Source organism: Chenopodium album, chromosome 2, assembly GCF_948465745.1.
Source record: "Chenopodium album chromosome 2, dcCheAlbu1.1, whole genome shotgun sequence".
Classification (NCBI taxonomy): Eukaryota; Viridiplantae; Streptophyta; class Magnoliopsida; order Caryophyllales; family Amaranthaceae; genus Chenopodium; species Chenopodium album.
This window is the reverse complement of record NC_137835.1, coordinates 81877702-82021880: the sequence shown is the minus strand read 5'-3', so window position 1 is coordinate 82021880 and position 144179 is coordinate 81877702. Positions and strand designations below refer to the sequence as shown.

At 34.2% G+C, this 144179-nt stretch overlaps 14 protein-coding genes, 1 long non-coding RNA gene, 2 other non-coding genes and 2 pseudogenes across 25 annotated transcripts in view; 7 read left to right on the top strand and 12 right to left on the bottom strand.

Annotated features, from left to right (window-relative positions):
* Positions 1–6170: 6170 nt before the first annotated feature.
* TRNAS-GCU (transfer RNA serine (anticodon GCU)) lies at positions 6171–6252 on the bottom strand. Its single transcript has one exon. It is a non-coding gene; the product is annotated as a tRNA-Ser (tRNA).
* Positions 6253–8895: 2643 nt separating this feature from the next.
* Positions 8896–8977, bottom strand: TRNAS-GCU (transfer RNA serine (anticodon GCU)). Its single transcript has one exon. It is a non-coding gene; the product is annotated as a tRNA-Ser (tRNA).
* Positions 8978–9496: 519 nt separating this feature from the next.
* On the bottom strand, positions 9497–12123 carry LOC145590006 (ylmG homolog protein 1-2, chloroplastic pseudogene; annotated as a pseudogene). The gene is made up of 2 exons (XR_014101855.1): positions 11308–12123; positions 9497–9852 (listed from the first exon to the last, which is right to left on the bottom strand). The product of XR_014101855.1 is annotated as a ylmG homolog protein 1-2, chloroplastic pseudogene (transcript).
* Positions 12124–22951: 10828 nt separating this feature from the next.
* On the bottom strand, positions 22952–24657 carry LOC145589989 (uncharacterized). 2 transcript variants are annotated; one of them, XM_081646727.1, is made up of 3 exons: positions 24467–24657; positions 23819–23953; positions 22952–23277 (listed from the first exon to the last, which is right to left on the bottom strand). In XM_081646727.1, the coding sequence occupies exons 2-3, from the start codon at positions 23939–23941 to the stop codon at positions 23056–23058; spliced, it is 345 nt and encodes a 114-aa protein (XP_081502853.1). In that variant the 5' UTR covers positions 23942–23953; positions 24467–24657; the 3' UTR covers positions 22952–23055. The 2 variants fall into 2 exon arrangements, with proteins under 2 accessions (XP_081502853.1, XP_081502846.1); XM_081646720.1 differs by lacking the exon at positions 24467–24657 and having other exon boundaries at positions 23819–24293.
* Positions 24658–24781: 124 nt separating this feature from the next.
* Positions 24782–27596, bottom strand: LOC145589983 (uncharacterized). Its single transcript, XM_081646709.1, has 2 exons — positions 27313–27596; positions 24782–25127 (listed from the first exon to the last, which is right to left on the bottom strand). The coding sequence occupies exons 1-2, from the start codon at positions 27433–27435 to the stop codon at positions 24906–24908; spliced, it is 345 nt and encodes a 114-aa protein (XP_081502835.1). The 5' UTR covers positions 27436–27596; the 3' UTR covers positions 24782–24905.
* Positions 27597–30470: 2874 nt separating this feature from the next.
* On the top strand, positions 30471–31499 carry LOC145577662 (uncharacterized). Its single transcript, XM_081635141.1, has one exon. It carries the CDS (start codon positions 30471–30473, stop codon positions 31497–31499), a length of 1029 nt encoding a protein of 342 aa, XP_081491267.1.
* Positions 31500–36430: 4931 nt separating this feature from the next.
* LOC145577659 (uncharacterized) lies at positions 36431–40643 on the top strand. Its single transcript, XM_081635137.1, has 4 exons — positions 36431–37645; positions 37832–37946; positions 38438–38490; positions 38601–40643. The coding sequence occupies exons 1-4, from the start codon at positions 36431–36433 to the stop codon at positions 40641–40643; spliced, it is 3426 nt and encodes a 1141-aa protein (XP_081491263.1).
* A 696-nt stretch (positions 40644–41339) lies between these two features.
* Positions 41340–45468, top strand: LOC145589974 (putative serine/threonine-protein kinase WNK3). The gene is made up of 8 exons (XM_081646698.1): positions 41340–41831; positions 42045–42082; positions 42200–42427; positions 42509–42732; positions 42841–42998; positions 43709–43901; positions 43984–44136; positions 44218–45468. The coding sequence occupies exons 1-8, from the start codon at positions 41745–41747 to the stop codon at positions 45288–45290; spliced, it is 2154 nt and encodes a 717-aa protein (XP_081502824.1). The 5' UTR covers positions 41340–41744; the 3' UTR covers positions 45291–45468.
* A 1857-nt stretch (positions 45469–47325) lies between these two features.
* LOC145603559 (elongation factor Tu, chloroplastic-like) lies at positions 47326–49138 on the top strand. Its single transcript, XM_081659487.1, has one exon. The coding sequence runs from the start codon at positions 47449–47451 to the stop codon at positions 48916–48918; it is 1470 nt and encodes a 489-aa protein (XP_081515613.1). The 5' UTR covers positions 47326–47448; the 3' UTR covers positions 48919–49138.
* Positions 49139–71561: 22423 nt separating this feature from the next.
* On the bottom strand, positions 71562–74969 carry LOC145589948 (protein DEHYDRATION-INDUCED 19 homolog 5-like). Of its 4 annotated transcripts, none has more exons than XM_081646688.1 (6): positions 74818–74969; positions 74597–74677; positions 73658–73800; positions 72962–73039; positions 72627–72847; positions 71562–71863 (listed from the first exon to the last, which is right to left on the bottom strand). In XM_081646688.1, the coding sequence occupies exons 1-6, from the start codon at positions 74858–74860 to the stop codon at positions 71758–71760; spliced, it is 672 nt and encodes a 223-aa protein (XP_081502814.1). In that variant the 5' UTR covers positions 74861–74969; the 3' UTR covers positions 71562–71757. The 4 variants fall into 4 exon arrangements, with proteins under 4 accessions (XP_081502814.1, XP_081502808.1, XP_081502800.1 ...); XM_081646682.1 differs by having other exon boundaries at positions 74597–74680; positions 74818–74962; XM_081646674.1 differs by having other exon boundaries at positions 74597–74683; positions 74818–74960.
* Positions 74970–86659: 11690 nt separating this feature from the next.
* On the bottom strand, positions 86660–88741 carry LOC145589940 (uncharacterized). The gene has a single exon (XM_081646657.1). The coding sequence runs from the start codon at positions 88487–88489 to the stop codon at positions 86891–86893; it is 1599 nt and encodes a 532-aa protein (XP_081502783.1). The 5' UTR covers positions 88490–88741; the 3' UTR covers positions 86660–86890.
* Positions 88742–91871: 3130 nt separating this feature from the next.
* Positions 91872–94656, bottom strand: LOC145589932 (uncharacterized). 2 transcript variants are annotated; one of them, XR_014101842.1, is made up of 2 exons: positions 94369–94656; positions 91872–92817 (listed from the first exon to the last, which is right to left on the bottom strand). It is a non-coding gene; the product is annotated as an uncharacterized LOC145589932 (long non-coding RNA). The 2 variants fall into 2 exon arrangements; XR_014101841.1 differs by having other exon boundaries at positions 91872–92788.
* A 6943-nt stretch (positions 94657–101599) lies between these two features.
* Positions 101600–103986, top strand: LOC145589923 (pentatricopeptide repeat-containing protein At3g48250, chloroplastic pseudogene; annotated as a pseudogene).
* A 217-nt stretch (positions 103987–104203) lies between these two features.
* On the bottom strand, positions 104204–112500 carry LOC145589908 (pachytene checkpoint protein 2 homolog). Of its 2 annotated transcripts, none has more exons than XM_081646614.1 (15): positions 111614–112500; positions 110416–110681; positions 110240–110303; positions 108984–109090; positions 108832–108899; positions 108600–108703; positions 108416–108520; positions 106814–106903; positions 106656–106731; positions 106317–106386; positions 106138–106208; positions 105917–106007; positions 104956–105083; positions 104729–104854; positions 104204–104642 (listed from the first exon to the last, which is right to left on the bottom strand). In XM_081646614.1, exons 2-15 carry the CDS (start codon positions 110615–110617, stop codon positions 104502–104504), a joined length of 1443 nt encoding a protein of 480 aa, XP_081502740.1. In that variant the 5' UTR covers positions 110618–110681; positions 111614–112500; the 3' UTR covers positions 104204–104501. The 2 variants fall into 2 exon arrangements, with proteins under 2 accessions (XP_081502740.1, XP_081502748.1); XM_081646622.1 differs by having other exon boundaries at positions 110416–110636.
* On the top strand, positions 112415–112819 carry LOC145577656 (uncharacterized). The gene has a single exon (XM_081635135.1). The coding sequence runs from the start codon at positions 112415–112417 to the stop codon at positions 112817–112819; it is 405 nt and encodes a 134-aa protein (XP_081491261.1).
* Positions 112820–118322: 5503 nt separating this feature from the next.
* Positions 118323–123136, bottom strand: LOC145603548 (serine/threonine-protein kinase STY13-like). The gene is made up of 6 exons (XM_081659476.1): positions 122376–123136; positions 121743–121875; positions 121436–121631; positions 120131–120255; positions 119572–119730; positions 118323–118800 (listed from the first exon to the last, which is right to left on the bottom strand). Exons 1-6 carry the CDS (start codon positions 122504–122506, stop codon positions 118483–118485), a joined length of 1062 nt encoding a protein of 353 aa, XP_081515602.1. The 5' UTR covers positions 122507–123136; the 3' UTR covers positions 118323–118482.
* Positions 123137–125633: 2497 nt separating this feature from the next.
* LOC145589895 (transcription factor-like protein DPB) lies at positions 125634–130417 on the top strand. Of its 2 annotated transcripts, none has more exons than XM_081646599.1 (10): positions 125634–125765; positions 126478–126705; positions 126945–127024; positions 127161–127204; positions 128165–128227; positions 128322–128468; positions 128580–128648; positions 128776–128874; positions 129407–129477; positions 129723–130417. In XM_081646599.1, exons 2-10 carry the CDS (start codon positions 126479–126481, stop codon positions 130084–130086), a joined length of 1164 nt encoding a protein of 387 aa, XP_081502725.1. In that variant the 5' UTR covers positions 125634–125765; position 126478; the 3' UTR covers positions 130087–130417. The 2 variants fall into 2 exon arrangements, with proteins under 2 accessions (XP_081502725.1, XP_081502732.1); XM_081646606.1 differs by having other exon boundaries at positions 125652–125765; positions 126475–126705.
* A 1448-nt stretch (positions 130418–131865) lies between these two features.
* Positions 131866–136229, bottom strand: LOC145603538 (protein NBR1 homolog). The gene is made up of 6 exons (XM_081659465.1): positions 135852–136229; positions 133682–134796; positions 133220–133604; positions 132986–133135; positions 132255–132881; positions 131866–132154 (listed from the first exon to the last, which is right to left on the bottom strand). The coding sequence occupies exons 1-6, from the start codon at positions 135906–135908 to the stop codon at positions 132059–132061; spliced, it is 2430 nt and encodes an 809-aa protein (XP_081515591.1). The 5' UTR covers positions 135909–136229; the 3' UTR covers positions 131866–132058.
* Positions 136230–142471: 6242 nt separating this feature from the next.
* LOC145603529 (plant intracellular Ras-group-related LRR protein 9-like) overlaps positions 142472–144179 on the bottom strand; it is a 4738-nt gene continuing 3030 nt past the window's right edge. The window contains exons 2-3 of the mRNA XM_081659453.1: positions 143575–143741; positions 142472–143501 (exon numbers count right to left, since the gene is read on the bottom strand). Coding sequence (XP_081515579.1) covers positions 142868–143501; positions 143575–143741 — 801 coding nt within the window. The 3' untranslated portion in view covers positions 142472–142867. The remainder of the gene's footprint in view (positions 143502–143574; positions 143742–144179) is intronic.

Here is a 144179-nt window from a genome sequence, read left to right as displayed (position 1 = left end):
GATTTTCTACCTAAGCTCTAATAGTTTTCCTTGCAATTTCATTTTCAGGTACCAGAACCAGTAGCTATCAGTAGAACCAGTAGCTATCAGTATATCCCTACATCAGCAAATGGCTTAGAAGAATTTCGTGATCATTTTCAATGTTTAATATGTCAACGGATTAGAAGTATATTGGAACTATCCTGCAGTATTCTATTTTCAATTGCAGGGTCGCGATAGATGATTCCTGTATGATGAGTACGACGACTTGTTAATGTCTGAAACTGTTTCAGATTATGTAATTATTAGTAATGTAACCCTGATGTAATTGCAAAAGTGTTCTACAATTGCTCTTATTTTGGCAGGATCATGAAATGCATGACTTATTTTGGGCAGTTATGCTACTATTTACTACGAAGTATATGAAAAACTAATTAGTTGTACCTCGTATAAGAAATTAAGAAGTATAGACTATAAGCATTCATTGTGATATTAGTAGACAAATTTATAAGATTTCCCTGCTAATTTAAGACATTTAGGCTTAATATGGCATGTGAATTACGTGGGCACTTTTTCCCTTAAAAGACCTTCTGTATGTGTAAGACTCTAAGGAGCCCATTATTATTGTACTACTTTTTAAAGTACTTAAGCCCGAATACATACTAATACTTGTATAAGATATAGTATATGGAAAACATATCACATTCAATGATATATTTTCGTATAAGATAGAATTTGATTTTGTATATACGGAGTGTTACACATTATACTTGAGATATTATACGAAGCAATGAAAACGCGACTTGCAATCTGCTGCTCAATGTCGATTTCAATGCGTTGATATATATTTTACTATGTCCTCTTGTGATACGCTTCTTGTTTATAAGTGTTGTTTGTTTGAGCAAGATTGCGAGAATAATCTGGACTTTTTTAGCAATTTTTTTTTCTTTGTTTTTCTTTTTGTTTTTTTTTAAGAAATCTAATGGAGTATTTTCAAGCACTGGTTTATCATTTAAGTTTAACTATGAATAAGCTTGTCATCCCACAATTTTTAAGTTTTTAACTATTCATGGAATATGCGAAATAATGCAACTTGATTATCAATGTGTATATCGATCATCAGGTCTACTATCGTCATTCATAAAATAAAGAGCAAAGAACTTCTATAACTATAATCTAAGAATCTTTGACATGATTAAGCACCTTCAATTTCTGGTGTAAGAGTAGATACAGTTTACTACTTTAACTAGTTAATGAAAAAGGATTACTTATTATTGAGAAAGATGCTCATAGTATTGATAATGCTTAAGCAAAAATCAGATGCTACAATCTCCTCGACCACACTTGGACAACGCCTACCCATAATCTAGTAGAGTCATTCGAGTTTAATAAAACTAGCAACCAACGATAATCAGGAGTCCCTCTAAATCAACAGACTCCCTCCCCTAGGCATTTGTCCAAATCAATTGCAGATATGCTCTCCACAGCAGCAAGATTTAATCTACTGTCCGGCTTCTCCGATTCAGCAAGGAGCTTCAGTTTCAATTCTTCGACATGAGCTTTGGCTTTCTCAAGCTCCATTAAGGCAACCGCCAACTGTCTGCTCTTGTTTAGTGCAACAGCCTTTTCAACAAAGGGGACTAACCAATCTACTTTCAATTGCATAAGTTGGAGGTCTGACAAGGTTGAAACCAGATAATTTACTTGATGATCAGTCAATTTATTTGCTGAGGCATTTTGGAGAATGTTTTATCACTTTTGCAACAGACTCCAAAGCCAAAGATTTATATTTTATATAAAACAAATTATGTCATAATTTAGATATAATTTTTTTTTCCTTAAGTAACAATAATTTTTTTAGAAGGTACTTTTGGCGGGAAATTTTTTAATAATACATTGACAAGTGCGTCTTAAGATTCGCTTTTAGTAGTATGTAATTGATTCTTGTTTCGTGTAGGCGGATGTACCATGCGCATGATACACTCGTTAAAAAAAATAGAGACATTTAATGAACATATATATAGTTAGAGTGAAAACAACGTACTATCATAATGTAAAGAATATATAGATCTCTCGATAAACTATTTTAAATGTCCATGTTTGTTCTTTGATTGTAAATGTATTGTACTTTTATCGTCACATAATGTTCATTGCTTACCGTGATATGCTCTTTGAATTTTTTCTTTATATCATGGTGGATAAATATAAATAATGTTTATTATACACTAATATAATTACTTTTTTTAAAATTAAAGTCACTCGTGTCTTTGAAATTTCACTCATTTCATGAAAAGCAATTTCATATGAGTTCGGATAATGGTTAAAAATTCAAATAAGTTTTTATTTAAGTTCAAATAAGTTTTTATAAGGGTGAAATTAATAGGAGCTAATCAAGTTCATTTTTTACTCTAATTAATTAGTACAAATGAAGTATGGAGTAAATAATACAAAGTAAGAATCATGCAAGAATGAGCTCAAACAAACAAAAATTAAGTGAATAGAGCTACACCCATTGTTGAAGAAAGCAATATCCTACTATATTGAAATTATATTGAAGCGGGGAAAAAGTGACCCAAGAAAACTTGAAAGAAGTCGAATAATCTGAAATATCATCATTACCACATATCAAATGACCAAATTTTTAAATTTAGGTTGGGTGCGCTCAAACTTTGGATAAGTCTTATTAAGTTGGGATCATCAAACATGTTACTATTAATTCGATTCAACTCATTTATGCACTCAACAAGGTGAAGAACAAAAAAATATTCATTGGTGCAAATTATAAGTTAAAGAAGATAAAAGCCAAACAATTTTGCATTTGAACACTTTTTATACAATTTAATCTAAAATAACACTACATATTACACAATTCTATTTATTTTAAGTCTTTGTAAATTAACATAGCTGAAAGAAGCATATACTGTACCTAAAGGAGTCTTAATCACAATGACCTCAATCTTGGCAAGCTAAGAAACCTCCAGGACTCGTGATCCTGCTGAAAACAACATCGAAACAAGCATATAAACCTCGAACAGACTCATGATCACTCATCATACATACCAGAAAGTAAGCATAAGACGAGCAAGCTAAGTGAAATAATAGAGCCTTGGCAAGAAACAGATCATCTGCATCTAGAGGCTCAGAAACAGCATAGAATCGATCATGCTTCAACAGCGCGTTTTGAGCCTCAGGATGCAGATTACCCATTTCTAACCAAACTATGAAATGGAACCTTGGTTGTGACATACATACATAATTAGTCATGAACCAAACAATTTATACTAGTAGTAGAATGGTGGGACATAAGGCATTGGGTTCTTTTAATCTTGAACAAATAGCATCAATCTTTTTTTCTTTTTTCAGCCAATCATACGTCAGCCTTCCTATTTTTTCAGTTGAAAAGGATGTTTGGACTGGACTGCTTTTTATCATCAATGTTACAAATATTCTTTGGCATACAAATGTGATACTCTCAATCATCAGGTTTATTTATAAGATATTCTCTTGGCATCGATTGTGATACCAACATCTGTAGGTAACTACTAAGTATGGATCGGAGTATATATTACACTAGGCGTGACCAAAAAGACTAGACATATATGAAGAATGATCCTACTGAGTCGGCACCTCTCACAGGTTTAGCCAGCCTAGCCTCGCAAGTCATAGCTTGAGGGTAGAGGGAGGAGGTAAGGGAATCTCCTACTCCCAAGCATTTTGTAGTTGGTGGGGCTCGAACTCGTGACCTCAAAGTCACAAGGTGAGTTTCCCCCCAACTAAAAAAACGCAGAGGATTCTAAGTTTGGATGCAATACGGAGCGAGTATGAATAAAAGTCCTTAAAAAACGGTTAAAAAAAACCTGGAATCAGTTCTATACCAATAGATATAAAGAGTTATGTATAATATACAATCTAACGTCTTAAATTAATTAATTTGTAGGGGTATGATTCTTGGCCTGGAATCACTAAAGAATGTTAAAGAACTCTAACCAACGTTAAGTTTACTTGATTTTATTAAAACTAAACAAAAATTAATTACAATAACTGACTATTACTTATGAAATATTTAATGTTAATTTTCACTAAATTAAAAATGATTCATTTTTTTACTTATTAAAGGTGATTTTTTCAATAATTACAATTGATTTTTACAAATTAAATTTAACTTTCATTGGTAGTCCATGTGTATTGATGATTTGAATGAATAAAATGTTAAATTATTATTAACATATACGTAAGAAATAAATAACATAATTTGGTCTTGTTTGTTTCATCTCATAATTAGTCTTCCTTTAAATTAATTAACTTATTAAAATTAATTCCTATTGATTCAACATTGTTTTATACAAGTATATATTAAGGATGTTAATAAATTTGGTCTTGTTTGTTTCATCTCATAGCTGTTCTTCCTTTAATTTAACTTATCAAAATTAATTCCTATTGATTCCTGTATGTGTTGATTTGACGGGGTCTTCACCTTTGACACAATCGGGGTTGTCTGACTTCGTTCCTGGTCGTGTTGTGTCGGCGGCGGCTCAGCGGAAGCGGGACAAGTATGGGGCGCATTGCAGGGCTATTGGCTATGGTTTTCTTCCTTTCTCCTTTTCTTCGTTGGGGGAATTAGAGAAGGATGCTATTGCGTTGCTGAAGCGGGTTCAGGCGTTCGCTAAGACTCAGGATATTGGTGCTCGTGCAGCTGCTCACATCTTCAGCAGGATCGGGTTCGCTATAGCTAGAGGGGTGGGGGCCCAGATTGTATCTCGGCTCCCTACCAATTTCTTGTAAATTGATTGACTCTGTACGTTTTGTTTTTTATAATAATAATAATAATAATAATAATAATAATAATAATAATAATAAATAAATTTAATTAAGTTCGTACATTATACAATCAATCAATCAAAGCCTTAATCCTATAAGTGTCGGTGCATTACACAAGTTCTGAACTAATTGGGTGGATCGCACAATACTTGTGTTGTTAAATGTCCTGATGAGGAAATCAAGTGCATGAAAGAATTATAAGGAGTAGCATAATAGGTTGTGGCCTGGTTATTAATGCATTAAACTGAATATTCCAATAGTAATCTTAGGTAGATTTAGTATTACAATATTTACAAACTCCACCTACCATCAGCCAATTAACTTCATTCACAAGCATGTTTACTTGCTCATCAAACCATAATCTTGACCAACCAACAAACTAAACCAAACATTTTGAAAATTATATCCAAATTAACTTGCAAATTTTCATATTTGAGGTATTCCATTAGAATTCAATCTGATCTTTTACTAAATTCGAGCTCTCGGTTCATTGTGGGGGATTGTTGCAATCACATGAGCTCACCAGGCCAGAAAACCTCGAGGACTCACGAGGATGCTTGCCTGCTTGGAACAATATAGCCGAAACAAGCCTACATGTAATTATGTATATGTATACCTCAAAGACTCATGAATTGAAGCTGGTGCCGTAGTGCACAAGTGAAATGGAGAGCGAGCCTTGGCAAGAAACAGATCATCTGCATCTAGAGGCTCAAAAATAATGGAAGAAGATCGATCATGCTTCCACCACGCGTGCATTTTGAGCCTCAGGATGCAGATTACCCATTTCTAACCAAACAAATTAAAGCCGCTTGAATTGCTTACAATATGAGTAATAACAAAAAAACATATTATGCAATGCAATTTATACTACTCGGAGTTACATGAGTTAAAATAATGGTGGGGTATAAATGATAAGGCATTGGGTTCTATTGATCTCCAACATCGAGTATCAATCTTTAAATTGAAAGGGATGTTTAGACTAGACCACTTTTTTCATCAAAATTACACATATTCTTTGGCATTTAATGTGATACTATAAATAAACAGAATTTTATGTAAGATATACTCTTGGTATCGATTTATGATACCAATATTTGTATCTATAAATATATTCCACGAATTAAACTAATCGCCGCAACGTATTACATCGGGTATGAATAAAAAAAAAAAAAAAAAAAAAAAACCGAACTTATAAGAAAAAATATTATGATGGAAAAAAAATATTTGCCGCAGCCAGGCGTTGAACCTGGAATCTCGAAATCCGAAATTTAACCAAAGTGCTACTGCAGCTTCTTCTGTTACAAAGTTGCGAAAAAATTTATATATTTTCTAACAAATAATCCTATTAAAAAATAAAATAGAAAAATAAAAAACGTCGCCTGAGAGATTCGAACTCTCGCGGGGAAACCCCATGTACTTAGCAGGCACACGCCTTAACCACTCGGCCAAAGCGACGTGATTGAACATTCTTGATTCCTTTTAAATATTAAATAATATTGTCTCATCATTCTTTTTCCTAAATATCTTGTGATTAAATTTCTTTTAAATGACTAAATTGAGCTTTGAATTAATTCCTCGAGAAAATTCGTTATTTTTTGCTTCTTAAATAATGAAATGTTTGAAGTGTCAAATTTGAAGGTAATTCTTTTCTTCTACTTCATCTATTTTAAATTGATGTGCTTATATCACTTTTTCATGGTTAAATTTTTATTACTTTGACCAAATATATATTCTCATTACCTTTATTTAATTTTTTTTAAAAAATGTCACCTGCGATATAGTTAAAATTGTCTCGATGTGTAGTTCTTTTTGTTTTTGTTTGTTTGTTTTTCGTTCAATAACATGTAGTTTAATGTAATAATATTATTGATTTTATTTATTTATTTATTTTTTATAATACATTATTGAAGCATCGATGGTCAAAAATACGTTTTAAAGGCCATGCAAAATAGAAATGAGCACATTATTTTGAATGGAGGAGTACATTTATTTATTGTTTACAAAAATTAATGGTCATTCTTGTAAGATGAAGTACAGTAAATTGTGTATTCATTATTGGTAATATCTTTTCATCGTGGAGTTACTTAGTCAATAGTTCTACTATAGATTGAGCTGATACACATACAATCATTGTATGTAGATGTTGTCCCTACATACAATATCAATAGAAATTTGACACATCAACTCAAATGGGAGAAAATTAGAAGTCAAATATAAATTGAATGTAATGGAACTTGTGCCTATTATTTTAACCAATAAAAACATGACAAATTAGAGTTGTATGTAGGGACCAAATACAACAATTGTATGTGTAGTTTATTGTTACGCGTAGTAATTATTGAAAATTTGTCTATTTGTAAAGCATGCTCATTAGGTTGATTAGCATGTTGTATATATATAGTGCACCTATTGATAAGTTCAATACCATTGTGACCTATTCTCCAATTAACTCACTTGCCGGACATACCGCATATTGATCAGCCAGCTAGGGCCATCGATGATGACGGCATGAACGACCAAGAGCATAGGGCCTGTTCTCTTCAGCTTAATTTCAGTTCAGTTCAGTTCAGTTCAACTCCAATCAGTTCAGTTCAGCTCAATTCAACTCCTAATTCCTTCTCTCATAATCAATTTATTTCAGCTCTATTCAGTTCAGCTTTAATCATTTCAGTTCAGCTCAGTTCAGTAAATCAGAACAGATCTTTAGGCCTCAAAATTCAATATGTATTGTGTGTTTTAATTACAACTTCCTTTTTCTCTATATTGTAGGTACTCTTAATTTTTTAAAAAAATTAATACCAAAATGAAATGATATACATATACAAGTAAAAACGAACTTAATTATGTATTGAGAAATTATGCATAATTTCTTTATGAGCTCACAATGACTCTAGTGAGTGTACTCAATCCACTAATTAAATGAAACAATTAGTCCACATTGAATTAGTTTGTCCACTAAGATAGATTAATCATCCATTTCAATGAAGCATGATTAACTTCAATTCAGATACATATTACTATATGAGGCAATAAATTAGATAACAATGGAGATCGAATTGTTAGGACAAGCTCAAATGTACATACGTAGTCTATGACTCTATGATAATATCTTGAGTATCCCTATGGAGGTGCTCGGGCTCATCAGCCTATTTGGATCGTTTACATTCATTCATACTCTGATACTCAACCATATGTTACAACATCTCATATATTATATGAAGCATAATATTAGATCGATGTTGCTCACAGTTTCAATCCTCAGCTCGTAACATAGTCTGGTGCAAGTCTTTGTTAATACCAAGTATTTTATGACATGTCACAAGCCTCTCGAGTCAAGCTTACATGACAATTTCGAGCATAAATTCAGTTGCTCACAAGTCCGAATAGGTTGACATGCCCTAGCTAACATGATCAAGCATATAAACTTTGGACATAGAGTGACACAAAAAAGTTACATATATGACAAATTAATAGAACATACCAGCTAGCCATTTCATGCAGTATATCATAACTGAAATAAAGGCAGATCGAAGAAGTAGCTTTGGCAAGAGACAGATCATCTGCATCTAGAGGCTCAAAAATGGTAGAAGATCATGCTTCAACGACACGCTACCCTTGAGCCTCAGGATGCAGATTACCAATTTCTAACCAAACTATGTATACATGAATATAACTTGTATAATAATATATGTTGTTCACATAATTATTAGTGACGATGAAAAGAAGCAATTTATACTAGCTACTGCCTACTGGTAGTATTCTAAGAGTTAAAGGGTGGGACATAAGGCATAAGTTCTTATACATCCAGAATCTATCTGCTTCTTAGACTACCAATCATATTATTCTAGGCTTCTTATATTTTTTTTTCACTTGAATTTGATGTTTAGACTAGACTGCTTTTTGTTCAAGATTATAATAAGATATTCGAATTCTTATGGCATATATTGTAATGCTATATATTAATAATAATAATCAATTTTGTATTTTACCCAAGTTCATTTACATACAACTATAAGATATTCTTTGGCATCCATTGTGATTCTAACACTAATAAAGACAAAACTTAAAAGAAAGTATTAAAAAAAAAAAAAAAGAAAACGTCGCCTGAGAGATTCGAACTCTCGCGGGGAAACCCCATGTACTTAGCAGGCACACGCCTTAACCACTCGGCCAAAGCGACTTTGTTGTCCAAGATTCCTGTTGTATTTATTTAACTGCAATTGATCACTCCTATCTTTAAATTATTCCACACATTTTAATTTGGTTCATTCGTTCATTTCATGGAAAATTCTAACTCAATAACTTACTGTGATTATTATCAGCTCATAAGATTTCTAAGAAAAATTCATGTAAATACAAATTCAATTGTAAAATTAGGGAGTTTTGTGATATCTTAGAATCATGTATGTACGGACTATGGAGAAGTAAACTACTTGTTCTAAGATTATGTAGTAGAACACCTAACAAGTGAACTTAATCAATTATCAACACTACCGCCATTTTCATTGTACATGATTATCCAAAATTAAATGATCACTCTGCAAGACTGCAAGATCAAGTTAGCACCCGAGCAATTCGAAGGACAGAGGATTCAAAGAACATTCAAGGTACAAAGCATTCAATATTGATTTTCCACCCTATACCAGCATATGTGTTCTTCGATGTAGGTAACAAAATCAATAGATGTCTCGAGAGTCAATACGTGAATATTGAATAATGTAAAGAAAAAAAAACCTGGATTCATATTAACACAAACTTGCTTCTTAAAATACCATCAAAAACACGATACAAAGTTCACCTACCATCCAAAAAAAAAATGATGTACTCCATACTAGAAAATATTGAAAATTTGTGTTTATCCTGTGCTAGCTGTTAACATTTCTATTTAAATTTTTGAGATTTAACCAAAGAGTAACAATCTATTCACATCAATCAGTTGTCGATGAAGTGGTTCATCATCATGATCGGCTTTGTTACTAGCCATAACTTCTCTCTGATCCTGGAGCAGAAAGAAACAACACTATTCATTCCTCCCATTTCCTTTAATTTCATTCCCTGAACAAATAACAAGCATTGCAGTGAGAACACTAGGGGGAGGGGAGGAAGACTAAATAGTATATAAAAGGCTTCAACAAATACCATCACAACGTATTCATGACCGAGGTTATTGATTGAAAATCAAACATAATTGATTTGTTAGACCTTAAATTTCTTTCTAAGGCAAAACGAATACACATAAACATTACAAAATTCTGTGCTCTGTTTTTTGGTAGAAGATAATGCACAAGGAGTTAAGAACCTCCTACTGCAATGAGCTCACAAACTATCAGAGTGTCAATAATAATCAACTCATAAACTATGTAGTTGGAGACGTCCATAAAGCAAGAAAATTGATATTCTAGATAACAATTATTTGCTAGATAATTCGATTCAAGATGATTATGCAAAAAGAAGGCTTGTTGGAACAAGTTCAAAATTTACAAATGAAGACAAACATTGATATGACTTGCTTCATGCTTGTTTCACTAATTGATTTCCATCATGGACAACAATAACTTAGATGGGAGAAAAGGGGGAAATCACTTCACACATATAAAAACTCATGAAACAGGTTACAAAGAGGTTACAATGACCAAAGGTACTCTACTAGCTCTTGCAAGGGAAAAACTCTAATGTAGAATTAGCTGAACATGTTAACAAAATTGACCCAAAAGAAGCAACAACACCAATGTAAGTACAAGGGAAAAATCCCTGACATATAATACTCAGAGAAAATTATAATGGAGTCTTGTTCAAAAGAGAAACACTAGCCCAGATTTCAGGTAAAGAAGCAAATAAATGATGCCAGCATTTCGAATAATATTAAATTACAACATGAACTTACAACAAGTACATCTAAGCAAAGACCGTTAGCTTCAAGAGCCTATGTTTCAAGACACTGTCCATAGTCGACATAGATACACACAAGGCATGAATTATAGCCCCAATAGATAAAGATGTGTTTATTTATCATTGTTGATAGAAGTAATTGATGTTGGCGAGTTATTCAGTATTTACTCTACATAGAGATAGAGTGACTTGGTACAATAGTATGTGTCAAGCAACTCTTTTTTAGTGTGTATAAAGTAGCACCATTTAACCTCAAAACCAAGAGATAAAGCTGCATTTGTTAATCATGGTTGAATATGACTTCAACTTCCTCATTCAGATAAGGTAAATCGACAAGTGAGATTTAACAATTCAATAAAGGAATATGTAGCATTTAAGCCTACTAAAACATACAAAAAGTAACAAATTATAATCCATTACATCATAATCAACTAGCTAACATGTATCACTTGATCAATCCATGATCTAAAACAGTGATCATTAAACAATACAATATAATAGACTATGACCAATGAACTCAAACACGAAATGCGAAACCAAATGAAAAAAGATAGGCAACAAAGTATACATATCATCAAGAATCAAACAAAACTTGACCAACATAGAAATAAGACCTTATACCTCAAACTGAAACACAATTCTTCAAGACATATCATCACCAATACTCCACCATTAAGCTTTAGCATTGCCAAGAATCGACCCGAGTGTACCGAGAACGGCGAAAGCCAAGAGAGGGCTAAGATCAATATTAGAAACAGGAGGAACAATCTTCCTACAAAGGCTCAAAAAAGGATCAGTAAGGTCCCTAATAGCAGAAAAAGGCTGTCTATCCCAAGGCATATTAGGAAACCAGCTAAGTAATATCCTAACCATTAAAACCCCACTATAAATATCAAGCCATTTAGCAATTCCAGCAGCAATGGCAGTCAATGGAGGCCCACTTCGAACACCCTGAACAGAGGTGAAGAACAGGGGACCCACTGCACAAACAACATTGTCATGGATAAATTGAAGGGTTTCGAGAAGTTTAGGAGATGGGGTTAGGAAAAGGGTTTTTAGATTGAGGAATAGAGTGTTGATGATTTGGGGGATTTTGGAGGGGAGAGAAAGTGAAAGCGAAAACAGGGTAGTTAGGGTTTTGGTTAAATTTGAGAGAAATTGGGGGTTTTGAGGTGGGATTTGAGGGATATTAGGGTTCAAAGAGGAGAAAGTGAGGAATTTGGAATTTTGGGGTTTAATAGAGTAGATTTTCAGGGGTTGTTTGAGAGAGATTTTGAGAGGAGGGATAGAAATTGCGGCGGAATTTGGAGGAGAGAGAAAGGCGATGGGTTGCCGGTGGTGGATGTTGCGGCGGTGGAGAGCGGCGGAATTGAGGTTGGCGTAGAGAAGAAGGGATCCGTTGCCGGTTATGATGGTCGCCATTTTTTGATCTCTGGTTTGCAGAGTTTGCTGGAAGATGAAAATGTTTCCTTTTGTTAAGAAAAAAAATTTTGGTTTTATTTGTGTACTAATCTGTGTTGTGTGCAACTAGCCACACCATCAAGTGATCTTTTTATCATTGACTAGATTACTCTTGTAACACTAACAAGTGCTCACTCCGTTTTTAAATACTTCCTCCATTTCTATTTTTTGCACTATTTATTTGTCCTACTTTGACTAATGTTTGTAATTTATACATAAGAAAAAAATATAATCTTGTGGGTACTTGTTGGAATCATTTCAGTGAATAGATTATTAATTTTCAATTGTTAGAATGTATACTTATTGATAATTAAAGATATTAGTGATCAAAGATTAACATCGGCATGCGTGTCCAAGAGAAATGGAGCAAGTATTTAAAAACGGAGGAAGTATGACATTGTGGCCAATTACGTATAAGAATTTGTGTTTAAGTAAATACTTATTTTGTAAATTTTACATAATGGAAATTACTTGTAATTTAATTTTTACATAATGAAAAATACTACACATGAAACTCCAAATCTTGCAATTAATCAAGGGTATAGAATTTTTTTAAATTATTATTTTTAGAGTTGAACGGGTTTGTCCCATAATTTGACAAGTAAAGGTGTAAATGTATCATGTAAAATCTCACATTGTCACAAGAAAGTTTAAAATTTCATTAGCGTGAAAATTTTATACAAAAAATGCAAACATAAACAAAAAGAGGAGGGAATAAACTTTAATGGACACTAAGACAAATCTTTTGCTTTTACTCAATGCTTTTGACTATGTATACTTCATACTAATAAATTATTTGTCAATTATTTCAAATTACACAATAAACATCTTAAATCCACACTTGGTATTAAATTTTCATTTTACATTAAGAAAGAAACAAAATTTAAAACAAAATACACAAAGAATACCGAAGTTCATAAATAAATTACTCTATCGAATCCTTTTTGTTACTCCGTATTTGTTTACTTTTTTTTTGGTATTCCAAATTTTGAAAATATTTCATATGAGAATAAAAATTATAGGTATTGAAGACTAGAAGTGAACATGCATCCTGCGATTGATAAATGCATGGATGCACCATGGCAAGAAAAATGTCGTTGTTTTTAGGCTATTTGGCCCATTTATTTTCTATGAATCTATGATGGATAAGATTCCACTGAAAATGTTGCGAGTTCAACATGGTTTTTAGTTGGGCCTATGCAACCTAATTTGCTTCAATATGCTTATTTTAGTGTTATTGGATTTACTTAGATATCATGCTTGAGGAGGCCCAAAAAGCAAATTATACAAAATATATATATGTATATACGAAGTATATCTTTTTTTCATGTCATCAATTTATGGATTAAAAACTATGAGTAGTGATATCATGTAATCAACAATAGTATGTCAATATACTAGTAGTTATATAACTTTGAACTCATTGTATTTATTACTCCCTAAAATTTGGTGTCACAAGTTATGTAAGGAACTAACTAAGCTAGTAAGGATTAATAGTATACAGTGGCAATTAAAATAAACAATTATAAAGGTAATACGAAGTATGCCTCAAAAAAATGTATGCTTAAAAAAAAGGTAATACGAAGTATAACAAACATTGTTTTGACTTCATTCTTAAATAAAACTACATATGTTTAAAGGGATCTTCATTGTTTTGACTTCGTCACTTTCAAATAATGCTATTACAAGGCAAATCAGGTGGTCGATTCCATGGCTAATCTTAGCCATTCTCATTCCAGTCTTTTCTCTATAGGCTCACGTACATTTTGTGATGATTCTTCTCTTTAATCACTCGAATGGATAAGATAGTTTGGTCTTATTGTAGAATTTAGAGATTAGCCTAATATCATTTCTTTATCACAAAAATTAAAATAAAATAAATCTATATTCTAATTGTAGATTAAAAAAAAAAAAAAAGGATTGTAGAAGCTCAAGGTTGACGTTGGCAGATCCCAGGAATTGTGGCATAGCTTTAATTTGGCTCCTCATACAAATACAAACTGGATTGATTTATACGGAGTAATTGGCTTAATTAATGTAAATGCTAGATTGAGCAAATCCATCATTATCATAAACTATACTAATGGATGCCGTTAACACATCCCGGAAATTTTGGTAAATTGGACGTTAGTGTTGATTCTCCTATTACATTAATACATACCTTATGGACTGACATGGTACGTACCTTAGCTTATTAGGTTAGTACAACTACCTTTTTACAATCCTAGGAGATGTTTGTCTAGATTAAGGTTTTGCTTATCATTGATTATTAGAAAGGATATATAACAAGTTGTCTAAGTATAAGTGATTAGAATAACACTACTTCAATTCATCCATTAATTTATAACTTAAAGAGAGTAGATATAAAATGATGCATTACATATACAAATTAAAGATGATAATTTTGGAGGAATTATGTTGAATTTTAAATTTGATATGTTCAAAATATAAAAATGTGACAACTATTTCCCAACTGTTTGAGTAATAACAATGAACATTAGTAAGGGGATCAGATGAGAGGTTATATTGTTGTATAGTTGATTGGTTGTATAATGTGTGATGTGGTAAAATTTTTATGATTCACTTCCTCACAAATACTCCCCACTGCGGCTTAATATTTGCCTTATAAGGCCATGTTTGATTCACCTTAATTTTGCTGAACTTAAATTATTTTTACTGAACTGAACTTATTTTTACTGAATTGAACTTAATTTTACTGAACTGAAATTATTTTTACTGAACTTAAATTATTTTTACTGATTTTCTATTATAATTCTTCTTTAAGAAAACTAAATTATACTGAACTGAACTTATTTTTACTGAACTGAAATTATTTTTACTGAACTGAAATTAATTTTACTGAACTGAACTTATTTTTACTGAATTGAAATTATTTTTACTTAATATTATTTTTTTAAGGTGAAGAGAACAGGGCCTAAGTGAAAAGTGGTAATTGATAAGGCCAAGTTGAGTAAAGTAGTGATCCCATATTCCCATATGACTAATAATAGTACAAGGCAAACTTAAAGGGACAAATAATAAAAAAGAAACCTAGACAAATATTTAGGAATAGAGGGAGTATTCCGTAATTTAAGTATCACAACCCAAAAAAAATAAAATTACAACGACAGTTGAATGCAATCCCTTAGGTGAATATTGATAAATGTTTTCCTAATTTGCACCTTTTTTTTTGTATACTTGGAAGTTAAGTCAGTCTATGCTGGTGCAAACACCGTGCAAATGTAACTTCTAAACACATCCATCTTTATATATGGAATATACTTTTTCTCATGAACTTCTACTCATGAATGTCTACTTAATTTGACTACTGACTACTCATTATCTTCATTTCCTACAATACCTAGTCATAAAATATGTAGTATTCTATCTTCTTCCCTTACAAAAAAAAGAAGCTCAAATGTCATAATGTACACATTCATTTGTTGTAAAATAGGAAAATGTTGCCCTCATGATCATAGTAATCTCATAACAACATAATACATCCTATTTTCACCATAACATAATTACTTAGCATTACATATATATAGTTAATTACATAACAAAATACTACTTTTAATTTATCCCCTTATTTTGGGTCATCAAAAAATGAAGGTAAGTTCAACACAAGATCAACAATAACTTGACCCAAAAATAAAATGAGAGGAAAAAAAAAAAATTAACACAAAGGAAATGCTTGTGGCCTTAAAAGAGTCAAAGACCTCAAATAAGCCTCTATCCACTTCCCATTAACCCCTATATCAACCATAAACTTCTTCAAAACCCGTAGCGGCCCGGCCATGCAACTCCAATGCACCACCGAGCGTGACCCAAGGCTAAACACCCGTCGTCGATTCCCCAACCTTATCGAGCTCATTCGTCGTCTTCTTAGCCTCCTCCGTGGGCGGCACCACCCCGCTAGAAGTGTTGAATTTGGAATGAAGGAACCTCTATTAGACTTTAACATTCTCACTAATAATACTTACTAATGATATCTTTTTCTAGGACTAATAATTATGGTCTAGTTAGTTTTGTTTGATAATGTTTAGTGAAGATCACATATTATATATAGTGGAATTAAGGAAGGATGTGCAATCATTATGGTCATTATGCCAATTATGTTTGCTTAAGTAATCATCTTATAATTAAAATTATATTAATTAAATTAGATAAGTAAAGAGGGAATATAATTTGCTTTAATGATCTTGTATTAATATTTTAAGGGCATGGATGGTTATCATGATGACAACTACTACAACAGACTCTTTTCAACTTTTGTGATCAAAATGAAGCTCATTTGAAGTCACTTCTCGCTAATTATACTTTAATTAAGGTAATTAACTATAAAGCTTGATCAAAGTACCAATTTGGAGCAGTGAAGGTCCTTTAGGAAATTGTACGAGCCGCGAAAAAGTTAAAGTTAATTAAATAATAATTAGTATAGGGTTAAATTACTATTGAAATTAAAAGCCAAGGTCAAGAAGTAGTTAGCATTATTTGGATCATGATGCATAGCTAATATGTTCTTTCTGCGGAAGGTCCCTCTTCATTGATAGATGTTAATATTCTTAGATAGAAGATAAGAAGATTGCCAAATTATTAGTCTTTTTTAGGGTTTTAATTAAATTGAACTTGGCTCAATAACTTCTTAATTGGACTCGACTCAATCAAAGCTTACTGAAGCAAATTTGGCTATAATTTAATATATTTAATCAATATATTAGTATAATTTTAGTAAGTTTAAAATTGTTTTTTTTAGGGTGTGTTCTGCACTACTGCAGTAGACTTTGGGTAGCTTTTAGTGGTTTGACTTGTTCCAACCACTACTTAATAAAGAATATTTATGAGTATTTGATAATGTAATAGTTGGAGTAATGTTAAATGGTGGATGTTACTTTTTATCAAAAGTTAAAAATATTAACATTTGAAGATTGGAAACAACGGTTGACAATTTAATCGATTTATAGTTTTATGGAAAAAAATGATTTTTATTTGTAACATCTAGTCAACTACTACTTTATCGCGCGAACATCCATACTTTAATTATCTATTTTCATAACTAACAGCTAATTAACAACTAACAGCTACTACTGCAACAAACAGCTACCTCCACAACGATATTTTGCCGAATACGCCAAGTTCAAGCCAAGATTTAGGTGACCAAAATCTAATTGCTAGAGAATATAGACTTTTGTCTCTTTATTAAATCACTTAAATTCTACCCAGGCCATACTATTTTTGGGAACCAATACTTGCATGTCATGGGGCAATCAAATTGAGTTAACTCACTTACACAATTTATATTACAGGTAAACATATATTACTTGTATCACTTTGTTATACTTCAAACTAAATTATAGATAGATTATACGAGTAATTGCTTTTCACAAAGTCTTATATGTGGCTGGCCACACCGTGTGGCCAGCCACTATAAGGGTTACTTCGCTAGTGTAATGGAGGTTACTTGGTCAGTGTTAAAGGGGTTACTTCATCATTGTTATAAAGTTACTCGATCTGTGTTATAGGGGTTACTTGATCGGTATTACAGAGGTTACTTAATCAATGTTATAGGGGTACTTTAAGTGGTCACACGGTGTGGCCGGTCGCACACAAGACGAGCTGCTTTCTTTTAGCCCATATCCCAACTTAGGGCCTGTTCTCATACGTTTATTTTCAGTTCAGTTAAACTCTTAATTTCCTTCTCTTATAAAATGTTCAATTCAGTTCAGTTCAGCTGAGTTCAGTCAATGAGAACAGGCCCTTACCAAGTTACCATGTTATATTAGTGCTAAGATTATCACTCAAACCTTGTTCAGTTGCCCCTTCCCTCTTCGAAAATACAAATACTAAGCTATATGTCATCATTCTCATGAAACACGAGATTGATTAATAAAACATTTCCTCTTAAGAAAATTCATAAAAATATGCAAATAATATTTAGAGCTAGATCAAAGACTAAAAGTCAAAAAAATTTGTTGAAGCATCTTCTCTTTGTTTTACGCTATAGTTTGGAGGTAAGTTCAAGATTTAGTTTGTATTTCAACAATTTTTCATTTTTAATTAACATAATAACTTAAGTTATTGTCTCGCTTTTATACATGTTCTTGAGAGATAGAGCCATAGAGGATTTTTAATTAAGTTGTTTTGTACCTTTTTTTTTTTTTTTTTTTTTTTGACAGGATGTTTTGTACAAAATTGATTATGTACAAAAAAATAAATTCTTTTTAAAAAAAACTTCGTTTTTTAGTTCTTCCGACTTCTTAGCTTGGTGTACTATCTTAATGGGCCTAATGGCTTAATTTGAAAGAGAACACATATTTGGCTTCTAAGCAAGGTCTTTGATGACAAGTATAAGTATTCAAGTAACCGAGTGAGCTGTAACTTATAAGTATTTTCAGGTATTTTGCCTTTAAATTATGAAGGAGTTGCAACTTATGAACTTTCATTTCTTTTTTTGAAAAATTCGTTAATCAAGTTACTTTTCATAGAAGGTAAATATAGCATGTAATTATTTATAATAACTAACAGGTTAGTGTTAGGGCATGTTGATATTTACTGAGCTGAGCTGAACTAAAATGAACTTAATGGAGCCAGTGGCGGACCTAGAAATTTGACAGTGGGGGAACACTTTCGATAATTCAACTAACATCAACCTATTTAAAAAAAAACGGGTACACAATACAAGTAATTTGGGTTTGGTTGGAAAATAGAAATAAGGGAGTAGTCGAGTGGTATGGTTGAAATAAAACACCCCCCCAAAAAAAAGGAGTGATGTTACAAAGGGGATTCGAATGCCATATTATCTTGTGATGTTAATTTCTTAACAAACATTTGCCGAAGATGCTCGCTGCAGTCCGTGACTCGTGGTTGCGTGGATGGTGGTTCGTGCCTCGTGGTTGGGAAATAGGAATAATGGAGTAGTCGAGTGGTTTGGTTAAAATAAAGGAATTTTTTATTTTTACCACCTCTAAAAAACAACTTAATTGTTTTTACCACCTCCATAAAAAAAGTTTTATTTTATCACCACATAAAAAAAAATAAAAATTGACTTTTACCACCAATCACCGCCAACTAACGGATTCTGTCCATAAATTCGTTAGTGGGGCCTATCATGTCCACGTGTCACCATATTATTGGGTAATAAAATAAATAAATTAATAAATAAAAGAAACAAAACCCAATAATATGGTGACACGTGGACATGGTACGCCCCTATCGGATTTATGGACGAAATCCGTTAGTTGGAGGTGATTGGTAGTAAAAGCCAAAATTTATTTATGTGGTCGTAAAATAAAACTTTGGGCCCCTTAACTATTTTTAGCCCACTACCAACTTAGCTAAGGCAAACAACTTGTTTATTCTTACACTCAATTTTATATAACTATTTTTCCAGTTTTTTTTTTTTTTTCTAAATTTTTTTTTCCCCTGTTTTTTTTTTTCCCGAAAGTGGGGGGACAATGGTCCCCCCTTGTTCCTTCATGGGTCCGCCCCTGAATGGAGCTGAATTGAACTGAATTAAATTGATTGAAGCTGATCTGAAGTAACTGAATAGAGTTGAAATTAATATTTTATAAGAGAAAGAAATTAGAAGCTGAGCTGAACTGATTGGAGCTGAAATAGACTGAAATTAAACTGAATTGAACAGGCTTTGAGACTGTTAGTACTTCCTTCAATCTTTTAAACTAAAAATTGATCTTTTGACACACATTTTCAACAAATGAAATATATAATGAACGGACAAATTAATTGTAAAAAATGATATATTGATAACCCAAGTCTTTCCTCCTACTGATGTTTAAGTTATTTTAATCGATTATTTATATGCTTTAATTAGTGTTTAATTTCGCTAAGTGTATTACTTCATACTAACTAAATTGGCATTGTACTTAAATATGAACAGGTTTGCAAATATTTCACTACCATTTCAGCAACCCTGGCATTAATACGTTGTACAAAACAAGCTGTCATTGTTGTTAAGCTCTGTATTTAAATTTAATTTGGAAGGAAAAAGGACATCTAACGCACCAACTACTTGAAAAAATATCGTCACTTCTTTGATAACGTTTTTTAATCGGAACCGCCAAGCCTCTTCGATTGAGGAGAATCATGAATGACGTACACTAGGCTACATCCAAGGGCAACAATCACCCGCAAATGTAACTTCAAACGAGAATCTAAGGAAGGATATACGTAGAGAAATACTTCCTCCGTTCTGTTAATATTGCAACAATGAACTTTTTGCACTATTTATCACTCTAGTTTGACTATATAATATGATTTATACGTTAAGCAAAATATAGTCATGTGGGCTCTTGTTGGATTCGTCTCATAAAATACTTTCACAATATCAACTTTTTATAATTTTTACTCTTACACAATTATAGATATTTAGCATATAAAATGTGCATAGGGATGCGTAATTTCCTCCTTGTTGCAATATTAATAGAACGGTATTAAAAATAAAATATTTATTGTATAATAAGCTATTATGATACTAAAAATCTAAGAGCATTACCAATGGTTCAATTATAAGGACTTGCTTGCAATTTAAATAAAGTTTCCAGCTACATGCTTACCATTGGAGAACAAAAAATTGAGCAACAGGCAAGCAACTGTAGCCCAACCAAGCTACATGCTTGATTGAAAAAAAAGACAAATAATCTCCACTCATATTGTTACATGTGTATAATTATCTATTATTTTTTAAAATTTTGTTTTTTTTGCAAACTACAATATGTTGTAGTTTACCATTGGAACAATTTGTATATTAAAAAGTGTTGTAGCTTAGAAATTGATGTGGAAAAGCAAGCTACAAAGCATTGTAGCTTGCCATTGGAGATGCTCTAAAATAGTGTGATGGTAAGCTATTAATTGAGAAATGAAGATAATAAAAATTTAGTTTTTTAATACAATTGCTTGTTCAGTTTATCTTATTTTCAGTTATTTTTTTAAAAAAATTAATAAGTTTATATAAGTTCAAATAATAAGAATTTATAAAGTCGAAATATCAAGGATTGATAAGCTTATGCATGTCTTCTATGATATAATTGAATAATGAATGGAATTTATTGATCTCATATAACTTTCACCTAAGCCTATACACAGTATACAGTAGTAAAAACTCCTTCCACCCCCCCTCCTCCCCTCTCTTTTAGAGTTTTCTAAATTTTTGGCCGTCGTTAAGCTAGAAATAGTTTAATTTCCGGCCTTCCCTTTTACTTTACCTTTTTTTTTTTTACAATTTAGATTTCGATAAATATACACAATGATGTGTATATTTGTCCTTATGACTAGTTGACTACGACAAAAATCGTTAGATCGACTCTCCGAAAAAGTTGTATATTCCAACGATGTGTGCGCGAAAGATGTACCACAATGCAAGATGTATTCAACAATTGTATGTAGCTTTGACAAAGGAAACCCCTCTTGGATTCAATAATATATATTTTAATTTAAATTTCATTTATAGATGATGTATGAATGTTTATTAATAATGAATCGATTTGTTTAAAATTTAATATAACTTTCACCTACAAAACTCGAAACGATACAATATCCAACATAGACATATCTGTATAAGTGCTAGAAATCTAGAATCTAAAAAGTTGGTCTATGCATGTCACTATGTGGATTGACAAACAAAAGACAAGCCAAAGAACAATTATTCCTCCTTGATATGGAGTTATGAATTTCAACAAGCACAAGACATGGCAGGCCAATTTTTAATTAAAATGTTGAAACTTAATACACAAAGCCAACATTGTTATCAAAGTCCAGCAAAATTCATGATACAATAATGTGAAAAGCTACTATAGAAAGCCAGCATTATTATTAAGGCTAGCCTAATTACCAATGCTAATGTCTCCATCCCCTTAACACGGCTATTAAATATATGCAATAATGAAGAAATTTGAGAGCTCAAAGTAAGACCTCTTACTTGGAATGTTCGGATAAGTTTAGATAAGGGATTATAAAGAATGAATCAGTATTCATTCCTATTTCAAAAGGATCTTGATCAGGGATTGTAAATTGTTATGTTTGATGAGCTAAAATTGATGCTGCTGCATTTAGTCTCGTAGTTGCATCAGCATCAAAAGTTTGAATGGTTTGCGTTCGAATTTGCTTATTCGAGTAAGAGGCTCATCTTTAATTGACTAGGGTAATTGGCATCCAGCGTTCAGCCTGCACCTACCTTGCACAGTTGCACACAACTCAGCTAGCAGGCAGTTGTATAACTTGTATTGCTCTTTTTATGTGTAATATACTTCTGTACACAATTGTTTCTGTACTCGGTTTAGTTTAAGTTTAAGAGGCTTTAGAAAGTGGGAACAATGTCATGTTTAATCTAATCTTAAGGCGGTATTTTATACTGAGCAAACATGCTAGAAATCCAGGAGCAAAATAACCTTGTTCTGCTTAGATAGTAATGTAATTGAGAAACTTCTCATTAGCAGATTAGCTTCACTAAGAAAAACTTGAAGTAACACTGATGTGCTGTTAAATTGTTTTGTAACAAAACTAACAATTCGATCTTAGCACGCATACATATCAATCTATGTCATATTTCTTTCGATCTTAGCTATGAATTATACCTTGTGTAGTAGAATGGTTTCACCTAGTCTTATGTAGATTTTATTTCATTTCTCAACTTATTAGCGACTAGGGTAACTGAGTATACATATGTAAGAATGTAATCGCATATCCTTGTGACCTTGTCATGTAACAAGAGCGTATTGTACACTGATGACAACATGTCAAGATAATAAGCTGTGCAAAAAATCATATCATATAGTTTAAACAAAAAATAGAACAGAATCAAAGTTTCCATCAATTATATAGCAATGGAAATTAAACAATGCAATAGTCATAATATAACTACATGTCTAATAGTTTTAGGGTTACATCAAGAAGTTATTTGCTAACAGGATACTTAACAGCATTAAGCTGAAGTTTGCGAAGAGCAACTTGGCCAAGATCAATGTTACAACTGTCAGAGAGTTGAATCAAATACAGAAGAACATCAGAGAGTTCTTCACCAAGATGAACTTTCTCTTCTTCTTTCCAGTTTGGCAGACCTCTTTCTACCTCTCCTTTCCATTGGAATATCTCCGATAGCTCTCCCATTTCTCCCACCTACATTTTTTCATATCGGTTATATGCGTGAAAGACAAGATATTGGTTGACCCTGTCTAAATTTAATTGTCACATATTCCAAACCATTCACCAATAATAGAATGGCATGATCATTTTTTTTTTTTTTTATCATCCTTCTGCTACGTAATTAAGGATTTATTAAGAAATCTAATCATAGAGCAATATTACCCTTATATTTATCAAGAAATCTGTTCATGAAAACAACTGTATAACCCATCATAAATTGTAGAACTAATACAAATTACTAAATGTCTAAACGCTTTCACTATTTCACATGATACCACTAAAAGGTCCAAATTTTATCTAAGGTAACATTCATAAAGTTATTTTGTACGAGTAGTAACCTTAAATATAGTACAATACTTACCACTTAGTCTATAACTACAAAACAACAAAGAAATTTTAGTATCGACTATAATTACATCACATAATCAAACCAAAACAAATCTAGAGGTAAACATAATAAATTAAAGGGAAGAAAAGAAAAAACAATAGAAAAAGATAGTTGATATAAAAATACCAGAGCCAAAAGAAGGTTCCTAGGAGTATGATAAGGTTCCCAGCCTCTTTCCTTGGCAAAATCTCTCATCTTTTGCCTCAAAAGGTCTAAACTTACGCTTTCTTCCCCTGAAACTCCTGTCATTATTCTCTCTCTCTCTAAAAAAACAGAGGAAAAAAACAGAGGAGGAAGAAATGAAAGAGAAAATTAACTCGAGAAATATCAATCTATCCTATACTTAAATAAAAATAAATAAATAAAATATAATAAATATGAGGGAGGTAAATCTTAAAAGAAGGAAAATTTTGGAAATTTGATGATATCAGTTGATATTGAAAGGTATCTGTTTGATTGTTTCCTTTCTATCTCTAATCTCTATGCTTATGTTCCTAAACTGGAGATTTGCTTTTATGATTATGTCCCTTTATTGTTGATAGCATAATCTTCATTTTAGGCTATAATATTGTTAATAATAATGATAATTATAAATTGATTGATATGATATGATATAATACTACATATAAAACTATATCTAATTCCACCTATGTACAACTGTACAAGGCTACCACTCATATCTAGCTGATCATGGGATTCATGGACCAACATATATGATATTTTATCAAGGTGTACCTACTACTTGATGTATGAGAGGGAATGAATGAATGATACCTCAAGGGTTAGAGCCTCCTTCCCAATTTTCAGGGAATTTTGAGATCGACTTTTATCATCTACCCTTATGGCTCACTAAACACCAAAAAAACTTAATATATAGGTTTATAACTTTAAGGTTTTACTTGTTCAACATATTCGGCATTACCTTGAGTCCTTGATAGTGCTCCCGAAACATATTTGGATTAGTGTAACCTTGTCGAAAATAATGATTTTACTTATCTTACTGATTTCACATCCCGACTTGGTGACTATGGTGTGTATACGTGGTCAAAATTAAAAGAAATCCGTAGAATTAAGTAAGATATCCCTAAGTAAACAAAAATAAAATAAATAATCGCCCTGTCATGCAACGGGAGTGTGTTAGCCACGGCTAGGCAAAGATACAACTATGTCTAAAAATAAGGTTACATGCATCAATTCAAGGTCATCAACTAAGTTATTTGTTAACAGGATACTTAACAGCATTAAGCTGAAGTTTGCGAAGAGCAACTTGACCAAGATCAATGCCACAACTATCAGATAGTTGAATCAAATAGAGAAGAACATCAGAGAGTTCTTCACCAAGATGAACTTTCTCTTCTTCTTTCCAATTTGGCAAACCTCTTTCCACCTCTCCTTTCCATTGGAATATCTCCGATAGCTCTCCCATTTCTCCCACCTGCATTTTTTTCGTCGTTATTTTTTTGAACTAATGTGTACATGAAAACACAATCTTGATTGACTTTAGTCAAGTTTAGTTATCACATACTACGTATTTCATAATCAATAAAAATACAACATGATTTTAGATAGTTGTGTTGTTTTATCATCCGTACGTTACTTAATTACGAATATATTAAGACATCTAATCATAGAATAAAATTGCTTCTATTACATAAATATAGAATCAATGACAAGTCTTTTTGAGCATGTAAAAATAGTATACATTGTTGATGGTATTATAAATTTATTACTCGCTTAAAGTAAAAATTATTAAAAAAAAAAAAAAAAAAATTGGTGAAATTGATGGTAGAAATTAGAATGTAGAAATTGATTTTAGGGATTAGAATGATTTTGGCTCCGTTACCATGTCAATTTAGAAAGAGTAGAGAGAATAGAGAGTTGTGTTTTGTATTAGCGTATACACAAGTATATATATACAACCTAAGAGATTAGGGCTCGGAACATCGGCCCATATGCTATACATATTATATGGCCTAAAATTACCTAAAAACAACCGTTGAATTAACCAAAAAAAAAAAAAGAAAGTGGCAGTCATGACACATAGCAATATAGCATCACGTTTTTACATTGGACAGTGAGGTTTGACTGGAACACATCATTTGATGCACTTAAGGAAAGTGGAATAGTGTCATAGTGCGATTAGTTAGCCTAATTGAATGAAACGCACTATAAACACATGACAAACCACTAGACAAAACACCTACAGATCTACTAGACTTTAATCAAGACCTATACTTTTTAAAAAGCTACTTGTATAAAGCAATGGATAAAACAATTTACATAAAATTGCCTTCATAAAATCTGAGAACGTTCTCTTCAATTACGTAATAGAAATCAGTTTGATCAATATAAATTTATCATGATAAATAATATGTAGATAATAGAGAAGTCTAGTTCTATTTACCTTATTTTCTTTTATTATATGAAAAATCAAACAAATTTTTATATGTGACTGACGATACCGTGTAGTCAGCTACCATGAAATTACTTCGTCAGTGTTACAGGTTTTACTTCGTTATCATTATATGGGTTACTTGGTCGAACAGTATAAGGTGTTGCTCGATTAGTATCATAGGGATTACTTCGTTTTTTTAATAAGCGGTCACATGGTATAGTCCATCGCACACAAAACTGTAAAATATGCTGGAGAAATAAATTTAAATAACATAAATTTAGAAAAATAAATTTTAATAAAGATTTCTCATGTTCAAATTACAAATTAAAAATGTTTTAATAAAGTACAACAAGTTCAAATAAATTCAAGTGAGGAAATCATGTGAATAAAACACGCCTTAAACATAACTTAATCAACAAAAGTGATACGTGAATTTCAATTTTAATTAGTACGGAGTAAAAAATAGCTTTAGAATCAATTTTGCTTTAATAATCCAATTAACAATAAATTTTAAATAACAAGACTTGATTAAGGAATGAGGATGATAGTACACTAGCATTCCAAATTTCCAACATTCATGGAAGCAACTATACAGCCCATCAAGAATTTCGGAACAATGCAAGCACAAACTATTACCAAGTTCAAACACTTTCACATCATTAAGTCTTGAGGTTCACACTTTTTAGTATTTAGAGAGTCACAGGGATAGGGTGATGAGAATCAATGTTAGGCCATATAATGTATATAGCTATTGGGCCGTTATGTATAAGCCCTAATCTCTATTCTTAGGTTGTATATATATACTGTTCATATCGTAATACAAGATACAGAAAAACTATTCACTCTAATTATCTTCTCTAATTTGACATGGTATCGGAGCCAAAATCACTCTAAATCCTAAATCTCTATAAAAAAATTTTCTATCCGATAATCTCCTGAAATTAAGAGGGAATCTCTACTCTCTCTTGAGATTCATAGTACAACATTACAACCAAGAAGTCTAAATTTATTACTTTATTTTTATATCGGGTAACCTATTTTAGACTTTATTATGTAGCAATTTGAATGTTGGTACTTAAATTATTTTACTACTACAACAACAAAATTTTAGTCTCGAGTTCTCGACCATGTTATTTGTAAACCAAACCAATCACATCACATAATTACAACAAATTAAGAAAAGAAAAGAAAAAATTAGAGAAAAAGATAGTTGATATAAAAATACCAGAGCCAAAAGCAGGTTCCTAGGAGTATGATAAGGCTCCCAGCCTCTTTCCTTGGCAAAATCTCTCATCTTTTGCCTCAAAAGGTCTAAACTTACGCTTTCTTCCTTTGAAACTCCTGTCATTTTTCTGTCTCTCTCAAATAAAACATAAAACAGAGGAAATAAATATGGAGAAGAATAACTCAAGAAATAACAAACAATCTATTTTATACTTGACATTGAAACCTAATTTGTTTCCTCTATTTCTCTAATCTCTATGCTTTTGTTCCTAAATATGGGGATTTCATTTTATGATTGTGTCACAATGTTATTGGCTGGTGGAAATAGACATGGTCATGTGGTGGGTCACGTGACCCACCGTTATTAAAAAAATTGGAAAAAATAGTTGAAACTTCATTTTCACAACAAGCTGGAGGGCCCTTCCCTTTCTCTCTATTCCCCATATTTTTTCTTTTTCACGTGTTATGTTTTTTTTATTTTTAAATCACTATTTATGGAGAGTTTTTTTAAATAAATACCAAAAAAATCTTAATAATTTTTCAAAAAAAAAAAAATCTTAATAATTACTCCCTTTTTTTTTAAGTAAAACATGTCTTTTGTTCACAAATATCGACGTAAAAATTTAAAAAGTAAAATTTTTAATTACCAATAAGTAAAAATTATAGTACAGTAATTGAATATTAACATACTAATAAAGATTTAAACAAAACCTATAAGAATATAATTTTTTTTTATTACTACTTACGTATAGATCACTTGTGTTTTGTCAAAGTAGGTTAGATAAATATTGCAAAAGATCCCATTAAAAAAGAAATTGCAAAAGATTGAAATTTTTCACTTTACATTTTTGTATGAATATTACATTTTTGTAATTCAACTAAATCAATAGCTGTCGAATCTGCATTTTATGAATATTTGTTTGCTCGTGTTTATTTACACAATTTTCACATTAAAAATATGAGATAGTCAATGTAGGAAAATGAATTGTCTCAAGGAAAAGTTTTCAATGAATATTTGTTTACTCGTATTTATCTACAAAATTGTCAGGTTTGAGATGAGTGAATAAAAAAAAATGAGATAAGTGAATATAGTAAAATGGATTGCCTCAATGTGTAGTTTTTTAATGTCAAATTTTTTGATTTATATTAGTGATAATTAAAAATATCATTGATCAATATTCTATACTAATATACGCGTCCAGTTAAAATAGGACAACCGTACAAAGTTACAAACATGTCCATGTTCAAAAACATGAAAAAGAATTTATAATATTCTCCTTTTTAGGTTAACAAAAATTGTCCATGTTCAAATGTTTCCCTTCAAAGACACAAGCATTTCTAGCAAGCAACCCATAAACTCCATACTCCTCCTTCCATAGACCATAGGGTAGCTACATTTTTAGGTTTAATGTGTAAAAGGCTTAGGGTCTGTTCTGATATACTAAACTAAAATGTAAAACTGAACTTATTGAAATTAAACTGAACTGAATATTGCATGAGAGAAGAAAATTAGAAATTGAACTGAACTAATTGGAGATGAACTGAATTGAAATGACCCTAATCTAACAAGCAACTTCCTTGGGCCAAACTTTCCAATACGCAAAAACTGTAGCCCAAACTAGGATAAACCCAATTCTTGAAATTGGCTTTTATTGGGTCCCATTTCTAAGAATGGGCCCTATCACTGAATGCCAGTTTGACTCATAAAAATTAAAGCCCAATAATTCTTGTAAAGTTTTTAAATAGCAAGCTTTCCAAAATTGTATGGGAATTAAAAAATTCCATACTTGTAAGTTGTAAGTTTGTAACCTGTAAGTAGAAAAAAGGTAGTTGAGTGTAGATTGTAGAATTTGTCAATTGAAATGTCTAATTTCGATTATTGACTGGTCATATAGCAAATTAGCAATCCCATATCGTATACTGTCATGTCCAGAAAACCATGCTATATAAATCATTTTATTATCAACTTGCATTCAATGCTCTGTTGAATTATCAATGTCGTCACTTATTTGTTTAACAATTATTGTCGAATTATCAAACAGAAATATTACAAGAGTTTTCTATATTCTTAGCATTATTAATTTATTATTGTGAATGTTATGATAATGGAAATTATTCATAGCAATTATTTGGATTTATAAAAAGGATATATAAAAACAGCTTTTTTCAAAGTAAAATAATGCATACTATGAAGAAAAAAAATATTCTTCTCACAAAAAATTTAAGTATCCTGGCTTATATTATTATCCACCATAGCAACTTAGCAATTTATAACAGTATGGATGTCCACCTACTTAGTTTAATTATGTCTTAAACTCATGGAAGATTACTCGTGTTATGGGATTTAATATATAAGTAAATTTTGTGGCATTCTTTACCACAACAAAAATAATATCACGGCAAAATATTCCCTTCATTTTCAAATTATATTCTTACTTGACTTTTTAGGTCAAGCTTACATTCTTGAACAAAGGAAGTAATCTTGTAATAAGGATTAAGGACCACAAGCAACATACAACTTAATCAAATTTTTAATACTACTATTTAAATTATATGAATCATATACATATATATAACTCTCTTTGATTCAAACAGAGCTACTTATTAGGACTTAGGTTAGTGTAATCATTGAAGCCTCAATTAATTAATTAACCCCAAAACTCTCCAAAAGAGGAAGGAAAAGCAAAAAGTCATACTTATATATATTAAGGTAGTTATGTTCTTGACCATATTATAAAGTAAATAGAATTATAAAAAAAATGATAAGTTGTCATTCAAACAACTCATAATTTGGCTTTTGCCATCTATTTGCCAGTTTGATACATAATAATTATAAATTTTATTTTATTCTAATCAATGCTGGCAGCATCTATCCATCTACTACTATCTATGACTCACATCACATTGCACATCTTATGAGCTGTGACTCTCCTTCTCCCTCACTTTATCCTTCTCCTCTTTACTCCTTTTATTTCTCTTATATTATTCACTCTTATACTTTCTATTCATAGTCAATCACATTCAACATTTATCATCATAAAAGTGTCCTAAACAATCTCAAGTAGTTGTATATCCTAATTAAGTCCAATCCAGTATACGGATACTGGACTGTATATATAGGAATAAGGTTGTGTATATCTGAACCTCTGATAGATAAATATGATAGCGGATCCAATTGGGATCCCGGCGTGTTTCTCATCCGGGGCACGGTCCACGGATGAGTTAGAAAATACGGCCGTGACACGGGCGGGTCAAAGTGTGATCATGTCAATGTATAGGACTAAGCTAGGGAACCATAGCCGTGTGATCACCGTTACATGGTGTAGGAATCTCCTCCTCCTCCACGGGTTATCGGTTACGATATCGTGCCCTTACGACGAAGGGAGATCATCGTCGTCGTCGTCGTTGTCGTCGGATGGTGACGGGCATTACACTTGTAAGGTGGAGCTGAAGCCATGGTACTTTTGGAGGAAACATGGGTCAAAGAGTTTTGCAATAGATGATGGTAAAAAAGTGGATGTTTTCTGGGATTTGAAATCCGCTAAGTTTAATAATGGTGAGACAGAGCCAAGTTCAGAGTATTTTGTTGCTATTGTTTATGAAAACGAAGTCGTTTTGTTAGTTGGTGATTTGAAAAATGAAGCATATAAGAAAACTGGGTGTAGGCCTTGTATTAGTGAGGCTATTTTAGTCACAAAAAAGGAACATATTTTTGGTAAAAAGAAATTTTTTACTAAGGCTAAGTTTCATGAAAAGGGTAGATTTCATGATATTGTTATAGAGTGTAAGAATAATAAAGTTGAAATGGATTTGGAAATGGAGGTAAAAGTTGATGGAAAAGTGGTAATTGAAGTCAAGCATTTGCAATGGAAGTTTAGAGGAAATGGGAGTATACATTTGAATAGGTTAAGGGTAGAAGTGTATTGGGATGTACATGATTGGTTATTTAGTCCTGGATTAAGGCATGCTTTGTTTATCTTTAAGCCTATTATTCCGTTATCGTCGTCAAAGAGTTTATCATCTACGTCTCCAATGTCGTTGTCATCGTCATTGTCATCGTCTCTATCTTTATCGTCCACCCCATTGTCATCCCTACTTTCCGAGAGCTCTGGATCGTTGGGTGATGGGTTAAATGGAAATGGGTCATCCGAGTTTTGTTTATTCCTATATGCTTGGAAGGTTGAATGATTGGAATCATATAGCCTTAATAAGTTAAGGCTTATTTCCAATGTATAACAAGAAATTGGAACGTGCGAGCCTCAAATATTATTTACACTCGAGCGAGCATGGGCTCCTAACTCTCAAGTGGTTAGGAGTCCATAAAACATCACAACACATGCTCTCGAGTGTACCTAATATTTGTTAATCTCAATGCGATTCAACGGGACGTATGATATTACTACTCCCTCCGTTTTAGATTAAATTGATGAATATTCAAGGGGTGGTGCAAGAAGTGGATGGGAAGCACATGGGAGGAGATTAAGGAGAGAGGAGTTCAAATTTCAAGACAGAGAAAGAGGAGCTGGAAAATGGGATCTCACAGCTGGGTGTGTAATCTTCAAGTGGGCTAAATCAGACAGGACAGATTGGATTTGATTACAACATGGGTCAATTATTCTTCTTCCTATCTAAAAGGCATCTAATCACCTTGTATTATTTGTCTGTTTTTTCTCATTTAGTCTGCCCTTAATTGGGAATATTTCAGCTCTATATACAATACAATAATATATACTCCGTACACATTATCAATATTTATATTTTTTTAATAGAGTTTTAAAGATATTGGTCGTAATTTATTTCATGTTATATGTTTATGGTGAACTCTAATACTCATTCGATCATTCAGGAATTAGGATACTTTATACTCCGTATGTGTATATCAGTATATATGTGTGTGTTTGACTGTTTGTATATATGAATATATGATATTGTTTTTAATAATATCATACGTAGTACTTCGATAAACTATGGTCATATTAGGTAATTGAATTCCGGTTGGTTTTTAATTGATTGTTGCCTTATTGTTTATTAACGTTGGCAAACAAATATGGCAATATAGAGATCAAACGGTTTGATCTCGCTACCACGGTAAACTATAACTTAACGGTCTTTTAATATTGTAAAGCTGCAACTAAGCGAAAATTTGATTGTTGAACAAGGTTTGAGGCCCTGTACTAATTAATTAATTATTGACTCTTCAATTCAAGTCCAAACCAAGAAAAAAAAAAAAAAATCATCATAATTTAATGTGTTAAGTAGTCATATATAGTCCCATCTAACGATAAGAGAAGGAATAATGGACCTGAACTTAGATGGATTCGGCCCAAAATTGAATATACTCGAATTGATCTGTTCATTTCTAATTCAAACAATGCGTTTTTAGATGTATTATTAAGCTATGTTTCTAAATGTTCATACGATTTACATCTACCTTTTCAATTAATTAGAACATTTATATCGCTCTAGTCTCCTAGATCATTATGTGTTAACTTTCAAATTCACGGCGTTGTTGGTAACCTAAATCAACTCTCAAGGAGTTGGTATACACTTAAAATATCTACAGTAATACTTTATGAAATACAATGTACTCCTTTATATATAACTAGCTTTCCGGCCCGTGCAATGCACGGCTTGTTCATAGAAAATTGCATTGAGAGATGAGTGAGGAAATACCAATAATTATGAGTGTAATATGTAACTGAAAACATAATTAATGAAATAAAATTTTGGGACTTTAATTTAAAATAAGACTTTTTTTTTTTTTTTTTTCAAAAAAATAATAAGACTTAATAGAAAGAAGATGGAGGAACTAAAATCAAAGAGAGAAAATAAAAAGGTTGAATTAAAGAGGGGAGATGAAGATAAAGTGTTTAATGAAAGAGTTAAGAAGAATTGTATAATTAAAAATATAAAATACAAAATGACATGTGGCACATTGAGTTGAAGAAGATGATAGTGAAGTGTAATAGAATGATGACATATGTTTTTTTTGGTTTGGTTTTTTAAATACTAAGTATAGATATTTTTAATGTAAAAAGTTTATGAGTTTTATATATACTTTAAATTGTAAAGCACTTGTCAACAAAAAAAAAAAAAAAAAAAAAAAAAAAAAAATTGTAAAGCATCCTTCGCGTGTATTTAACCTTAAATATTATTTTGCCTCTAAATATCGAGAAGATTACATCAAATCACTATATGTCTATAATTCTATATCAATATTCAATACTAAAGTTTTAAATTTTGGTTAGCTTTGAACCTTGTCTTGGACTCGTAGAGCAGTAGAGCTAATGGGTCTCTGAGACGCGGCAAATAGCTTAAGGGCCTGTTTACTTCAACTTAATTTCAGTTCAATTCATTTAAGCTCCAATCAGTCTAAATTTCTTCTCTCATAAAATATTCGTTTCAACTCTATTCAATCTGTTCAGTTCATTTCAACCCAAATAAAAAAAAAAAAGATTAATTGGGTCATTTGGGATCAGATAACATATCTTGGAAACTTTTCAAACTAAGAGTAATGGTACTATAGTCATTGGAAAATTGTTATCTTCAGTCTTCTTAAGTCGCTTTGTTACTTCTTTTGATCCTAAATTGTTTCAAACATACATAAAACATTATTAAGTAAGATTTTATTTGATTTTTCCCAATAGGTACTTTAAAAATTATTAATCCTTAACGAGTGATTTTCTATCAATAACACGTAATTAGAGTTATTTGTGATTTAAAATTTGCATTTACAAACATGTATGTCAAAGGAAAATAAGAAGAATTTAAAGGATTGGAGGGAATATGACTAGTGTGATCACTGTGATGGAATACTTTTGACAAGGTGTCGCATTCAGTTTGTTCTAATAGTATATTTCCTCATCACTTCAAAACATTACTTCTAATTATCAATGTTTACAGGTAACCGAAGAATAATGGAGTAATGGATAATTTAATTAAATGAGTTGTTGGAAACTTGGAATGCTATCTAACGCTTCGAGCGATTCATTATAGATGTAGCTAACATACAATTAGTGAACTACGTCAAATTCGCTTATCCTTTTTTTTTTTTCTTTCGTTGCATTCATATTTCATTATACATCTTATACATAAGTGATTAAATAAACTTTTTAATTTATGTTTTGTGACGCTTGAATTCTAGCTGCCTCTAATTGAGAAACATACATACCAAAATCGATTTGAAGTTAGGAAAAATATTAATACTCCGTATTAAACTAGCTCTATGGCCCGTACACTGTACAACCCACATGCTATTTATAGAAAAAAAATGTGTTTTCTATTTTTCATATGCGTGCTCTAACAATAGAGAGATAATGTGCTTTATTTATCATATGCTATTCTTGTTCAACAAATAAAAATCAAGTTTTGTTGTTTTGTTTTTCTTGTTTTGGTCTTGCACCTCATTTAATTGAATTAAAAAAAAAAAAATCAAGCTTTGTTGTTCAGAAGTGGGAGGAAGGACGCATTGATTGTTTGCGTAAAATAAATTAAGTTAGAAGAAATATGAAAGACTTAATATTGAACAAATTACACATATAATGAATTATTAGTTTTAAGATTTGTGTTTTTAATACGAAGTATAAGGGTCTATTCTCATTGATTGAACTGAGCTGAGCTGAACTGAACTGAACTGAACTTAATATTTTATAAGAGAAGAAAATTAGGAGCTGAACTGAACTGAAAATAAACGTATGAGAATAGACCCTAAATGTTTGGAAATTGATAAACCTATCTAATGTTTTATGGAGGAATATGCAAAAGGCTAATCCTTAGCTTTAATTTTATGCCTTTATCACTCCATACTTGCCTTAACCTCGAATTATTTTTTGATGACCGATTGTTAACAATTAACATACTACCTCCGTTCATATTTTTTGTAACTTTGAAATATTTTATTTCTCACAAATAATGCCCAAAGTTGCAAAAAACATGAAACGGAGGTAGTAATACTTACGAGTAGTAGATTATTATTTAAGTTAACTGTCGGAGTTCCCAGATTCATGCTAATAATAACATCTAAATTTCCCAACATATAGCAATGTAGAGTTTTATAATCTGTCTCACCAACAACCAGCACTATCATTCAAATGACATAGCACATGAAAAGATTGAAATTAATAATTCATATTAAGCTTCAATCTCAGCTGATTTTTTTTAATCAAATGGCATATTTTACGGCAAAAGTCATGCCTTTTCAGGTCAGAACACAGAGCTTTGAGAATGATACTTCGTGTATACTCTAATACTCATTATTTCATTAATATATAAAGGATTCAAGAATAAGGAAACACCTACTAGCTTAATGGTTAAAGAGTGCCGTTAAAGTTCGGATCTTAAGCTTTACACTTGTGGTTTACTACTTGGCGATAGTTAACTTAAACGGATCTTAAGTACACTTTAACGTGAATGATCCGACCCGTTGCCATCCCTACTTAAGATCCCAACAAAGTACTTGTAGTATATATAGAACAAATCAATTGAATCATTCACGTTACAGTGTTACATACATTATAACAGATTATAGACTTGTTGGAATCTAATTATAATTTTCAACGTGTTCAGACTTGTGCGTGCATGACAACAATGAAATTAAATCGTAAAACACATTAGCATAACCATATAGTATATAAAATTATTTTCTAGAAAGAGTACGTAACAACTTAGCACATGTTCTCTTCAGCTTACTTTCAGTTCATTTCATTTCAATTCCTACTTTCCTTCTCTCATAAACAATTCAGTTCAGCTTGGTTCAGTTCAGTTCACTTAAGTTCAACTTTGTTAGGATATAATTAAGTTAAGTTAAGATATATTTTGTGAATATCTTTGTATATATCTTGTTAGGAGTTTTGGCAAGTTAGGTTAATGTTGTAAGCCTATATATATGTGTTTAATGGTAAAGGCTCATTAAGCCGGTTTCTCCTATTTTTCATGTGAACTTAACATGGTATCAAGAGCCCTCTCAATTTGAGAATTCTTTTTACGTTTTTTTTTTCTTTTCCCAGTTCTTCCCAAACACAAACCCTATTTTCTGTTCTTAATTCGTTTTCCTAGTTCGCGTTCTTGATTTTTGGTTCGTGCTTCCGCTAAATTAGTTTCTGTTTGTTCTTTGTGGTGTGATGACCGGTGGTGAAGTTCCGCCCCCTAAGGGTCCTCGTTATGAACCTTTTTCTGCATATTATTTGCATCCTAGTGAAGGCACCGGTGCGGTTATTAGCCCAATACTGTTGAAAGGAGATAATTATGAGGAGTGGTCACGATCCTTGCGCAATAATCTTCGTGCAAAGAACAAGCTCGGCTTCATTGATGGGACTATAGAGGTGTCGGATGCTAAGTCTCCCGATTATGATCAATGGGGAATTGTTAATTCTATGCTTGTTGCTTGGATTGTTAATACCTTGGATGTATCTGTGCGTTCTACTGTTCGTTTCCCGGACCATGTCAAATCGTTGTGGGATGATCTACGTGATAGATACTCTCTTGGCAATGGCCCTCGTATTCTTGAGTTAAAGGCTCAAATTGTTGATTGCAAGCAACGTGGTAGGTCGGTGGCCGTGTATTTTGGTGAATTGAGAAAGCTGCAAGATGAATTGGCTAGCTATTGTAAGTTACCCAAGTGTACCTGTACTGCGGCTAAAGAGTATGCTAAGATTGCTGAAAGTGAATTGCTTCATCAATTTTGTATCGGTTTGGACCTCAAAAAATTTGGTAGTGTGGTGTCTACCCTTCTTATGATGGATCCTGTGCCTTCCCTTAATGTGGCATATGCAAAAGTCGTATCGGATGAACGCAAGCAAACTGTCTCGGACTCTCATGATAATAATCGAACGGATAATGCTGTTGGGTTTGCTGCGTCGGGTTCGGCTCAAGGTCGGACTACTTGGTCAAGTAATGGTGAGTCACGTGTATGTGATCATTGTGGAAAAAAGGGTCATGTGAAGGAGAAGTGTTTTGATTTAAATGGTTGGCCCGAATCCTTTAACTCTGGAGGGCGTGGTGGTCAGCGTGGTGGTCGTGGGTCAAGTAAAGGTGGTCGTGGTGGTCGTTCGCAAGGTTCTAGTGGTCGTGGCTTTGCTGGGAATGTTAATGGCTCTCGACATTCAAATACTCAAGAAGTGAATGAGGAAGATCGTGGGTCTGCTCTTACACTCACTGATGCACAGTGGGCTCAATTCCTAAATGCAATTAAGAGTGGACAATCCACTTCCACTTCAACTGACCAAAAGTCTCATGGTATGTATAATTCTAATGAGTGGATAATTGATACCGGAGCGTCAAATCATATGTCGGGTGATTTAAAATTGTTTTATGATTTGTGTGATATTTCATCTCCGGTTGGTTTGACTAATGGAAAGAGTACTACGGCCACTAAAGAAGGAAAAATTAAATTAAGTGACGGTTTAATATTAGAAGATGTTTTATTTGTTCCCGAATTACATTGTAACTTATTGTCTGTGTCTCAATTATTAGAAAAGCAAAAATATATTGTTCTTTTCACTAACAAGCTATGTACTATTCAGGACCTCACTTTGAAGAACCTGATTGGAGCGGGGGTGCAGTATAATGGGGTCTACCTCTTCCGACCGGTTCGTGCTCGTAGTTTTCAAGCAAACTATGTGGGAGTTCCAGATGCAAGTATGTTATGGCATAGGCGTTTAGGTCATCCCTCAATAAAAGTAGTATCATCTTTACCATCAGGAGTAGTGGTCAATAGTAGTAGTACGAATAAAAAATGTGATATGCTAGATTGTCCTATTTGTTTTATGGGTAAACAACCCCGAAACTCTTTTCTTTTAAGTATGAATAAAGCATCTGGTTTGTTTGATTTGATACATTGTGATATTTGGGGTCCGAATAGAATTTCTTCTAGTTGCAATGCTAGATATTTTCTCACTATTGTTGATGACTACTCCCGTGCTACTTGGATTTATTTGATGGTTGGTAAACATGAAGTAGGGAAATTAATTCGTGATTTTTATGCTTTAATCAAAACCCAATTTAATAAAAAGATTAAAGTATTACGAAGTGACAATGGGCAAGAGTTTTTGTGTTTAAGACCATTTTTTGGGGAGAATGTGTTTTGGCTGCCGTTCATCTTATTAATTTGACTCCGACTCCTATTTTAGGTGGAAAAACTCCTCATGAATGTTTGTTTGGGAAACCCCCCTCTTATGATGAAGTACGTGTTTTTGGGTGTTTGAGTTATGTTGTGAATAATTCTCGTGGTAAAGACAAATTTGACTCGAAATCTAGGAGATGTATTTTTGTTGGTTATCCTTTCGGAAAAAGGGTTGGCGTTTTTATGATTTGGAAACTAATGAGTTTATAATTAGTCGTGATGTGAAATTTGTTGAGGATACATTTCCATTTATTGAGTCTATTGATGAGTCAGAGAGAGTTCAATGGAATAATTACTTTAATCATCAAGTTACTGTGTGGGATGATGAAGAGTTGGATAATGATTTGATTATGCATGATACTATTGTGCGTGATAATGGTGTAGATGATTTGCATGTGCATGCCTCGTCATCAACTAATGCTACTAGTGAAGGTGTTGCTTCTGATCATAATGTAATTAGTGGTAATATTGCCTCTGATCCTCTTGAATTAAGGGGGAGTACGAGTAGTGATGTGGCAGATGGTGGACCTAAAGTTAATGGTGAAGTATTGGGTCGTGGTCATCGTACAAAAATACCCTCAACAAAGCTCCGTGGTTATGTAACTAATACGGTTGTTCTCCAAGCAATAGACCCCACTCCATCAACAAAAACTGCTCCCGCTTCTCAATCACGTTCTTCAGGTAAAAAATTTGATATAGCTTGTTATGTTGATTATAACAATTTTTCTATGAGACATAAGTGTTTTCTGACAGCAGTTACAAAGGGTAAAGAACCTTCCTCGTTTAAGGAAGCTGTGAAACATGAAGGGTGGCGTAAGGCGATGAAAGAAGAAATTGATGCTCTTGAACGAAATGGCACGTGGACATTGGAGGACTTACCTCCAGGTAAGAAGGCTATTGGTAGTGGTTGGGTGTATAAAATTAAATATACTTCTACAGGTGAAGTAGAGCGACTTAAAGGTCGTCTTGTTGTGTATGGCAATCGACAGGTTGCAGGTGTTGATTATAATGAGACTTTTGCCCCTGTGGCAAAAATGGGGACTGTTAGACTTTTTCTCTCTGTTGCTTCTTCTTTGAATTGGGAGTTACATCAAATGGATGTTCATAATGCCTTTCTTCATGGAGATTTGGAGGAGGAAGTATATATGCAGTTACCTCCGGGTTATACTTGTCCTACTCCAGGGAAAGTTTGTAGGCTGCGTAAGTCTCTATATGGTTTAAAACAAGCTCCTCGACAGTGGTTTTCTAAATTGTCTAATGTTTTGAAATCCTATGGTTTCAAGCAATCATATGCAGATTATTCTTTGTTCAGTTATATTCAGGGTACGGTCTCCCTTCATATTCTTGTGTATGTTGATGATTTAATTATTGCTGGTTCGTCTCATGATGCAATAATTCGTTTTAAAAAATATTTGAGTACTTACTTTCATATGAAAGACCTTGGTGTGTTGAAGTATTTTTTGGGTATTGAAGTTGCCCGTGGTCCGGAAGGTATATTCTTGTCTCAGCGTAAATATGCTTTAGATGTGTTATCTGAAGCAGGAATGTTAGGTTGTAAGCCTATTGATACTCCTATGGAGAAGAACCATCGTCTGGCATATGCTGAGGGGGAGCCATTCTCTCAACCTGATCAGTATCGTCGCTTAGTTGGACGACTTGTTTATTTATCGGTAACTCGTCCGGAGTTGAGTTACTCTGTTCATACTCTTGCACAGTTTTTGAGTAACCCACAGGTGCAACATTGGGATGCTGCAATCAGAGTACTACGCTATATTAAAGGTAGTCTTGGTCAAGGTATCTTGTTACGTCCTATGAAGGACATGTGTTTGACAGCTTTCTGTGATAGTGATTGGGCAGCATGTCCTATGACTCGTCGTTCTTTGTCTGGTTATATGGTTTTTCTTGGTCGTTCTCCTGTCTCATGGAAGACTAAAAAACAACCGACAGTATCTCGTTCTTCTACAGAAGCTGAGTATCGTGCCATGGCAGTTACAACTTGTGAATTAAAGTGGTTGAAATCTTTGTTGTCTTCTCTTGGTATTTTGCATTCCAAGCCTATGAAGTTGTATTGTGATAGTCAATCTGCTCTTCATATTGCTAAAAATCCTGTTTTTCATGATCGAACTAAGCATATAGAGGTAGATTGTCACTTTGTTCGTGATGAGTTGGTGAATGGTAATCTAGCTACTGCATATGTTCCTACAGGTCACTAGTTAGCAGATATTTTGACAAAGGCACTCGGGAAGCGACAATTTAGTTTTCTTCTTAACAAGTTGGGCGTTCGTGATTTACATGCTCCAACTTGAGGGGGAGTGTTAGGATATAATTAAGTTAAGTTAAGATATATTTTGTGAATATCTTTGTATATATCTTGTTAGGAGTTTTGGCAAGTTAGGTTAATGTTGTAAGCCTATATATATGCGTTTAATGGTAAAGGCTCATTAAGTCGGTTTCTCCTATTTTTCATGTGAACTTAACAAACTTAGCTCAATTAAGTCAATCGGATCAGACCCTTTACCATGAATAAATTAACCTAAAACGAATAAAAAATAATATAAAAGAAGCTAACAAACATAAACTAAAATCAAACGTTTATCACACGATTAGATGCACACTTTTGCCATTAAAAGATTTTTTTTTTTTTTTTTTTTTTTTTTTTTTTTTTTAGGGTCCAAGGTCAATAAACATGCTTCCTATCTCGATAATAATAAAGATTATCTGCACAAGATTAATCCTTGAGCTCTTGTTATATTTCAAGTTGCATTTGTCATTAACCAAATTTGAACTATTAAAGTACAAGTATTAACTTTTTAAGTCTTTAATCAAGTAAAACAAAAGTTGACTTTTTTTCATTACACTAGTGCCACCTAAGCCTAAGTAGACTTTCTATGTTATAGAATGATCTTCAAATGTTGAATGAGCCCAGTGCCAAACGACAAACTCCAAATGTCAAATATTTAACCCGCCATATATAATCTCCATTTATGTCATCATAATTAGGCATTTCAAGGTTTAATTATTTGACTCGTTACCCAAATTCAAACATCTATTTTTGCTTTTTTTTTTTCTCCCGTTTTCCCGACTCTTCGTTACAATTCTTACCAATTTACACCATATCTAAATCATCAAAATCACATAATTTTTTTCATAATAATCTTTGATCTTCAATTGGGTTTGTTTCGATGTTCGATCCAGATTTTTTAATGCAACGATCAGATTTAAAGATCCAAAATTTTCCATTTTGATTGATTAAATTGATAAATTGGGTTTATTTCTTAATACAATTCTTCTGGATTTTCTGGGTTAATTGAATTATGCGCGGGGAGGCATCCTCGGAGCAAGAACAGGACGACTCCGACAGTGATTTTGTTGAGAAAGATCCAACTAAACGTTACGGTAGGGTAAGTATACATTTCTTAAATCGAATTTCATAAATTTTGCTATTTTGATTAATTATATGCCTATTTTATAACTTTTGAAAATTAATCATAATTTTGATCATTTTTGTTTGAATTTAGTGTAAATGTAATACCTTTGTTTGTTAAATAATTTGATTTTGGATGTTTGTTGTAATGGGGTTTTGCCAATTTTGTTTATTCACCTGTATTTTGCAGTATAAGGAAATTCTTGGAAGAGGGGCTTCTAAGAAAGTGTATCCTTTTTAGTTATCAATTCTAATTTACACTGTTTTCATTTTGTTATTATGCTAATTAGTTTATAATTGATGATATAAAAGTATGCTAATCCTTAATTTAAGAAAAAAAAATAGATATAGAGGATTTGATGAAATAGAAGGTTTAGAAGTAGCTTGGAATCAAGTTAAGATTTCGGAACTATTGCGAAATTCTGAGGATTTGGAACGGCTTTATTCCGAGGTTCATCTCCTTAAGACCTTGAAGCATAAGAACATTATAAAGTTCTATAATTCTTGGGTTGACACAAAGAATGAGCATATCAACTTCATTACTGAGATTTTCACATCAGGCACCCTTCGCCAGTATGTTTCTAATCGCGTCTCTATTTGTTATTTGGATATTTTGTTCGCCTTATTGAGACAGTTGATTCAATTCCATGGTAGATATCGACAGAAGCATAGGCATGTTGACTTGAGGGCATTGAAGAAATGGTCTAGACAAATTTTGGAAGGGCTTCAGTACCTCCATAGTCATGATCCTCCTATTATACATAGGGATCTTAAGTGTGATAACATATTTGTGAATGGCAATAGCGGAGAACTAAAGATTGGTGATCTTGGATTGGCCGCAATTCTTCACCATGCCAATGGAGCACATAGTGTCATAGGTGAGGATAAATTTTCTTTATTGGAATTTTAAATTTAAGTCCTCCCCTTTTTTTATCATTACTTGAATGTTGGTTGAGCTCTTGTGGTAATTGTTGTTCTTACCTCAGGTACTCCGGAATTTATGGCACCAGAGCTTTATGAAGAAAATTACAACGAGCTTGTTGATATCTATGCCTTTGGCATGTGTTTGCTAGAATTAGTGACTTTTGAGTACCCTTATACTGAATGTGCCAATGCTGCTCAAATATACAAGAAAGTGTCATCGGTAAGGCATTGAAAAGCTTCCTTAAACGCCCAATTTTTTGGTTGTTTGTCTTGTTTATGCACCTCTTCTGTTTCAGTCCTTGCATTATCCTTATCTTAGTATGGTTTAGAAATTACCTGTGATCATCGGTGAATGTTGATATTGTCCCTAGTTTTACTTGTGAGAGTTGATGATGACACTTTATGGGACATGAACCTTTCTCTTAAGTGTAAAATGCTTATTGTATCATCTGCTGTATGATGGCATTCATATCCCTGTTTTGTTTAATTCACTTGATCAACTTCCAATATAATGTAATGTCCTTAAGTGTTTTCACTATGATACTCCGTAACTTATTTCTATGTTTATATTTGGACAAAAAAAATTATTTTGGCTACTTCCTCTACAATCATCAGATTCAAAGTAGGCTAGTGCGTTGATTTCAATCTATCTAAATTATAGTTATTACAGTATTTGTACAGCTGCATCATTGAAATTACTATATTCAACGTACTTTCATTGGCAAATATTAGTACGTTTTGTCACACAATGCTCTTCATTTGCATTCTTTAATTGAAGTAAATTGTGAATGAAGTTAAATTTGGACCTTTTAGTGGGTTTTATGCCTTGAAAATAATACAGAGTAAATTTGGACCTCATCATGCACTATGCATTTTTGTGGATACATATAGATAGTCTTCATGGTATATTTTTTTTCTTACATTTGCTAGGGAATTAAGCCTGCGTCTTTGGCAAAAGTGACAGATCCTGATGTCAAAGAATTTATTGAGAGATGTATAGCTGAAGTGAGCAAGAGAGTATCCGCCAAAGACCTCCTAAATGACCCTTTTTTGTCAGACGTGAGTCCTGAGACCACTGCACATTCATCACATGTTAATATTCCGCATTTAGATTCAGGTTCAGGTATGTTATTTGATAAGTAAGAACATTATAAAACTTTTACTTGCTTTTCATTTATTCAAATTACATTTTGAAATTATTACAGAATCTACTCAGATTATTCACAGCAAGTCTGATATTGATAAAGGAATTTTGTTGGACAATCCTAATCCCGGGCTAAGTAGAGACCTTACACTAGAAGGAGAAAGAAAAGATGTCAACACAATATATATAAAATTGCGGATAGCTGATTCCACAGGTTTGTTTTTTTCTTTGACTACATTCATCTATTGTGCCAAGCATATATTGTAGATTATTAAAGTGTTTTGGAAAGGTACAGATAAATGCCGCAATATTCATTTTCCATTTGACATTGAAGCCGACACGTCAATTGCGGTTGCTAGTGAAATGGTTCATGAACTGGACCTGACAGATCAAGATATTACAACCATTGCTGACATGATTGACTCTGAAGTTCGGGATCTAATCCCAAATTGGTCACCTAAGGATTCATCTGCTGGTGATTCATTTGATAGCCCTAAAACTGACCCTAAAGAGGATTCATCTCCACATAATGCCTGTGAAAATAAGGATGATACTTCTCCATTGTTAAATGCATCACCGTTTTCTACAAGCAATGTTTTTCCAGACCAACTACCTTCTGGTCGTAAGTTTTGGTCAGACTCTCCAAAAGACTCTCCAAAAATACGTGATGAGATGTCACCAATTGGGAATTCTAGTTGGCAAGAATTTGAGAGCGATAAGGTTGGTCATGAGCATGGAGAGCCAATTGAGAATGTTGATGAGCCATACAATGAATCGGTGTCAAATAAGCTTTTAAAGCACGAACATGAATGTGGTGGGTTACCACCAAAAAGTCCTACAGTTTTTCATTTAGGAAGTGAGAGTGATGATGTGTTTCATAAATTAAGTAATCAAGAGGAGGATTCTTATAACAAGAAGGATGATATTACGGTTCCATTTACCCAAAATGAAGAAGGTAGCCACAAGGATGTTAGTAAATCAAATAGTGTGGAAAACTACGATGGCAACTCTTACAATGAATCAGATTTGAAGGCTATTGCTGATTCACTTGATCAGTTGTTTATTCAACAGCAAAAAGAAATAGATGATTTGAAGTCGAAACATAAGTTGGATATCTCTCATGTCTTAAAAGATCTTCCACCTCAAATGCATGTAAAAGTGTTTAACATGTGCAGCACGAAGGTGGTATCTTATATGCCCAATGTTGGTGGGTATAATGGCATTGATGATCGTATTCAAGTACCAGTAAAAAGAATATTTACACGTTCGTTAAGTACCCTTGATCTTTCTATTACAAGAACAAACATAAAGCAGGAATCAACATCTGGAATTGCTGTTATTTTAAAAAATGATTTAGAGAAACCGTGAATTTGGAAATGATTTAATACATTGATCAAATGGTATTCAACAATTGTGAATTGTGATTGCTTTTGATATCTTAGATTTGTAGATGTTAGTTTCTGTAAATGGTACTTATTATTATCATTTATGTTTTTTTATTCAAATATGTATGTGGTTTTTAATGATATATCTATGTACAAGTTACTTGTAATTCAAGTTATTGCAAAATTATTATGCAAAACTATATAATAGTATATGTTGTTGGAGAGCATTTCTCAATTACTATACAAGTACTTGTTGTGCTGTTTGAGGATGCATGAATTTATTTATCTAATCATTTGTTGCTAATAATTACAAAAATAGGATTAGTGAAAGAGAACCTTGAATTGAAAGTAAAAAATTAAATATCATTACTATGAAGAAGAGGTGATTTGGGTGGATACGCGGCATAAAAGGGGACTAGATTTTGCTTCTTCCTCCACCATAAATAAGTTGTATAATACTTCAAGTCACTATCAAGCTATCAGCCCATAACTTGTCTTATTATCCTTTCTTTTTTCATCTTAAGCCTTCTTTTGAATTTGTTGCTTGTTTTCACTTGTTTTCCAACAGTACTCCCAACCTCTTTTTAAAGGTTAAAATGCAACAATTTGATAAGCACACTTGTTAATATATCTAATTATTAATTATAATTTAAAATAATACAATAAACAAAATAATATATAGATATTATACATTGAGATCAATCTAAAATATCTTATGATTAACATTTGAATTATAATTTAAAATAATACAATAAACAAAATAATATAGAGATATTATACATTGAGATCAATCTAAAATATCTTATAGATTAACATTTGTTTATTTTTTACTTCCTCCGTTCTTTTTTACTTGACCTGCTTTGACTTTGACACTATTCACCACCCCTCCTTTGTCCGCATTTTGTGAATAATATGTAAGGAAAAACATATTTATGTTGGATCATTTTGAATTCGTCTCAATAAGTACTATCATAATATATAACTTTTATATTTTTTAATTATGGAGAATTAAAGTTATTGACCGTTAAAGTTTTGCATTGACAAGCGTGATAAAAGAAACAGGTCAAGTAAAAAATAATAGAGGAAGTATATGTTTGTGTTCAAGAAAGTTCAAGTTCAATTTAAATTAGATAAGTCCAAATTAGGAGAAATTGAAACAAACAAACATATAAAGTGTTAAACACTATCTAAGTTTAATTAAATATTAAAATAAGCTCTAATAGTAAATTAAAAATTAATGTATATCATGTTATTTCGGAAATTTTGTGTAGAGCTATCCTAAATATAGGGTTATTTATGAACAACTACCCATTTTTTTTTATAATTTGTTTAGAACTACCTGCAAGTTTGGAAACGTTTGGGTAGCACTACCCAATGATGTTTTTCCGTCCAATTAAAACGTTATTTTGGCCCAATTTTCACTTTTGTCAATTACAATGGCCAATTAATGCTAAAATAAGCAAAAACCCAATTCAATTAACCCCTAAAACCTTAGAAATCAAAATCCCTAAATATTATTAAACTCATGAGCCTTAAAGTGAATTATAATTAAAACCCTAATTAGGTTAAGTAGGGTAAATTAAAACCTTTAAACAAATTGGGGAGTTAATTGGGTGACAAAAGTGAAAAAAATGGGCTCCAATAACGTCTTAATTGGACGGAAAATATATGGAAAGTGCTAACAAAACATTTTCAAACTTATGGGTAGTTTTAAACAAATAAAAAAAATGGATAGTTGTTCACAAATGACCTTATATTTAGGGTAGTTTTATCCAAATTATTCTCTTATATTAATTCGAGTAACTTAGTTTTATCGAATATTCATATAACTTTATAAGATGAAGAGAACACGGCGTAACGCATAACCGAAGTTACCGAAATTATACAAACACAACCCCGGAGTTAACAATCTTAACTAGGGTAGAGTTGGAAAGGCCCATATCCACAACACTCACAAAGAGATAGAATCACACACAACAAACAATTGAGAGGCCCTCCTTTCTTTTCATCTCTACCCCCAAAATCTCCTCTTTTCCTCTTCAAGATAACACAAACCCCAAACTTCACTACTTCACTCTCCTTCATTCTTCTTCCTCTTCCACATTTTCTCTCTCCTCTATCCTCTAACCTCTCTAATTTCAATGGCGTTATCAGCTACTTCCCCTGCTAGAGCCGCCATTGCTTTAGCTTACCAACCTCCCCACAATCAACAATCTCTTTCTCATCTCCCAAATCTCTCTTTCCACCCTAAATCCCAAACCCCTTCTAAATTAATCCTTTCATCTTCATTCACCCCTTCTTTCACCACCTCTTCCTCAACCACCACCACATCTACAACCGCCGCACCCTCCGCCGCACGCCGCCGCACCTTCACCGTCCGTGCGGCAAGAGGGAAATTCGAAAGGAACAAACCCCATGTCAATATCGGCACTATTGGTCATGTCGACCATGGTAAGACCACTCTTACTGCCGCCCTTACTATGGCGCTTGCTTCTATGGGTAACTCTGCCCCAAAGAAATACGACGAAATTGATGCTGCCCCTGAAGAGCGTGCTCGTGGTATCACAATTAACACGGCCACCGTTGAGTATGAAACTGAAAACCGGCATTACGCTCATGTCGATTGCCCCGGACACGCTGATTATGTCAAGAACATGATTACTGGTGCTGCTCAGATGGATGGTGCTATCCTTGTTGTGTCAGGTGCTGATGGTCCTATGCCCCAGACTAAGGAGCATATCTTGTTGGCGAAGCAGGTGGGTGTGCCAAATATGGTTGTGTTCTTGAATAAGCAAGATCAAGTTGATGATGAAGAGCTGCTACAATTGGTGGAGCTTGAGGTGAGAGAATTATTGTCTAATTATGATTTTCCTGGTGATGAAATTCCAATTATTTCTGGGTCTGCTTTGTTAGCTTTAGAGGAATTGGTGAAGAACCCTAGTCTTAAGAGGGGGGATAATACATGGGTAGATAAAATTTACCAACTTATGGATGCTGTTGATGAGTACATTCCTATTCCAACTAGACAGACTGATTTACCCTTCTTGATGGCTATTGAGGATGTGTTTTCGATCACCGGTCGTGGGACCGTGGCGACCGGGAGGGTTGAGAGGGGGACTGTTAAGGTTGGGGAGACTGTGGATATTGTGGGAATGGTGGATACTAGGAATACTACTGTTACTGGGGTTGAGATGTTTCAGAAGATTTTGGATGAGGCTATGGCTGGTGATAATGTTGGGTTGTTGTTGAGAGGTATTCAGAAGATTGATATTCAGAGGGGTATGGTGTTAGCTAAGCCTGGGACTATTACCCCTCACACTAAGTTTTCGGCTATTGTGTATGTGTTGAAGAAGGAAGAAGGCGGTAGGCATTCGCCTTTCTTTGTCAATTACAGGCCTCAGTTCTACATGAGGACTACTGATGTCACAGGGAAGGTGTCAAAGATTATGAATGACAAGGATGAGGAGTCGAAGATGGTTATGCCTGGTGACCGAGTTAAGATGGAGGTCGAGCTTATTCACCCTGTTGCTTGTGAGGAGGGTATGAGGTTCGCTATTAGGGAAGGTGGAAAGACTGTTGGTGCTGGTGTTATCCAGACTATCATTGAGTAGTTTGGTAATGGTAGTAGTAGTGTGTGTCTTTGTATGTTTTTTCTTGAGGGGAAGAGGTAGGAGGGGGTTCCCTCATTTGGTTAGGCGCTTCAGGAATGTAATGAGATTGGGCCTAAGCTGTATAATTTCCGTCTTTTTACATGTTTTTTTGGGGAGTAGGGTTGAACATTTGAGATATTCTCATAATTGTGCAATTTAATTTACACCTTTTACAGAATAACCTTGCTGATTTCAATCTTCTCTAGTGTTTATTCAATTTTTCAATATGAATTTGTGCTTGTAATTGTTGCATTATGTCAAGTTGTATACTTGGAATGTATTTTTACTTATTTTATTATCTGCAATCGATCTTATGCTGGTGGTTGTATGTTGCGCAATTGTATTCTATTTTACTACAAAGATTGTTAGTCATATTCATGTCTCAAGTTACCAAAAGAGTAACTAAGTTTCACTTCTAGGAGTCTCATACTTACTTGATTGATCAGCTGGCAAAGGGGTAAATGTATTTGCTTCATCAATATGCTTTCTTCCTGACAGCTTGCATTTGAACAATAACTGTGTGTGAATGTGCCTTACTGAGCAGTAGCTGAAAAAGGTTATATGTGTGTGAAAGTAGTTAGAATTTGCATCAATGATAAATGCCTTGGTTTAGCATTATCACGAGTCATGAGGCTTCGAGTGTGATTACAATTCTTGCTATGACGGACCTTGGTGTTTTTTATCATGAAGAATTGAACGTTGTTGCAACCAACTTGCAAAATCATACTTGGGAATATTGAGACCTATGAATATTGTGAAATTCACCTTTTTGTTTTTTGCTTACAAAACCAGACAGTGCCAGAATGTAGCTCAGCTCAAAGCTGCACTATTTTTAACCAAGTTTAGTTGTGAATGTTTATTCTTGTTGCACTTGCAAAATAAAAATTATCTGAAATTAGCTATATAGCTGCACCCATATTTAAGTATCTACATATTCCCCTTTTGAGGAGGGTTTTAATGTCTGCCCTTTATATAGAAATAAAAACAGTGTAGAATTCTGTTTTGTGTATTGCTTGTTTGACAGATGCATCATTTTAGTATAATTAGCAGGTTTTGACTTTTGAGTTCTCAAGTACGAAGGCATGACATATTGACATGGTTGTTGATGTCTTTTATCAACATGATAGATACGAGTAAAGCTGATTCTCTTTCGCTTTTGTTGTCAAAAAGCGATTGCCCAAAGCCATTGCTATCTGTCCACTGCTCTGTTTTAGCATATTTCCTGCTATGTTAAGGAGCTTAATGAGCACTTTGCAGCATCATATAAACCTTCATTATTGCCTTGGTGTTGAATGCTGGTTTTACACTGCATATCTTGTTCTGTTTGTGCTGTTAGCTATCCTTCAGTTACTGAGTGACTTTTCTGGATGTAAGAAACATAAAGGTTCTGCTAGCAATTTAGCAAGGATTGGCTAGATTTGTAGGTTTGATAATCCTAACCAAGTTGTTGGCAAATTGCATACATCGCTTTCCTTTGTCATTACAGTATTGCTGAAATCTTTACAGTGGACCACTATGTTTCACCATTCCTTGTTATAGTTTGCGTGCTCATAAGCATGCCTACGAAGCCTCAATAGAGATCTTGGCCTTTCTTCCCATTTGCAACCACTCACACTGGACAAGATCTGTATTCTAAAAAATTTCAAATCCTCCATGGTTCCGCGCCCTCCAACCTAGTAAAGCCTCATTACCCAGCATTGCAAGTTTTCAACCCATAGTCCCATACAATCCCCTAGTTCTGCACTCCTTCCTGTAGATTTGTCTGCATTCATAATTGTCTGGTAAAAAAAAAAAAAACTTCGGGATGATGTGATTTTTTTTTATTTTTCAACCTTATTTGAGATTTTGAAAATTGCATAGACGATTTTTATTTCCACAACGAAGCCTTTGTTGAATGATAGCATTAACATCAGGCTTTGTTCAAGTGTCTTGGTATTGTACTTGTAAAACTTAATAAAGTTGTTAATCGGACAGCCAATCATAAAACAGCTAGTGGATCCTCTTCTCCAGTGTGTGTTTGCGTTGCCTTTGTTCAAGTCTGCACCCCATTAACATCTACAGTTACAAAGTTACAATGTCACCTAACCGTGACACAAGTTGATATAGAGGTTAAAAAATCAATAAATGTTTTTTTTTTTTTTTTTTTTTTTTTGACAGGAAAAAAAATCAATAAATTGTTGACTATGGTCTACGGGTATATAATTGAGATTTGAAAGTGGTGACTAGAACGGTAGAACCTGTTCTTTTTTTTTTTTTTTTTTCTGGAGAATAAATATCTTATTTTCATTTATTTTGTAAGATAAGTTCAGTTAAATTATACGGAGTAGAAATTGTTCCGGGTGAGCTCCGGTTCCGTGAGTCCTTGAGGGATGGTAAAGGTTTACCGTTCATATTAGCTAATCCGGGGGATTATTCGGGGATAATCGCTCCGATGCTAAAGTTAGTAATCCGATGAGAAGAAAGAATGAAGAGAGAGAATGTATTTTTAGAGAGAGAGAGATTGTACCTTATAATGAAAATGTGCTTAGGTATTTATAGAAGATAAGAAGATAACCAAGCTAGTGCCACCTATCAAGATAAGTGGCAGACCGACCTTGTAGGCAGCAGGTGCCTACGTGGTTTGGAGCAGCTTTCCATGTGGTCGAGAGAAAGGCCGTTATGGATGTTAAGCTGATATGCTAATCAACATATGGTTAGCAGCGTAGTAGCTTATTATCAGCTAATTATTGACGGTGTCGGTATTATCCCGTACAGAAATTACTCTATTATTTTTATTTACTAATATATGAACATAATCCTATCTCTATGGAAAGTATCAATGTGTAATAAACTTTTAAAGAAATAATCTTCAATAATATGAATTAGTTATAAGAAATTTATTGATAATAATGGTACAAAATCATAGGAATAATATAAATCAAATTCTTAACATGGTTCCATGCCTTTTCTTTTCCTACCCTTTCACTTTGTTTCAATTTTCTCAAACACATCCTAGCTTATAGCTATTTATGTTATGCGTTTATAAATTATTTTGGAACTAATGTTTTTGTTGTAGTTGTAGAAGTGATCATAAAAGAGAGTATGATTTATCACATGATATATTATGAAACAACCCTTTAAACGTTTTTAGTTAAGCTATGCTGATGTCAACTATCTTAATCACAAAAATCATGTTGGATGATACTCATGATCTCCATTGGAAAATAAACAACCAACCAATTCAACCAATGTTGTGCTATATATAACCTACACATTTCACATAGCAAATGCTAGCCCTTTCCAAAGCCTTCCAACCCCTAAAAGAACAACCAAACACCAATAATATGTCTGCCAAATCCTTAGTTGTAGTTCATTTTGTTATTCTTTGCATCTTCTCCTTCCAAGCTTCGATGTTCATCAAAGCAGATGATGGACAAATAGCACAAGTATGCTCCAAAACAATAGACCCAAAAGCTTGCACTGATTGTGTAAGATCAGGCTCAAGTAGCGAAAATGCAACTGATGTTGTTTTAATAGAAAACTCCATGTTATGTGCAACAAATGCCATGGACTTGTTATTCCAAGATACATTCAGGTATCAAGGTAATACTAGTGATTCGACAATTAAACAAACGCTTGATGATTGCTTGGATCAATTTGAGGATGCCAAAGGCAAGGTTAATCATATTTCTGATGTAGTGAAAGGCAAAGATTTTAGTCTTGCACGAAATCTTTGTAATGGTGTCGTAGATCAAATAAACTTTTTCAATCAAAGGGAATTTCAGTGCCAGTCATTGTGTCTAATGACATACGCACTGTCACTACCGATTGGTTTATTGTTGTTGATATTTTGGAGAATTTTATGCCTTGAAATTTTATGTACTTGAACAAATTAGATCAATAATTAAAATATTGTTAAGAGTTAATTAATTTAGTCAAGGTGTGAATGTCCACACTCCAATTTCTTCATTGCATTTAATGTAGTAGCCAACTCTAATTGCCACCCTCTAAGGTTATAGCCCACAATGTAATAGTGGTTCTTACTACTATAAATAGCCATGTAATTTCACTTGTATGATACACAAAAATATTACCAAGAGTAATACATAAAAGTAGTAATACTTCTCTTATTACCTTCTTCTCTTAATCCTCTAATTTCTATATATTTCATAACACGTTATCAGCACGGTCTTCAATCAGGTATACTTATACCGATTATCCAATTTTTACAAAGATTCAATTTCCTTCACGAAATATATTTTGAGGAGTATGCTCTATAGTTGCCCATATGAGATCCTCTATACCAGAAACTCATAATATATTTCTCCACAAAATTACTCTACATAATTAGCCATGTTGATAAAAATGAGGATATCAATACATACCTTATTTATGATATTTAGTTTGGTAACTCTCATGCATGGTTATAGAAAGTAATATATAATTACTTTTGCATGTGGAAATATTTGTTGTATGCATGTTAATAAAGTAAATTTCATGGTCACACAAATCATGTTTATACTTACTTACTTGTGCATAATTACTGAAATGAAAAAAATGATGCAGCCTTTATATTTATTTAATTTTTAGATTACACACTTTTATGTTTCTTTCAGTTTTCGAACCCTTGACCTCATGAATAGATTAGGGTTCTCGGACCACTACGGCTTGCATCCCAGTGTGATACTTATTTACGTTTGTAAATATTTATAGTTTGATTACGATTATTTTACCAGTCTACTAGAACATTGTATGATATTTTTTACAGTAGTGTAAAGCTGAAACGGATAATTTACCCCCCTATAAAAGGCGGATTACACCCCCTTATTTCACCATACAAACCTTATCCCCTCCTTAAACTTTACCCAAATTATCTCCTCTTCTTCCTCCTCCATTTACACCGGTCACACACCATGTTCCCCGTCGACAACCGACAACCACCACACCCCTTTACCTTTGAAGAAGATTTAAGGAAATTAAAACTATATTTAGTTTTAATTATGGCCCTAGTAGTTTTATTAATGGCAATGATGATTTTCATCATTTTACATAAGTAGCGCTCGGTTTTTCGACAAAGGGAATTCATGCATGTAATCTCCGTAGTACTTCAAGTTTTTTTGTCTTCTAGGTAGATTATAAGTGCATTTTGTTATAATAAATGTTCCTTTTGTCTTATCATTAATGTATGTCATTAATATTAATATTATTATTGTTGTTGTTGTTGTCGGTGATATAGTAATAGTAGTAGTATTTATTGTTATTGTTATTATTATCATTGTTATTGTTATATTTGTTGTTGTCGTTGTTTACCTAAAGTAATTATCATGTTTAATTTTAGCTTAACTTTATGTAAATCATAATAATAACCCAAGGGGGAGAAGCAAATATGTTTTAAATGGATTATTATTATGATTACAATTTGATTACTTTAATTATCACTTGCTTAATTGGCTTAATAATAATTACCTATTTGATTGTAGTTAAAATGGGAGACTTGATGAAAAGACAATTTGACGTATTAGACTTGTCCGGACATAATTATCTTGAATGGACAGTTGATGCCCAAATGAATTTAAAGGCTCAGGGATTGGAACATACAATCAAAGAAATTACCATCCCAGGAAACGAAAAAGATGCCCCTGCTCAAGTTAAAGTTCCAACTGATCAAGAGAAAGCAAAAGCTATAGTTCTCTTAAGGCATCATTTACATAACAGTTTAAAAACTGAGTATTTAATGGTGGAAAATCCCAAAGAACTATGGGATAGCCTGAAAGGAAGGTATGACCACCACAAAAGGGTACTCCTTCCTTCAGCACAGTTTGAATGGACAAACCTGAGATTTCAGGACTTTAAATCTGTCAGTGATTATAATTCATCACTATATAAAATCGTATCAATATTGAGATATTGTGATCAACCAGTCACTGAAGTGCAAATGATAGAGAAAACACTCTCTACATTCCATGCTAACAACATTGTATTGCAACAGCAATACCGTGAAAGAGGCTTTGCAAAATATTCTGAGCTTATTTCTACATTATTGGTTGCTGAAAAGAATAATGATCTTCTGTTGAAGAATCACAACCTAAGACCAACTGGGTCTCAAGCATTCAATGAAACAAATGCTGTAGAAAGCTCAAATCCACCTGAGACAAATGTTGCTCATAGAGGTGGACGTGGAAAATATAATAACCGTGGCAGAGGTCGTGGAAATTTCCGTGGACGTGGCCGTGGACGTGGTTATGGCCGTGGTAGAGGCCAATTTCCCCCTAGAAACAACACTCAAAGGGGGCATCAACAAGGAAACAAAAATCAAGCCACCACAAAAGGAAAAGACACATGTTATAGATGTGGCATGACTGGACATTGGGGACGTACTTGTCGTACGGCCAAACATCTGGTAGAACTATACCAGGCTTCCATTAAAGGGAAAGAAAAACATGCCGAAACAAATTATGTTAATGAAGAAAATGTCCCTGGAATTAGCCTTGATGTGTCTGATTTCCACATAGACAATGGTGAAGCTGGTGGTGAATTTATCTTTGGAGAGAATAATCATGTTTAGATAATTCATCAATTACTATGATATGTATTATGTTTTCATTATGTACTTTTCTTGTATGTTTTTTTTTTCATGTTCAAGTTATATACTTTTAATTTTTCATCATTAATAAAGTAAGTCCAGTTTAATTATCTTAAACTAATCTTATACTTATTATTTTATGAAGATATGGATCTGCCCGAAGTTGGTTCCAAATTTCAATGCCTTTTGGACAGTGGAACAACACACACTATTCTGAAGGATAGAAAATATTTTTTAAAGTTAAAATTATTTCAAGCAAATGTTAATACCATTTCTGGGTCAGCCAAGCTAATAGAAGGTTCTGGAAAAGCTTGCATAATACTCCCAAATGGAACAAAATTAATCATTAATGACGCTTTATATTCGAGTAAATCTCGAAGAAATCTTATAAGTTTTAAAGATGTGCGTCAAAATGGTTTTCATTTAGAAACAATGATAGTGGATCAAAAGGAATATTTATGCTTCACGGCAGAAAAACATGGCAAGAAACATGTGTATGAGAAATTGCCAGCATATTCTTCAGGGTTATATCATATAGATATACGACCAGTTGAAATAAATTCGATATCTAACCAGAAGTTAGATAATAAGAATCTGCTAAATTTATGGCATGATCGTTTGGGTCATCCTGGTACAGGAATGATGCACAAGATTATAGCAAATTCAGTAGGACATTCAATTAGGAATGTCAAAATCCCTCGATCAGATGAATTAACATGCTCTGCATGTTCACTTGGCAAATTAATAATAAGGCCATCTATGAACAAAATTGCTACTGAATCTCCAACATTTTTAGAGAGGATTCAAGGAGACATTTGTGGACCAATTAATCCTGCATGTGGACCATTCCGATATTTTATGGTATTAATTGATGCCTCAACTCGATGGTCACATGTAAGTCTCTTATCCAGTAGAAATGTTGCTTTTGCAAAACTCCTTGCTCAAATTATTAAACTAAGAGCACAATTTCCAGACCATACAATAAAAAGAATAAGGCTTGACAATGCTGGGGAATTTACATCCCAAACATTTAATGATTATTGTATGTCGATTGGAATTGTTGTAGAACATCCAGTAGCTCATGTTCATACACAAAATGGACTTGCTGAGTCATTAATTAAGAGACTACAATTGATTGCAAGGCCATTATTGATGAGATCAAAATTGCCTTCATCTGCTTGGGGTCATGCCATAATACATGCGGCAACTCTAATTAGATTGAGACCAACTGCTTATCATAAGTTCTCACCACTACAATTAGTTTTTGGTCGAGAACCTAATGTCTCACATCTAAAAAATTTTGGTTGTGCGGTGTATGTTCCTATTGCTCCACCCCAACGAACAAAGATGGGTCCACAAAGAAGGCTGGGAATTTATGTTGGGTTTGAATCACCCTCCATAATTAAATATCTTGAACCAATGACCGGTGATTTATTTACGGCCAGATTTGCCGACTGTCATTTCAATGAGACAGTATTCCCAGCCTTAGGGGGAGAGAAAGTGCACCCACGAAAAAAAGAAATAGAAATCATTTGGAATGCAACACAATTGTCAATGTTTGATCCACGAACAAATATGTGTGAACAAGAAGTTCAGAAAATTGTTCATTTACAAAGCATTGCAAATCAGCTGCCTGATGCATTTATAGATGCAAAGAAAGTGACAAAATCACATATACCAGCTGAAAATGCCCCTGCACGAATTGAAATTCCATCTGGTGATAAGATCACTGAAAATGAATCTCTAGCACGCCGAAAGCGTGGAAGACCACTTGGTTCAAAAGACTCTAAACCAAGAAAATTAAAAAGACCTGATGAGATCAACAACATTCCCCTTACGGAAGGTCAAGAAAGACAAAGTACAGATGAGAATAGAGAAAAAGATGATAATCCGAAAGGGGATGAACAAGATGACCATGACATCGATAACAATGAAACTTCAATAAACTTTGTTTCTACCAGGAATTATTGGAATAGAAATGATGTTATCGTAAATGAAATATTTGCATATTCCATTGCAATTGAAATGGCATCTGACGAAAATGATAGTGAACCAAGAACAGTGGAAGAATGTCGTTGCAGGCATGATTGGCCAAAATGGAAAGAGGCAATGCAGACAGAGTTAAAGTCACTCGAAAAACGAGAAGTGTTTGGAAAAATAACCCTTACACCAGAAGGTGTAAAGCCAGTTGGATACAAGTGGGTATTTGTGAGAAAACGAAATGAGAAAAATGAAATTGTTAGATACAAGGCAAGACTTGTAGCCCAAGGTTTTTCTCAAATTCCAGGGATTGATTATGAGGAGACATATTCTCCCGTAGTTGATGCAACTACGTTAAGATTTCTGGTAAGCTTGACAGTCTCAGAAGGACTAAAGATGCGATTGATGGATGTAGTGACCGCATATTTATATGGGTCACTCGATACAGATATTTATATGAAAGTCCCAGATGGACTAAAATTACCAGTAAACCACAAGCCTAGACATTTACTTTCCATAAAATTAAAAAGGTCACTTTATGGATTAAAACAGTCTGGGAGGATGTGGTATAATCGTCTTAGTGAATACCTTATGAAAGAAGGGTTCAAGAATAATCAAATCAGTCCTTGTGTTTTCATTAAGAGATCACAATCAGGGTTTGCAATTGTTGCAGTTTATGTTGATGACTTGAATATCATTGGAACCCCAAATGAACTTGAAATAACTGCAAAATACTTGATGAAAGAATTTGAGATGAAAGACCTTGGACAAACTAAATTTTGCCTTGGATTGCAAATTGAGCACTTAAATAATGGTATTTTCGTCCATCAGTCTAACTACACCGAAAGAGTGTTAAAACGTTTTTTCATGGACAAAGCGACCCCAACAAACACCCCGATGATTGTTCGGTCTTTGACTATGAAATATGATCCATTTAGACCTCGAGAGGAAAACGAGGATGTCCTTGGTCCTGAAGTACCATATCTAAGTGCAATTGGGGCTCTAATGTATCTAGCTAACAATACTAGACCAGACATAGCTTTTTCTGTGAATTTGTTAGCCAGGTTTAGCAACGCACCAACGAAGAGACACTGGAAAGGAGTAAGACACTTACTACGATATCTACGAGGAACAAAAGATCTTGGTTTGTTTTATCAATCAAGGCAAGATGCCACCCTCATCGGATATGCAGATGCTGGATATCTATCAGACCCACAAAACGCCAAGTCACAAACTGGATATCTGTTCACCTATGGTGGAACTGCAATTTCTTGGAAATCAACAAAGCAAACCTTAACTGCGACATCATCAAATCATGCTGAGTTGATTGCCCTTTATGAAGCAGGACGTGAGTGTGTATGGCTAAGGTCAATGATCGGCAATATCCAAGAAGAATGTGGGATGAAAGAAGTAACTAAAAGTCCAACCATCATTTACGAAGACAATACTGCATGTATCGCACAAGTAACTGAAGGATATATTAAAGGTGATAGGACTAAACATATATCCCCAAAACTGTTCTTTACACACGATTTGCAGAAGGAAGAGAAGATAAATGTCCAACAGATCCAATCATCTGATAATCTTGCAGACTTGTTTACTAAGTCCCTACCTTCGAAGAGTGTTGAGCGGTTGGTCCACAAGATTGGGATGCGTCGTCTTCATAAACTATGTTAAAATCAGGGGGAGCATTATATGCACTGCACTCTTTTTCCCTTCGATCAGGTTTTTATCCCAATGGGTTTTTCCTGACAAGGTTTTTAATGAGGCAGTACACTAAAGCATATAGTAATATATTGTTGTACTCTTTTCCCTTAACTATGGCTTTTATCCTAAAGGGTTTTACCTAGCAAGGTTTTAACGAGGCAACATATACCCTATTCTGTATGGACATTCAAGGGGGAGTGTTAAGAGTTAATTAATTTAGTCAAGGTGTGAATGTCCACACTCCAATTTCTTCATTGCATTTAATGTAGTAGCCAACTCTAATTGCCACCCTCTAAGGTTATAGCCCACAATGTAATAGTGGTTCTTACTACTATAAATAGCCATGTAATTTCACTTGTATGATACACAAAAATATTACCAAGAGTAATACATAAAAGTAGTAATACTTCTCTTATTACCTTCTTCTCTTAATCCTCTAATTTCTATATATTTCATAACAAATATCATGATTGTTATGTTGTTATACTCTAGTTTACTATTCATGTACCTTTCTTAATGTACACGATGAAATTTATCCAATCTCTCTAGTTTACTATTCTCATACAGTAAGATTTAATATAGAAAAATTCATGGTACTTGTCGATTGACATACACAAAGTTGGCCACTTGGGCAAAGCGTGCGAGTACGCCACCTAAACAAGTACGAGTAATCCAATAAGTATACCTTTTTGTGACAAAGTTTGTCTTTTTAATTAGCAAGTGTAAGTTTGTAACTCATAGTTCATTTTCACCTTAAGCTTTTGGTAACATGCAATGGGGAGTGTTAAATTATATCATACCAAATAACACATGTAGTGTCTCACATTTTGAGAAAAGAAAAGAGAGTTAAACACTTTATAAGGCTAAAGGGTTATTTCTTCTATCGCCATAAAGAGCTGTCAATTCGGGTAAACGGGTCGGGTAAGAGTGGCCGGGGTCAATTTGGATTAATTCCATAACCTATGCGGGTCGGGTTTGGGTTGGGTCATGCTTTAGTCGGGTCACATCGGGTCATACTTCTTATCGGGTTTGGGTCGGGTTTAAGTCGGGTTAATAACAGGTCGGGTTACGTTCGGGTCGGGTGAACAATAGGTCGGGTTTAATTCAGGTTTTCACGGGTAAAAACAGGTTAGGGTAATTCTCGGGTTCGAGTCGAGTTCGATTCAAGTCAATAATTTGCGGGTTAGAATCAGGTCGGGTCGTCCTCGAGTTTGAGTCGGGTTCGGTTCAAGTCAATAATTTTCGGATTATAATCAGGTTGGGTCATTTCCAAGTCGGGTTATTCTCGAATTCAAGTTGGGTTATGTTCAAGTCAATAATTTGCAGGTTAGAATCAGGTTGGGTCATTTTCAAGTCAGTTTATATTCGGGTTCAACTAACTATAAATAGATAATTATCATTTTTATCAAGCTAATTATTTCCTTTGACTATAATATATATGACGATATAATAGGGAACTATAGTATATAATTTAGGAAGATAATTATTATCTCCTTTGACCATTCAACAAATATATACTATATTTAACTCTTAAATTTGAGGATGATACTCCTTTCTTTTGCTGGCTTGGACCGACTAGGTCTCCCTAGACCAAATTCTTTGATCAGCAATAATAAGGTGGTCTAGATTGCATTTAAGGTGATTTGAAATCGGGTCAGGAACAATTTGGGTTGAATTTAGGTCAGGTCAATAACAAGTCGTGTTAATTTCGAGTCAGGTTAGTAACAGATCGGGTTGAATTTTTGGGTCGGGTAAGTAATAGGCCTAGTAAAATTAAGGTCGGGTCAATAACAAGTCGGGTTGAATTTGGGTCAGGTCAAAAACAAGTCGGGTCGATTTCGGGTCGGGTTTGTAACAGGTTGGATTAAATTCGGGTCGGCTTAGGAACGGGTCGGGTTGACTTCAGGCCAAGTTAGTAACAAGTCGGGGTAAATTCGGGTTTTGACGGGTTAGGGTCAATTTCGGTTCAAGTCGGGTTCGGTGCAAAATAATTAAATTGGCCGTTGTAAACCGGTAAATTGGTGCAAGTTGTAAACCAGTAAATTGGCTATTTTACAGCAAATTGGATGGTTCCACACACCCAATTGGATTCCCGTAGGTTATTAAGGACCATGGTAAACATTTCGGCAATTTTTATTTCCGGGCAAAAACAGAGTCAAAAAAATCCAAAACTGAAGACTAATATCAACGCTTTTTGAGTAATTTAGGAGGTTTTGGGGCCCGGTGTTGAAAAGTTTTGAAATTTTATGGGATACATCTCGGGGTCATATAATGTCATTTGGAACCATATATGACCATTATTTGTTATCATAAATGTTCGTGGTATGCCTGAATTAATGAAATCGGTGCAAGTTGTAAACCGGTAAATTTGTCGTTTAACAGCAAATTGGATGTTTCCACACACCCAATTGGACTCCCGGATATTATTAGAGATCATGATAAACATTTCGGCAATTTTTATTTCCGGATGAAAAAAAAAGTAAAAAAATTCCAAAATTGAAGGCTAATATCCACGTTTTTTGAAAATTTTGGAGGTTTTAGGTCCCAGTGTAGAAAAATCTTGATATATTTTAGGGGATACATCTTGGGGTCATATAATGACGTTTGGAACCATATATGATCATTATATGTTGTCATAAATGTCCGTAGTATGCTTGAGTAAATGAAACTCGTGCAAGTTGTAAACCGATAAATTGGTCGTTTAAAGGCAAATTAGATGGTTCCACCAAACCTAATTGGACTCCCGGGGGATATTAGGGACCATGGTAAACATTTCGGCAATTTTTATTTCCGGCCTTAAGAAAGTTGAAAATTACAAAATTGAAGGCTAATATCCACGCTTTTTGAGAAATTTTAGAGGTTTCGGGGCCCGGTGTCGAAAAGTCTTGAAATTCTAGGGGATACATTTCGGGGTCATATAATGTCGTTTGAAGCCATTTATGATCATTATATGTTGTCACAAATGTTCGTGGTAGACTTTATTTAATGAATTCGGTGCAAGTTGTAAACCGGTAAATTGGCCGTTTAAAGGCAAATTGGATAGTTAAACCCACCCTATTGGACTAACAGAGGGTATTAGGGACCATGGTAAAATTTCAGCAATTTTTATTTGCAGGCGAATAAAAATCAAAAAATTCCAAAATTGAAGGTTAATATCCACGCTTTTGATAAATTTTTAAGGTTTCGGGGCCCTGTGTTGAAAAGGCTTGAGATTTTAGGGGATACATCTCGGGGTTATATAATGTTGTTTGAAACCATATATGATCATTATATGTTGTCATAAATGTTCGTGGTAGGCTTTAATTAATGAAATCGGTGCAAGTTGTAATTCGGTAAAATGGTCGTTTAAAGACAAATTAGATAGTTCCACCCACCCAATTAGACTCCCTGATGGTATTAAGGACCATGGTAAACATTTCGGCAATTTTTATTTTCGAGCGAAAAAAAAGTCGAAAATTTTCAAAATTGAACGCTAATATCCACGCTTTTTGAGAAGTTTTGGAGGTTTCAGGACCCGGTGTCGAAAAGTCTTGAGATTTTGGAGAATACATATGAGGGTCATATAATGCCTTTTGGAACCATATATGATCCTTATATGTTGTCACAGATGTTTGTGGTAGGCTTGAGTTAATGAAATCGATGTAAGTTGTAAATCGGTAAATTGACCGTTTAAAGAAAAATTGGAATGTTCCACCCACCAAATGGACTCCCAGAGGGTATTAGGGACCATGGTAAACATTTCAGCAATTTTTATTTTCGGACGAAAAAAGTCAAAAAATTCCAAAATTGAAGGCTAAGATCCACGTTTTTTAGAAATTTTGCAGGTTTCGAGGCTCGATGTCGAAAAGCCTTTTAATTTTAGGGGATACATCTCGGAGTCATATAATTCAGTTTGGAACCATTTATGATAATTACATGTTGTCATAAATGTTAGTGGTAGGCTTGATTTAATGAAATCGATGCAAATTGTAAACCAGTAAATTGGCTGTTTAAAGGTAAATTGGATAGTTCAACCCACCCAATTGGACTCCTGAAGGGTATTAGAAACCATGGTAAAAATTTCGGCAATTTTTATTTGCCGGCGAAAAAAAAGTCAAAAAAATCAAAAATTGAAGGCTAATATCCACGTTTTTTTTAGAAATATTGGCGGTTTTGGGTCACAGTGTCTAAAAGCCTTGAGATTTTAGGGAATACATCTCAGGGTCATATAATGACGTTTGGAAATATATATGATCATTATATGTTGTCATAAATGTTCTTGGTAGGCTTGAGTTAATGAAATCGGTGTAAGTTGTAAATCGGTAAATTGGCGTTTAAAGGCAAATTGGATGGTTCCACCCACCCAATTGGACTCCCGAAGAATAATAGTGACCATGATAAACATTTCGGCAATTTTTATTTTTGTGCGAAAAAAAGTCGAAAATTTTCAAAATTGAAGGCTAATATCCACGATTTTTGAGAAATTTTGTAGATTTCAAGGCCCGGTGTCTAAAAGCCACGAAAATCTAAGGCATACATCTCGCGGTCATATAATGCCGTTTAGAATCATATATAATCATTATATATTGTCATAAACGTTTGTGCTAGGCTTGAGTTAATGAAATCGGTGCAAGTTGTATACCGGTACGTAAATTGGTCGTTCAAAGGCAAATTGGATGGTTCCATCCACCCAATTGGACTCCCGGAGGAAATTAGGGACCATGGTAACAATTCGGCAATTTTTATTTCCGGGCAAAAAAAAGTCAAAAAATTCCAAAATTGAAGGCTAATATCCACACTTTTTGAGAAATTTTGGAGGTTTCGGGGTACGGTGTCGAAAAGTCTTGAAATTATAGGGGATATATCTCGGGGTCATATAATGCCGTTTGGATCCATATATGATTATTATTTGTTGTCATAAATGTTTGTGGTAGGCTTGAGTTAATGAAATCGGTGCAAGTTGTAAACCAGTAAATTGGATGTTTAAAAGCAATTTGGATGGTTCTAACAACCCAATTGGACTCTCAGAGGGTAATAGGGACCATGGTAAACATTTCACCAATTTTTATTTACGAGCGAAAAAAAGTCAAAAAAAAATTCCAAAAGTGAAGTCTAATATTCACGCTTTTTAAGAAATTTTTGAAGTTTCGGGGCCCATTGGCGAAAAGACTCGAGATTTTAGGGGATACATCTCGGGGTCATATAATGTCGTTTGGAACCAGGTATAATCATTATATGTTGTCATAAATGTTCGTGGTAGGCTTGAATTTATGATGAAATCGGTGTAAGTTGTAAATCGGTAAATTGGTTGGTTCTACCTCCCCAATTGGACTCCCGTAGGGTATTAGGGAACATGGTAAATATTTCGGCAATTTTTATTTTCGGGCGAAAAAAGTAAAAAAATTAAATAATTGAAGTCTAGTATCCACGCTTTTTGAGAAATTTTGGATTCTTCGGGGCCCGTTGTCTAAAAGTCTTGAAATTCTAGGGAATACATCTCGTGGTCATATAATGTCGTTTGGACCCATATATGATCATTATTTATTGTCATAAATTTTCGTAGTATGCTTGAGTTAATGAAATCGGTGCAAGTTGTAAACCACTAAATTGGTCGTTTGAAGGAAAATTGGATGGTTCCACACACCAAATTGGACTCCCGGGGGGTATTAGGGACTATGGTAAACATTTCGGCAATTTTTATTTCCGTGAGAAAAAAAGTCAAAAAATTCCAAAATTGAAGGCTAATATCCATTTTTTTTAGAAATTTCGATGGTTTCGGGTCGCGATGTCGAAAATAAATAAGATTTTTAAGATACATCTCAGTGTCATATAATGTCGTTTGGAACCATAAGTGATCAACTGATCATTATATGTTGTAAAAAATGTTCTTGGTAGGATTGAGTGAATGAAATTAGTACAAGTTGTAAATCGGTAAATTGGCCGTTTAAAGGCAAATTGGATGATTCCACCCACCCAATTGGACTCCCGGAGGGTATTAGGACCATGGTAAAAATTTCGAAAATTTTTCATTTTCGGGCGAATAAAAGTAAAAAAATTCCAAAATTGAAGGCTAAGATTCACGTTTTTGAGAAATTTTGCAAGTTTCGACACCCGATGTCGAAAAGTCTATAAATTTTAGGGGATACATTTCACGGTCATATAATTCTGTTTGGATGCATTTATGATAATTATATGTTGTCATAAAAGTTCGTGGTAGGCTTGATTTAAAGAAATCGGTGCAAATTGTAAACCGGTAAATTGGCCGTTTAAAGGCAAATTGGATAGTTAACCCCACCCAATTGGAGTCACTGAGGATATTAGGAACCATGGTAAAAATTTCGGTAATTTTTATTTGCAGGCGAAAAAAATTAAAAAAAATTCAAAAATTGAAGGCTAATATCCACGTTTTTTGAGAAATTTTGGAGGTTTCAGGTCACGGTGTCGAAAAGCCTTGAGATTTTAGGGAATACATATCGGAGTCATATAATAACGTTTGGAACCATATATGATCATTATATGTTGTCATAAAATTTCTTGGTATGCTTGAGTTAATGAAATCGGTGTAAGTTGTAAATCGGTAAATTGATCGTTTAAAGGCAAATTGGATGGTTCCACTCACCCAATTGGACTCTCCAAGGGTATTAGTGACCATGGTAAAAATTTCGGCAATTTTTATATCTAGGTGAAAAAAAAGTCAAAAAATTCCAAAATTGCTTTTTGAGAAATTTCGACGGTTTCGGGGCCCGGTGTCGAAAAGGCTTGAGATTTTAGGGGATACATCTCGGGGTCATATAATGTCGTTTGGAACCATATATGATCATTATATGTTGTCATAAATGTTCATGGTAGCCTTGAGTTAATGAAATCGGTGAAAGTTGTAAACCGGTAAATCGGTCGTTTAAAGGCAAAGTGAATTGTTCTACCCAGCCAATTAGATTACCGGTGGGTATTAGGGACCATGGTAAACATTTCGGCAAATTTTTTTTCAGGGTGAAAAAAAATCAAAAAATTCCAAAACTGAAGACTTATATCCACGCTTTTTGAGAAATTTTGGAGGTTTCGGATAGAGCTGTCAATTCTAGTAAACTGGTCGGGTTTGGGTCAGTAAGGGTAGGTCGGGTAAATTCGGGTCAGGTCAATTCGGATTAATTCTATAACCTATGCGGGTCGGGTTTGGGTTGAGCCATGCTTTAGTCGGGTCACGTCTGGTCATACTGTAAGAGTTTATAGGTACTACGCAGCGGAAAAACATGAATCATATTCAATCAAGTACCAATCCCAAGAATCACATGCATAACACACAAGACACATAATCATACCTTTGACGCGTGAATTCCACGAAGCTATTCGACAGGCAAATCAGGGAGAGAATAGAGCCCCAAACGTTGCTCCTCTACTTAGTCCACGAGATTCGAACGAGTCGTCCACCAATACTAGATTGGTCGAGTGATTGAGGAAAACCGAGATCACCATCTTTACGGACAACCGACCACCGCACGAACCACCACCACCACCACGACACACCACCGGCGCCTAGGAGGAGGAGAGAGCCGTGAGAGAGAGAGAGGACTTTGAGAGGGTTGGGTTTCGTGTTTGCTAATTAGGGTTTGATCACACTGATCAGTTAATTGCTTACATCTGCAAACCTAGGCACCTAGCCTATTTATAATCTCATTATAATTAGACTAGGGCACGAAGCCCAAAACCACTTCTAATCCACTACATGGCCGGCCACCTAGAGTGATGAGGCCCATGATGGGCCTCGTCCTCTAATGCTCGATCTAGCCCCTTTGTGTGACCTTATAGGATCCGTCCAATTGGGCTTTGGGCTATTTTACTAGTCCAAAGATCGTTAGTACCTCTAGCTATGGCAAAACGACGACCCAAATGTACGAACTTAATTATCTCCATAATTTGATCCATTTATATATCAAGTAATTGCACACGACGAAGACATAACTCCTTCACATACTTCTTATTGGGTTTGGGTCGGGTTAATAACAAGTCGGGTTACATTCGGTTCGAGTGAACAATAGGTCGGGTTTAATTCGGGTTTTCACGGGTTAAAATGGGTTAGGGTAATTCTCGGGTTCGAGTCGAGTTCGGTTCAAGTCAATAATTTGTGGGTTATAATCAGGTCGGGTCATTCTCGGGTTTGAGTCGGGTGCGGTTCAAGTTAATAATTCGCGAGTTATAATCAGGTCGGGTCATTTTCAAGTCGGGTCATTCTCGGGTTCAAGTCGATTTCGGTTCAAGTCAATAATTTGCGGATTATAATCAGATTGGGTCATTTTCAAGTCGGGTCATTCTCGGATTCAAGTCGGGTTATATTCAAGTCTATAATTTGCAGGTTACAATCAGGTCGGGTCATTTCCAAGTGAGGTCATATTCGGGTTCAACTAACTATAAATAGATAATTATCATTTTTATCAAGCTAATTATTTCCTTTAACTATAATATACAGTATATGGCAATATACTAGGGAACTATAGTCTATAATTTAGGAAGATAGTTATCTCCTTTGACCATACAACAAATATATACTATAATTAACTCTTAAATTTGAGGATGATGCTCCTTTCTTTTGCTAGCCTGGTCTGACTTGGTCTCCCTAGACAAAATGCTTTGATCAACAATAATAAGGTGGTCTAAATTGCATTTAAGGTGATTTGAAATCGGGTCAGGAAAAATTAGGGTTGAATTTAGGTCGGGTCAATAACAAATCGTGTTGATTTCGAGTCGGGTTAGTAACAGATCATGTTGATTTTTTGGGTCGGGTTAGTAACAGGTCTGGTAAAATTTGGGTCGGGTCAATAACAAGTCGGGTTGAATTTGGGTCAGGTCAATAACAAGTCGGGTTGATTTCGAGTCGGGTTTGTAACAGGTTGGGTTAAATTCGGGACGGGTTAGGAATGGGTCGGGTTGAATTCAGGTTAGGTTAGTAACAAGTCGGGTTAAATTCGAGTTTTGACGAGTTAAAACGGGTTTGGGTCAATTTGGGTTAAGTCGGGTTCAGTTCAGGTCAATAATTTACGGGTTAAATTCGGGTCGGGTCATCTCCACGTCAGTTCATGTTTGGGTTCGAGTCTCACATATTCTTGTTTACTCGGGTTTAGGGTTGTTTTTCAGGTCGGGTTTGGGTCACCATTTTTTCGGGTTCAGATGGGTTGGTTAATAATCGGGTTTGAGTCGGTATTTCGAGTCGGGTCAACTTTTGACAGCTCTATCGCCATATAGTTTTTGGGGTGGAACCTATTTTGGTCTTGTGAAGTGGCGTGGCCCTCTCTTGATTTGCAAGAAATATAGTGACGTGTGTAAAGTTATTAATCAATAAGTATGAAGCTTTAAATGATGCAATTAAATTTTTTTTTTTTTTTGAGTATTTTAGGGGTTACTAGGGCCTATTCACTTCAAATTAATTTCATTTCATTTCAATTCAGCTCCTAATTTCTTCTCTCATAAAATGTTCATTTCAACTCTATTTAGTTCAGCTCAGATCAGTTCAGCACAATTCATTAAATATTAACAGGCCCTTAGTCACTGTTTTAGGGATTACTTGTATCAAAGGAAGATATACATTGAATGGCAATAATGATGGTTAACAATTAAAGATTATCTTGATTTGGAAAAAAGTTGAGTGGGAAACGAGTATAAAAGGCTGTACATTGAACAATTGAAGAAAAAGGCCGAAATTTAAGCCTTTTGGTCTTTTGGATGTCTCATGGACAATTGTGGTCACTGGCCCATTCTAACTCTACGCACACCATTTGTAATTTTCCCGAAAATTATATTTGATCACTAATTTCTCTGTAATTTTTATGTAATTTTGAAAATATATTTGATATTCTAATGATATGTTTGTATTATTGCAAATATTATGCAGAGTATAATTTTTCATTATTGAGAATCCTTAACCACTTTGCAATAATCATCTAAAAAAAAACTCCATGATACGGAGTATATTATTAATGATTTCCACATGTGATTATATCTTACCATATTTTGTACACATAATACATTAATACGTCATCAACATTAGAAATTCTAGAGTGTTATGTATCTTACTTGTACCATATTTGTTAATTATTGTAACAAAAAAATTCTAAAATCTTACAAGTAATTGGAACATAAAATTTGGTAAATAATTTTCAATCTTTACACAATTACACATTATATGTCAAATTAGTATTCAAAATTACACATCACAAAATTTACGAGTAATTTTCAAGATAGTACATTACATAATACTTGTATTTATAATTAAGATGTGATTGTCCGTTCAATTAACAAAGAGTTAATTAAAATAAATTAATTAATCTTACATAAAATCCGACATTAACTTATAATAATAAGGTGTCACCCCCTAATTTCCAACCTGACCATGTGCACCACATGATTCCCAAAATTCTCTCCTCTTTCCATAATTCCATTAAATTTACACTATATAATCACCCTCAAATCTACTTAATTTCTTCTCCATAAATTTTCTCCTAATTTCTTTAATTTCCTCAAATCACTTTCTAACCCAAATGATCACAACAAGTACTAGTAGTAGTAGTTCATCAACTACTACACTTGTTTTCTCCCTTTGCTTAGTAACATACTTCTTTTCCTCCTACTCTACCGAGGCAGGATCAGCCTCGGCTCTACGGACCGTCATACTCGCCCTCACCGGGCTCTCCCTAGTGTCGATATGCTTGATCGTGGTGGCGCGTACCACGATGGTTGCTTGGATCACTGTCCTTGTGTTATTAGCCTTCTCAGGGAAGCGTAGACGTGTTTTGGTACATGATGGGAGGAAGATCACTACTGATGTTGCAATGAACTTGATTAAAGTCATGTTTAAAGAACACCAATTTCTTACTGTTATATGTGCTGCCGTTGTAAGTCTTTTGACCATGGCTCAAGTAACAAGCAGAGTCTAAATAATTTTATACAAGCTATTAACAGGAAAATATAAAGCAAGTTTGATATTATAGGACAACTATGCTTTTTATATGTAACTATGAGTTTTGTCATATAGAAAAAGATACATAATTTTTACAATGTATATTGATTGAATTTTGATTTAGAGAATCTTAACTCCTTGGCAAGACCGTACAGTTTATAATTCTACTCATCCTGATTTTTCGAGTCGTACTTATACTAATATTTAAAATAGAAACTTTTTGTTTGTTGTAGATAATTTGTAGCGTCTGTATTTGAAAATTATTGCACATAATATAAAACGGAGATATGATTGTCAAACTACGCACATTTAGAACTTGCATAGTAGCACCAAGATGATCTGAGGTCCAATGCAGGTGCGGATCAGGCCATTAAGGTTGTTCCTAGACAAATCTAAGTAGATTAGATAACCCTATGAGGCCTTGTCATAAACGCTTATGTTGACTAAACGAAGATAACATTGCACTTTTGGAACTAAAAAAATGGTAAGTATGAGTGAGGGCCAAGGGACATCACTTAAGTGTGTGGGGCGGTGATGCTAATGCCAAAGTGTGAAGGCACACCACTACATATGAGGCACGTGTACAAGGGTAAGACATAAAACGATAGAGTACATTTCATCCTTACAAAAACATCTATTTTTGACAATTGAGGATATGTCTTAATTTGACTTTGGGCCAGGAAGCAAGACCAAGCCAAGGCAAATCACCTTATGACGTAATAGCGACATGTGGGTTAATGTATACTAGGAACCCCAAGAAATACCCCGATGCATAATCTTGCTAGGTCGAAAAAATGTTCTCTTAATGTCAAAGTTGAAGACTATACACGAAATCAAATCATTTTCAAGGAGTTTAGAATAAAGGGGTGGTAAGAGGGATGTATCCCAAGATCAAAATTTTGTTTAAAACCATCTACCGATCATATAAAGCTAAGGCTTGAAGTTGCCATAAATTATGAAAGGAGGCGTGTATGTTACATACGTAAACAACTACATACACACATTAATGGAAAAGTGAATGATTCCAATCACTCAATAGGCCTCTTATAGTCTCATGAGATCTATGAAAATCAACATATCTTCTCTTTTTTTTCCAAGTCCAATAAAGTCAAAAATTATCCACAAACTAAAGAAATCCACGCTTTCTTACCAATTTTGGTTCATGTAGGTGTTTGTTACTCAGCACACCATTAGTCCATTATTGACTTAGGATGGTTGCCATTTTTTGATGGATAAGTGTCCATAACAAATCAAACTTCATCACATGGTTTGCAACAAATCCAACAATAGCCATTATTGTGTGTGGGAAGAAAGGGTTGTTTGCATTAGTGATAGGAGGCATTGTTTACATGCCTCTCAGTCTATCACCAATGAAACATGTACATTGTTACGTGCTCGATTGGCTGTTCATATAAGCTTTCTATGCAATTAATAAATTTCCATATCTAATTGCCTTTAATAAACATCAATATTACATATACTCTTAATTTATGTGGAAATTACTAGACCCTGGGAATGAATATGGAAGATAATTGTGCACCCGAAAACATGTGCTACATCTCTTACCTTACCTTGACAGGAAACTAATCTCATATTTAAGCACTACTGATTAATGGGAGGGATTTTAGACTATGGTTGAAAAAAATAACTGCTGACAGAATGCTGCTCTCTGCCTCAACTCTTCTGAGTCTTCCTTTTCTTCTTTTTGTTTCAACTTTGATGACTTTGAGCTGCATTGCCACAATAAAATAGTAATAACACTACAGTTAGCTGTGCCGAATGTGACTTGCATCAATATTACACTAACAGTTGATCCGAGGGATAGCAATTCAGACTCAGAAAATGTTTGCTTCATGCAATTAAATAGACCACATATATTATATCCTCCTATTAGCCACAGCAGAGCCAGAGATGTATGTTTTCAAGACCGATGTAGCTAGGAATCATATAAGCATACATACTACAGTTGTAAACTTGCAGAGCATTGCAGTTCATGATATAAGATGACAACCATCAATTTCTTTGTTGTTTCTTTATTCTTTTGATCCTCATTAGTTCCTACTTTGACAGTTAGTACTAGTATATGTCTTGCATTATTTTATAGGAGTATTTTCTAGGTCTAATTGCTAATAGAATGGCTTCTTCAAGGCATAACTATTTCAACAAAAAGAATGCCCAAAGCCGAACTCCCACAACCTGAGAGACGAGAAGATCAGAAGACACCTCAGAAGCAATGAAACACATTCTCTGAGATGGCCTCATTTTAACCTATATGAACATTTAGAGTGAATAAATGGCAAAACATTTTGGAAACTTGATTGTGCGGTAAGCCAGTAAGTTGTCATAAAAGTGAAAACCCCAAAACATGACATTGAAGTCTTATCACATGATAACATAATAGGAACGAGAAAATGGCAGCATATTAATCAAGCAAGTGAGCAATAATAGACACCCTTGCTGGCCCAAGTATATAAACTAGAGTAAAGTATGTACCTTTCTTTCTCTGGGATGGATGGGAGATCATCAATAGAACACGTATCTTGAGATTGATCATCCTTAGTTTCTGAATATGGTACATTAAACAAAAATGGAGACAGAAGTGGATCGGATGTTAAAGCATTCACATTTTCGGTGCCACCTTTTGCACTCAAGCAACCAGCCATTCTTCCAGCATAGAAGTTCCAGAATCCTGACTTATGAGACCATCTCCGAGTCTGTAAATCAGTGATATATATTAGAAAACAGAACTAATGTAGAAGAAATATGATCAACAATCAAAATTTTCAAACAAGTGAACACTAATAAGCTGAATAAAACTCATTTAATACCTTGATAGAACTCATATGATGCGTTTTAAAATGCCCGACAACATCTTTTCCCAGATTCAGTGCACACACAGGGCAAACCTGAAATCATAGGTATGGGATAGGTAACAAAGTAAAGAAGTGGTATTATTAACTTACTTTTGTAGCATTGCACCTGCATATTCAAGACTTAGTGCCTCATAGCAGATCACATATATCCAGAAATTATATCGAAGATAGAGTAGAATCAGCTGAAGTGCCACAAGCTTCTTATGCAGCTCAATTTATCAAAAACTATAATAGATACATGTAGACATATAGTGGTGCTAGGAATATCTCTTAAGATCATGAACCTAATTCAATTCAATGGAATCTATAATTCATCCTTAAAATAAAGGACATATTGCATGTTTTAGGCAGAATCATAGTGAACAGAAGAGTTCAACATGTTTGATTGTTTGGTACCTTGAACCGTATGACAAATGAGAGTGAACATTGGAACTCAAAACCTAACTAGATAATATGAGCAATGAGACATTCACAAAGTAGTCATATAAGCAATGTAGCTCAAAATCACACTATAATGATTCTTGCTGAATGCTGAGCATTTCCAAAATCCAAAATGACATCACAACACAAACATTGTCTGCCAACATAAATCTTCACTCATCATCATGTATAAAGGATATGAGTAATAGACAAGGATAAACATACACATACCGCATTCTTGACATCAAAGCAGTGTTCTCCTTGTAGATGATCACAAAGTGTAGTGAGTTCGATATCGATATAACAGAATGGACATGTGAAATAAGCCCTTGCATCATCCTTTACTTCTGAATCATCCAGCACTAATCTATTTCCTGTAAATTGGAAACACTATGAATCATTTCTTATACTTAGTATGAATATTTTTCGGCAAGGGGACAACCAACTTTACAAGTAGGACCATAACAAAACCACCCAAAAAGTTTGTTTTTAAACATCTGACCCCTCTTTCCTCCAATCAATCTTTCTCCATGTTGGCCGCTTAAAGGCAAGTTCTTTGAGTAATTTAAGTACAAATAACTCAATTTCACTTACATTACATCTTCTAAATTATGCGATTTAACATAATCCACAAAATATTAGTATAATTAAGGATAAAACACAATCCTTAAAAGAGGGGAAGAATTAAAATGAAGCATTAAAAAAGAGAGTATGGTTAACAATCTTAACATTAACAAAAACAATTTACAAAATTTGATAAGTGAGAAAATCCATCTTAATAGAATTTCTAAAACAGACTCAATTATTAGCCAAAAAAAAAAACACTACAGTAATACAATAGCCAGATTTTGCATAATTTCTATAGATTTTCTGGAACACACTAATTATACACAATTTACAAGTAAATCTAACAAATTGCAATCCCAAATTATGCAATAAAGCAATATAATTTCTAGACCCACTAAGTTACTCTTAGCAAGTTCAAACCCAAAAAATTGATAGAATTTCTTAATAAACTAATCACAACTACAAAGGAAGCAAATTTTACAAATAATAATCCCAATTTGTAAAAAAAAATCAATAAAAACCCACTAATTATACTACTAACAAACAAGATAAACAAATCATAATCCCAAAATTTGCAAAAGTTCAAGCTAAAAAAATAAGAACCTGAGCTGAGATGGGAGGAGAAATGCCTAGAAGAATGAACTTTTGATGCCCATGAATCCATATCCATTGCTGCTTCTGCTTCTGCTTCTACTTCACCAGGAAAATGTGTCAGCATTTATGAATCAAAAATCAGTGAAAACTTCAATAATTTGGGATTTTTAAGGAGAGAATTTAGAAAAAAAAAAAAAAAGAGAAATTAGAAAGATAAAGAGAGGAAAAACCTTGTATTTTTGTTAAGTCTTTAAGCAGATGATGATGATGCATAAGTATGTCCTTTTTCTCTCTCCTTTCTTCAACTGCTGCTGCTGCTGCTGCTGTTCTGAGTCACTCACTCTTTGGTTCTTGATCTCTTTTTCAATTGCTTTCTTTTTCATTCTCCTTTTGACTCTTATAATAACAAATACTTACCAAAAATTAAAAAATAAAATTAAAAGTTGTGACACGTAATTTCTCCGTTTCTTAATGCATTACGGAGTACTCCATACTCGCAACACTTGAATTGTCATATTTACGAGTTATCAATGCATAATTTTAATTATTACTCTATATTATTTGCAATTCTTAACTCCGCCAGTGGGTTTCCCGCTGCCGGTCCCAAGCCTGGATAAAGGAGGAGGGTTACGGTAGGCCAGTGACAGCCAGTATAAAACTTCGTCACATCCCATGACATGAGCCAAACAGATATTTTCGTGGGGGCGTTCCCTACTCAGCGACGCGCTGCACTTCCTAGACCCGGGTGTAGTGATAAGTATGCAAGGGTTGCTAGGTCGTCGCCCAGAAGCGACGCGCCACATTGCCCGAGTGTGGTGTCAAATGAGCAAGGGCGTGCCATTGGGGCGTTCCCTACTGAGCGACGCGCTGCACTTCCCAGACCCGGGTGCAGTGATAAGTATGTAAGGGTTGCTAGGTCGTCGCCCAGAAGCGACGCGCCATATTGCCCAATTGTGGTGTCAAATAATCAAGGGCTTGGAGTTGGGATCAGGAGGGAGCGTGGGAGAAAAGAATTTAGTTTGCGGATTGGTTCTTGGAATGTGGGGTCTCTTACGGGAAAATCAGCAGAATTGGTAGAAGTAATGAAAAGACGACGCGTGAACATCATGTGCCTCCAAGAGACAAGATGGACAGGAGAAGGAGCTCGAGGCTTGGTTTTGGGGTATAAGGTATGGTATGTTGGGCAAGAAACGAGCCACAGAACAAGGAATGGTGGAGCTAGGAACGGAGTTGGTGTGGTTCTCGATGAGAGGTTGGCAAAAGAGGTGATCGAGGTCTATCGGAAGAACGATAGGTTGATAAGGCTGAAGTTGCTATGTGGCAAGGAGATTGTGAATGTTATCAGTGCTTATGCTCCCCAAGTGGGTTTAGATGCAGAAGAGAAACGACAATTTTGGGAGGACCTAGACGAGGTGGTGCAGGGTGTCCACCACTCAGAGAAGTTATATATTGGAGGGGATCTAAATGGGCACGTTGGGGCGAGCCGAGATGGCTATGAGAGTGTCCATGGAGGCTTTGGGTATGGGCAGAGGGACGCCGGTGGTGAAGCTATTATGGATTTTGCCCAATCATATGATTTAATTTTGGCTAATACTTGGTTTAAGAAGAGGGATTCACACTTGATAACTTTTCGGAATGGAGCAAATGCAACTCAAATAGACTTCCTGCTCACAAGGAGCATAGATAGACAAAGTTGCATAAACTGTAAGGTTATCCCAGGGGAGAGTGTGGTCACCCAACACCGGCTATTGGTAATGACTATTCGTCTGAAAGAGAAGGCGAAGAAAAAAGTTAGACAAGAAGAACCAAGGATAAGATGGTGGACCCTAAGGGATGCAAAAGCTAAGGTTTTTACAGAAAAGGTAATTGAAGAAGCGGATTGGGATGGAGAGGTGGATCCGGACATGACTTGGGTACGAATGAAGAACTGTTTCCTAAGAGTGGCCAAAGAGGTCTTAGGGGAAGTAAGGGGAAGAACTTCGGTACAGAGAGATACTTCATGGTGGAATGAAGAGGTGAAAGCAGTAATTAAGCAAAAAAGGGAATGCTATCAAGCCTTAGGAAAATGTAGGAGTGATGAAACCTTTGCAGCGTATAAGGAGGCTAAGAGTAAGGCAAAGGCAGCTGTTCGCCAAGCAAAAGAAAAGGCATATCAGGAGGTTTATGAAAAGCTTGATTCCAAGGAGGGAGAAAGGATCATTTATAAGATGGCAAAGAGAAGACAAGAGGCAAGGAAGGATATTGGCATGGTGAAGTGTGTCAAAGATAAGAACCAAATGGTCCTAGTGCAAGAGGAGGGCATCAAGGACAGGTGGAAGGGGTACTTCGATGAATTATTTAATGGAAGTAATGGAGTTGTGATAGGAGATACCTCTATGAGTGATGAAGAAATCAACATGGAGTATGTGCGAAGGATTAGGAGAGTAGAGGTGGAGATTGCACTGAGGAAGATGAAACCTAAGAAGGCGGTTGGCCCTGATGGGGTACCGATAGAGGTGTGGAGGTGTTTGGGTAAGATTGGTATTGATTGGTTAACAAACCTTTTCAACAAGATATGGACGGCTACAAGGATCCCACAAGATTGGAGGAAGAGCACCTTGGTCCCGGTTTATAAAAACAAAGGAGACGCTCAAGATTGTTCTAACTATCGAGGAATTAAGCTTATGAGCCATACTATGAAGTTGTGGGAAAGGGTGATTGAACAAAGGTTGAGGGCATGCACAAGCATTTCAGATAACCAATTTGGTTTTATGCCTGGGAGATCTACTATGGAGGCAATCCATTTGATAAGACAAATGATGGAGTTTTATAGGGTAAAGAAGAAAGATCTTCATATGGTCTTTATTGATTTAGAGAAGGCATATGACAAGGTGCCAAGAGAGATACTTTGGTGGGCAATGTTGAAGAAAGGTATCCCACGAAGGTATGTAGACCTAGTTAAGGATATGTATCGGGATGTGTCAACAAATGTGAGGACATGCGGAGGGTTGACAAAAGATTTCCCTATTACAATCGGATTGCATCAAGGGTCTGCATTAAGCCCTTTTCTTTTTGCAACGGTTCTAGATGAATTAACTAGACCAATTCAAGATGAGGTTCCATGGTGTATGCTGTTCGCAGATGATATCGTTTTGGTGGATGAGACTAAGGATGGGGTTAATGCCAAGTTGGAGCAATGGAGGCAAAGGTTGGAATCTAGAGGGTTTAAGCTAAGTCGGAGTAAGACTGAATATTTGGTATGTCGTTTTGGCACTCAGAGGGGGACAAGCAATGAAGTGGTGAGTTTGGATGGAAAGGATTTGACCATGAGTGAATGTTTTAAGTACCTAGGGTCGATCATCCAGAAGAATGGTGACATTGATCAAGACGTGACCCACAGGATTAAGTCAGGGTGGCTTAAATGGAGAGCGGCCACGGGAGTGTTATGCGACCGCAGCATTCCCTTAAAGTTGAAGGGAAAATTCTACAGGACTGCCATAAGACCAGTGTTGCTCTATGGTACAGAATGTTGGGCTTCTAAGAAAGAGCATATTAAAAAGATGGAGGTTACGGAAATGCGCATGTTAAGGTGGATGTGTGGAAACACTTTAAGAGATAGAATCAGAAATGAGGTTATTCGCAAGAAAGTAGGTGTGGCGGGCATTGTAGATAAATTAAGGGAAAATCGTCTGCGTTGGTTTGGACATGTAAGACGGAGACCCGAGGGTGCACCGGTGCGAAGAGTGGAAGAGTGGGACCATGGAGGGATTAAACGAGGAAGAGGGAGACCAAAGATGACTTGGTTGGAAGGAGTGAGGAAGGATATGAAGTGCATGGATTTACGTGAGGATGAAGTTTTGGATCGTAAGGGATGGAGGAGAAAGATTTATGTTGATGACTACACGGAATAATCAAATTTGGTTCATGTTAGCCGACCCCACTTTTGGGATTAAGGCTTTGATTGATTGATTGATTGATTGATATTATTTGCAATTCTTGATAAATACAAAGTTGATATTTTAATAGTATACTTATATAATACAATTAAATTAACCTGAGGTTATAATACAAAGTTAATAATTGCAATCCAAAATTTTCAAAATTTCAATATTTTCTCCATTTTATTACTAGTTAATACGGAGTACATTTTAATTTGGACATTACTAAAATACAAAGTAAATCACGTCAATTTTTTATAGTTTTTATTTATTGATAATTAAAATTATAAATTATGGAGTACTAAGGGTCTGTTCTCATACGATTATTTTCAGTTCAATTCAGTTCAGTTCATTTCAGCTCCTAATTTCCTTCTCTTATAAACAGTTAGTTCAGTCTATGAGAACAAGCCCTAAATTATTGATGTTTAAAACATACTCATACAAAGTATATTAACAAATAGTCGCTGGCTGAGAGTGATGGATAGCTCAAGTGGTTAGAGCTTCCTTCCCGATTCCAGGAGATCCTGAGATCGATTCTCACCCCCGCCCTTGTGGCTCTCTAAACACCAAAAAAAAAAAACAAATAGTCGCTGGCTTAAATGAACATGTCAATACAAAGTAGTTACTTGTAAAAGAAAAAAAAAAATAATACTCCCTTTGTTATTTTTATAAGCTAGAGTTGGAATTTTTCATTAGAATAATTTTTTCATAATTTTAATTAATCTTTAATAAAAATATTAATGGTCAAAGTTATATCTCCATAATTTAATTCAAGCTTATACGAAGTACAGTACATAAAACAAAGGGAGTAATAGAGTATGGGAAAGCTTTTACTTTCCACCGGAAAACAACAAAATGGTGAAAAGGTTTCTATGGATAATTGACACGTGGAATAATTTAATTAAATTGGAGGAAAGAAAAGAGAAAAAATAAAATAAAGAAGTGATATGATGTCATTGGCTTATATTAAATGCAGGCGCCCAATCAGAACTCAAGCAGTCCATGTCACTCACTCTGTGCTTTTGTCACGTTTCTTTCATCCTTTTTCACTATTTCTTCTCTTACTTTCCAATTTTCCATACTTCCTACTTTCCTTACTTCTTCAACTTGGAAAGTTGTTTACCCCATTTTGAGTTGATGATAATTAATATCCCATTATTATTTACACACTTATATTCATCATACTCCGTTTATAGTTTGGGTCTGTTCTGAGCTGAATTGAACTTTTTGGAGCTGAACTGAATTGAACCGAACAAAATATTTTATGAGAAAAGAAAATTAAGAATTGAACTGAAAATAAGCTGAACAGAACAAGCTCTTCGTATGCATAAGTTTGACCTATACAAAGTACATGTTTAAAAAATACAGTACTCTGTATTAAAAGTTGATATAATGGAACTTCGTAATGTATTAACACCTATTTATAAACATATTTCAAGATAATATTTATTTTTAATACAATGCTAATAAATTATGGGCAAAGTTAATTAACAAACAACTAGTAAAAAAAGTCTCACGCATCAATTACTCTCAGATGGATGGAATATAAGCTCACTTAATTTATTATTTGTTTGGTTGTATACTTGTTCATAGTTTGTAAGGTTGTAATCAAAATTCAGATTGGATCAGACCAAGCCTAAGTATTAAAGTCCATGTTTAAACACTCAAAATAGTGTTTGGCTTGTTAGACTTTTTATACATTACAAATGTACTTTTAGGATTTTTGAAATTTGAAACCCGTACATTTTCGAAACATACCGGATCAAAACATTAATACTCATCTATAAAATTATAAAGTGGTATTATAATAACTCGGAGATTTAAAAAGGTCATAAAATTTTCATGTGTTCTCCTTATGTTCGTCTACTAGTATCTTAAATTTATCTTTCTAAAATTCTTTTAATCGCACATATCTACTGCAAATGAGTAGAGCATAGAAAAATTACTTGAAGAGGTAATACATGAATTTGTACAAAACATTTCATATATAATCTCTAATAATCAAGAAATAAAGTTTATGCAACATATTCTTCAACACATATACATATACCCATTAAAAGTTGCTTTAATAAGATTGGGACATTTTGCTTGTCATGCACGTTCAAGGGAAAAAGAGAATCTTAGTACTGTTTTTCTTTTCTGAATGGAAACTCAAAGACAAGATGAAGTTCACACTTTTTGCGTCTCAATTAATTGTACTTAAATAGTCTGTTACCTAATTAATCTTGATTAAAGTTGAATCGTGTTCGCCTAAGAAAAGGAATTTCAATATATAATTCCATTTAAACAGAAAAGGGTTTTGAATATTTTATGTCTAATTAAACTTTTTATACCATTCAAGAAATTAAAGCAAGACAAATTAAGACAGGTGCATATGCTAATTGTCCACCACAGTCCACAGGTTTGCAATTAAGCGAGTCGCAATATTTTAGTTCGCAATGGTTGACTCACTTTAAAGCAAGCATACAACATTGAATAATCAAAAATCCATTTTTATACATAGAAAGAAAATGATAGAATAAAAAGTGAACAAAAATATTTGTTATGTACAAGTCCGAAACCTCCAAAATTTCTCAAAAAACATGGATATTAGCCTTTAATTTTGGAATTTTTTCGATTTTTTTTCACCCGGAAATAAAAATTTGCGAAATGTTTACCATGGACCCTAATACCCTCCGGGAGTCCAATTGGTTGGGTGAAACCATCTAATATGCCTTTAAACGACCGATTTATCGGTTTACAACTTGCACCAATTTCATTAACTCAAGCTGACCACGAATATTTATAACAATATATAATGATCATATATGGATCCAAACGGCATTATATGACCTTGAGATGTATCCCCTAAAATCTCAATTCTTTTCGATACCAGGCCCTGAAATATACGAAATTTCTCAAAAAAACGTGGATAAGACTTCAATTTTGGATTTTTTTGACTTTTTTCCGCCCGGAAATAAAAATTGCCGAAATGTTTATCATGGACCCTAATACCCTCCGGGCATCCAATTGACTGGGTGGAACCATCAAATTTGCCTTTAAACGACCAATTTACCGGTTTAAGACTTGCACCGATTTCATCAACTCAAGTTTACCACAAACATTTATGACAACATATAATGATCATATATATATGGATCCAAACTGCATTATATGACCCCGAAATGTATCCCCTAAAATCTTAATGCTTTTCGACAACGGGCCCCGAAATATTCGAAATTTCTCAAAAAGTGTGGATAATTAGCCTTCAATTTTGGAATTTTTTAACTTTGTTTCGCCCGAAAATAAAAATTGCCGAAAAGTTTACCATGGTCCATAATACCCTCCCGGAGTCCAATTGTGAAAGTGAAACCATCCAATTTGTCTTTAAACGACCAATTTACTGATTTACAACTTGTACAGATTTTATTAATTCAAGTCTACCACGAACATTTATGACAACAAATAATGATCATACATGATTCCAAAACGGCATTATATGACCCCGAGATGTATCCCCTAATATCTTAATGTTTTTCGACAATGGGCCCCGAAACATCCAAAATTTATAAAAAAGCGTGGATATTAGCCTTCAATTTTGGAAATTTTTTATTTTTTGTTCACCCGGAAATAAAAAATGACGAAATATTTACCATGGTCCCTAATATCCTTCGGGATTCCCATTGGGTGGGTGGAACTATCCAATTTGCCTTTAAATGGCCAATTTACCGGTTTACAACTTGCACCGATTTCATTATAACTCCATCCTACCACGAACATTTATGACAACATATAATGATCATAAATGGTTCAAAACTACATTATATGACCCCAAGATATATTCCCTAAAATCTCAAGTCTTTTTGACACCGGGCTCCGAAACCTCCAAAATTTCTCAAAAAGCGTGGATATCAGCCTTCAATTTTGGAATTTTCGACTTTTTTTGCATGTAAATAAAAATTGCCGAAATGTTTACCATGGTCTCCAATACCCTTCGGGGGTCCAATTAGGTGGGTGGAACCATCCAATTTGCCTTTAAACGGCCAATTTACCGGTTTACAACATGCACCGATCCGATTTCATCAACTCAAGCCTACCACCAACATCTATGACAACATATAATGATAATATATGTTTCCAAATGGCATTATATGACCCCAAGATGTATTCCCTAAATTTTCAAGACTTTGCGACATCAGGTCCCGAAACCTCCAAAATTTTTCGAAAAGCGTGGACATTAGCCTTTAGTTTAGGAAATTTTTGACTTTTTTTTGCCAGAAAATTAAAATTGCTGAAATGTTTACCATGGTCCCTAATACCCTCCGGTAGTCCAATTGGGTGGGGAGAACCATCCAATTTGCCTTTAAACGGCCAATTTACTGGTTTACAACTTGCACCGATTTCATTAACTCAAGCCTACCACAAACATTTATGAAAAAAAATAGTGATCATATATGGTTCCAAACGGCATTATATGACCCCGAGATGTATTCCCTAGAATCTCAAGGCTTTTCGATACCGGGCCCCGAAACCTCCAAAATTTCACAAAAACGTGGATATTAGCCTTTAATTTTGGAATTTTAAACATTTTTTTCGCCCGGAAATAATAATTGCCGAAATGTCTACCATGGTCCCTTATACACTTCGGGAGTCCAATTGAGTGGGTGGAACTATCCAATTTGCCTTTAAACTAACGGTCTATTTACCAGTTTATAACTTGCACCGATTTCATTACCTCAAGCCTACCACGAACATTTATGACAACAAATAATGATCATATATGGTTCCAAATACATTAAATGACCATGAGATGTATCCCCTAAAATTTCAAGTCTTTTCGACACCGGGCCCCGAATTCTCCAAAATTTCTTAAAAAAGCGTGGATATTAGCCTTTAATTTTGAATTTTTTTGACTTTTTTTTCGCACGGAAATAAAAATTGCCGAAATGTTTACCATGGTCCCTATTTCCGTTCGGGATTCCCATTGGGTGGGTGGAACCATCCAATTTGTCTTTAAACGACCAATTTACCAGTTTACAACTTGCATCGATTTCATTAAATCAAGCCTACCACGAACATTTATGACAAAAAATAATAATCATATATGGTTCCAAACAGCATTATATGATCCCGAAATGTATCCCCTAAAATTTCAAGACTTTTCGACACCGGGCCCCGTAACCTCCAAAATTTCTTTAAAAACGTGGATATTAGTCTTCAATTTTGGAATTTTTTGACTTTTTTCCGCCCGGAAATAAAAATTGCCGAAATGTTTATCATGGACCCTAATACCCTTCGGGCATCCAATTGACTGGGTGGAACCATCCAATTTGCCTTTAAACGACCAATTTACCGGTTTACAACTTGCACTGATTTCATTAATTAAAGCCTACCATGAACATTTATGACAACAAATAATGATCATATATGGTTCCAAACGGCATTATATGACCCCGAGGTGTATCCTATAGAATTACAAGACTTTTCGACACCGGGCCCGAAATCCTCCAAAATTTCTCAAAAAGCGTGGATATTAGTCTTCAATTTTGGAATTTTTGACTATTTTTCGCCCGAAAATAAAAATTGCCGAAATGTTTACCATGGTCCCTAATACCCTCCGAGAGTCCAATTAGGTGTGTGGAACCATTCAATTTGCTTTTAAACGACCAATTTGCCGGTTTACAACTACTTGTACCGATTTAACGGTTTACAACGGCCAGTTTAATTAACTTGCACCGAACCCAACTTGAACTGAAATTGACCCAAACCCGTTTTAACCCTTCAAAACCCGAATTTAACCCGACCCGACCGTTCCTAACCTTACCCGAATTTAACCCAACCTGTTACAAACCCGACTTGTTATTGATCTGACCCTAATTCAACCCGACTTGTTTTTGACCCGACCCGAATTTTACCATACCTATTACTTACTCAACCCAAAAATTCAACACGATCTGTTACTAACCCGACTCGAAATTAACACGACTTGTTATTGACCCAATCTAAATTCAACCCAAATTGTTCTTGACCCGATTTCAAATCACCTTAAATGCAATTTAGACCACCTTATTATTGTTGATCAAAGCATTTTTTCTTGGGAGACCAAGTCGGTCCAGGCCAACAAAAGAAAGGAGCATCATCTTCAAATTTAAGAGTTAAATATAGTATATATTTGTTGTATGGTCAAAGAAGATAATTATCTTCCTAAATTATATTATAGACTATAGTTCCCTAGTATATTGCCATATATATTATAGTCAAAGGAAATAAGTAGCTTGATAAAAATGATAATTATCTATTTATAGTTAGTTGAACCCGAATATGACTTGACTTGGAAATGACCCGACCTGATTGTAACCTGCAAATTATTGACTTGAACATAACCCGACTTGAATCCGAGAATGAACCGACTTGAAAATGACCCGACCTGATTATAACCCGCAAATTATTGACTTGAACCGAACCCGACTTGAACCCAAAAATGACTCGACTTGAAAATGACCCGACCTGATTATAACCCACAAATTATTGACTTAAACCGAACTCGACTCAAATCAGAGAATGACTTGACCTAATTATTGATTCTAACCCGCAAGTTTTCCCTTCAATAATAAAATTCGGTTTACAACCCTCTATCTACCCATCTAAAAATAATTACTTCGTATAACCGTATATATAATATGGAGTGCTTATCGATTTGTGACCGAAAGTTTAGTCATCAATTTAATACTATTTTTAACCCAACCTAATGAAACGATGTCATATCTTTGTCTTATAAAATTAAACTAGAGCATGCAATAGCGGCCAACAAAATGATAAAGTTGATCGGGAAAAGACATAACCTATTCTTAATTCTAAAATAATGGGAAATGGAGGCCAATTAGCCGTTGAATGAATCCCACGATAATTATCATAATATATGGTCAAGATTTGTATATTAATGATACCAATCATAAATTAATAGTCAATCATGAAACTTTATAATAGACGTATTAGCAATTACGTGAAAATATAGATTAGGCATGCTAATTGTTTTTTTCCCTTAGAAAACACTTATTATTTTCAAAAGAACCCCTTGAAATAATGAACCCTATAATAGATAATAGTAACAACTAACAAGATTTAAATACTGTATGTGATACGAGTAGTAGCTGCCACGCAAAATTAGCATAAATTATACTTTAACTAAAGACTTTTTCTATTCATAAATCTTCGTTACCTACCCTAGGCAATAGACATCTTAAATTCCTCTTATACCTTTCCAAAATAAAACCGTTTTTTATTCTTATTATAAATTTAACTCATGCACATAAAATACTACTCTCTTTTAATAATAATAATAATAATAATAGTAGTAGTAATAATAATAATAATAATAATAATAATAATAATAATAATAATAATAATAATAATAATTCGACGGAATAGGAAATCAATACTTTTTAATGTTGTTTACTTTTTAATGTTGTTAATAGTGTTGCTTGTCTTGCCACAATATCATTTATGTGTAACAATTTATCATTTTATTGTCAATATAAGCAATTAATTTTCTAATGTAAAATCATCTCTATGTAAAAATAATACCCTTGACAACAAAATAATCACAATCAGAGAAGAAGTAAATTAAATCGCCAAATTTTGGGAAAAACAAAAAATGAAATACTTTAAAATTTGAGATCATTTTTGCCATTCATGGTAGAACTGTATAATAAGGGAAAATTTGCACATAGATGTGTAGCAAACGAGTGAACGAGGTGTATAAAAATGCTTGTACTACAAAAACATGCTAGTAAGTAGAAATAGCAAAAGATTTCAAAAGTATAATAAATAAACTACAAAAACACCAAAATACATGAAGACAATGCAATGGAAACCCCACTTATACGTACATGACCAAATTGTCCAAATTGGTTTCAATATTATGGTTGCACCACATTAAGCCCTTTTATTGCAATCCTTAAAAATTACTTGAAAATTGAAATCTGATTAGATGAGGCGACACATAAATAATATATGATATTTATATTTTATGGGTAATTTTCCTCAATTTAATATGTTGAAATAGAGTGCAAGAAAGAGAAGGACCAAGTTTTCCGTGGCAAAAAATAAGAAAACAACACAAAGCAAGAACTTTGCTATAAAACCATTGTAAACATCTTGTTTATTGATGATTCAATCCCATTAAATCAATATTCAGAGTAAAATAGACCTAAATCCGGAAAAATTAGGTAGGAAACCTAAAATGTTAACAACCAAATATAATACTCCGCCTATTTAATTATTATGTCCGAAAACAAAATCGCTATTAAATTGTAAGACCAAAATCAAAATCTGAAATTCCTAGCCAAAAACATACACAAACAATGAAACATCAAATGAAATAGAAGTTGTAGTATATCATATGCTTCTATGGCTTGGTTGATTCTAATGGCCGCTTATTAACCTGTTTAAATAACACCAAACTTTCCACATAACTAAAAACTATATAACTTGAAGACCTTGAGTAAGTTTTTGCAAGATCTCTTACCCTTTCTCTTCTAACATCGTATGATTTTATTCCTTTCCCATCAACAGCAAACAATAATTCACCATTGGTCTTGAAATGCAAGAGCTTATCGAATTGCAATGTAAATGTGTAACATTTGCTCCATGATTTTGACACACCGTACTCTCCCATCACCCATATATCATTCCGGAGTTGATAATGAGCACAAAATACGGCAAGTGATCGTCCTAACACCGTTGGAAACTTCTCCTTTGGTTCATCATCAGTTTTTAAGGCCTTAGGTAGATCAAAATACTTGAACACTTCATTTTCAACATCAAATGAAACTATATGTGAATCTTTTTCCTTGAACCATGAATCAGCATCATTTGTAACATTTGGTCCGAAGTTTATCCAATGTATCGCGCCATTTAGAAAAACTTGTTGCCCAGCACTCCAATAAGGTGGAGGACTAACACCAAGGTTGCTACTCCAAGAATTGGTACCAAGTGTATACACTTGTACTAAGCCCGGGATGGTAGCACGATAGCGCTCCCCAAAATAGTACTTGATCTCGGCATGAGGATATATTATTGCTATGACCTTGTAATCATTGCGAGAGGCATCATACCCGAAACCAAGCACAAAATAAGTAGCCTCTTTCATAGCTTCTAACATCGGATTAGGAAGACTAAGCGTGCTATTTATGGAAGGGTTCCACAATATAATTTCACGAAATCCCCTTGATTTTCCCTTCTTTACCAAAAGTAGCCCATTTATGTAACTGATCATTTCATAAGCTCCTTCAAAATGATCATATAAACATTGAAGTTCCGTGACCTTCCTAAAGGTATCACCACGGCGTACCAAGATTCGTTCATCTCTTAGCCAACTCCTAGCAGGGCGATACAAAACCAACAAGTGACATACCTCGGAATTGTTCTTGTAATTTTGAAGATGGGTAGAAACAAACTCCGGACCATCAATCAAAGACCGCCACAGCTTGGATACGGACCTGTACTTGAGGAGGTCGCGTACTGGCAGCTTTGAAAGTACTTCTTCAACGAGTATGTCTTCAGGCAAACCATCAGCTTCAGTCTTAGGCCTTTTCCTAGCTGTCTTTCCACCCACAACCAACTCACATATAGAAGAAACATCAGTGATCTTATTAAAAAGACGTTTCCTATCAGCCCTGTCGAATTTATACTTGGCAGCATAATAAGATGCTATCGCATATAACCATGCATCGCTGTGCAACGCGACCATAGACAACCAGTCGTGTTTTGTCATGCTGTCCCTTACAAAGTTGATCCCTAATCTTGGCTCAGGAAGGTCTGAAGAAGGAGGAGGTAAGTTGACCTCCCATTGTTGGTTAGGGAAGGCATACAAACATAGATTCAGATTATTAGGATCACACAAATGATAGAATTCATCGACATCCTTAGTCAAAGCTTTGATCATCCCTGCTCTTCTACCTTTAAAATCCTGAATAACATCTTCCACCGTTCGAGGATTCGACATCTACAACAATTGAAAACGAATGAGGAATCAACAAAAAACGATTATCCTTTTCATCAGGTTATTTAGGGGCAGAAATTTTCGAAGATTAAATTTCTTGATTAATCAAATTATAGAACTTTTAAGGGTTGAAATAGCTAGGGATAGAAAGAGATGAGTGGAATTTAATTAAAGCATGATTAAGGATAATGGGGGTTATGGACGAGTATTGATTGGCTAAACAAGTGAAATGTCAGAAAGTTAGAGGTGAGTAGATGTTATTTTTGACTATTGTTTTATGACTTTATGTAAGTTTCATGTATTTTTCTTATTATATACACTTTGATGTGATTTCCAAGTACCTTCCTTAATCATATTTTATATTCCTATAGCATATTGTGTGAAATTTCTAACTTGAACTAATTGCAATAAAGAAATTCCTTTCGAGACATTGACATCAACCCCCAAGCCTATGCCTTCCTCACAAACAAGAAAAGTATATATTCGGAAAGGAGAAGAGCCATTTTTGTTTAATACAGCCCGAATACTCGAACCGGTGTACTCTTTCCACCTTTACCAAGTCAGAAGCAACTATCTTAACTCCTAAGCAAGAATAGAAGAGCCCTTTGAAGTTGTAAAGTGTATGCCTTGCCCATACCATTCTCTAGTTGCATATATTATCATTATCAGTATGACACTATTACGTGAAAAACAAGTTATTCTGATTTAATTAATCAGGATCGGTTCATATTTTGTTGATGAAATATTCAAAATCAACTTAGTTCAATTCAATTTTAATGAATAACTTCATATATTGATCTACTACACTACCTATCAATTATTTAATCAACTATCATGCGCGAATAGTTTATAAATCTTTCTACATATTTGTTATGAAGAAAAACTGTAAGGTAAAAAGAAGCTGAGGTTACCTGATAAGTGGGGAGGTTCGTGTTCCTTCTAGTTCAAGATTTACATGGTGACCTGCAGCTGAAATTACCGTGAGATTAATTAACCAAGTCGTTTCAAATTCATTAAGTTGTAACCACTTAAGTTATGTAGCAAATTACTTGATTATTAAAACAACACAGTGTACAAGACAAAAATAATCTTGCCTTTGTGCAAAACTATAGAAAATGATTTGTACATGTTCTAGATGATGTAAATTTGTATGTTTTTCACATTGAGTAGAACAATACATGTTTACAACCAAATATAAGCAGTTTTCCTTAATAATTGTACAATTGTACCAGTAAGTAATGGCATCACGAATACACGGGAACTATTGTGTACTCCGCATTACACATTACTGTCACAATCTATTCAGAGTAACATCCAAAACCCAGATAAAAAACAGAAGGGATTCTTTATATGAGACATCTTATGATGCCTACATATATACAATACAATGCCAAGCTACAGCAATATAGTACATAAGTCTGGCGTACAGAAACATCAGTTAGAAACTAATAATGACCGGGGATTGAAATAGAGAATCTAGAGCTCCATGGATACGAACACGTGATGATAACCAACAGATCAACAATGCATATGAATCACAAAATAGCCAAGTATTTCATTAGATGCAAACTTAACTGTTCTGACTAACAATGTTAACTTGGCTTGCTTTTTCCTAGTTTTAATGGGCTTTTATCTACATCCTATAACAAAATATGTTCTAACATTGAATCTATTTTTTGGATGCCTAATTTAACCAATCTGCTTGACTACTAATCTGAAACTCGAAGTTTAATGGAATCATAAATGCCACCACCGGACTGAACCACTCAAAGCCTACAGGGTTTATCCCAATTTATGCCAAGTTCCTTCACCTCTTTCAGCTAATAGAAGATGGCAGTATGCAGACACAGAGTTTGGTTGTCATAGCCCTTGAGAGTATGGAATGCAATCTTTAGAAGTTTTCTGTTCCTATGAGTTACTATTTTTACAAGCACATTGAGTTGACTGAATCACACAAACATCCCCCCCCCCCCCCCCCCCACCACCCCCCACCCCCACCCACCCCTGTCTTTTCTCCTTATTTAGGTTAAGATTGAGAGTGATGGGAAGGATTTAGGTTCCATGTTACGACATGATACTCCTTACACTTACAAAAGTAAAGTAACCATGATATATAGGAGTCTAAGGTTTACAAAAGCAACAGAATCCTCCAGCTTCAGATTTGATAAGAGAACCAGAGTGTAACAACAACTCAGATATGAGACTCTGCTTCATAATTTACAGCAGGAAAACCGAAAACAGAGATTCCTAACACCAGTCGGGTTCCATTAATTTTTCTAGAAAAATGTAGCAAGTGAGTTCATCCTTCAATGCATGCAACATTCTCATCTTGTTACCTACAACCCCATAGAGCACTAAGATCTCCTAGCAAGCGGACTTTAAAGCAAAGAGTATACTACTCCTTTTCGCAAGATCCTTGGTCAGCTTCCTTATCAGATCATACAACTTTTACCCCTCCACATTTAACAGCAAGATGTACCTTGGGTTATGACCACCAAAATCTGTGCACCACCCAGACTATGCTAACACCCAGGACAGCATACTCTTTCATCACCCAGACTATGTATTCATCAACAAAATTTAATCAGTATCTTTCACTCCTAACACCTGGGACAGCATACTCTTTCATCATCCAGACTATGTATGCATTGTTGGAGTACCTAATAAATAGAGTGAACGATTCGTTCCCAATCACTGGCACTATGTCTGATATTTCTCCACCTCCTCTACTATCACCTACTCACCTCCTATGGTTAAGCTCCCTAGATTTCTCTGTTGCTCACACCAATTCAATGAAATATACAGTTTACAGAAGCATGTGGATCACAATTCCACCAACTCAAAGGACAAATATTTATTCTCTTCGAAGAGCTCATCCTCCTTGAGTAGATTTTAAATTAACTAGGTCTGGCAGCAACATATTGTACTTAAAATTTAGTTTGGAAACGGAAAATAGGAAGTAATTAATTCCAACAAAGGGGTCAAAGGTAGCGCAGCAGATCACATAGTAAAATGCCAAATTCCAAAAGGCTAATCCCAACTACATAAACCACCATGATTGGAGTTAGGAAAGGCCAAAAAACTAAGATTTCCTAACACAGGGGTTCCAAATTATACTCCATTAAGCTCCCTAAAATTTGCATTAGTATACTCCATTAATACAACCCAACAAATCAGTCTCCCAATCAACAGCGAAATCAAATTCCATGATCTTTCAAAATGTACCACTAAAAGTTAGGATGAAATACCCTTTCTACTTTCTTCTTGGCATGCAATGGCTGCTATTGCTAAACAATGAACCAATGGTGATTTGACTGATTTATGAAAACACTTTGAACTCAAGTGCTTAACAACAATCAATACAATAATATACAAGAGGGGGAAAAAAGATGGATAATTCATGAAAAAATACATTAAAAGTCAAAAACTAGCAAGCTAAAACCTTATAGTACTTGCAAAATCTATTTACAATTGTTCATGTTGAGTTCTCGTATTTACGAACTAATATACATTAGCATCAATACTACAAATAAAGCTCTCTAAAGTAGTAGCAAACAATCATTGAATAATTGATTAGCACAATTACACATTTTAAATATTACGTAAAATATTCTAAACATGCTCTTCCTACAGTGGCCACTGCCACAAGGAGAAGCAAACCAGCTTCAAAAGCATGTAGACCTTCGAATGAGCTACACTCTTCCTTGTCTCAACAAGTTTCATGAAAGCTCATTTAGATTCTTCACCTTTCGAATCTCTCATCATTTTGAATGTCATCAACGAAATATGAAATTCATAAGCAAATGTTCAAAAAATAATAATTAACAAATCAAAAATTGAATATTCATCGGAAATTTTGGAAAGTTGAAGAAATTTTCTTATGACAAAGGAAGATAAACGATTAGCTGGATTAAAGCATATAATTTTTTTTTATATATAAAAAAACATTTTTTTTTTTACCTCGTCAAACTGCTTTTCAAGTTCTTGTAAGTGTTGATCAACGACACTTTGAAAAGCTTCAGCTCGAAAATGGTGAAGAATAGTTACTCGTGACTTATAAATACGAACTTTCATTCTCCCTGGAACAACATGCATTCCCCCCATAATAGAAAAATCAATGCCATGCTTAACCGTAAATGAAGTGACCTTATTCTTGTGAGAATTTCATCCATCATCTCTTAAATGTTGTAAATGCTCCTTAGTTATATTAACCAAGCCTTCAAGCCAAGTCCCTCAACCTTATCTAAAACACTGCCTCTAGAACTCACTTAGCTTGCCTCTTTCGAAGAAATTCTTTCCCCTCTGGTGAACCAGCCACAAAAGTCAATAGTCTTGCAAGTACATTGACAAATAATCAAATAAAATCAGCACTATTTTCGGCAACAGCAGCTACTGCTAGTGTCAATTAAAGTTTGTGCGCAAGACAATGAACATGAAATGCTGATGAAGATAACTTCATGATTAAAGTTTAAGGTCATCTTTTGCATCTTGCATCTTGCATTTTGCTAGCAGCCTAGCACCACTATAACATTAATTCAGACTCTAGAAAGACTTAGAGAAGACTACATAAGGACTCGATTGCAGATTTCAAATGTCAAATGTGTATTATCAGAAAAATGTACAGTACCAACAAGAAAACGCTCTGTTATTTCTACTCTAGTATTAACATACCACAAACAGAGACTTACTTGGTCTTTATCGATAGATAAGCATACTCATCAATAAGGAAGTTGTCTCTTTTGCACAAACATTCATGATATCCTATAGAATTGAAGAAGCTACCATTTGAAAGTGAACTGGAGCCTTTTCTAATCCAACTTTCTGGACATCAGGAATATACATTGAAGCATATTTCCAAAATCCAAGAAAATTACCCATATTCAACATACAAGTCTCTTATTCATACTACCCACAAGCAAGCACATTCTGTAGTAAAAGCCACCTCAAACATCAAACTAAAGCTTCTAATTGCTTTCAATAATGACTCACAATTTGCTCATAATGATCGAAGACCCTCCATTAACACAAGCAGTCTCATTCTACATTAGATAGCAAACAGAGCTTTCAATATTGCATCTTCATAACACTATAGCCAAGCTAAATTCTGTGCTTTCCACACCATTTATAGCTAAATTGGCGCATTGCTTTCTCAAGAGGTCTTTGAGGAAAGTAATGGGTATAGTATTGACAAGGTTTTCCTAGAATATACCACCATAATTCTGTCATTTGAATAAAAATCACTCATCCTCCTCCTTATTTCCCAAGTCATGTGAAAGATATAGAACATACCATTTACTTAATCTCGTGATTAATTACATATTAAAACCTAAGATTTGAGCCTTCTCCAACTTCTGCTTCAGCCTCTTGTGTAGCAATAGCCCGGAATTCTAGTAAGAGAATTTGGACTTTCCATTTTCTTTATATATTCTTCTTAATATCCTTTGGTTCTCTCCATTCTATTCAATAAATTCAATTACAACCTAATTTATACACAAATTCTCCAAAACACAATTTCACTTGATGAATTCAATTAGAGCCTTATACAATCTGAAATTTGGACTAGCATCATTCATCTCTGACTTACAAAATTGAGAAACTTCAATCCTCAAATTAAAAATCAAATGCAACCATCATCAATTTATCATATCAATCCACCATTAAAACCTAAATCCCAAATTGCAACTGAATTCCCAAAAAAAAAAAAAAAAAATTACATCCTTTCATAATTCATATACACAAACAAACTCATAAATAAACTATAAGCAAATCATACAATCACAAAATGACCAAATTGTACTAAAATAAAAAACATCGCATAAATTTGCAATAAAATAGTAAATTGCGAAAGAATGAGATAGATTGAACAGGGAAATTAAGCTTACCTGCGAATATCCAAGTTGATCTTCAGATTTTACTGAGTGCTGCGTCGCCGGAAACTACACTCCTCGGCGGCCGATACTCTGAGTCGCTGCCGGTAATAACACCTCGCTACTCTTTCCGCGTCGTCAGCGAGGCCAGGATTTCGAAATGGGCGTAAGCAGCGAAGAAATGGTAGGTTGAAGGGTGGTGAGAATGTGAGACTAAAGAACAATGGTTTTATAAGTTTGGGTTTGGGGTGGAGAAGGGGAGAAGACGCGCACAACATATCACACTAAAAAAATACGATAAGGTACGACATGATCAAATACGTTGTACGATAAGTCGATAAGGCACGACATAATCAAATACTTTGTATTTACATATCTCTTAATATCTTGATCAATATGATATCTTACATTCCTATTATGTGAAAATTGTGTTATCTTTCTATGTATTTGTTGATGTATATCTTAATGATTTTGGGTATTTATTAGTTATAATCATATAATACTCATATGTAGAGGTGGGCATGGGTCGTGCTGGCCTGCGGGCGGCACGATGGAGGCACGGCCGAGCACGAGCCCGCCAATGACACGGCCCGACAAGAGCCCGCTAGTGGCACGACACGGTGACCGAGGAGTGGGTCGTGCCGTGAACACAGTTTTGAAAAATCGGTATGGGCATGGTGGGCGGCGCGATAATTTGGCCCGCCGGCATGGCACGCGGCACGCCCTGGCCTGTGCAATGGGCTATATTTCGCTGCTTCCAATAGCCATAAAAATGGCTATAACAAATAAGTAAAAGAACTATAAAAAATAAAAATAAAAATAAAAAAAGAATAATAAAAACAACAATAATAATATAATAATACAAAAACATAAATATAAATTAATAAAATTATTTAAATATACTCATTTTAAAAGTTGTTCAAAAAAATTATATATCAATTTTTTTTTAAAAAAAATTATGGGCGGCTTGCTGCCCGACACACCAAACACGTGTGGGCCGTGCCATGCCATGGGCTAAGGTGTGTCAAATGGTGGCCCAGCACGGCACGGCCCGACACGAGTCACCACCAGGCACAGCCCGCGGTGGCCCGGCACGACGTGTTGCCGACTTCTCATATGTAACATTATATAAACAGTTGTATTTTATAAGTATAATTATACTTTACTCTTTCTCATATAGTATTTATCTATTAGCTTAATGTGGCCCAAATTTCATAAAACCAACTAATTATGTCTTTAATGGTTTTTACATAATTCTAGGATGTTGTTAATGAAAAAACGTGGAGGACACTAGAAACCATGAATGCTCCTAAGGTTTCTAGATGCATAATTTATAGAGTCTTCTACACACTTCATCGATCACCCATTCTATAAATATAAGGTGTTGGGAGCCACTTGAAATAATCGTCAAAAATCTTTTCTAACAAGTCACAGGCAATATTCATTCATAGTATGATTCTTGCTAAGCTTATTATAGTTTTGATAGAAGGTTTTTCTTGATTATGATTTTTTTTTTCTTTTATATAAATTTATCTTTTGTTTGCATGCATGCATATTTCTTGATTAAAATTTAAAACACTGCATGCTTTAAATCACCAGGGTCAACCTATAATTATTTTAGTAAAGCGTAAAAGTATTAGGTTTCATTGCTGGATATAAATTCTAGCTTTTAGCCTCACGTCGATTAAAAAATTTATTGTCACAGCTAAATATATTTTCTTCTTACCTAATATGAAATTCGGTAAGCTATTAAACAGTTGAGCATTATCTAGATTTGGACAGGTCAGGCAACACTTTTAACAAATGAACATATCAAATTAAACATAAAAGTGGGTTGGAAATGGGGAAATTAAACTGATCTTGTGGTTGGAATTTTCGTGTTAGTTTTCAAATGATCAGAACAATGTAAGGCAAAAAGATATCCAATAACTGAACTAATCATATCATATTTCATATTACGTAGTAAGAGAAATACCACAATTTCTCTCAACTAAATAAACTAATCCCAAATATATCCCGCTTCATGCTTTAATCAAAATTTTTTCTTTCTCTCATAAAAATTTCATTATACGAGAAACTATCACAACTTCTGTCAACCAATAACAACAAATCTTTCAAATGTAAAATTAGAACTCTGAGAAAGTTTTAGTGAGTTGAGAAAATATTTCTCTGCAATTTCTTTCGTATATATTTTTGTTCATATCGTTCTTTTTTCTATCTTTTGGTTAAAAATTAATTTGAAGTTATTTACCATGAAATCATGAATAATATTCTGTTTTTTTCAAGTTATTTTATTTAGTCATTTCTATAAAAAAAAAAAAACCAAGCTAAACTAATATGATTAGGTTAACTAATTAAATAAAGTTAAATACAAAAAATGTGTTCAAATATGTCAAATTTAGTTGAATTATATTATAAAAGACGTAATTTCATTATGGAAAATAGCAATTCACTTAAAAAAAAATTGTTAATAGTTTATTGAAAAGTAATGTATGTGAGAAAAAAAGATATAATAAAAAAAAAAAAGTAGTAGTGGGTTTGGGTGGGGATCATGAGAGTGTCAATCAATCAATAACTATATACTAAAAAACACATCAGCAATGACACATGTCAGTTTCTGGTGTGTCCTTAGTATTTTTAATTAAAAATTATTTAATAGAAAATTTATTTAAGGAAATTATTTGTAAAATTTAATTACTAGTAGAAAAGATATTTAATTTATTTTTTTTATATATTCACATTCAATTAACTAATTAATATGAAAAATAGAATAGCAAAATATAATCTTTGTAAATATTTTTAAAAAATACAATCTTCTACTATAAGTTTTTATGTGGCAAACATAATATCCGTTTCAAGCATACAATTGAAATAGACAAAAGTAAATGACTAAAAACGAGATATTACAATATATGATCACTGATAAGTATATAAGTACATAATTTTTTTTGTCAATAACCGTGCATGGCACGGAACCTAACCTAGTGATATAATATTTTAATGTAGTTTTTTGCCAAAAAATAAAGTGTAACACTTAAAAAAACACGGCCGGAAGTGAGAAGTGTAACACTTAATTAAAAAAAAACACGGGGGAGTATAAATTTTTGATGGGAAGACTAATAAAGACAATTTTTTATTGTTATATAAGTTTTTGTAAAAAAAAATCTTTTTAAAAAAATTGAGGTGCTCTCACTTCTCAGGAGACTGGTACAATGGCAAAATTTTATTTTAAAACAACTCAATTCTCCCTTTATAATAAAAAATAATTACATTTTAATATGATATTAGATCAAATTTACCATTAATTTGACACTTATAAAAAGATTCATCATATGGTTCATGTTGAAATCCAATTCTCTAATTGTTATTCATATTTTTATGTACAACATGTATCATAGTATTTTCTTTTAATGAGAATCTGTTTGGACATCAATAAACAAAAATATGATGTGTAATAATTTTTAGGTACCGCTCAAAATGGTTCTAATGTAAATATCTAAACAAAGGCTAGGGTAAAAAAGTATAATAAAATTCAAATGTGACCATTTTATATAGACATATCTGCAAAATATATATTCCTTTAAACATTTTCATATTGAATAACTAACTAACCTAGCTAGCTAGAGCTAGGTTAAAGGCAAACAATCCATTATTTACAAAATTATATTATGAAATCACATATTTTGTAGCATAACTAGAAAAACAGCTAACTTGAACTAAATTAGCAATCAATATAATATATTAAGAGATCAAAACCAGAAATAATTGAAACCCATAAAAGAGGAGGTTAATTGAATTGAGCTTATATATATGTATTTAGATAATAGTACAATCCCAACTCATAAAATTAAATCAAGAAATAAAAACCAAAATTTAAACAATATTGGAAAAAAGAACAACCCAAAGATAAGTAATTATAATGATGAGTAGTACGTATATTAGTAGCTAGTAGTTGATGATTAGATTCAGAATTCGGACCAGGAGTGCTTAATTCCCCTTGCATATAGATTCATCATCCATTGGCTCGATCATCGACTCGTGATTGATCGTAGAAGAAGCTTCTGATGATGATGATGGTGGTGATGATGTTGATGACGAAGACTTCTTCTATCCATTTGTTCATCATGGAGCAACAATGTCAAGACAAACATTTTTACAATAAGGTAGTGTATGTAAAGAATGTAATATATATAGAACATATAATATAATGACAATGTAATAAAATGAGGGCATATATATAGAAAATGAGGGTAATTAATTTAATGTAATATAATGGAAGTTAAGCATGCAGTAAAAAAGAAAAATTGAGAAGCACGCATAGTAAGACATGAAGTTATAATAGATTGAGACTTTTCCAACAAACAAAGAGACCTCCCCACAAATCTTTATATTCTCCGCATGCAAAAAAAAAAAATTCACTTTTTTTCAAACTTTGGGTTAAAAAAAAGGGGTTAGAAATTAATCTGAAAGGGATAGATAATGTGTACAATAGTGGAGATTTAGGGGAAATTTTTTTTAATTTTTTGGCCTTTTGTTTATATGGTGGTGCCCTAAAGCTGGAACTCTTCTTAAAAATAAAGGGACTTTATTTCAATTGGGGTTGTAAATCTTTTGATTCTTGCATAACTTTGCTTTTGGTCGGTTCATTTTTATAGAATTATACAAATTTGTTCAACTTTTCCCAAGTTAATGTTTGATTTCTTGGACCATTTTTTATTTTAATTATAAAAAAAAAAAAATTAAAATCAAACAAATGTATCTTGAGTTTTGGTACAAAATTGTGAAGGATATGTTGATGAAATTAGTATTCGAATAATGTTTATTTTGCAACTTATGATGAGCTTAACATGAATTGAGATATTCTAGATTTCACTTGATTAGTATATAAAAGGGTACAAAACAAATAACAAACTCCTTCCAAAAAAAAATAAAATAAATAAATAAATTACATTTGATTTAAAACATAAAATTCTACTTCCTAATTGTTATGATCAAATGTACTTTCATCATTTTACAATTTATACATTATGGGGTATGATTTTATCTTTGTAAAAATTTCACTTTAATTAGAATTTGTAAAAATAAATAATTATTCCATCATAACATAAAACTTAACATAAGCAAAACAGAAATGGATTTAAATTAAATTACAATACTTCCTCCGTCCCTTAATTAGATTCCTACATCTTGCATTTATTTCTCACATAATAGAGAGAAGTATGAATCTAATTAAGGGACGTAGGAAGTATAATTAATTGAAACTTCCTAATAACTTTTGCATTACTTTTTAATCCCATCTTAAACAGGGTGAATTGGTGATTAATTGATTGACAATGTAGTAGGGTTGTAGGGTAGATTATCGTGACAATGCATGTGTTGCACTAGTACCCGTCACATATTAAACTTAAGTCAATTGCTCATACTAAAGATAGTAAAGTACCTTTATTCGTTCATTAGGGTCAAAATTTGACATTATGACTTACAGCAAATGAGCAAATATTAGTATTAAAGCAACTTTAATCTCATTTTTAAAAAATAAAATAAATAAATAATGGTCCATTTATTAAGTACTAACGATATTAATCTAGCCTTTTTGTCAGCTAAAGCAAAGGGCAAAGATAATAATTAGCATATCATGCCTTCAGTTGACGACAATTAGCTAAAAGTTTAAATCTCATGATTTTTGAGTAAATTACAAAAATTGACTACGTTAATATAGGCCATAAAAGATGATTGCCGTTTAAAGTAGAGGCAAATTGAACAATGATAACTGTTTGCCTCCAAATTAATATGATTCGTCTAAAAAAGATTTAGATATGAATATGATCAATATATATGTGTTTGGAGTTTCTATTGGAACTCCGTTTGACAAATTAAACTAATTACTGTATTACTTCCTCCATATTTTAATTTTATATTAATGTTATATAAGTCGTGTTGACTTTAGCAACTCTTTAATCATATGTAATCTAGTGGTTGTTAAGGGTTAAGAGTAAAGAGGTCCATACGATATGATTACAAGAAAGATGGGAAAAGAACTTGACCTAAACTTTTTATTAAATAAATAAATGAGAAAAAAAAATACAAATACAAGAGAAAAAAAAGTTTGAATGACCGTGTAATTGAAATTGAAAAAATATTATGTGAAATTTCAAGATAAGTCGAAAATTTATACTTGTTCTGTAAAGCTTGATAAACTAACTACTGTTTACACGTAAGTTGTGAAAGGGCTTTGTTTGGTTATTACCGGTAGAAATTAAAGCTTAAACCTTTGTTTCTGTAGAGATTCTTTATTTGTTTGTTTTTATGTTTACAATATTGTGTTTTTCTTTTTGAGATTATTAATGGGCAATTGATGGTAGCGTCTTAGCTTAGCTTAAACCATAGTAAAACAATGCAAGGTTAGTTGAAGAAGGCAAGACAACACAAGGCCAAGTGAAGCTAAGGCTTCTTAAGATAGACATGATACTGATTGGTGAGCCAAGGCATGAATTAGATGGTTATGGGCACTAGGTACGCCTCCCAGAGCCCTTTGTGAACCCAAAAAATCACCTCGATGTAAAATTTTGTTAAAATTTAAAGGCTATAATTCACGAAATTGAACATATTTCGTAGGTTTAGGTTTTAAAGGTGAAAACTTTTAGAATGCAGAAATTGCATCCTAGGACTAAAAAATATTTTTTTGGAACCATATATGGCAACTAGTTAGTCACATAAAGGCTTGTGAAGGCTCTGAGTTAATGAAAGAATGCATGTGTAGTAGCTAGGTAAACTACCAAATCAATTATTTAAAGCAAGGTGAAAGATTAACGGCCTTACGGAGTGTCATTGGGTACATGGGAAGCACCTTGACCTCCTTCCTTTCCGGGTCTGATGGATTATTGTGAGATTGTTTCGGTGGTGAAAAATTATGCAAGTAGGCAAAAATTATCAATATTTTGAATACAATCAAATGAATCAGATAATATCATCCTCGTGACTTCAAAACGCTTCAAGTCAGTTCAAATCATACTAGGCCAAATCAAATCTTATTCTTCCATCTACGTCAGTATAACGTTAAATATGTTTAATTTCATAATAATAAAAACCTAAGATAACTTGATATTTGAAAATTGAATACATTCATATATACAAATTTGTTAACAATTTAGGTCCAATCTGAAAATCAGATCAGATGAACCTGAACTAGGCCTTAACCAGAGAGTCCAACTGATTGCAGCCCAAACAAACAAACAACCTAATTTGCATTTCTCAAAATTCCAGCGATTCAACTCAGAAAAACACCAACTCATAAACCCTGCTAAAACCTCCATTTTCCCTCTTTCCCAATTTATTTCCAGCCATGAACAGAGCTAAATTACTCCGTTTATCTTCTATACTCGTCAACTCGCTTTCTTCAACTCGGCAATCAGGACTTCACTCGCTCAGATTGAATCAGGTGACTCATTTTTCTCACTTTACTCAATCTCCTACTTTCTCTAGAAATCCACATTTTAGCAATATTTCCCCCAATTCCCATCAAAGTTTATACTTTTCTACAACCCCAGATTCTTTGATTAACCTAATTTTTTCCAAAGATTGGTCAGAAGAATTTGAGATTGAATTGGGAAAGTTAAACCCTAGAGTGAACCATGAATCTGTAGTTTATGTTTTGAAGAAATTGAATCGAAACCCTAAAAAGTCTTTAGATTTTTACAAATGGGTGCGAGATAAAAAAGGGTTTGAGCCCCGTTATGTTCCTAGTACTATATTGCTTAAGACTTTGGCTAGTAGAGAGTTTTTGAAGGATTTCTGGGATGTTGCCGAGGAAATGAAGGAAAAGGGGTTTTGCATTGATAAACATATTTATGGTGCTGTTAATGGGGCTTTAGAACGAGAAAATTTGGTTACTGAGGCAGGAGTATGGACCAAGTTTTTCGAAAAGATGCGCGAGGATAATGGTGAGAATGATGCTGTTAAGGGTGTTGTTGAGGTAATTATGGGATCTGAGTGGAATGAGGGGGTGGAGAGTAAGTTAATGAAGCTTGGTTTTCCGTTAGCGGAGAATGTTGTGTTTAGAGTGGTATGGAATTTGAAGGAAGAACCATTGAAGGCTTTAAAGTTTTTTGAGTGGATTGCGAGTAGCCGGAAATTTGAGCATAATAGTGTAACATACAGCAGGATGGCCAGGGTTTTAGCTCTAGGTGGATTGATGGATGAGTTTTGGAACCTGGTGACGAAAATGAGAAGTAAGGGGTATGAGATAGATAATTATGTAAAGCTTGCAAGGTGTCTTGGTAAGGAACATGCTGTTAAGCTGTTTGAGCTCATGATGGATGGTCCATACAAGCCAACAGAGACCGAGTGTAATTGGCTTTTGAAGATGCTTGCCCATGAACTTGATCCAGATATTGAATTGGTAAATAGGGTTGTTAACAAGTATGTGGGAGCTGGAAACACCCATACTAAAGCTTTATACGACGGTTTGCATAGATCTTTATGTAAAGCTGGGCGATTTGATGAAGCAAAGAAGGTTGTGGAAGACATGAGGAATGCTGGTTTCAAGCCTGACAATATTACTTATAGCCAAGAAGTTTTTGGCCTCTGTAGATTGAAAAGGTTTGAAGATGCTGTTAAGGTGCTAAACCAAATGGAAGCTGAGGGATGTGTTCCCGATATAAAAACTTGGACCATATTGATCCAAGGTTATTGTATAGCAGGTCAATTGAATGAGGCATTGTCATGCTTTGCACAGATGCCCGAAAGAAACCTTGATCCTGATGCTGATTTGTTGGAGGTGCTGATAGATGGATTCCTCTCTCAAGATAAGTTGCTTGGTGCTTATAAATTTCTTGTTGAGATGGTCAACAAGGCTTGCATAAAACCTTGGCAGGCTACATATAAACTGATGATTGAGAAGCTAGCACAAGATGGTAAACTTAACGAAGCATTCAACCTTCTTAGTATGATGAAGCAGCAAGGATATCCTCCTTATCCTGAACCATTTACTGCGCATATCTCCAAATCTGGAACTGTGGAGGATGCTAAGAAGCTCTTAGAAGCAGTGCCTATGAATGGTCTTCCATCCACTGAAGCTTATTTAAATATCATTACATCTTTCTTTAACATAGGTAGACATTCTGAGGCCAAGGATCTGCTTTACAATAGCCCTTCTCATGTTCGCAGACATAGGATAATTAAAAAATTGTTTGGCTCCAAGCCTTCAATTAACTCTCCTAGTTAAGGCAGTGGGTATCAGAACAAAAACAGCTGTTCTTTGTGTAGAATGTACGTCTTCAACCACTAGTTATAAATGAGCCTTCTTGGAAGTCTAGTGACTGGATTTGGAGAGTGTTTAATTCCCTTTAGCATCATGCTGTATACTATCAAGCTGGAATTTGATGGTTTGATATATATCTCTGGAACTGAATAAAATGCTCCAGGATTCGCGTGGCCTAGATTGGATGACTTTAATGTCACTTTGGATGTCTTGTTGCCTTTTACATTGTTGTGGAAGAACATTTCCTTTTCCCATTATAGGTTTATAGCAGGAAGACTTGTCAATGAATGTTTACATGTTTGTACTGAAGAATTTAACAGATGATGAGTTTTTTTGCGCAATGAGCGATTTTTTCTGTATGAATACTGTTGACAGCTTCACAAGTTATAGGAGTATTAAGCACTGATTAATAGTCATGTTAGATTGCTAGTATGCTACTATTCTGTGCATTTTTAAACATTCCACTTGAAGCTCCTTTGCTTCATACTTTCATATAATCAATGTATTTGAAAAACCTTTTCTTATACCATATAACCTGCCCACTGAAAAAACTGTAAAGGTTGGTTAAAGCGTAGTCAAGACTCAAGATCATTCTCCTTTAAAAATAAATAAATAAAGTCAACCAAATTAGAGATTCAAGTTATCAACAGAGGATCATGTGCACCAAACTTCCTAAACTCCTAATTTTCGTATGCATGATCCAATACTGTACAATTCTATCTGACCAATTCCTCACATTTTCAAAGAATAAGGTTAGGTGAGATTGTGAGAAACTACAGTGAATTTGAAAATTCAATAATAAGACCCCTACACCTCCAATCCCTCCTTGTTTTTTCACCTTGGTACAACATAAGATTCTGATACAATTAATAGTTGAATACTTCAAAATTCAGTCTGGTCTCTCAGAACACTCTCTTTTGGCTGTATCAATCATTGTGCACAAAAACTTGCTGGGATCACAGTTGAATGTATGGGCTGTAGCAGCATGCGTCAAAAATGGAAGCTTTCGTAACGATCTTCCACTCAATCCCTGTACAACAAGATAACTAAGTTATATACCTTTAGAAGAAAGTATATAAAATCAACCCATACAAAACATAGATAATATGTACTTACATCGCATGCTTCTGCAACTTCAAGCAATTGCCTAGACAATGTCAATGAAGCTCCAGCCTCTTGCATTTCACTTGACAGCAACTTTTCCTTGAGACTAGGAAAAGTCAGGATATCGAGGGGCTTATCCTACATTTACATAATAGTCACAAAAGTAAGATACAACTTATAGTATGGAGGATGGAATGCAAATGGAGTAAGGATGAAAGTAGAAGACAGAGAACAAACACCTGAATTTTTTTTAGTATTCCACTTCTTAGAAGCTCTTGAACGCAGGATCTTAGTATTTCATATCGTGCTTGCAGGGTTGGAGGACCCACATAGGCTTTGATATCTGCCCTGTCAACAAAAGCAATATCTGCAAAGCCAGAAAGCAAATACACTGAACTGAATGTTCTAAAAATTTGAATGAGGGTAAAGAGAGCACAATTTACACACGGTACACCTAGTAGCCTAGTACACAATCAAACAAATAAGTATGGTGAGCCTTAGACCAAGAAAGAAGAAAGTTAAGCTTCTGAAATATATAGAATGTGTGCAGTTCCCTTGGAAATGAGACTGTCGACTGCAGTAAATGGCTCAAATGGTAAAATGTCATAAATAGAGGTCCAGATAAGGAGTTCAAATATATATATGATGTTTCTGGCGTGAAGTTCTCTGGAAATGCATTTCCTGTCAAGTACATAAATTCTTCGTGGAATTTCATACCAACTTATTACCACCTATAAAGGATGTAATAAATGGTAAAGAAAATCACTGTAGAAAACCACATTCTTGAGAGTTGATGTACCTTACATGGAATGTACATATGAGACATTCCATAGATAATTAAAAACGATGTATTAAAATACCAATTTAAGACTTTAAAGTGTTACTGTTTTTGAACTTGGCAGTGGTCTTTTCTTATATGTGCATTGAAGCACTTTCCAACCATTTCATGGTTTCTTCTCAGGCTTGTAAAACTGCAAAGGCATAGCATAAGATATCCGGAGAGAGTTTCTTCCTAGATGCATGGGCCAAACTGGTATGCTCAGTCGTCCGTTTGGAAGCTTGATCAAAATATTTGTCCAAACATCATAACAGGCAGCCAGATGATGCTAGTATCTGATTTTAAGATACTGGAATATATTCTAGAAGCCATCCCCAAGAACAAAAACAAGACACAGACTCTGAACTACAGTATATGCGTACCTATAGCTGCTGTAATATTGGATGTTGTCATAATTATAACATTTGGCGAGCTTTTCAATTTGTCCAACTGAGTAAGTAGAGCATTCACAACCTGAGACGCCATTTATGGATTAATAGTTTTCCAGGGCAGTCAATTAGACAATTTAAATCATTCTAAGATGAAGTTCCAAATTTTGAAAAAAAAAAAGTAAATAAAAACTGAGCAGCAAAATACAAGATACCCTAATAGAATCAGAGGGCTCAGAACCAGACAAGGCAGCATTTCTAGCAGCTGCAAGACTTTCAACTTCATCTGCAACATCAGGAAAACAGATCAATATAAACTGATTTGATCTGTTTATTTTATTTCTCTCCTTTTGCCTTCTTTATTTTATTTCATTAGTGGAAAACCAACACTCACCAATTAAAACAAACACTAGATTGCTTTCATCCTCAACCATTTCTTGAATACTTTGGAACAGCTTTGCAACCTATCATAAGTAGACATCTCAGTCAGTATTATATGCCAAATTATAAACCAGTATTTTAAACAGCATACAAAATAAAAAGCCATGTAAAACTGTCGCAATAACTGAAGCTGAACCAGTACATGTCAATCAGATAGAATGGAAGTAAGTTGCATTTGAAATTAAAATCTATGAAGGCAATGAGGCAATCTTCTATAAGCATAATAGAATTTTTTTAAGAGCTGAAAGAAATGAGTAATTGGGATAAGATCACGCTTTCTGAAAGCACATACCAATTTGCCACTTTCTGAAAACCATTTGCTGAACAAAGAATGAGCATTAACTTCAATCAACTGGGACTGTGGATATCTGATTTTGTATGAAGAGAAATTATTAGGTAAAGAAACTTGATGTTAAGTCAAGTAATATAGTTAGCATAACACATCCAAACCTGGAACTGAATCGTATTGATAGTTTCTGAGCCAATGCTTTACATAATGATGTTTTACCAGTACCTGGAGGTCCATGTAGAAGAATGATTCTGCATAGAAAACGATACTCAAGACTCAACAGAAGAAAAAAAGGAAGTCAAATAGAGCTGTTTCACCTAGCTATCTCAGATAGCTCTAACAGTGTGTTAGGATAGAATAATATGGAAAAAAAAAGGGTTGAAAGTGAAATTGAGGTAATCATCTTCCCTAGTTTGAATGAATTAGGGGGTGAAGGAAGGGAGGGCATGGGAACGGGAGGGATCCATTTTCCTTCTCCTTTAATGAAACAAATCTTTTTAATGTAGGAAAGAATGGGAAGGAACATGAAAGGTCACCTCTTCCCCCTTCTCATCTTCCTCTCTTATTCCTCTCCTTCCTTTTACTTCCCTAATTCCTATCCAAATAAAAGGTAAGCTGCAAAATTTAAAATTTGGCCTCTAACCACAATGGAGCTTTAAAATTTAAATCATGGTCAAGATATACACAGGACTATTGTGCTAGTAATAATGCATGACATCCATGTTGCTATTATCAAAGTATAATACAGAAATGTAATTCCAGCTCAAAAAAAGATGAAGTGAATGTAGTTTAAAAGTATTGTTTCAGGACAATTGACATCAATACAAGTGGAAGTTGGAATTATAGGTTTTAACAGATGAGTGACTTCTGAAGCACAAGTGCAATTTCTCAAGACTATGCCTTATCTTTAAAGCTTATGATAAACCGATAATAATAAAGGACAGGTAATACAAGTTCAAGCATATTGGGCCTACTTTCTATAGCATACAGAGAACTTCTTCTCTTCTGGATTTTCTAAGAATTAAGTAATACTTTGTAAGTGTTGTATCACTAATCTGAAGAACGCACTTTTCAGTATTTGACACACATTTAGTTCATTGCACTTCGCAAGCCTGTATAGTTGCCAAATTAGTTCAGTGATTAAGATATACCTGCTTAAGTATCGAGCCATGGACACTGAACTCCGTAACTTGAATGTTAGCAAATGAGCTCACTTATAAGCAGTTATTGCAAGCTTATAACTTAAGCAAATTAGCAATAAGAAGCAGAGCATCATTTTACTATGGTGCCTCCCGGCTGGTGAAAAGACTGACCATTGATGGAAGTTTAAGCAAGTTAGTGTTGTCAGTTCTGGGAGCAACTGATCCAGGGGAGTAACTACAACTAGAGAACCTATCGTCTTTTCTTTTAGAAAAGTGTAATTTAAACTTTTTCTGATGATAATTTATTACCTTATCTCAAGGACCATCACTGCTTTCAAGAGGAACCCACTTAACATCCAAAAGGGGAAAATTAAAATTAAACAAAAGAACTTCAGGAGGAACAAAGCGTAGAATTCTTCCATAAAAAGGTTAACAGCTCTAATGATCCGGGGGGGGGGGGGGGGGTAAAAAAAAAAAGTATATGATAAAGAGAGTATCTGGAAGTAGTGTGAAACAGAAAACAAAAGCCTATTAACGCATTCAACTGGGAATATCAGATTGCAGACAATGTATGAAAATGAATATATATGGTATAACTTGATGGGATTCATGCTACATTACCGATTCCAAGACACAAGGAATGGATTAACACCCTTTTCACTAAAAAGCAATGCACTCGCTGCATACCGCAATAATCTTTCCTTTAGTCCAGATTCGAAGATCAAGCTGCAGATGCAACAGTCATATTGTTATAATTCATTTAAAAAATAAAAAAAAAAATCAAGGGGGGAAAAGACCTACACACCTTTCCCACATTCCATCAAACTCCTTAGCTGGAAGAGCCCATTCATTAAAACTGGAATGTTGACCATCTCCTCCTAATTCCTCGCAAGGCCCTTCCTCACTAAGCTAGTAAAAACACAAGGTCACATATCAAAACAGAATCATCAATCTATAAGAATCAGTTAGAATAGATTCAATAGAAGCATATAAACATGTAAGACTAGGCCAGCTAAGTATAACTATAAAGCAAGTACCTGATACACATGCACAAGTGGCTTGACCTGCCAGAATAAAAGAACTTCACCGTTCTTCACCCATTCATCTGCAAGACAAGGAAAAACATCTAATTTATCAGAATTATCAACTAAGTTGAGGCAACACAATATATATTTCAAAAGAAGCTTACCTGTATCGCATATACATATACTTTGCACATTTTCTAATAGATATTGGTCATTGTTAGGTACAGGAACAGGACCATTGCTATAACTCAAACTTCTTGTCTCTAGCATTCTGAAAATAAACATAATAAAAAATATCAAGAACAAGCTTAAGAAACTCCCTCACAAGAATTTGGAAGTTTTAAAATATGAAGGTCAATTATTCAGCATAGGGTTTTCTATGATCTTTTCCCAAATTAAAAAACAAGAATGTCTAATACTATTAGAAGAAAACTGCTCCATATGTCTAAAAATAATAGCAACATAACATACTATTTCAAGATGTTTTGAAAAAAGTTGTCACATTTTAAAACTAGTCATGGCTTGCTATTGATTTACAATTAAACCCTAAATAAGAACAAGCATTGTGGGATATACACTATTCGAAAGCATTGTGGGATATATGGTCCAACTATTTTATCAGGTCTTTTAGTAATATTGATACAAGTGTGATGTGTCTGATGATGAGATGTTGGCATGTTGGGATAATGTGACTCTTAATCCTAGATAAAGAGAGTAAGTCCATTTTGTCTAGAACCAGTGTATTGTCTACTACACTAATTAAATAGCTAAATGTCCTTGGGGGGTTTTTCTAGTAAAAGAATTTCATTATGGGATACCAAACCAGAAGTTGGAAAATGTTTACTAAGTATAGCTGTTCCCTTTCATAGCCTCCCTCCCCTCTCACTCAATCATTTGTGTCAAAAAGAAACTAGATACATATTTACATCAATCCATACATGCATAAATAAAAAGCCAGGGCAACATATTGTATTTTCAAGTTATTGTCGAATATGTAGACGACCACACAGGTAATCCTGGAAGGTGGTGAGTCATGAACCTGCTACTCAACCACGGACACAAGTCTGGCCCATGGACACATATTATGCGCCTACAAATTTTAGATTAGAAGTTCTTCGTGTTGGCATCGTATTCATAATTGTACCATTGTCTATCTCAAGGCAACATAGGCAATCGGCTATAGGCAAAACCAATTCCCTTTCAAACTCATACAATATATAGCACAATGCACCTAAAACATCGCAATCACTCGATACACAAGACTGGCAACAAGCTAAGAACAACTAAATGATCAGCTAGAAACAAATATTCAATCAACCAGCAAATAAAATGCTACTTCTGACAAACACAATCATTTATACAAACATACGAGTATGACCACTTAAAAACTGATTGAACTACTAAACAAATCAAAAATTACCTTTCAACGCAAGTTCGGACATCATCCGATCGAGCTGTACTGGAGGGTTTCAAACATACTTCAACTGAAATTAGGGCAAAAATTGGGGCAAATTCCAAACTTTTAGAAATTAAAATTGGAGCTTAAAAAAAATAAAAAATTATCAGAAATTAACATACGAGAGAGAAAGAGGGGACCTGAAACGAGAAATTTGTCGTCGGCAATTGCAGGAGAAGCAGCTGATTCTGAAACAACGGGAGGAGTTGGAGTAGATTGTTCTGGAATCATCGGAGAACCAACATTTGACTCCAAAACAACGCCGTTTTCGATTCTGATGGCTTCTGCTTCAGGTTCAGTAGATTCAGGTTTAGGAATTGAAATCTCCATTGGAGAGCTCATTTTCTTGAAATTAGGGTTTCTGCAACGAGTTGATTTTGATTGATGAAGACGACGAAATTGAATTCTACGTGATGATGCAGAGTATAGAAGAGATAGAAATGAGTGAAATCGAATGAAAAGGGATGAACAATTGATTGAAAATTGATGATTTTTGGAAGAAGCCCTAGAATGGCATTTTAGGGGATTCTTTGCTTTTGAATTTGAGCGGGAATTCATTAGGGTGGGATAATTGAGTTTATCCTTTGTTATACTTTATCATACTCCTTCTATTTTTAAATACTTGCTCTATTTTTAACCATTTCTAATTATTTGCTTCATTTTTTTTATTTAAAAAAAAAACTCATATGATGAGCTTAATTTAAAAGAGTTTTTTAGGTAAAAAAAAAAAAAAAAAAAAAAAAAAAAAAAAAAAAAAATTTAATACCTTGTTTACTAAACACCCAAATTAACTTTTTAAAATTATCAAACCTTTAATAGGCTTCAATAAGCTAAGAGTGCTAAATGCCCTCCAAAAAGTTCTTAGCCTATACGATAACAATAATACGAAGGAAGTTCTTATACAATGTCACATTAGTTTTCCAATCATTGCAAGTACTCATATTTGTTTAACATTAGAAGACTATCTTTTATCCACAATTTATCCTTACACTCATCCAAAATCAAAACCTACCTAAATTCTCCCTCTTACATAATTTGTTTGTATATGTGATAATTGAATGAAATACTCCAAGTAGTAAAACTAATGTGTCAAAAAATTTTGAGCACCAATATAATAGTAAAACTCTATGTGAATATAGGAGGAAAAAAAGGTTAGGAAGTTACCATTCCAATATTTCTTAGCTAGAAAGTAATTTTAATGCTACACACACAAACATTGTACTAGTGTAATCAAATTTGTACCATGTAATTATATTTGATCTAGTGCTAAGATTTGTATTTCACATTTTTAAGGACTAAATTCTTGGAGACACATTTTGTGAGCGAGAATTTATTTACCTCCTTGGCTTCGTTTCTCCTAGAAGTGATCATTGGACGAGTCAGGCCGGCTAAAAAATAGCATGTTTATCGGGTCGAGTCAGGTCGGTCCAAGCTTCAGGCCAAAAATCATGTGCCCAAACCCGCCTAAAATGGTCAGGTCGTGCGGGCTTTTCGGGTTAGGCAAAAAATAATCAACTAAAATTACATTAAAAAAAAAAAAATCCGAAGTCTCGCCCTAATTACATTAGGCAAAAAAATGATCAGCTCTTCTCCCTCCTCCTATACTCTTAATGAATCGTGTCTGCTAAGTTGAGTAGTTGACCCGTGTAAAGATTTAAACCATTAAGACACCTCTCCTTACCTACTAATCTACGAGAAGAAATTGAAGGTGGTCCATCCTCAATGACATTCACTCTTTTTTATACTAAGTGCTAGTTAGTACACCTAACACATCTTGAAGCACCGGCATCTCACATTTCTCATCCACCTTATACCGCTCAAACCTTACATCTAGTCTAGTTGCCAAATTAAACAAAACCACTACCATTATTTACTGTCCCCAATTCATTCAATGGTTCCAACTTCCAAGCTTCAATTAGAATAAATTAGAATAATTCATTAAATTTCTCCATCAAATACCCATGTCAAATGTCATACACTCATTCTTTTTTAGATAACTAAAATGAGAGGCTATTATTGGCCCAAAGATTATATCATGGTCCCCTTACACTACCCTTTCCTAGTGAAATCAACAAGGCCCAAAAACCAAACACCATGAAACAAAATATTAAACGAGATGATAAAAATAAGACTCAACAAATGGAACTTGAAATCATCAAAGCTGTAGCTCAAGCTTGGCATAGTCACTCCAACAATGCTAGGGAAGCAACGTGCGAGTTCGATGCTCGAAGGCGTAACTTTCGTAACACGCCTTCGAGGTTTAAACTCGAGGTCGAAGCTTTCAACAAGTTGAAGGTGGATGAAGAGGCTAGTAAAGGGATATGGAATTTTAACCACTCTCTTTGGGATCCCTTTGAAATTGTGGCTGTATCGAAAAAGTTGGAAACCGGGTTAGTTTTGAATTATGATTTTGATGATTTGCAAAAGTTAAATGAGCAATTAAGGGTGTTTAAGAGAAGAAAAGAGAGTAAGAATAGCCTTAGGAATTTGTTCAATGTAATGTCTTCTAGGAGATTTAATGGTAAAACTCAAATTTCTGATTAATCAAATACTTTCAACTAGTTAATTTCGGAGTTTCTTAATATGTACTCCAAATTCTTTTATGATACTTTGTAATTATAATTTATGATACTTTGATGATCGAAATCTCTAGTGTTTTCGGTTGTTCTTGTGATGTTATTGTATGAATCATATGATCAACGTAACTCCACATTGAACTAAATTTTGCTTCCTTTTGTCGTACTTTTGCCACCAAATTTGTAACACAACAATTCAAATATAGTCCATTCAAAAACTGCAATGTACAATTTGATCCTCTAAAAGATCTAATATGATAAATTGATGATAAGTGCAAATTGTATGAGCAGATCACTAAAATCATTGCGAATATTGATGATAAGTGCAAATTGTATGAGCAGATCACTAAAATCATTGCGAATATTGGGGTAAATTTCATCTACATATACTATGACGGGTAACAATAATTTGTACTGATATAGTGATATGTTGGCGCATAGGCTTGGTACCACACCTAACATTTACGGAGTAATAATTGATTTGAGGTAGTCAACTAAATTAGTTCCTGGATTCTTATGATTAAAAAATTCTTCTATGAAATTTGTAAATATTATTATAAGTGATATGGATTATATAACTTACATTTGTTTCAAAAAAAAAATATATATATATAACTTACATAATGATTTTAACTCTTTAAGAGAGCACTAAGAGTTTATGATTCTTGAAGATAAGTTGAGAGAAATCTTTCATCTTTTGATTTGGCTTTTTATATCAACTTGAGTGTTGGACCATAACATATCATATATGCAAGCTAAGTTACATCATTTTATTAAGGAAGAAAAGAAATTTAAATAACAATAAGGCTTCATTCTAAAACAATAATTAATAATAGGTGGACTATCTCACTCCATTTGATAATAAGGCTTCTCTCATATATTAAGCTATATTAACGGATAGCTCATTTGCGAGTTCTCTTCTTAGCACACATACGCAAAGGTACATAATTAGGCGTAAATGAGGAAACTAACAAAAGTGAAAGTATGCACTTCATCAATTATAAGGCAAATGTCGTCATTTGATGCTTTTTTTACTATACCATGAAAATTGTTATTAGTGTTTTTCTTGTATGCCAATGTTGGAAAGGTATATATAACTAATAACATATACTATATGCAAAGCCAATATTCTTGCATAGAACAAATTCTTCTAAAAGCACATAAAAAAATGCTTTGAATTACTTTTTTTCCTTCACGCATCACGTCTTGTTGACGGAAACCTACAAATAAAGAGATACTCCGTATATGTATGTAGTTAATTACTTAATTGGACAACCACACAATACACACGTCTTGTAATCGATTCTCACCCCCTTGTGGCTCTCTAAACACACACACACACACACACACACACACACACACACACACACAAAAAACTTTAATTTGATAAGGGTATTATGTGATAACCAGGTGCGTGGCATCTCTCACCTGTGTGTTGATCGATCTTCTTAACTCTTAACAATAATATTGCTACAGTCTATGGACAAATATGCATATTCTTATAATAAAGCATGAAAATTGAAAAATAGCAACACGAAATAATACATACGAAGTATATATTTACTACTTCCTCAGTCCATAAGAAGCAAAAGATAGACATGAAATTATTTATTTGGACTGCTAGCTACATGTACACACACAATTTACCAATATTGTCACATCTCACATGCATTATGCAATATGCATACATTTATAGTATTGTACTAATATAAGCCATTTAGCTTAGACAACAATGATATAGTGTAGACTTAGTAGTATATATATAAATTATAATGCAATAATTATGCGTACAACCATAATTGTAAATGATGCAGTAATAATACATAATAGCATAGAGATCGAGTATGTAGTATCTTGGTCACATAGTAAAAGTATTCCACCGGCGAATCTCAAAGCCCCTATGATTGGCCTTGATGAAGTTATCAGCTTCATCATCAACACTCATTATAGCACCCCCTTTCTCCTTGGGTGGCTTGACCCCCCTTCTCTTATTACTATCCACCACCGGCGGCTCAACAGAATCCACAAAACGAACCCTTTGAGGCCGAGCATGACTCTCTGGCACGTGGTTGTGGTGGTGCTCGATATGAATTGTTCCATCCGTGTCCTGATCATAATCCGATCCAATGTCATTCCTATAGGCCTCATCATTATTGACACTAGGATAACGAGGGACGTTATCGAGATTGGAAATATAGTCAAGGTAGTCACCACTACTACTATAGGTGGTGTCCTTGCTATAGGAGGGTTGTATGTAACGTTGTTTTTGTGTATATCGGAAGGCCATTTTTGCTTAAAACACCCTCCCTTAGAGTGTATTATCTATTATATATTGTAACAAGTCTTGATGAAAGGAAATTAAAGCAAGGTTTTTGTAAGCAATTGGAAAGAATAATCACTTTAATTTATTATTCTTTGTGATAAGGTGAAAAAAAGTAATGCACCCTATGCCATTTTTCTATACCCTAATAACCCAATAATAGGCATCAACGATATCAATCAATCAAGAATATTACACAGAAGAGCAAGCATAGATACACCAGTGACCCTTATTCGTCTCTCCAATACAAAATATCTCACACTTGATTTTTATGGTCAAAGTGTCATACCACATCAAGTTTGACCATTAATTTTCATCAACTCAATATGCCAAAGTAGGGATAAAAACTTACACTATCATGAAATTGAAACATATTTATAAAGAAAAATGTTAAGCTTAGCTCTAAGAAAGACTACAAATTAATAACAAATAAATAAAGTATTAATTATATTATTGAGGCCGTGAGGTGTTTTTGTTATAAATTCTCAAATTTATACTCAATCTATTTCATATTGCTAAATCTTCCTACTTTATTGACCAATTTTATTTCATAAAGAAATTAAAGTAGAAACAATATTTTATGAAAGGGTTTGTCTGGAAGGGATATATATGTTTGCTATTTTATTTGGAAGGACCTTGTTTGTTTAAAATGGTATAAAAGGACCTTATAAATTTATTTTGTTGTTTGGGGACCTTGAGGTTGGAATCATACCATAATTGACATTTTTGTCCGATGTTGACCTCTTACGTAACCTTAAAAAATGAACCATTTTTCTCTTTTTCCACGATTTCCCTCCAATACCTCCTTCTCTCTTTTCTAATCCCCAAATGACACAAATCAAAATAAGAGAATTTGAGGGAAATCTTGGAAAAACGAAGAAATGGGTTATTTTTTAAGGTCACATAAGAGGTCAACGTCAGAGAAAAAAAGTCAATTATTGCCGGATTCCGACCTCAAGATTCCCCCCAAACAACAAAATGAACTTTTAGACCACTTTAAACATTTAAGGTCCTTCCAGACAAAATAGTGAATATATATGTCCCTTCTAGACAAATTTTCCTTTAAGAAATGCATATTAATAATATTATGCTCCATATATGCTTATATATAAGCCTACAATAGATACTAATAAGTTTCATTTTCACATCATGGCTTGACATTTTAACCCAAATTTACAGTCATAGTAAGTATTTACTATTAACATCAAGGTCATATGTAATCAATTACGGAGTATCTTAGATAGAGGAACATAGTACATACTGTTATACACCATTTAATTTGAAAGATTACCAAGTTATTTTTCTTTTTCTTGGAGGTCCTGGAGGATAAGTATTCTCCAAGACAAGAGACCCAATCTTTTCTTTTGGCAATGCCCATGCCCCATAGAATATATATTACCAAATGGCCAAATCATACAAGTTTCCAATTTCTGATTCTTATGAAAGAAATACGATTGTAACGATGTAGACACCTAAAAATAACATGTTTCATAGGCGCACTTCGAGCAACGTCATTGACAAGTTAATGTTATCATTAAATTGAATTCTAAAAAACACGATTCGATTTGACTACAAGTGACAAATTAAAAGATATCTCAAGTAAAGGAAATTATTTGGAATAATATTTTCTAACTTTTCCAAAATAAATTAAGAATATTTAAGTCGTTTATAACTTTTAGTACTAAGCATTAAATTCATCTATACAGCCCAAAGAACATATTCAACCAATATAGGCTATATAGAATACATAAATATCGTTAGAAACTTTTATAAAATGATTGAATAGAAAGGGCAATTAAAATTGAGTGTTAGTAAATCATAAGAGTCTTTATGTATGATACAATCGGATATATAATGGATCAAACTAAGGAAGATATAATGAAGTCCGTTGATTTTGATTTCCTTGAGTTTCACATAATATACTACCTCATCTAAACTTTACTTTAGCAATTAGCCTCATAATTTGTATAGTTGTACATAAAAGAAGCTAATTGACTTTTTTTTAATATAATGAGACCCTACTTGGACTTAATTGAGTATTGAGTACGGAGCACCTAGTCAAAACAATGTGCTCATCATTTTTGAACAAGGAAAAATAATTATCTTATTTATTCAAGATTGTGAGAAGTGACAAAATCATGATCTTATTTTATTTTCTTGTGTCGGTGCTCTAAGCTCTTGCAAATTTGCAATTATTAATTTATAATTGTTTACTCAGTAGTCCGTACGATTCAGGGTTACTAAACTACTACGTACGGAGTACAATTCATTTTTGTTTTGAAAAATTCGAGTCAAAAATTACTTGTAAGAGTGGACCATTATTTTGGCAGATAATGATGCAAAGGATCAACTTTATGGCTTGTGTGTTATGTCCATATCAAACTGGTACTTCTTACATCTAAATTATAATCCGATTATTATGTTATAAAAAATAAAAATAACCCTTAGAGATAGGAAAAAAAAAAAAAAAAACCCAAAAGAGCCAAAATTCAAAATAACCCTTAGAGATAGGAATAAAAAAAATAAAAAAAAAAATCCAAAAGAGCCAAAACTCACCCCTAAGAACAATTATTGGTCACTTGTGAGTCGGAAACTTAAGGTCACAGGTTCAAATATTACTGTAATTATATCTAACAGCTTTGACGTTTAACATACACCCACCAAACCAATAAGACAGACCTATCAACATAACATTATGGCATTATCTATCTTTATCTTCTTCTATTCCTATTATGCACGACTTCACTGTGTAAATTATTCAGCTTATACCAAACTTATTTGAATATTTTATAGCTGTCATTCCTGTCAGTTGGTCCATATTAATTATGGATGTAATCTACGCATAAGCTACTTAGATTAAGGATAATATGATATCATTACTAGAGTGGGATATTTCTTTTGGCTTGGCTGATACTACTTGCAAAGAAATGAAGCACCTGCTTCAGCAGAGTGGTAGTTGCCCGTGCTCGGAACTTTGGGGCACCAGGCACTTCTTTCGCGTTGTATTGGAAATGTTAGCAACTCAGATTCGGATGCACTTGACCTGAATTTGTGCTGGTTCTAGGAATTAGTTTCTGCCCGAATTTCTTTATTCAGTGCTTAAACCGAATTATGTGATTATACCAAGCAGCACTAAATAGCAGAAAGCGAGGAAGCAATTTTAGACATGTACTATTTCATCAGAATGGGTCTATTATAAGTTACAAATTACAACAGATTGTTTGCTAAATTGCTAAACTATGCTACATAGCACTTTCTGAGCAGCCCCTTTTTCAGTAATTTAGAAAGGTGTTTTCTTCTAACAGTCTAGGCTAGTAACATTCGCCACCAAAGCAAAAGAAAAACCCTCGAGGCTTGTCTTGCATGGATTCCCTTGGTGTTTCACCTGTGCTATCCTTTTTAGCCATCAAAGAGCTTGTGCCTGGAGATTCTGGAGGTAGAATTGAATTCTCTCTGGTAAATATCCGAGGTGGGATTGCTGGTCCGAGAGGTGCAATGGTAGAGAGATAATGAAGGAGCATTTGGATTATTTGCGTGAAATTGGGTCGGGCTTCTGGATCTTCATTCCAGCATGAGGTTAGAATTAGAGCTACATCTTCAGGGAGGTCATCTGCACTAGGCCTCACATTCTGGGAAAAAGGATGAAAACCACCAAATCAACAGCATTTCATCATAGACAACACTAGTTCAAATGCAAAAATACAAATCCACAAAGGCTACGACGCTACAAGTCTCCTAGATTGTAGACTTTGACAAAAAAGTTTATTCTTCATGGCATTAAAGACAAAGGGAAAGGAAACATGAAGCCACCCGATAGTGATGGTTCTAAAATTGGGAGCCACCCTATTGACTTAGTTACTACTTTGTATATACTTGTAAAAACCTTGGTCATCTTAAATATCCCAAGATAACCACATGATGCTTCCCTATCAAATTATCAATCTATCATCTTTCAATACAATACACAATACAAAAAAGAGGGAGAGCTTCCTTCCAAAGTCTCTCTTTCAGGAAAAGACTTATGTTAAGAGGTATACAGGTTAAAGATATTTTGCCCTCTCTTGCAACTTATACTTTGTCGATTTCACTTGATAATACCTTACGCTTTATCAAGTGGCAGTACTGTACAACTTATAATTTTAGGTGATGAAAAAAACTTTAGAGTTTAGACTCTCTACTCTTGTCCACTCCTCTCCAACATCACCTTATGGAGTGCGACAAATAACTAGATTCCACAATACACCTTCAGAAATGTTTAATACTCTACTCCACAAACTCCACACTCTTGACACTTCATTTTGGGTCAAAAAATGCTAAATTTGCCTTAAAATTTCAAGTACGAATATGACTTTTTAACATAGGCTAATGAGCATAGGTTAAGCAAGTCGAGCAAATTTTACCTTGAAAGCAGCAGCATATGCTGCCTGTAAGTTTGACATGCCTTCAAAGGGCAGCTTGTTGTGCATCAGCTCCCACAAGACAATTGCAAAACTATAGGCATCAACTTTGTGGTTGTAATGTTTCTTTTCTCCTTGCCTCAGAGTAACAGTACTGTACAACTGTCATGAAAAAAAAAGATATTATGCACTAGGAAATCTTCATCATTGCCAACTAGCTACACTACACACAATCTTCCCACCTCTCTCTCTCTCTCTCTCTCTCTCCCTCTCTCTCTTGTGCCTCTCCCCTCCCACTACACACCCTAATTTTCTTCGTCTTCATAATATCTAAAGCTCCCACCATCCCTGTATATAGACTATGTTTGACTTGGAGTCATGTTTAAAAAATTGACTTAATTTCAATAAGATACGACTTCTAACATAATACATTTATAAAGTGGCCTATTTTTTGGGGATGTAATATTAAGACATGTAAGATATAATTTTAGGATGGAGGAAGTGATCTATATAAAATCAGGTTGTTATCCAGAAAATTTTAAGAGTTGTCTTAGTAAGGAACCTCGGGGGCCATCCATCGATAAGTTCCCGTTTCAGCGGTCATCATCTCTGTTAAAGTCTCTTCTCTCGCTAAACCAAAGTCTGCAAGTTTTACTGTTTTGTGATCTGCAGTCAATAGTAGATTCTCTGCAAAAGATAACAAGAATTGTTATCAATAATTCATATGATCACAAACTATAACTTCAAGTCTGTATCATGTCCTGAAAGCCGCAGCTATCACTACTCAAGCCTTTAAGCAAGTAACAGTCAACATTACCCCCCCCCCCCCCCCCCCAAAAAAAAAAAAAAAAAAAAAAAAAAAAAAAAAAAAAAAAAAAAAAAACTCCACCCTCGAAAATACTACAGGTCCAGTACACCTTGTTAATAAATTATCAAGTTCTAACCAAAAGTCCAAATCCACATTATTACTTCTGTTTGATGATTCTTTACCAAAATTCCTGAACAATGGAATCACATGACACTACACACTAGCACTAAAATATGAATTGAACTCTAACATAATGCTAAAAGCTGCACAAAGTTTGTTATCATCGGTCAGGAAATGGTAATCACCCGGAGAGGTTTGGAAATCACATCAAATAGTTACATTAACTAGAAGATTTTTGCAAAATTTTCCATCAGAAATTATGAGTTCGAGGTATACACCATACCATACAAGAAAATGAAATTAATCTACCCAAGTTCAGCAGCCAGAGAAACAAGACAGAAATGGAAACACTTGCTTATTTTATGGCTAAGGAAGCCCATGTCCTCAGTTCCTCACCCTTTATTGACCATCCCCAAAAATAAATTCCAGATAAACCCATAAATTCAGACATTATAAGAATAGTCACAAGATCAGCCAAGTATAATAGTAGAAGAAAAGCACAAAGAAAGATACGCTTCAGTGGTGCAAATTCAGTTCTTTTCACATGCTCAAACACTCTCAGGCTCTCAGCATAGGTGAACATTATACAAAAGAGCCGAAACAATTTTGTGGTCTATGTGGTTCGGACTTAGATGCCACTCTTTAGCTTTATGCCATGCCATATAAGTGTCAGAATGTTTGGCGCGATAAGATTTGGATGATTAGTGGCATACATATTATAGATCGTTACCAGTTCAGAATAAATGCCTTAGTGCATCATTGACACAATGACACTTATTGACTCATGGCATGGGTCCACAAATACTCTGACAACCAACATCAGAGTGATCAGCAGAACAATGCAGACAGCCTATATGATTTAGCTGCTATCTAGAGCATCTACTACACATGATGATCATATGGACAAAACAGAAATGTGGCTCTAAGTTCAAATGATACCTGGTTTTAAATCCCGGTGTATGATCCCATGAGCATGAAGGCATTCCATTGCACGAGCAATATCAATGGCAAACCCTATAGCAACTCGTCTATCCAAACACTTTGGCCGCATATTGAACAGGTATTTACGCAATGTTCCGCCCAACAAAAGCTCGGTAACAATTACCATGACTGGTTCTTTGCAGGCACCGATAAACTGTGAGCACATATAGCTAAATTGAAGTCAATAGGCAGAATTCAACAATAATTAACCTTAAAAATTATGCATAGCTTGATGATAGCAATGAGGGCTGTGGAATTAAAGTACCTCCACCAAATTTTTGTGCTGAACTCTAGATAACATAGCTACTTCTCTCGCAAACCGCCCCTCTCGCTTGACAATCTCCTCTGGCGTATCGCCTCTATGGACAATCTTGATAGCAACATTGTGATTCTTATACCTGAAGAACATTATCCCATATCAAGGAAGGAAAAGGATGACTATTAACACCCTCAATCTAACAACCTACATTACTCTCAAACCTTTTATCCCATCAACTTCATAACAATGTATCAAATTTGCAAAGAAATGTGATTACCTTATTCAATACTGTATTAAACTATACTCACATTTTTCATAAATCATCAAACTCAAAGATACAATCATCAACCTCAACTTATTCCCTAAATTACTACACCATATTGTAATTTCATTTATAAGCAATTCTTCTACAAAGTAAAGATACCATATGTAAAATTAAAAACAAAGAATTATCAGATCTTACAAAAATTAATCTACAGAAGTTTAACCACATAAACATTAGTTCATCAACCACCCTCACCAAAGGCCACCAACGCCACCGCTAATGGCGGTGGTGAGGGTGGTTGATGATCCGGCAATCCAACAGCACAAAAAAACCCTACTTTGATCCAAACAAGTTACAGAAATTTGTAAACTTACTTTCCCTCATAAACTTTAGCATGAGCTCCTTCACCAATTTTAGGTCCAACAAACAGCTGATTTGGATCAACCAACCATTTAGAATCTAAATGAAACTCATCAACTGAGTAAAACCCATCTCCAGAATCCATTTTTCCCCAAATAAATTGAACCAAACAATTAGCTAGAATAAACCCAGAATTTCTTCCAAATGATCAATCAATAAGAACAACAATCATCAAAAAAAGATATGCTCTGCTAAAACCCCAGCTTTCTGCTCATTTCTGCTGCTGCAACAACTACTTGGTGGCAGCTTCTCAACAACACCCACATCTCAAATTACAAGATATGGATAGAAGAAGCTACAAATTGCAAAACCCAACAAAATTCATTGAAATTTGAGCCCAAATTGCCAAAAAAATCCCCCAGTTTAGGGGACATACACAAAGAAAGAGAACAACAACCAATCAAACAAGCTAAACTTCAAAAAAAATTGGATTTTTAAACAATTCAGCAAAAACCCAGCTAAAAAAAACAAACTTTGTAAGCTAGTACTAATTAATGAGTAGTGATTATAATAGGGTGAAAGATGATTAGAAAAATGTAAGTAAAAAAAAAAAAGGGTTTTGGTTGTACGTGATGTTACAGAACCTTACTCACGGATCTGAGGACAGAATCATGGGAAAGAGAGAGGTTTTAGTGGATTAAATTAAAGGGGGGACAAGAAAGAGAAAAAGATTTAAAGGGGGGAGGTATGAGAGAATAGTGTATAATTTGAGCATAGTGTAAAATGGAGTATTATACAAGTAGTATAGTTTTTTATATACGAAGTGTTACATAAAATAATCAAGGGATGCACATGGAAACGGATCTTTCCAACATGGGGGTAGGCAAAGCACGCTATATTTAGGACTTTGCTTGGACACAAACAAATGCGATTGCCTTCTTCTAATCATCCTCCCATCCTCTGTGGTCTTTTGCTACCATTAATTCTTATTAGTCCCTATTTGTGCTACACTAGTACAAGTGTTTGTACAATTGTGTAAGGACGTTATTGTGCGTTATGGATATTACATAATCTCGTGTGGATATTGTTTACCGGATTATTATTGTTGTATTTGTGGAGATGGGGCTTGTAAGCTCATACTACCTCTATTTTGCTAAGTCTTACGGAGTACTTAACTACTACAGCTACATAAACTAAAGAATGTACTATACATGTGGACACTTTTGTATTAAAGAAGAAAGAGATAAATAAAATTAGGTTCCATATAGTAGGGTTGCGAATTATAAAAAAATAGAATAAAAAGTTGTCATAAATGAAATAAAGTAAAAGTGAGTAGAACGTAGAAAAACAAATGAAACGGAAAGTAATTAAGCAAGTCTTAGGAAAACAAAGGTAGCGTAGTGCCGTAGTTTCTACAGCCTACATGTATATTACTTTTTTTTTTTGTTGAAATTGTGTTTTGATACATTTTGTTTTTATTTTATAAAACAACGATTACTTATCTTATCATTCAAATGAGATCTAAAAATGAATTTTAATGTAATACCATAAATGTAAAACAATGCACTTGTAATTTATTTTATACTCCTATTTATTACACAGTAGTAATTAATAAAACACGTATAGAATAGTATTTCCTTCTAATATTACGCCCGAAAAATAGTCTCAAGAGACACAACAATTGTCTATGTACAGTACTTTTTTTATACTTATTTTCTTCTTAAGAATCATAACATAAGTGAATCACCTCCCAAATAAAAATCTAGTTTTGAATTGGTAAACCATCATTTGGTTTTAGAGCATTAGCATCAAGATTTAAATCTAATTTTGTATGCAGTAGTTTCCACAATAACAAGATAGAGTTATATTTTTAAAACACGAACTTAAACAATATAAAGCTTATTTAGAGCTTTTGACTTAATTAGGTGAACAACATGACTTTTGCTTTAGAATAAACTTGTTTTATCTTAATTACTTGATTCATTTAATTACATTTCTTAAATGTCTTATTTAAACTTTTTCTTTAACAATTTTTTTTTACCTCAAAATTGATATTTTATAGTAGTATTTCACACCTAGAAGTATACGAAATACTATACTGGATTATAATTGGAACAAAACATATCAACTTTTGTTTTTTTTTTTTTTTTTGGTGTTTAGAGAGCCACAAGGGCGGGGGTGAGAATCGATCCCAGGATCTCCTGGAATCGGGAGGGAAGCTCTAACCACTTGAGCTATCCATCACTCTCACATATCAACTTTTGTTCACCTACTTCCCCCCATCATCTCTCTCAAAATTTGAAAAAGTATCTAATCATTCTCATGGAGCAAGTAAATTGAAATGCTGTTAAAAAAATAAGCTTATTAACCTTACTTGTACTATAACGATCCTTTCAAGGTTTTTTACTATGTTTTTGAAATCTTGCTAAACAAATCTAAATTGTCAACACTCTTATGTCCCTTGATCGTTTTAATGTCCTCCCTTTTCCAATGTCGAACTTCAAATTATGAATACAATTATAATTCTTTTGTGCAAAAATGTCAATATTCTACAACCCTATTGCTTACATGAACACCCATTTCTGGCCTTGCACATGTTTTAAATCGCCAACTATAATTCTAGGAGCGCAAACTTTACCAATAGATCGAGGTTAATACTTGTTTAATATTGATAATTAAAGATATTATTACTCGTAGACATTAGGGGTGCTTATCGAGTGAGTCGATCACGAGCTGAAGGGTGCTTAACTCAACTCGGAAACTTTTTACACGTGCTCAACTCGTGCTCGCTAAAGTGTCGAGCAAATAAAACCTGCTCGACTCGTGCTCGTTAAAGTTTCGAGTCGAGTCGAGTAGCTCACAATTTGCTCGTTAAAATTTTGGTCCTTCTATTATTATATGCCTTTATTTATTTTTTGTTCAATTTATATTGTTTTCCTTATTATATATAGATATTATTAAAAATTTACTCTTTCTTTTCTTATGATATAAATTAAGGCTAAATAAGTGTCAAATTTGTTTAAAGATAGTAACTTTGTTTGCAAATTCTATATTATTAATATATTACCGAGTTGCTCACGAGCTTATCGAGTCGAGTTAGAACTTGCACAACTCGTGCTCGTTAACATCTCGAGTCAAGTCGAGCTAACTCGAGTCGAGTTTTGACTGAGTCGAGTACGAGTTGCTCGCGAGATGCTCAACTCAATTAGCACCCTACTCGTAGTCAATTTGACGGTTGATATACGTGTCATTAATCTTCCTCCTATGTCTTCATTTTTTCCTTTGGATTTTTTTTTCCCACTTTTTTCGCGCACTTCTCCCTCTTTTCTTCATTGAAGCGTATTCTGAGTTCTCCATTGAATCTGCGTCTGAGCTTTCTCTTCTCATTCGAAGCAGTTTCTGAGGTAAGATGTTTGTTCTGCCTTTTTCTGTTTTTATGGAATATCAATTTCACAATCTAGGGTTTAATTTCGCAATATTGTTAATATAAAATTGTTAGCATAGTCTAATTAGGGTTCTTGTAAGCTAAATTATTGAATTATTGGTTATAATTACTGAAATTATGAATCTTTATATTTGCAATTTACAATTTACGTTAAGATACTCTAAGGTAGGAATTTTACGTGATTATAAGTGCCCAATTTGATGATTCAGTAATATAAAATTGCTAATGTGTTGCAGATTTTGTTTATAACCCTTCAATGTTAGGATGGAACTATGAAAATTGACATTATGCCCCCTCTGCCTGGCGGCCTATTTGAGAAATTTAGTTAATTGTGATTCTATGTCAATAAGTATTAAGTACTAGTAGTAGACTACATTGACTAAATTACACCGGCGTAATTAGTATCAGGTGCTCTGAATCATATTGAAGAGGGTAGATGTTTGTATCGGGACTAATTGGCTCAGGGTCGGGCGTAGTTGAGAGAATGTAGTTGATTATGATGCTATTTCAATTGGTTACCAATAGAAGTAATAGTTGTGGACTATGCAGGCTAATTGTAATTAGTATCAGGTCTGCATAATTGTGAGGAATACAGTAGATGATCATATCAGGATAAGTTGGCTCAGGAACAGGCCTGAACTTCTCTAATTCTCGCCTTTTATATTCAGCAGGATGGTAACTGGGAATTCTCAGGAAGACGGGGAGAAGAACCCTAAAGGAGCTACCAGGTCATGGGGGCCTGCTGTCTCAGGACAGTCAGTATCAACTAGTGGCAGTGTGGGCTCACCATCGAGCCGGAGCGAAGCTGGAATGGCAACACCAGCTCGTGACAGTACTGTTCTTAGACTAAGTCACCTTGAGATTCATGGTGATGATTCTGCCTCTCAGGGTGCTGTTGTGTAAGTCTTGTATCTTCCATTTTAAGTTGCTTTATGGCTTTTGTGATGCTTAGATGGTTCCTTTTTATTTGTTGGTTTATTGTGTGTATTTTTTCTAGTCTTTTGAGTCATGAATGGGTTTATTGCCAAATTTGCATGTCTTGGTGAAGTTTCTGCATTTCTGCTGCTACTATGCCTTGTTTCATTCACCAGAATCTTTTTCCATCTCTAAATATTACATTCTATTAACCTCTATTTAGGAGTAAGAAGAAAAAAAGAGGTCAACGTGCAACTGGAACTGACAAAAGTGGTCGGGGACTTCGACAATTCAGTATGAAAGGTAAACAGCATATCTCCATTGATGAAAGTTTCCTAGAAAATCATATTCTACTCCACTATGTATTTAGTACAAATTCCTGACTTGGGATGTTTCTATTGTCTGTGTACATGACTATATTATCTGTCAAAATTACTAGTTTGTGAAAAAGTGGAGAGCAAAGGAAGGACAACATACAATGAGGTCAGCTGCTTTGTTGGATGCCACTCATCTTTGCAATTTCTTATTTCTTTGAACATCTTTATTTCTACTTGGGATTATTTCTGATAGTTTCCTTTTTACAACTAAGTAATGGAGTGCCTATAATATCTATCTTTCCAAATCATGTTCAACAAAAAAAATGCCCTTCATAGGCGTTACAATACCATAATTTTACATTTTTACTACATCCGTATACTAGTGAATATGTGTTAGCACTGTAGGAGGTGGTGGCTCGGTTTAGAAAATCTTGTTTATGAAATGGCTTAGCTTTTCTGCAAACAACTTTAGAACTTTTAGTTTATTTTTTTTGAATATGCTACTAGGCAAGAGGATATCATGGCATTAAGTTTATATGTCTTTGCATACTAGACGAGGGCTTAAAGCCCCTGTTATACTAATTGATGTATGATCTGACAGAAATTTTAGTGACTTAGTGAGTGATCTTGTTGAAATCTAGAGATCCTAATAGTAGTTATAGAAGCCTAAACAGGTTGAGGTAGAAACGGACAGAAGAGATGGAGAAGGAAGGATTGATGTCTAACACAAAGATTATTGTAATTTTTTTTCAAAGGAAAAGAATCTATGCAGACAATGCAGGCCTCTATACAGAGCTGAAAGTAGAAATATTGAGCATGTTCCCAACATTAATAACACCAATCAACACTGGATTTTTTCATTCATTATACCATTTGGAAAATTTATTCATGTATTATACTCGGTTTTAATTGGTATTGCAAGTGTTTGACATTGCAAAAGCTACAAAGTGTTTTGTTATTGTTATATTACCTTTCCCACCTTGTCTGTTGTATCTTGTATGTTTCTGTATAGATGCAAGTTTTTACTAAGCACCTCCTGAGATAGTGCATTCTTTGTGCCGTATTGTTTTTGTTGCTCTTTTCTCACATGTTCGTGCTTGATATCGATGATTGGAATAACCTCCAGGTAGCAGATGAACTAGTTGCTGAATATGCAGATGCAAGTAATGCTCTTGGGACAAATGAAAATGTATGCATTTTTCCTTTTAATCAGATTCAATAATTGTGTTTTGTATGCTTGAAAGTTCAGGAGAATATTAAATGGAACTGCTTCTTTGTTTCAGCAAGGATATGATGAGAAAAACATTCGCCGACGAGTGTATGATGCGTTAAATGTTCTAATGGCAATGGATATAATTTCCAAGGATAAGAAGGAAATACAATGGAGAGGTCTGCCTCGGACAAGCTTGAATGACATTGAAGAGTTAAAGGTGTGAAAGTTACGTGCTATTAGTTGGTCTTTCTTTTGAGAACATTTTTAGCTTTTGAGAATATTTTTTGTGTAAGCTTTCTCAAGCTGATTCATATGCTATAACTTGCAGACAGAGCGGGTAGGACTGAGAAATAGGATAGAAAAGAAAGCTGCATACTTGCGGGAACTGGAAGAACAAGTAATGATTCCTTTATATAAAGCCCAAGTGATTAGCTTCTTAGCTATTATGTGCTTTTAAGTTTGTAATTTATACTCTCTTTTCCTTTTTTCTGCTATATTTTACTAATTCCTTTGCTTCCTTGAAGTTCGTAGGATATCAAAACCTCATACAGCGTAATCAACAGCTGTTTGGAGATGGGAATGCTCCTACTGGTGGTGTAGCTTTACCTTTTATTCTGGTTCAGGTAATTCAAAGTGTTGAATGATTCCTCTTGCCTATTTCAATTTAAATCATTTTTTTTATACAATTGTAACTTGTATGTCTTTGTGATTCATTTTAGGCTGGATTACTACTCTAAGTGGTGAGATACTTAAGAAAACAATGGATTCTGATAATAGATTAATAGTGGTGAGATACTTAAGAAAACAATGGATTCTGATAATAGATTAATAGTCTACTTTGTTGCATGATAAATGGTATTTGGGATCTGATAATAGATTAATAATCTACTTTGTTGCATATGTTGCTGCCAGTGCCCTCTTGGAGTCTGTTACTTATTACTTAGGTGCTGTACTGTTCTCAATTGTAGGGGTATAGAACTATGTTAAGGTGATTAACTATTAGCTCATCAAAAATTGTACAAGCAATGACTTCGTCGTGAGTAAATGGTGCTTTTTGATGTTCCTTTATAATGATATAGGAAAGTCTTTCATAACCTGAAACAAAGCAGTGGCCATTTCAAATAATCTTGCATGGTTTGTAATTTTGTATTGCAGACTAGACCAAATGCTACTGTTGAAGTGGAAATTTCAGAAGATATGCAGCTTGTGCATTTTGATTTTAATAGGTAAGTAAAGGCATTACAAAAGTTTCTATTTACTGTATATGTTATGCTCTATGGTCTTTTGCAAAGAAATTGAATTATTGGCAGCTTTGCACTAAACTCATAAAGGATGTCCTGCTGGCCCAAAAAAAAACAAGAAAACTACCTAGTCTTGAGCTCTTAACTGTATGATTTTGTGACTGCAGAATATGTCCTGCCGTTGGCAAATTTTTTGACCATTGTTTCTTTCCATGGCCCATGTAATGCAGTACCCCTTTTGAACTCCATGACGACAACTACGTCCTGAAGCAAATGAATGTTTCCAACAAATCTCTATTTGATGGTGAGGCTTGCGATACTCCAGCTAATGCAGGTGAAGGTCCAAGTGTACCTGCCACTTACCATCCTCCAATCTCTCAGCCTCCTTCACCTAAAACTTATCACAATGAAAGTTCTCAGCTACCATCACCGCCCAAGCCATACCAACCTCAAACTTGTACATCACCAACATCAGCAAACACACAGCAAGCTCAAATGACATTGCCTTCTTCACGGCCGAATACAGCAATGAAGAGCCCCACATCTCCACCTCTTCCTGGTATACTTAAGGCTCGTGTGCAGCATGACAGATAGACCAGAGATGTTGAACTTTTTCCATACATCTCCTTTTATCTGTGTATAAGTTCCTACTAAACCTGGCAGCATGCCATCACTCTCAGTATAGCTTTTTCAGCTGTAGGGCGAGGTACTATATAGGAGTGACACAAACTTAGTCTTCCCCTTTACTGCAAATTTATAGTTCGCTGTATCACCATTTTATTCTAAGAAAAATTATTCTTGAGCAACATCCCGTCTTTCCTTTTCTTCCGTAGTAACAGTTAACTATGTTGTGTAATACAAAGATAAATCAGAACTCAATATGTTGCTCTTGACTCAATACCGAAGATAATTCTTTAGGACAATTTCTGAAATCTATATAATCTATGTTGATTTATTGTTTTCGTACAAAGTTAATCCAATAAATTGTAAACCATTCCGTCTAGAAATTCCAAAAGGGTTTGGATGCAGGATTTTCAAACTTTTAAGGCTTTAACCAAATACAGTAGAAATCATCTACGAGTATAAAATCAGATACTACCTGTCCATAGTTAAAGTCACATATTCTACTTTAGGTTAATTAGTGACATATTCTACTTTATGTTAATTAGTGACATATTTTACTTTAGGATGCTTGGAAAATATTGTTTAAATTAGTGACAAAGTTTCCTACCTACTAAAACAAAAATTATCTACTTCCATGGCGAACGGATTTGATTTTCTAAAAGACTCAAACTTGGGCTTGTTCACTCCAACTTTTTTTTTTTTTTTTTTGGTGACAGGACATTGATTTCTTATTCCTTAATAAATTCATATCATATCAGACAAAAAACATTTAGATCATATCAGAACTTTTAATTATCATTTACTTATTACTCCCTTCGTCCCCGGACGACCCTTTTGGGTTGATTTCGCGGGTATTAAGAAAGTTAAATAAAAAGAAGTAAAAAGTATATTGGAAAGATAAATTTACATGGAGTTTGTAAAAAAGTAGAGAGAGAGAGTATTAAAAGTACATGAAAAAACAAAATTTTATACGAGGAAGCTAATTTTGCTCAAATATTGTTGTAAATTGGTGGGTATTTTAAGGGCATGTTCTCATTGATTGAACTGAACTGATTTGAGCTGAACTGAACTGAGCTGAACTGAAATGAATATTTTATAAGAGAAGGAAATTAGGAGCGGAGCTGAGCTGAACTGAACTGAATTTTAACGTAACAGAACATGCCCTAATGCAAATGAGTCGATCATTTTGGGACTAAAATTAAGCCAAAAGGGTCGAACTTTTGGGGACGGAGGGAGTACTAAATATCGTTAATTGTGAATTTAAAAATAAGAAAAAGAAAAGTACATATTCGAAAACATTATAATGAGATGAATCTAATAAGATCCATTTTGATGATGTTTTTCTTTTCACAACAAGTCCTTATGCCATTTTTTTTACCTTAGTAGTTTAAAGTTAAACTGAAACAATAATTTTAAAACTGTAATTATTGTGTCTTTAGTATGCCTTGCACCTAACTTAGCAATAGCAGTGTGTCTTTAGTATGCCTTGCACCTAACTTAGCAATAGCAAAGCAGCAATTTTTTTTTTTGGTACACCCAATGCACCCAAACAGTAAAAGAGAGCATACGTCAAAGATTTTAACCCATGAAAAAAAAAAAATACGTCAATGCTAGAAGGTCGGTTCAATAGCATTTTTACAAGTACGAAGTATTATTTAATTTGAATGTGCAGATCTCACAATAAGCATAAAAGCCAACCCTGTTAGTATGTGACATGATGAGTAAAAAGGTCGTCCAAACAGAACATCATTTATCAAATATTTATCATATATATACTGCCATATCACAGCAAGCGTTCCAAAATCCAAACATAAAAATCCCAAATCAACACACACAGCACCGTCTCGGCAAAGCCATAAACATTTAAACATTAAAGAAGTTCACAGACAGCCATTATTAATAACAATTGGCCCAAAAGATAGATAGGTATGCAAATATACTACTATTCCTCCCCGGCTATCAGATCCATGACCACGCGCGTAATACTTCCATTGTTCTTAGCCAGCAGCTTCCTGTTTGTATCTTTATCTTCAAAACCCTGCAGCCAAAAGTTACAAAAAATAAATAAGTAGAAAAACAATTAAATTTGACGGAAGCCCCAAACCAGCTCAACCTATTCAAATGTCTCCTGGACTTACCATCTCTTTCAACTCCTCGAGCATAGGATCCCATTCAGAAACACCGCAGAGATCATCCACAGACCGCTCCAGGTCATACTCATTTACACGAAGAACCTCTTTATTCAAGTCAATTTGCTTAAATCCCATCTCCTCCAATTCCTTCAGCAGGGTCTCTTCAACGCCTTTTTTCTCCTGATCTTGCTCAAGGTTGCTCTTGTCATTCTGGGCAGAAGAAGACCCCTCAGACATATCAATGATAGGGTATAAAGTTGCTGGAGGAGCAGACGGTGATTCATGGTTGTCAGTGGCTGCTGTGTCAGGATTTGGAACAGGTAATGCCTCATCAAACACACCATCAGCAGTTTCGATAGAAGGCCATTCTGACGATGAAGCTGCATTAGCAGTAGGGCACAGCACATCACTAGCAACCAGTAAATCATTATTGATGGGAAAATTCAAGTCTTCAATTTCAATATTACGTCTCTGCTCAACCATTGATGGAGACTTATCTTCAAAGTTCAAAGCAGGTTCATTTTTTACATCTAGAGCCTGTGGGCCCAACGCTCCAGTAGTCTGAGGAGGGAGGTTCAAGTTTAAATCAGGGCCAGGGGATCCTTCACAGGTCAAGTCCACAGAAGCATCAACCTGATGAAGAACAGGGCTAATTAGTTAAAAAAACAACTAAAACCCCTATTAATACAAATGTATTGTAGAAAAGCAGAATGGAAACCAGATTCTCAAAAACAGACCTGTATTTCAACCCACACACGTTGTCCAAACTTTTGCCCAGACGCCTCTGCCATTCTCCAATAGGAAACATATCGGCCAGGCAATTCCGGCGCAACAAAATCAACTGCTATGTTGATTTCATTGCCAACATCCACACCGTTGATAGGTAGCTGTCAAAATAAAACAAAAACAATGACTAAAAAGTCCACAACAAGCATAACACCTTTTATAGAACAAGACTGGGAGATGAATACCTCAATCTTTACTGAATCAGAGGCACTAAACCGATCTCCCCCGATCCAGAGGAGTTGTAGTCCATTATGCCATGGAAGTGCCCCATTGTTACGCATCAGCCATATCTTGGTAAAAGGGGTCGATGGGGCCATCGTTGTCCCATCCATAATATTGACATCCATAATGAAGCGACAGTCAAGTCTAGAGCGAGAATGCTTTCCTATCGGTTTCCTAATTGCCCAAGGTGGATGCACTAGAGGCACCAGTGGTAATTTGCGTTTAGGATCATAATAATTCTTCAAGGCCGATGGATGCTTGTAAGGCAAAGGGAAATCAAGTCTACAGTAATCTAGATCATTCCCCATTCGTCCAAAGCAGATGCTGCATAAATCATAATCATATTTTCTGCAGAAAGAAAGTAAGACAATTACTTCAATAGAATAATGAAAATAATCCACATAAAACCACAAGATCATACTTACACTTTAGACTTGAACCTTGGTCCAGTGATCGGAAGAATCCCACAGCCATCACAGCGGACTCCTTTGTGAAAAATGGAGCCCAGAGCATCAATTTTGTTAAAATTATCGTGAACCGAAGGAGGACTAAAATTCTCAGGCTCACCCCAGAGCGAATGTCCAAATGGACTTGAGTGAATATTGGACCTGAAAGGGGGTCTATGCCAAATATTTAAGCCCTGAAAAGATTCGTATCTACTTGTTTCCTTATCAGAGGAAACACGCTTTTTCATGCTACCTTTGGAACAGTTGATCTTGTGCACATTCATAACAGACTTTGCAGCAGAGTGTTCTGCAACTTCCTTCTTCATTTTACCTTCACTAGTTGACAATCTGAGAGATGAAGGTTCAGAGATTGCATTCTTGCCTTTGTGGGAAAACGGTAAAGGTAGGGGAGGTCTAGGGGGTTCTGCTTCTCCTGTAGCTTCAGTGGTGCTTCTAAGAGTCGGCTGCACAGAACTAGGTGTTTGAGAATCATTAAGGTTTACCCTTTCACCAATAGATGCATCATCGTTTCTACTTAGACCGTTTCGATTGGGATCGTAACAGTTTTTTGCATGACTGCTGACATTAGTAATACCAGGAGGAGATACATTCAGGTATTGCTGCCCCATTTTCGAAAAACCATCCACGAGATCAGCAAGTATAGGAGAAGTAGATGCAGCTTTTGATGACAATTCATTAGATATCTTTGTAAAAGCATCACGTAGAGGCTCCGGAACAGATTTCAAGACTTCAGCAACATTTTGATTGCCATTGTGTTGTGTAGAAGATGAAGATGATCCTCTAGGCATTGAGCTTTCATTTTTTATAGCACAAGGTTGAACAGTTTTGTCTGTTTTCAGGTTAACAGTGATCCTAACTGGATCCAGATCCTGCCTAACAACATCATGAAGATCTTCATCATCAACAAGGGTGACCAAGTCATCATCTTCATCTAGATATGTCAAGGTAAAATTTGCACCAGATGGAAAGTTGAAGAGAGAGCATATCTTCAGCCTCAGACCTTCCATGTTTAGATCTAAGCACTGACCCTTAACAGGAACATTGAAACGCCTGAGTGTATCCTCATATTTCACCTAAAAAGTAATACGAAGAATATTCAGAGATAATGACATGACAAGCACAAGTTCAAGCTTTAAAAGACCCATTGCAACCCTATAGCCCCAACTATCGGTAATCACTAATGTCCATAATCTCAAATCATGAAGATGTAAGTCCACATTATAGCCAACTTAACTAACTTGATTATATAATACAGAGACTAAATGAAGAGAGCAAAATGTAACTTGCACCATCAGGTAATACGATAATACAAAAGAAAAATGACGATACAGAATCTTTCACACCGTCAAAGATTACTAGCAGACATTCTCTCATAAATCTTTTCTTTTCTCCTTGTATAATGTTAAAAACCTCACTCCTACTATTACTCATAAATGTATTGTTTAGTCTGTTAAGAGAATTTCTGTACACTCTTCGTCATCAACAATAATCAAAGTCATATTACGCCATGATACAAGAGCCTATATATATAACATCTGTTATTGATCACGACTACAGAGTAATTCCTATTGTAAATGTTGATCGGGCATTTAATCAATTAAAACAGCAGCAAGTAGCTTAGCAAAACACATCACCAACACTCTCATAATCCCTATTTACCGGAAGTTCACTTCAATTCATAGCATAATTATAATATACGGTGACAAATAATTACAAGAACAAAATCCGAAAAAAAACGGTCAATTTACAAGACCTCAATTACAATTGAATAATACACCATCATCAAACCACATGGAGATCAACAACCAATCAATAATTCGATCCATCAAATCAAAGACCCAATCGAAAGAATAAGCCCTAATTTGGACAAACAATTACGAAAATTAAAATAAAAATTAAAATAAATTTGACATGCAATTTCAGATTTCACATTACAAAACCTAATTTGTACGAACAATTACCAAAATCAAACAATGCGATCAGATAATTTGACAAGCAATTTCACTTTCACACACAATTATACACAAATCAAACCAAAATTAGCAAACATCAAATAATATCAAAGGAAAATCAACAAAAATTGAAATTGAAATACTTAAAAAATTAATAAAATTGATTCAATCCAAACCTTAATTACAACAGAATTAGCCATGATATCTTCCGCGGTCTTCTTAGGTATCGCCATTGGAGAAGAAGCAGTCGACAAAAATCAAAAGAAAGCGTACCAGTAAGCCGCTGAAATTCTAGCTAACCCTAATTTGGAGAATTTAAAGGGTTTTTGAACAAATTTTTTTTTTTTTTTTTTTTTTTTGGAAGAGAGATTTTCGGAAAGAAAAAAGAAACAATTTTTTGTGAAAATTGGAAACCTAATTACTGTATTTATTATTGAGATTATATATTAACGCGCGTACCCGTTAGCCGCGATATTTTTCCAGGTTCGATAATCTCTATCCTAAAACTCTTGAGCTGTGTTTATGTTTATCCCAAATGTATGCACCTTCCTGCTTTTATAGCTTTGAGTGTTTCTTCTTCTAAAAGAAAAGATACTAGGCTAAGGAAAGATTTTGGGAAGGGTAAATTGGTCATTTTAATTGTGTGGAATTTTTTTGTGTTTGTGATTTGTTCATTTTTATTGACTAGATTATGGTTACTTTGAAATTGAACAATTACTTGAGTATTTCAAAGTTAATTTGGAATCAAATCAAATATTTTATGACCATTAAATTTAAAGCAAAGTTGGCCTCAATAACACAAACTTTTAACAAGGTGTAAGTAGCAATATGAATTTTGAAGAGTAGCAGCATGAATTTTGACTGGTAGCTATAACAACACAAAATTCTTCATTAGGGGTACAAAATATCATTAATTAAGTTCGATACCAAAAATTTTGCCGAAGACTAGGTACCTAATATTTTTATTATTATAAAAAAATTGTGTGTGCCTCGATTTGTATGCGGAAAAAAATATTTAAATGAGGTTTTTGAGGTCAACTTAGTCAATATGGGTCAATTTAGAGATCAAATTTAGCCAAAAAAAATTACAAAAAAGCATCGCTTTGCATGCTACAAAATTATATCGGTTAAGATCATGGGCCAATTTCGACCTTGAGGACTAAATATGATATCAAATTTGGCAAAAAGTTAATAAAATATTAAAGATTCCACGTATTCGACAAAATTCCGGTCCTAGGTTTTATTTATGATATTTTGTGCACCCAATGTAAAAGTTGATGGTGTTACGGCTATTAGTCAAAGTTCATGGTGCTCTATACGTACACCTTGTTAAAAAGTTCATATTGTTGAGGCCAAATTTGCCTAAATTTAACCCGTTCTATCTAAATCGATACAATCCAAAATGACTCAATTTCATTCCAAGGTTTGAAAGTCAAAAATTCAAATTATAATATGAATAACTAACTAGAAGCCTAGAAATGAGTTTCACTCATATTTGTATATAATAAAGTTGTCACGACACACTAATTCTAAATAATTTTGTTTATTCATAAATATGAAGTAAAATTAAAGTTACAATAATACTGAAAATATAATCATTGTTTCAAGTAATTCAAGAATTGTCATGTACAAAGACTAGAATAGACCCGGTCTACAATAATTTATTGTAGACCCAACCATCTTGTATACCACACGAATGTGATTATATCATACGAGATGTGATTATATTACTACCAAAGTGATTATATCATTTTGAAACTGTTATGTAAATGTATAACTCAAAAGGTGAATTTATCATTATAAAAAGTACTATCAAATAGCTTTAGTAAATTACATCATTCATAACATGATTTTTAAATTTTATCATCCTAAAGATAATTATATTATCTCATTAAATGGTTTAATATGAGATTATATAATTCAAAATATGATCACAAATAGATAATTATATCATCTAAAAAAGTGATTATATCATCCAGAATGTGATTATATTATTTGAAAGTGTCAAATTTTGGGTTTACAATAATTTATTGTAGACCGGGTCCATACAAGACCAATTGTAACCAAAAACAAAAAATAAAATAAAACTTTGCGAGTACTTTTCTTCCTAATAATGGCATGACGACCTTCCTCTTGTGGAATTTAGCTAGTAGTTGGGCATTAACTGAGGCTATGTCTAGTGTTTCTTCTTCAAAAAGATTAACTACTAAGCTAAGGAATGAAACTTCAGGGGCAAAAAGGTCAATTACTTGCGTGGAAACTTTCGTGTATTTTTTTTTTTTACGAAATTTTCGTGTATGTTTAGTCCATTTCACAAATACAAAAAAAATATGCGTAGTACATAAATCAATCAATACCCATCAATCAATTTCATCTAATACGAGTAATATCTATGAAAATCGCTCCAATAGATGATTTGCGAAATTACAAAAGTTTACCGATTTTTCGAGAAAATATAAATTTATTAGTCAATTAAACTTGTGAAATATATCAAGGCCTCAAGGGGCATAATGAACTTTATTATCCCATATATTAGGGATAGTGCTGTCAAATTTCAAACCGAAACCGTTTAACTGTCCGAAACCGACCGACCCAAATGAGAACCGAACCGATTAAAAACCGATTTTTTTGAAACCGAAAACCGACCCGAACCGTATTTTAGTAAACCCGAAACCGAATCGACCCGAATAATGTTAAACCGTATAAGAACCGAACCCGTTAACAAACCGAACCGAATATAAACCGAACTGAAAGAAAACCGAACCAAAAAAGAACCGAACCGTATCTAACCCGAAACCGGTTCCAACCCGAAACCGTTTAAACTGGCAAAAAAACCGCTTACACCGAACCGTTAGCAAACTGCTACCCGTTTGCACCGAACCATTTAAAAACCGAACTGATTGTAAACCGAACTGGTTATAAACCGAACCGTTTATGAACCAAACCGCTTCTAAATCGAACCGTTTACAAACTTTTTCATATAATTAAATGGATTTTATTTTTTTTAATTTTATTTTTTTTTTTTTTTTTTTTTTTGACAGGGATATAATTAAATGGATTAAATATTAGAAATTTTAGAATATTTTTTTTTAAATAGCAAGGCAAATCATTCATTAAGGTCTTAAGGATAATCACTGATTACTTGATTAGCAACACTTGTGTACATATGATTATCCTTAAGCAAAAGAAGACAAAACTAATTAAAAGATTACTAAGAGGTGTGAGTGTGTGACAGCATGGAACTGAATGTACAGTAGGTTTGATTGATTATAAAAAGTAAGTAGTATAGCAGTAGAATGGTGATGTTTGTGTTTTAAGAGTTGTGAGCTAAAGTGAGTGTGGAGACTTGCAGCCTAAAGCTGCTAACTTGTAAAAAATCATTTGTTATCAATGAAAGCTTCAACCTTTCCTCTTGGTCTTTCTATTTCAGGTTGAAGCAATTACACACCCTAAAATCATGCTATATGGCCTGAGACTCTTCAATCAACAGAAATAATAATCTTCATCAGTTGCGAGCTAGCTGAATATTACACAAAGACAATAAAGGACGCAAATCAAGCTAGCTGCTACATACCATCGCACATTTCTTGGGACACAAAGAAAACAGGAGATTGACTAATTTGCACAAATTGTTTACTGAACATTCAGATTGCAACTCAACTAATTCTATTCTCAAATTACATATACAACTGCTGCCTCCTCCATTTGCATGTATCTCCATTACAAGAAGTAAAATGCAAATCAGAACAGCAAAAGTAATTTGAAGCAATAGAAGAAACAACACAACACTTCAATACACAACACTTCAATATAACAATCCCAAAACCAAGCAAAGTCCATTAGCAATTTTTTTCCACAGGACCATTACAGATGAAATTAAACAAGATGAGATGGCAGAACACAGCAGACAGAACAACATACATGGCTGAACAGCAGCAGAGAGCAGCAGAATAGAAGAACAGCAGCTAGCAGAGAGCAGAAGAATAGAAGAGCAGAAGCAATCAGGAGCAGTATAGAAGAGCAGCAGTCAGCATACTTCAGAACAGCAAAGAACAGTCAGTATAATGGAAGAGCAGTCAGCGGACATCAGAACAGCAATAAGCAATCAGCAGACGTTCACCCCAATGTAGCATCGCCTAGGCTTGAGGAAAAAGAAAAGCTATATGTGAGCAGAAGGGAGGCAGGAGGAAAAAAAGCTATTTAAAAAAAAAAAAAAAAAAAAAAAGATTAAAGGACGTCAATTGTTTAATTTTGTTAATTCAAATTCATACATTTCCATCCCTGAGCCATGTTACAAGGAGAAAAGATCCATTTTCATAGTAATTTCCTTGAACCAATTGTTTGTAAGTTTTTTTGGATTTTTTATTTTTATTTAGAAAATGGCTGAAATCAAATTAATTAAAATGGCTGAAAATGGCTGAATTCAAATTAATTAAAATGGCTCGATTAGGGCCCAAAAAATAATGCAAGTCAATAACAATCAAATTTGACTCAATTACGAATCAAATTAGGCTAAAAAAAATTCACATAAAATACTTCTGGATTAAGTATATCAATCTAAATTAAACACAGTAAAATCCTAGAAACAAAATTATTCATTGTACTATTTCATAGCTTCAGTAATTATAAACAATACTTCACGAACCCCTCCTAATTTGAACCCTAAATTGACAATACTGAAAATTAAATCAATGATAGTTTGATTAAACCCTAGATTATGAAAAACGATCTTACCTCAGAAGCTGCTTCAATGGAGGATGGAGAGTGGGAGAGACAGAGAGTGCTGAGCAGAGTTGGAGAGAGGCAGAATCAGGACAGCTTCAAGGTCCGCCGTGAATGAGGGAGACGGAGAGGCGCTGAGCCCGTGAGAATGAGAGGCGTCGTGAGCCCGTGAGTGGTAAAGTGAGAGTGGTAAAGTGAGAGTGAGAGTGAGAGTGAAAGGGTTTCATGTAAATCTAACCATTGATTTTTTAATCTATGGTTCAGAATGATGATTTGTGTGTGTTATGGGAGAAAGAATCTAACCATTGATTTTTTTAATCTATGGTTGAGAGTGGTGATCCGTGTGTGTTGTAGGAGAAAGAATCTAACCATTGATTTTTTAATCTATGGTTGAGAGTGGAGATCCGTGTGTGTTGTAGGAGAAAGAATCTAACCATTGATTTTTTAATCTATGGTTGAGAGTGGTGATCCGTGTGTGTTTGTGTGTTGTACATTCATCTACAAAAATATTATTCCCTCAATTCTTTAGTATTTTTTTGCCCCATTTGATCGGGATCAGTGCCCAAGACACGTATTAAAACATCTACTAGACTACTAGTATATCTTTATTTTCATACACGTAAAAATTATAAAAATGTTATATTAATGAAATGTATAAATAGATAAATTTAAAAAGATCACTAATGAAGTAATGAGTCTATAACTTTATACTAATACATATGAATAACGATGATACGAATATTTAACTATGAGATGGTTAGATGCCATGTGTTAATAATGTGTACATATGATCGATTGAACTAATCAATATTACCTTGTTAATCAATCATTAGTGTTTTCTTTCATTATACAAATCAAAGCACTTTGTAATATCTTCATAATTTCATGAAAATATATAATGATAAACGAGTCATAATTATCAGTCTTGTTGACTAGTCAAGTATCGAATTACCAAATTGCAAACTTCCATTTCACAAGAACTCATCAAATCATGATTATGATACTATGCGTAGTATAAAAATGATTAAATAAGAAGCATATAATAACCTAATTGTAAAACAATAATACATTAATACACTAACTCTTATAATCTACTTCGTAATAAACTAGTAAGATCAGTATGACTAAACTTGAAATAGAACATAATATGTATTTATAAAATCAATGAGAATTTGTTTATAATATGATGCCTAAATATGAAATGATTCGCGACTTTATATAAAACTTGTGAACACAAAAGGTTAGCAAGTACTATCAAATTTCAAACCAAAACCATTTAACTGCTCGAATCCAAACAACTCGATAAACAATTTATTTTTTGAAACCGAAAACCGACCCGAACCGTAATTTAGTAAACTTGAAATGGAACCGATATGAATAACGTTAAAGTGGTTAAACAATCAAAGAACCGAACCAGTATAAACTGAACCGAAAAAGAACCGAACCAGTTAAAAACTGAACCGAAAAAGAACCGAACCAGTTATAAACTGAACCAAAAAAGAACCGAACTGTTTCTAACCCGAAACCGTTTCCAACCTGAAACTGTTTGAACCGGGATAAAAACCGTTTACACCGCACCGTTAACAAACCGCAACCCGCCTGCACCGAACCGTTTACTACCCGGACTGTTTACAACCCGAACCGAATTAAAACCGCTTAAGAATAAACCGAAACCGAATCGAACCGATAACTATTTAAACCGAACCAAAACCGACCCGTGAGACAATTAAACCGATTCCAAACCGACCCGTTTAAATACCGAACCGATTTCAAACCGAACCGAAACCGAACTGTCAAACCGTTTTGACAGTGCTAATTAGGGATGTATTTGTCAATTTTGGTATTGTAACCTTGGAAAATACGTTAACAAGCATCAAGGTCAAAATATCGGCAAAGGGGGTTGGTGGCTTGGCGCTATATAATTACTCTAACGTATTAGATAACGGCTATGTCTAGTGTTTCTTCTTTATGTTATTGAGAGATGTTGATATTCCCGTAATATTTCACTTAATAGGTTATATTCGCAACGAATTCTAGTGTATACAAACAAAACTTGAATCTAAGTAAAGCACCGTTGAAAATCAAAAGTATCAAAACTATGCTTTTAAAACTGCAATATGGATACTACAATCACTATTTTTTGACAATATGTACCCACATTATAAGCCAAGAAATGCTAGCTGCATATAACACAACAGCCCAAAATAGCACACTGCAATTTTCATACTTATTACACAGACAAAACTGTTATCCTACACTAATCTGCAAAACTTAGTGAATAAGTCAAAAGTGTTCAATACGCAAACACCAACTTTATCAAGACTTTTCTGCCCGTACCAAGCTGTAAGTCTGTAACCAACAAAAAAATGGGGAGAGGGCCATTGGCGTAGTTGCAGAAATGAGCAAAATTCTTATAGCTCACAAAAACGATCAGGGAAATGAAAGAAGAGCATGTCAGTTTGCATACTGATCATAAAGGTTGGTCAAGGTAAGGGTCTTGGGGACTTCGAGGAGATCCAAGATATTCAGAGGCTTTAGAAACGACTTCATTAATCTTAGAAACGCTTCGTTTCAACCATCCAGTCTCCTGTCCTTCCTGCGTCACTTGCCTGCTCCTTTCTTCTTCCTCCAACAGGAGATCAGCCCATCTCTTAGCCATGAAAAGCTTCACAGCCTCGACCCCTTCTTTCACAACCTCAACGGGAGGAATGACAATAGGGTTCTGTTCCAAATTAAGCTTCGACAGCTTCTCCAGCCTTCCAAATGAATTTGGCAGGGAATGAATCTGGTTGTTGCTCAGGTCTAGTTCTTCAAGATTAATTAGTTCGCCAAATGTCTCAGGTAACTCCTTCATATCACTGAAATTGCCACTAAGGTTTACAGTCAAAAGATTTTTCAGTTTGCCAATTGTGAGAGGAAGGCCATGAAGCTCATTGAAGTGCACGTCCAGGTGTTGAAGAGATTTCATCTCACCAACAGATGTTGGAAGAGAACGGATCTTATTGTATTGAACTGCAAGTTTTTTCAAGTTCACCAACTCATAACCTATGTTAGTTGGCAAGTATGCTAGGTTATTGAAACTAGCATCCAACTCCACCAGCGACCTGAAAAGACCAAAAATCAAAAGACTAACCCAAATTGACTTTTAGAAGTATTTGGAAAAGAATCGAGCATTACCTGCAGTGGCTGATGCTGTCAGGAAGGGTAGTTAGCTTGTTGCCAGACACATTGAGGATCTTCAATTTCAGGAGCAGACCAATAGAGTCTGGTAGTGATTGCAGAGAGTTGGAGGACAGATTAAACTCTTCAAGATTTTCCAGCCCGGCTACAGAGTCAGGAATAGACTACAAACCAAAAGCACTGAGCATTAGGAGGATAAAATTGAATAACATTTACCAGTTTATAGATAACGCAATAGCAACATAGCTAAGCCATAAAAATATAAAATATACAATATAAAAACATCAAGGCATAATTACACCCAAAAAAAAAACACCAGGTCCCACATACCAGCTCTCAAACAACTTTTCTTACAAACAAGGAAATTTATTTATCATAGGAACAAATTTAGGACTGCAGCCCCAAGAAAAAGGTTGGTTGGAAAGGAAAGAACTTAGCCTGGAGATTTAAACTACTGCAAATGAGCTTTAAATTGCATGATTGCACAAAATTTTCTGCAAGCCTGATACCAATTGGTTCACATATATGCTTCAAATTGTCTTTCACACTGACATTGTATTCAGTAGCATATGTTTTAGAGTGAATTTGACCCAAGAGATACC

Excerpts from the sequence above, each read along its gene's own strand:
- LOC145589989 (XM_081646727.1), bottom strand. The coding sequence starts at position 23,941 with ATGACAGGAGTTTCAGGGGAAGAAAGCGTAAGTTTAGACCTTTTGAGG. Across the intron at positions 23,278-23,818 it reads GGAACCTTCTTTTGGCTCTG|GTGGGAGAAATGGGAGAGCT; the intron begins GTATTTTTATAT and ends GAAAAAATGTAG.
- LOC145577662 (XM_081635141.1), top strand. The coding sequence starts at position 30,471 with ATGATAGCGGATCCAATTGGGATCCCGGCGTGTTTCTCATCCGGGGCA.
- LOC145577656 (XM_081635135.1), top strand. The coding sequence starts at position 112,415 with ATGGAACTTGAAATCATCAAAGCTGTAGCTCAAGCTTGGCATAGTCAC.
- LOC145603548 (XM_081659476.1), bottom strand. The coding sequence starts at position 122,506 with ATGGATTCTGGAGATGGGTTTTACTCAGTTGATGAGTTTCATTTAGAT. Across the intron at positions 120,256-121,435 it reads ACACCGGGATTTAAAACCAG|AGAATCTACTATTGACTGCA; the intron begins GTATCATTTGAA and ends TATCTTTTGCAG. Across the intron at positions 118,801-119,571 it reads CATATGCTGCTGCTTTCAAG|AATGTGAGGCCTAGTGCAGA; the intron begins GTAAAATTTGCT and ends CCTTTTTCCCAG.
- LOC145577659 (XM_081635137.1), top strand. The coding sequence starts at position 36,431 with ATGACCGGTGGTGAAGTTCCGCCCCCTAAGGGTCCTCGTTATGAACCT. Across the intron at positions 37,646-37,831 it reads TGTGTGATATTTCATCTCCG|GACCTCACTTTGAAGAACCT; the intron begins GTTGGTTTGACT and ends TGTACTATTCAG. Across the intron at positions 38,491-38,600 it reads AACCCCCCTCTTATGATGAA|GGTTGGCGTTTTTATGATTT; the intron begins GTACGTGTTTTT and ends TTTCGGAAAAAG.
- LOC145589908 (XM_081646614.1), bottom strand. The coding sequence starts at position 110,617 with ATGAGCTCTCCAATGGAGATTTCAATTCCTAAACCTGAATCTACTGAA. Across the intron at positions 108,521-108,599 it reads TTTGATGGAATGTGGGAAAG|CTTGATCTTCGAATCTGGAC; the intron begins GTGTGTAGGTCT and ends TTGCATCTGCAG. Across the intron at positions 106,904-108,415 it reads TTCCTTGTGTCTTGGAATCG|AATCATTCTTCTACATGGAC; the intron begins GTAATGTAGCAT and ends TTTTCTATGCAG.
- LOC145589983 (XM_081646709.1), bottom strand. The coding sequence starts at position 27,435 with ATGACAGGAGTTTCAAAGGAAGAAAGCGTAAGTTTAGACCTTTTGAGG. Across the intron at positions 25,128-27,312 it reads GGAACCTGCTTTTGGCTCTG|GTGGGAGAAATGGGAGAGCT; the intron begins GTATTTTTATAT and ends AAAAAAATGCAG.
- LOC145589974 (XM_081646698.1), top strand. The coding sequence starts at position 41,745 with ATGCGCGGGGAGGCATCCTCGGAGCAAGAACAGGACGACTCCGACAGT. Across the intron at positions 43,902-43,983 it reads GCATTTAGATTCAGGTTCAG|AATCTACTCAGATTATTCAC; the intron begins GTATGTTATTTG and ends AAATTATTACAG. Across the intron at positions 44,137-44,217 it reads GCGGATAGCTGATTCCACAG|ATAAATGCCGCAATATTCAT; the intron begins GTTTGTTTTTTT and ends GGAAAGGTACAG.
- LOC145603559 (XM_081659487.1), top strand. The coding sequence starts at position 47,449 with ATGGCGTTATCAGCTACTTCCCCTGCTAGAGCCGCCATTGCTTTAGCT.
- LOC145589895 (XM_081646599.1), top strand. The coding sequence starts at position 126,479 with ATGGTAACTGGGAATTCTCAGGAAGACGGGGAGAAGAACCCTAAAGGA. Across the intron at positions 126,706-126,944 it reads GCCTCTCAGGGTGCTGTTGT|GAGTAAGAAGAAAAAAAGAG; the intron begins GTAAGTCTTGTA and ends ACCTCTATTTAG. Across the intron at positions 128,228-128,321 it reads CTCTTGGGACAAATGAAAAT|CAAGGATATGATGAGAAAAA; the intron begins GTATGCATTTTT and ends TCTTTGTTTCAG.
- LOC145589940 (XM_081646657.1), bottom strand. The coding sequence starts at position 88,489 with ATGTCGAATCCTCGAACGGTGGAAGATGTTATTCAGGATTTTAAAGGT.
- LOC145589948 (XM_081646668.1), bottom strand. The coding sequence starts at position 74,860 with ATGCATCATCATCATCTGCTTAAAGACTTAACAAAAATACAAG. Across the intron at positions 74,687-74,817 it reads AGACTTAACAAAAATACAAG|TAGAAGCAGAAGCAGAAGCA; the intron begins GTTTTTCCTCTC and ends TTCCTGGTGAAG. Across the intron at positions 73,801-74,596 it reads CTCCTCCCATCTCAGCTCAG|GAAATAGATTAGTGCTGGAT; the intron begins GTTCTTATTTTT and ends TCCAATTTACAG.
- LOC145603538 (XM_081659465.1), bottom strand. The coding sequence starts at position 135,908 with ATGGCGATACCTAAGAAGACCGCGGAAGATATCATGGCTAATTCTGTT. Across the intron at positions 133,136-133,219 it reads CTGATTCAGTAAAGATTGAG|CTACCTATCAACGGTGTGGA; the intron begins GTATTCATCTCC and ends TTATTTTGACAG. Across the intron at positions 132,882-132,985 it reads GTGTGTGGGTTGAAATACAG|GTTGATGCTTCTGTGGACTT; the intron begins GTCTGTTTTTGA and ends GTTCTTCATCAG.